The sequence below is a fragment of the Lutra lutra genome, chromosome 3 (genome assembly GCF_902655055.1).
Source record: "Lutra lutra chromosome 3, mLutLut1.2, whole genome shotgun sequence".
NCBI classification, from domain to species: Eukaryota; Metazoa; Chordata; class Mammalia; order Carnivora; family Mustelidae; genus Lutra; species Lutra lutra.
In genome coordinates this window covers 26,826,391-26,969,834 of record NC_062280.1, presented here as the reverse complement: position 1 = coordinate 26,969,834, position 143,444 = coordinate 26,826,391, and the positions used below count along the sequence as shown (strand labels likewise).

At 45.0% G+C, this 143,444-nt stretch overlaps 1 protein-coding gene across 1 annotated transcript; it reads left to right on the top strand.

Annotated features, from left to right (window-relative positions):
• The first annotated feature begins 35,072 nt into the window (after nt 1-35,072).
• Nucleotides 35,073-142,683, top strand: MARCHF4 (membrane associated ring-CH-type finger 4). Its single transcript, XM_047720078.1, has 4 exons — nt 35,073-37,530; nt 116,417-116,572; nt 121,525-121,717; nt 140,906-142,683. The coding sequence occupies exons 1-4, from the start codon at nt 37,006-37,008 to the stop codon at nt 141,271-141,273; spliced, it is 1,242 nt and encodes a 413-aa protein (XP_047576034.1). The 5' UTR covers nt 35,073-37,005; the 3' UTR covers nt 141,274-142,683.
• The last annotated feature ends 761 nt before the right edge of the window (nt 142,684-143,444 follow it).

Here is a 143,444-nt window from a genome sequence, read left to right as displayed (position 1 = left end):
CGGGGTCACAACTGTACCAAGGGGCATCCCAGACATTGATTTGGTAGCTCTTAAAAAAAAAGAAAAAATCTGGTGGAGCATCATTTCTAGGTATTGATCACTTCGCCGTTTAAGACCCACCCGTTGTCCAACTCCAACCTAACCTTCCCGGGCAAGGAATTTTGGCGTCGTCAATCATCATTGTTTTCGTCGGTTATTGTGCTGACCATTTAATGTAACTTTTCTTTCTTAATCCTCACGATGACCTTATGGAACGTGTGTTATTATTATTCCCATTTTATAGGTGGGAAAACTAAGACAACTCTTTGCTAACTTTTTTCAAGGCTGTGTTAGGCTAGCTGTGATTGTGATTCTGAAGTCCCCACTCTTCAGGGGAAATTACTAAACTGACATTGTTAGAGTCAGTTTACCCCATTTCTGAGCATCAATACCCCTTTTCTTACAATCAACTCAGTTATTACGTATTGGTGGTAAATATAATATTTCTCTGTTGTCAGTGTACATGAATGTTGCTATTCAGTTTTCAAACGTGGCTCACTTAGAAACAAAAAGGTAGATCTCTGTTTAAGGATTTGGAAAAATGGTCAAGACATAATTTTAAGAAAAACAAAGTACAGCAATGTGTATATATTGAGCTATTCAAAAGAAAGGAGGGAAGGGGGGCACCTGGGTGCCTCAGTGGGTTAAGCCACTGCCTTTGGCTCAGGTCATGATCTCAGGGTTTTGGGATCGAGTCCCACATTGGGCTCTCTGCTCAGCGGGGAGCCTGCCCCCCCCCCCCGCCTATTTGTGATCTCTGTCAAATAAATAAATAAAATCTTTATTTAAAAAAAAAGGAGGGGAGGGAGGGAGGAAAGGAGGATGTTTTAACTATAAAAGCATGTAAACTCATAGAAAAATATCTGGAAAGGAAACATCAAAACTCACTCTTCTTTTTAACCTATCTTTTCCTGAATGATTTGGATTTTCTTATAATACTCATATAGAACTTGTCTGACTTTTGAAACACAAAATCGTTTTTGGAACATGTAAAAAAATTGTTTTTGAACTTATAAAGACATTGGCCTGTCTTAGCCCACTTGAGCGCTAAGTACTAGAAAGTGGGCCAGTCTCACTCTACCTCTTCTGTGGCCACATAAGCATGGTGACTGTGCCTTCATTTTCTCCTCTGCAAAGTTAAGGTAGAAAACACCACCACCTTGCCAAATCTTGTGCTGGGGATCAAAACAAGACAAGAGAAATGCTTAGTGAACTGCAAAATCCCAAAACAGATGCCAAATGGATGTTGCTAATATTCGAGGTAAATCTTGGTCTTTCATTTCTCTATACCCGGCATGAACTTTCTATTATACAGATGAACAGAAACTAATGAACACTTTTCCCTGCCCTTCCAGTCCCCCAACAGAGTCCATTAGTTTGCTAAGAAGGTTGGGTGCTATACTTTCCACCCATGTCTGCCCCCATTTATATAACAGTGACTTCACTCTATTGTGCTCAGTCTTCTCTCCTGGAAAATGACAGATTGCCCTTTGATACCTACCAAGAGGACATGTGGACCAGGGGAACTCGGGTCCCAGATTTTATGGATCTTATCGCTCAAAGTCCCCAGTTCAGTAGGTCTGGCATTGGGAGTTCCAATTACATTTCTAGCTCCTAACTTTCTAAAATTCTAAGAATGGGAAATTAAAATAAGAATTCAATAAAAAAAAGGCGCCTGGGTGGCTCAGTGGGTTGAAGCCTCTGCCTTCGGCTCAGGTCATGATCCCAGGGTCCCGGGATCGAGCCCCGCATCGGGCTCTCTGCTCAGCGGGGAGCCTGCTTCCCCCTCTTTCTCTCTGCCTGCCTCTCTGCCTACTTGTGATCTCTGTCAAATAAATAAATAAAATCTTTAAAAAAAAAGAAAATAATTCAGTTAAAAAAAAGAAAGAAAGAAAAAGAAAAATCATATTCAGAAAGTGGTATAATCAGGTACCACTTAATATTTACATCTGCTTTGCCAACAGCATTATTTGTTGAGGCCTTACTGTAGGCAAGGGTTTTTTTCCCCCCTATACTTCTGAGGTTTTGAAGCCAACTTAGAGTGAAAATTCCCTCCTTAAAAGTTTGAAGGCCTGGAGGACAGCACATGAGTCAAGGGATGGAGGGAGAAGAGAGGATAGCTGAGACAGTTGAGCTCTAACTGAACTCACCCTCCCAGGCAGCTGAAGTAGAAAAGTCAAAAGTGATGCCTGGCCTTCGGGCAAACACCACACAGCTGAAGTTCCCAAACACGGGGCAGCTGGGCAGCGCCAAACCGCCTGGAAGCATCGCCTCGTTGCCTTAGAAATGCACGTACACACGCACACACACACACACACAAAAGGACAATGTAATGAGTATTTTGTAAAGTTAAGTTTTTAAAATTATTTATATAATTACATATAATTACATAATTATATGTAATTGTATAAAATGATTTGAGAGTTTGTGTCAGACTTTTTCATGTTTACCTGGTTTTCTTTAGTAAAGCCATGATGGTTATAAATACTTTTACTTACCAAAATAAAAAATTGTTTTCCCCTGAAAGAAAATCCTATCATGTTTCGTCTGTGAAATCCAAAAATCTGGCAGACACCATTGTAAGGGATTCCAAAGATGAGTAAGATCTATCTTACTCTATGAGTAAGATCTAAAGTAAGATCTCTATCTATGAGTAAGATCTAAACCATCTCTCCAAAAGTTTACAACATCTGGAGGATAGAAGATAAATTAAATAAATTAAATTATTAATTGAATAAATTAAAATTGTCAGATTTAGCCAAGGTCCTAAATGTTTGTCTCAAATATTGCATGGGCCTACTTATACTAAAAAAGTATTTGTTGGGGCACCTGGGTGGCTCAGTGGGTTAAAGCCTCTGCCTTCGGCTCTGGTCATGATCCCAGGGTCCTGGGATGGAGCCCTGCATCAGGCTCTCTGCTCAATGGGGAGCCTGCTTCTCCTCCTCTCTCTCTCTCTGCCTGCCTCTCCGCCTACTTGTGATCTCTCTCTGTGTGTCAAATAAATAAATAAAATCTTTAAAAAAAATTTGTTGTTTATCTGAAATTGAAATTTAACTGGGTGTCTTGTATTTTATCTGATAACCATAAGAGCAGTCCACTTATGTTATCAGTCAGGCTTAGCTGAGCTACAGACAGATACACATTGATACATAGATGATTTACAGCAATATTGATACACCAAATTTTAAAGCTAGAAGGAACTAGAGAACCTATATAGTTTCCTAGGGGAGGAAATAGAGGTCAGATCAGCCTTTGTGTGTTGTAAAAATGCACAGGAGAAGTTAGCTTGCATGTCACAGACCAGGCAGAGACCAGCATAGAAAGGGAAGCTCGGTCCCAGTGTGGGGCTCTTTCTAGACACTAATTACACAGCTGTTGCATGCTTGCCCTTGCCTGATAGTATGTGTGGGAACCTACAACAGGTTAAGGTCCCTCTGCCTGGAGCTTACATGCTAGTGACATAGGTGGTGGGCTTCCCACTTCCCTTTGTTTCTGACCCCCCTCCTCGCCCCCCAAGAGAGCCTGACAGCTCTTTGGGGAGAGACCTTTGACAGCCTCCTCAAGGGCATGTCATCGCTCAAGTTAATTACACCAGATAAGATTCTGGAGCAGATGCAAGACTTTGGGTGGATAAGGAGGCTGTTCCCTCCTCCGGTGCTGCCAGTTGGCAAAGGCATTTACATATCCAAAGCACAGAGGAGCAATGTGAAGGTTTATAAGCCAAGAAATTCACCTTCCTTAGTGGTTGTTCCGTTCTGATGGACTTAATTGCTCTGAGTCTGACAGTTCAGTTTTTCTCTCTCATGGGTCTGCCTTTCCCTAGCTCTCCTCTCCCCCAAAACTTGAAATGTATGATGAAGACAGAAACTCCAGGATTATTTCTATGCTGTGCATTCCATATTTTGGTGTGAGTATTCTCCAAGCATCTTAATTTCTCTAACTGTTTGGTCTTGGTGGCTGTGATTACTTCACAAGCTTCTCTCTCAAATCTGGCACATTTTCTGCCTAGGATGGCTTTGTATATCCTTTGCCAAAAGCATCCCCCTCAACACCCTCATCCAGTTTTTTTAGACCTGTAAAATTTCACTTTTCCTGCTTCTCCAAAATCCCAAACTCTGCTTTATTTATCCATCCATTCATATATTCATTTAACAACAATTCAAGGACCTACTAGGGGCCACATACAGTACAAAGGCACTGGGGTTGAAACAGTGAAGAAGAACCTGAATATGTCACCCTTTCTCCATAAAGCCTATGGTCTATTTGGTGAGGCAGACAAGAAAGAAAAGAAGGAAAGAAAGAAAGAAAGAGAGAAAGAAAGAAACAATTAAAAAAAAAAAAATAAGGGCCTGAAGGACCTAAACAGAGAATTCAAGCAGAGACTAAAGAGGGAACCATTTCAGAGTGGTTAGAAAAGGCCTCCTGGGGATGGGGGGAGAGGGCGGCAGGCATTAACCTTGAGACTGAAGGAGAGGAGCAGCTTTGTAGATATTGGAGCAAGGAGGATTCTGAACCAGATCAATGGCCAGTACCAGTCCACCCAGACAAGAGAGCTGGGTACGTTTGCAGAGCTGAATGAAGGCCAGTGTGGCTGCGGACAGTGTGAGAGAAGAGGGCTGGAGAGGCAAGTAGGACACAGAACTTCAGGGTCCTGCAGGCCACGCTGAGAAGTTTGGATTTTGCTGCAGTAACAGTAGAGAGACACCAAAGGATCCATGTTGCAATGGTGTGATCCGATGTGTGTCTTGAGACGATTGCTCCTGCCTCTGAGTGGAGCGTGTCCTGGAGGAAGGCAAGAGTGCCAACAGGAAGGCCTTTTCAGAAGCCATGGCAGGGGTCCAGGGAAGAGATGATGCTGGCCTGGCTGGATGCTCATTTTGGAAAGCTGCCTGGAGGGAGGCTCCAGCACCGTCTCTCCTTCTCCAGGAGCCTGAATGTCTGAGGCCAGCACACACCCACACTCAGGGCTCCATTGCTCACTTCCCACTGGCTGCAAGAGACGTGAAAGTGGCTTAGAAAATCAGGGTAGTATATGGAACTCTCTTAGGGGCTGTTGTTTTTTTCTGAAACTTCATTGCCAAAGTACGAATTGGAACCTTTCCTTTTTTTTTCATGATTATTCATGGAAAATGGGGTCAAAAAGAAGCAAAGTAGCTTCTTCAAGGGCACAAGTAACACTGAGGTGAGCACTGTCTCAGATGCCCTACTTCCTACTCTTCATTCACTATGCTCCTCCTCCTTGGATCCTACAACGAGGGGGACATCCACCAGCCCCTGCTCAGTATTCTACTCTGGATATAGTCTGACCTCTCCCATGGGAAATTGCTCACGTGATGACACCCCATTTGCTTCTACGGGAAGTGTAAATTTAACATTGGATTGTCATTGGCTTGGCGCACTATCCCTGATGGCCACAAGGGGGCGAGTAAGAGTCCATGAAAACTGGCCCGCCCAATCATGTTAACCTGTCCCTCTGGGCACACCTGTCCCTCTGTCTGGGTCTCTTTTTACATCTTGTGTCTCCTTGTGTATGTTCTTCTCTTCCTAATTCTTTCTTTTTCATTTTATGTTCCATTTATTTACTTCTTATTCTTCTCTTTTTATTTCTGCTCCTCTCACCCTGTGTCCAGTCTGCCCACAGCATGAACAAAAGCTTATTTTCCGTATTTCCGTGTATGTGTTGAATTGCTTCCCGGTTTTCAGTTCTCAGAGAGTATAAGCGAAACACTTCATAGTCCTTTCCCCTAGTCTCCACTCTCATTTGTTTGTTTTACTTCCATGGTCATATCTATTGCCTCCTCTGCTTCAATAGAAAAGGAAAGGTGGGGGCACCTGGGTGGCTCAGTGGGTTAAGCCTCTGCCTTCGGCCAGGGTTATGATCTCAGGGTCCTGGGATCGAGCCCCACATCGGGCTCTCTGCTCAGCAAGAAGCCCGCTTCCCCCTCTCTCTCTCTGTCTGCCTCTCTGCCTACTTGTGATCTCTCTCTCTCTGTCAAATAAATAAAATATTAAAAAAGAAAAGAAAAGAAAAGGAAAGGTGACCCACTCCTGACCCAAATAAAACATCATACAAAACGTCATTCGACTGTGGAGGAAGTTCAAGAGTAGGGGGAAATTTAACAGGCCTTGGCGGCTGTATCCTGTCTCCACAGTAACCAAGAGGACATCTAAATACTCAGCGTGTGGCGTGCCTATGGACTGGGGGGAAAGCCTTCCTTCCCTCATCCCAGCATTTCAGTTCTTACTGTCAGAAGACTCTCCTGGGCATCCACTCCGAATTCTCTGCAAGTTCAGATTTGTTCTGCCCACAGGAGAAAGGTAAATGGAAAGAACCGCTAGCTACCTTATGTTCTGTTGACCCGAGGGGCTTCCTACCCTTCCCTTCCGCGGAGCATGCGCGCAACTGCGGGTTCAGGTATCGGGATGCGGAGGACGCAGGGTCGGCTCTCTGCTGCAAACAGAACCATCTGTCTTTGCACTCGATGAGGGCCTGCACAGACTAAATCAGAGAGAACGAGCGGTGCCATTCATCATGAAGGTGAATTATCCTAATTGAGTGGTTAAGAGAACGAGAGTGCTTTCTACGTGGTGTACGGTAAGGACCTCCTACTCCCAGATGCAGTCATAGAAAACCACGGCCTATCAGATCCATTTGGGAAAGAGCTTTAGCATCCAGGCCACTCACTTCCTTGGTCCTCCAGCACTTGTTTTCGGAAAATCAGCTCTTAGCCATCAGTTCAATATTATTCTAGTTTTTATTTTATTTTTCCCCTGTCAGCTTCTGAAAGATCAGGACTCTCTTCTGGGCCCTACTTGTACAGCAAGTGATGTGTCGTCCAGTGTGTGTTACACACTCAAGGATTTTAGGCTTCCAGACAAGCCTCTACTTCTTAAACGAGGAGAGCAAATGCCTGTCTTCCGCTACCCCACTTGCATTCAACAGCTCCAGAACTCCTTCTCAGCACCCCTCCAGCTTGCTGCCAATACATCCTTCTCTGCTTGTAAATAAATGAAACAGTTATTTGCTTTTTGAAAAATTTAAAGGGCCCGTTTCACGCTGTCAGTTGGAGAGATGGCATTTTAAAATATTAATTAAAATAACTATATACTTTTTGGATAGGCAGTACAGTCACATGATTCAAAGTCCAACATGCAAAAGGCCATACAGGGAAAGGTTCTCTTCTGGCTGGAGGAGGATTGAACATGAAGCTATAGAAGCGTTGGCTTCAGGGACCCCTGTTTGCATAGGCCCCTTCTGAGACCTGCACCAATGTTTCTTTATTCATCACCCTGCATTATTTTTTCTTTAAAAGCTTCCCTTGCGGGGTGCCTGGGTGGCTCAGTAGGTTAAGCCTCTGCCTTCGGCTCAGGTCATGATCTCAGGGTCCTGGGATCGAGCCCCGCATTGGGCTCTCTGCTCAGCGGGGAGCCTGCTTCCTCCTCTCTCTCTACCTGCCTCTCTGCCTGCTTGTGATCTCTCTCTGTCAAATAAATAAATAAAATCTTTAAAAAAAAAAAAAAAAAAAGCTTCCCTTGCCCAAATTGTATGCACTTCGGTGCCTCCAAAACTTGACTCTGCCTTTGCCCCCATCCCTGTCTCAACCACCCCATTCCCTTCCCAACCAGCAAAAAACATTGGCCATATCTTGCATATTTTTCTGGGTATGTTTTGTGCACACTTGAGGAAAAACATAATTAGCCCTCCTTCCTTTTTTATACAAGTGGTAATAGGCTCTACACAGTTCTGTGCTTTGCTTGTTGCATTTGTTTTGAAGCAAGTTAATTTCTTTGTAGTTCAGTTTCTTCCTCTGTGAAATGGAGATCATTGTACCTATCTGAGAGACTATCTATCACCATTAAATGAGATAATGTAAAGCCTTTAGCCCATTGCAGAGAACATAGTAACTGATCAATGGAGGTAAGTTACTATTCCATTGTTACTAATTGCAATACACAATGAAGCTACAGTAATGGAAATAGTATGGTACTGATAACATAGAAGCTGGTGAACGAAATGAAACCTGCAACTCTGTTTTATTTGTGTCTGTAGGTGGAATGCAAACACTGAAAAGAAAAAGGTTGTCTCAAGGAGCTTAAAGTCTAGGGGAAGAAAGAAGAGGCATGTCAAAAACATGATATAGAAAGAGCTTCTCCCCTACACCCCTGGGGACGGCAGAGCCAGGGCAGGACCAAGAAGGCAAAGTGGATGCAGTGCTGTCTGAACTGGCCTTTGAAGAATAAGTAGGGCTTTGACCTCCAAAAATAAAGGGGGAAAAGGCTAGTTACAAGCATGATCCAATCTGACAAAATGACAAATGCTGAGGAAAATGTGGTTAACTAGGGGCACCTGGGTGGCTCAGTCATTAAGTGTCTGCTTTCAGCTCCGGTCATGATCCTAGGGTCTTGGGATCGAGCCCTGCACTGGGCTCCTTGCTCAGCAGGGAGTCTGCTTCTCCCTCTCCAGCTCCCTCTGCTTGTGTTCCCTCTCTTGCTGTCTCTCTCCATTAAATAAATAAGTAAATATTTTTTTAAAAGAAAATGTGGTTAATTAAATATGTTTTTTTTTTTTAAATATGAGCTGGGGTGGGGGGCAGAGGGAGAGGGAGAAGCAGACTCCCTGCTGGGCAGGGAGCCCGACGTGGGGCTCGATCCCAGGACCCTGAGATTATAAGCCGAGCCGAAAGCAGACGCTTAACCGACTGAGCCACCCAGGTGCCCCTAAATTAAATATGTTTTAAAAGAGTTCCAGTGTGACAGGCTAGTTTCTGGAATAGCATGATCTTTGGGGTCCTTTGAACAAATCTAAAGCAGTCAGTGATGGCCAGTCTCTTGGTCATGGGTGTTATGTGGGCTTCCATTTAATCTGACATCTCAGTTTCTTAACTACAGTTTAAGTTGGGGGGAGGGCAGTATCAATATTAACTACACCAATCCCTCATGAGCAAACTCAAAGTCTAAATCTTTAGCTAACAGTTTATCAATACCATGTTCTAATTACATACGAGGCTTTGAAAGCACGCGGCTGAACAATAATTACTGTAAAGCAGATTTTAGTCACCGGGACTTATAGGTTATAATTGTACAGACAAAATAGGGGGCTTATGTTTTTTTAAAGATTTTTATTTATTTATTTGACAGAGAGATCACAAGTAGGCAGAGAGGCAGGCAGAGAGAGAGGAGGAAGCAGGCTCCCCGCCGAGCAGAGAGCCCGATGCGGGGCTCGATCCCAGGACTCTGAGATCATGACCTGAGCCGAAGGCAGCGGCTTAACCCACTGAGCCACCCAGGTGCCCCGAAAATAGGGGGCTTATTAAACAATGTCATCTGATTGCAACTGAAGATGTAGACAGTGCTTGGAACGATGGGCACCCCAACTCCTCCCGGCACTGCCCCGTAGAGCAAGGGTGTAAGAAACACTACGTACACAAAATTGGCCATAGGTCATCTGACCAACCCCCAAGGCCAGAAAGGGCTTTGGGGAACCTGAGTGCCAAGGTATATGTTAGATAAAATATTTGGCTCTAGAAATGAAAAAACCCTATGGCTAAGTCAGCTTCCAGGCCAGTCCAGACCCCAAAGAAGAATTCGTTCTTCTTCTAATCACTGCTCTGTGATTAGATGGAATATGTTTGAGACCTGATGAGAGAGGGAGCCCCCAAAACTGGCCCACCAGCTCCTTCTCTCAGTCTAGATTTCCCTTGCCGCCTCCCCAGACCTCACCCAAGCAGCGTATGCTCTTGGGTGATCAGCAAGTCATTTAGGGAAAAGCCTTTTAATTAAGAGGAGAGCAGCAGATTATTAAATCAGAGTCATTTATTACCCTGCCATCTGGCCAGAACTCCTCCCAGCCCCTCTTTTCCTCCAAGCCTGCCGAGGCATAAAAAGGGACAAAGGCAATGAACAGAGAGAAGAACTGTTTCTGCCTGCACTTGAAAAGGACCACCCAGCCCTTCCTGAAAGGAGGTGAGGGTTCTTGGAGAATTTTTCAGGGTCTTTTCCACATTGTGGAAACCGGGTCTCAGTTTCCTCACCTGTGAAATGGGGACATTAATGCCTGCATCAATGCTCGTGAGATGCCAGGCCCAATGACAGGCAGAGTGGAAGCACCTGGAGAGATGTAAGTTGACCCTGGAGCCAGTGCAGTGGAGTTTTGTTCTGAAGGTAGGTGGTGATGATGGGGGGGCGGTTGGGGGCAGCTGTGGTGGTGGCAGGTGTCGGGGTGGCAGGGAGGGTGGGAGGGAGACAACTAAATGTTTCTTCCCAGGTAAGCCCCAGCTGGTTCTGCTTCTGTTGTGACCCACAGGGACATTCCTTGCCCCCTGAATGAATGTCAGGGAGCTTGGGAAATGCATGCTCACCTCTTGTCCTGACCCCCTCCAAACCTGGAGGGAAATGCAGCTGGAGACATCTGTGTCTGGTTTGGCCATAATGAGGGGCTGGCAGACACTTACAGAGAAGCCAGCACCGGAAGACAATGAAACAGACCCTACAAGTAAAATCACCGTATCAGGACTGCTACGGATGGAGGCTAGTGCAGGCAGACATGTTGGAGACTCAGTTACCACAAGCACATGGCTGTCAGTAATGTGACTTAGCAAAACACTGGACAACCCCTGGAAAAGCACTGAGCCCAATGAAGTCCAATCTTCCTGTAATCTGCCTAGCAGTTCCATTCTTAGTGTACACTGAATGTATACGAAAAACCATTTTAAAAAGCCCTTCTGTTTACATGTAAAACATTACATTTTATTTATTTATTTTTAATTTTAAAAATTTCTTTCCAGTGTTCCAGAATTCATTGTTTATGTACCATGACCAGTGCTCCATGCAATACGTGCCCTCCATAATACCCACCACCAGGCTCACCCAACCTCCCACCCTCTGCCCCTTCAAAACCCTCAGATTGTTTTTCAGATTCCATAGTCTCTCATGGTTCATCTCCCCCTCCGATTTCCCCCAACTCCCTTCTCCTCTCCATCTCCCCATGTCCTCCATGTTATTTCTTATGCTCCACAAGTAAGTGAAACCATATGATAATTGACTCTCTCTGCTTGACTTATTTCACTCTTCCTGTCCCTTTCATGTTGATACAAAAGTTGGTTATTCATCCTTTCTGATGGAGACATAATACTCCATAGTGTATATGGACCACATCTTCCTTATCCATTCGTCCATTGAAGGGCATCTTGGTTCTTTCCACAGTTTGGCGACCGTGGCCATTGCTGCTATGAACATTGGGGTACAGATGGCCCTTCTTTTCACTACATCTGTATCTTTGGGGTAAATACCCAGTGGTGCAATTGCAGGGTCATAGGGAAGCTCTATTTTTAATTTCTTAAGGAATCTCCACACTTTTCCAAAGTGACCGCACCAACTTGCATTCCCACCAAGAGTGTAAGAGGGTTCCCCTTTCTCCACATCCTCTCCAACACACGTTGTTTACTGTCTTGTTAATTTTGGCCATTCTAACTGGTATAAGGTGGTATCTCAATGTGGTTTTGATTTGAATCTCCCTGATGGCTAGTGATGATGAACATTTTTTCATGTATCTGATAGCCATTTGTATGTCTTCATTGGAGAAGTGTCTGTTCATGTCTTCTGCCCATTTTTTGACATGATTATCTGTTTTGTGTGTACAACATTATATTTTAAAGATCAGAGGAGGGGCTGAGCCTGGGTGGCTCAGTGGGTTAAGCATCTACCTTCGGCTCAGGTCATGATCCCAGGGGTCCTGGAATGGAGCCTTACACTGGGCCCCTTGCTCAGTGGGGAGTCTACTTCCCCCTCTCCCTCCACCTGCTGCTCCCCTTGCTGTGCTCTCTCTGTCAAATAAATAAATAAAATCTCTTAAAAAATTAAAAAAAAAATCAGATGATTTTAAGTTTCCAGCTCTATAAAAGTGTGGTGGGACATTGGAAAGTTGTGCAGAGCATGGGGTCTGGCATGTGCAGGACTGTCCCACAGATCATAAAAGATCAAGCTATACCTGTGCACCCACCCCCTACCCAGTCCTGAGCCAGCCCAAACAAGCCACACCCTTCCAAAGTGACCCCTGGAGGGGTCATCCTGTGCTAGGCTAAAAATTAGAGTGTGAGTAAAATTAATTAAATGCAAAATGTAAGTCAAGGTAAATAAAAGGTTAAAATAAAAAAAGAAATGAAAACGAAGATGTTTTAAATGTAAAAAAAAAAACCCACCTTGAGACAATCGAGAAAGTTTCGAACTGGATACTAGGATGATATGAAAGATTGGCTATTGATTTTGTTCAGTGTAACAATGAAACAATTACTCATTATTGAATAATGCAATAATGAAGTTGAATATTGAAATATTGAAAAATGAAATAACAAATGTGCATACAATAATACAAAAAAGCAAATCAATCTCACATTACAATCTCAGTAGTGACCATCAGAGTACAGTATGTCTGTGAGCTTTATAGAAAATATTTTTGGGGTGTCGTGCTTCTCTGGAAATTGCCTCCATATAACACAAAGGTAAGTCCTCACTTGTGGAGTTTGTATCAAGTACCTCCACTTCCCCCCACTCCAACCCCTGCGTGATTGGTCTAGGTTGGGGTTGGGACCCACCTGACCCAGTTCAAGCCCATCAGAGCCCTTTCACAGGAACTTGGCATTTTGAACTGAGAGATGGGAAGTCTTGGATGTGGGAGATGAATTACATTAAAAGCAACTCCTAGTGAAAAGTCATATCCTTTCCCCAAATTCCATTTCTTTGTGCTCAAGCTGGCTACCTTGATGTCTGTTAAAGATTCTTTGATTCTGGGGACAAATGACAATCAGGAGCAGATTGAAGACTGACTACCATAGATTAGGTCCCTTGGAAGTCACAACTAGAGAATTACCAGCTTCTTCAAATTAGTTATATTTCGATAAACCCTGTAAAGTATGTTGGGTTGAACTTGGCAAATCATCAGTCTTTGCATGTGTTCGAAATTATCATTTAAATAGAATAGCTGTGGTAGCCAACCTCCAAAAGGGCTGCTTGGTATTCACATTCTTGTTTTAGTCTCCTCCCTTGTTGAATAGGGCTGATCTGTGTGGCTGATACAATATGGCAAATGCTGGGTGTGGAATGCGGCTTCTCAGGCCAGGTCAGAAAAGACATTGAGACTTTACCTTGTCTGTCTTGGGTCACTCACTGGGGTTGTGGAGGTCTGTGCTCCGCAGCCTCCTGGCATGTTGCTGCCCCAAACACTGCATTTGTGGGTTTCACCCCTGGAATCACTCTCTCCCAGATACGCAGTGACCTGCTCTCTCACCTCTTTCAAGGTTTGGTTCAAGACTCCCCTTCTCAATGAGACCTTCCTTGATCACTGTATTTAAAATTAAAAGTCTTTCCCTCACCTGGCAATTTCCTCTCCCTCCCCTGCCTTGTTTTTTCCATAACCCTTATCACCAGTTATATTTTATTGACTCATCTTCCTTATCTTTAGCTCCACAAGAATACGGATTTTTGTGTGTTTGTTCATTTCATCCTTAAGGTCTAGAAGTTTTTCAATAACTACATCAAGTGAATGAATAAATGAATTAATCTAGTTAATTTAAAAATGAAACACATGATATGGGTTCCTTGTAGAAAAATAAGAAACTATAATAAGACTTAAGAATGAAATTATAACCATCATCTGGAAATACCCAGTGCTGACATTTACTATGGATACATCCTGACTGTTCATTTCAATGCCCTCTGAGTTGTAAGCAATGGAAATCCACTTCAGCTGGCCCCAACACAAGAATATTGATCAAAGGCTGCCATGGACTCCAGAGAAACCTACAGGACACACAGTCTTGGGGCCTCAAGGGCACTAAACTCCAACAGACACCAAAGCTGCCCTCCCTGGCTCCAAGGGGGCCTGAAGACCTCCCTCCCAGGGCATCTCTGCTTTATTGGTCCACCTGCTTCAATCTTCTGTCTCCGAAGACCACTTTCCTTTGCTCACTCATTAGTTCTCATGTGGTCCTCATGTCTGCTCTGGGGCCTCTATGATTTTTCAGTCTCAGTGGCTCCATCTTTCATTGTTCCAATTCCAAGTCCAGGAAGACCACCAGCTTAGGCCAGGAAGCTTCCTCTGGTAGTGAGGGTCACAAATCTATTCGTTTGTGAAGGCAGGCATAACAAAGTACCATAAACCAGGGGTGCGACCAACAGAAATCAAATCCCTTGTCTCATAGTTCTGCAAGCCTAAAGTCCAAGATCAAGATGACAGTAGGGTTGGTTCCTTCTGTGGGCTTGGGTGGAGGATTTATACCATGCATGCCTCTTCCCTAACTTCTCATGGTTTGCCGGGATCTTTGGCATTCCTTGGTTTCTGCGGTTAGCACCAACATCTCTGCTGGGTTTTCTCATGGCACTCCCCTTGTAGGTATATGGTTGTATCCAAGTTTCCCCTTTCCATAAGGGCACAGTCATGCTGGATTGTGGTCCACCTTAATGACCTCAACTTAACTTGGCAATCTACAAAGATTCTATTTCCAAATAAGGTCACATTCACAGATACTGGAGGCTAGGACCTGAATATTTTTTATGGAAACACAGTGCAACCCATGACCACCACATTGAAAGAGTAAGTTTATACCTTTAAGTGGCCATAGTAGAAGCAATGACAGTTGTCTGGTACCAAAGTTGTTTTCTATGTAAATATATATTTTTTTCTTGCAAAAATAGAATCATACTGCAAGTTTTTCCTTCAACAATGTATTTTGAAAATGTCCTTGTGTCACTAGCATATTTTACATTGTTTTCAATGGCAGCATTGTATTACACTATGCAAACATACCATAATTTATTTAAGCAATCTCATGTTAGGTTTCTTCCCATTTTTTCTTAGTTTGTACAATATTACAGTGAATATTTTTGTCTCTAAGTCTTTGTGCATACTGATAATTATTTCCTTAGGATTGCTGGAAACAGAATTAGTGGTTCAGGGGCACCTGGGTGGCTCAGTGGGTTAAAGCCGCTGCCTTCGGCTCAGGTCATGATCCCAGGGTCCTGGGATAGAGCCCCGCATCGGGCTCTCTGCTCAGCAGGGAACCTACTTCCCTTCCTCTCTCTCTGCCTGCCTCTCTGCCTACTTGTGATCTCTGTCTGTCAAATAAATAAATAAAATCTTTAAAAAAAAAAGAATTAGTGGTTCAAAGGATATGACATTTTAAAAGCTTTTGATATATTTTATCAAGTTGATTTCCAGGAAGAATATCTGTCTCCCCACCATCTTTGCCAGGATCCAGCAGAGTATTTTTGGTCATCCAAAGTCAAAAAGATTGTAAAATATATTATAATGGTTTTAATTTCTATTTTTGGACTGAGGTGGATGTGTTTCCACGTGTTTCTTGGTCATGTGCATTTCTTGTTTGGGGAAATTGTCTATTCATTTATTTTGCCTGATTTTCTATTGGCTTTATTTGTTCTTATTTATTTCTATTAATTTTCTACCTTAGAAACATTAACCTATGTTGTAGCAGTTTTTTTTTTTATGGCTTGAGTTTTATTTTCTGTCTTGTTTATAATGCTTTTGAAATACAAATGTTTGAACTCCATCAAAACTGACGTCACTGGTTTCTTTCAATTCTCTTATGCTTAGAGTTTCCCTATCCATGGTGAGGGAGGGAGAACAGACAATCATATATATTTCCTTTTATTTTTCCCCCAGTGGTTTCTATTTTTACATTAAAAGTGTTGATCTGTAGGCTCTCATTACCTCTGGTAGATTGAATATGGCTGCAAATGCTTTGTTACTCTTATCTCTGAGAAGTGGAGTCTAATTCTTCTTCTCTTGAATCTGGCTTTAGTGATTTGATTGACCCACTGAATATAGTAGAACTGATGTCCTGGGAATTCTGAAGCAAGGTTATATACCCTTGTTCCACTGGCTCATACAGTCCCCGGTCTCCAGGTAAGAAGTCTGACTACCTTGGGGCACCTGGGTGGCTCAGTGGGTTAAAGCCTCCGCCTTTGGCTCAGGTCGTGATCCCAGAGTCCTGGGATCGAGCCCCGCATCGGGCTCTCTGCTCACCAGGGAGCCTGTTTCCTCCTCTCTCTCTCTCTGCCTGCCTCTCTACTTGTGATCTCTGTCTGTCAAATAAATAAATAAAATCTTAAAAAAAAAAAAAAAGTCTGACTACCCTAAAAGCCACCCTGATGGATAGCTTAAGTGTAAGCACTTGGCCATCCCAGCTGAGCCCAGAATTCTAGCCATTTGCACCAGGGAAAACTCAGTATCACCAAATAACCTCTGTCAACACTAAATGGAGCAAAAGAACCACCCAGCCAAGCCCTGCTCAAGTTCTGGACCCATAAACCCATGAGACAGAACATAGACAGTTGCGTTTTAAGCTGTTGTTACATTAGAGTAGCTAACCGGAACATTATATCTTACCTGCAGTAGTGTTACAGAAGCTGTGAGATGCAGGAAAAAGCACTAGAGTTTCAGGGAAATGAGAGTCAAGAGCTTCAGCAAGGGTCTATTCATCCATTGGAATTGACTGATGATATCAAAAGTAGCAAGGTTTATAGCCGACACGTACTTTGAGGCAGAAAGAAAGGCCAATCAATCCCAACTCGAGCATACTTTGAGAAAAAGCTTTTCTTAAATAATTAAAACCCATGGAGCATTTTTAATGTACTGTACAGAGTGCTAAGTTCTTGACACAGATTTTTTTTTTCATTTAATCCCCAGTGGATGCCCGTGAATCGTTGCTGTTATTGTCCCCATTTCATAGACAAGGAAATGAGGCTTTGAGGGTTTCAGCAATTGTCTATGGTTACAGAGCTGGAACTAGGATTTGAATCCTTGCGTGAGAGCCTGCACACTTGGCCACAAATGTTAATGTACCCTCAATTCTAGGGTAAGGCTCTGCTATCAACTTCCAGAAAAAGCCCCTTTGGTAAGGGCAGGTCTGGACACCACGTCCTATCAGATCCTTCCCCCCAACCCCACCCACCAGATCCTACTATATAGATGTTCCTAAGTCTGCAAAATCAGAGGGTTGAATAGGATACTCTCCAGCCTTGTCCCCAGATCTTACAAACTGGTGGTTCCTAAAATTAAGCCACAGGCCTGGCAAAGTGAACAATGCAAAGGGAATCGAGTGGGGGTACTCCCTCTGAGCCTGGGATTCCGAGTGCCTTTTCCTACCATGGCCCTCAGTTTCCAGACACCTAGAGGGACATGGTAAAGTCACTTAGTCAGGAAGGGCCCTCAGGGAAGGGATCATGTCCATTTCATCCCTATACCCTTAGAGCCTAACAAATGCCGGGGCCCTCAGGATGTGTTTGATATTATAAAAGGAAGTGCTTCAAGATTACAGTGGCCTGAGCTGAGATGCTAGTTCTCTCTGACCATTCTGAGGGCTTCCCAGAATGCTGCCTTACCCATTGTTCAGGAACAAATCTATGAGGTTATTTATTTATTTGCAAAATAAAATAGTAAGATTTAATATGATAGCTATTACTAGTAATATTATCAATTGGTGAGGAAGAGTATACCAAAAAGAAGAATTTCAGTAAAGTCATGAACAATCCTCTGGCCTATTTCTCTCCTTTCCTCCTCCTCCTTTTTTTTTTTTTTCCACCTTTGCACATTAAAAAAAAAATCAACATATAATGTATTATTTGTTTCAGGTGTACAGGTCTGAGATTCATCAGTCTTACACAACACTCAGTGCTCTCCACAACACATACCCTCCCCAGTGCCCATCACCCAGCCACCCCACCCCTCCTACGTCCTCCACTCCAGCAACCCTCAGTTTGTTTCCTGAGATTGAGTCTCTTATGGTCTGTTTCCCTCTCTGGTTTCATTTTGTTTCATTTTTTTATGAGGTTATTTCATTCTGCCTTATCTGCAAGCTACTGCCTCAGCCCCTGACTTCCATGGCATTCCTACTGCATACAAGGGCCCTGTGACTGCCACTATTTCTACTTCTCCAGCCTCAAGGAAGTGGGGCCGCTGCTCACTGCTCTGTGTCTGGGTCCCGGACAGGTGCCAGCTGCTGTGTCAGCCACAACAGCGTCACTGAAACCAGGTTATATATCTTAAGAAGAACTTTCTCTAAGTCTGGGATTAATGAGAGGAAATTGTGAAAACTGAGAATGGTCAAAAACTCTTGCCCCATATCAAGCTCATCCTTTAAATCTGTTTCCTTGCTTGGCCCCTGGCTGACCTCCATGGACAAAGGGCAACTCTCCCCCTGCCGGAACATGTGCTCACACCAGAAATATCCTGGGGCTGTTCTTGGCCTTGACCCACCAGCTGAAGGTATACTCTGAAGAGAATAAATACACTTTTTTTCTTCCCAATTGAAGTCTCTCCTTATATTCCCACAGCCAACAACTGTTTAAAGTCTCGCCAGGACCATCAACAATGGGAGGATCCATCTGCTTCCAGGGCAAGCCATCCCCCACGCCCCATCTTCCCCACCCCCTGCCACCAGGGTGTGTCTGGCCCAGATAAGATCATCTTGCCAATTGGTCTGACATTAATCCATTTATTCAACTGGGTTCTCCTGTCTTATCCACCGGCACCTAGTAAATGTATGCATGCATCATCTGACCAAACCCAAGGCATCCACACGAATCCCAACCAATCAGCCCTACACCAAGCATCTTCTTAAGTATTCAGAGAGCTTCCCCTTCACACCAGAGCTTATAAATTCTTAGCACAACTCCCAACCCCATCAACACTACCCTCCCTTCCTGTGGCCCTTGTCTGTTCCCCAAGCCCAAAACCATTAATCACTCTGCGGCCTGCCAGGCCCTTTCTGTCAGCAACCGTTCCCTCTAACCCTCCCTGTCCATCTTTCTCCATTGCCCCAGCCTCTCACAGAGCAGAGTGGAGGCTCACACCTGTCTGAATGGGATGGACAAAATCAATGAACAGGGTTCCGAACCTCTCCCCCTGCCCCTCCCTACCCTTCACCATTTCATCCCTCTACTTCTCAGGAGCATGCCAGGATTTTCAATTTCTTTCTGGGATTGGTCCAAGGGAAGTGACGACAAAAGGAAATGGGAAAGGATTTAGGGGAAAACGGGAGCAACAATGATTGGCGCACCCTGCAGAGCTCTGGAAGGCTTCTGGTGGGCTGCAGCAGGCGCCTGGGAAAGTTCCCCAACTTGGACCCAGATTCCCACGGGGGAAGAAACCTAGATACGAATGCGAGGGAGATGCAGAATCTCCCCGCCTGTCAGCATCTTCACCTTAGTTTTGTTAAAGCCTGCTGCCTAATTTCTTCAAAGCCCTGGTCATATGGCATGAATGAATTGAGTGACTGGCGTCTCAGTAGGAGCCAAAACTCGAAAGTAGGCCAGTCTCGTCTTCTCTGAGCTCCGGGCAGTATTAGCTCTTTGTGCTAAAAGGAGCAGACACAAGGGCCTCCCTTCCACTCCCAGGAAACTTTCACCGTGACCTGCTGGGAAACATGCTCCATCCTTTGTCGTCTAAAACCTTCGAGACTCTAATGGCAGGAATCACAGGCCCGATAAGAAGGGAGGGTGTCATAGGCAGGTGGGTAGAGAAGATATTTTTAGGCAGCCAGAACCTCAGAGAACCCATCAAATCACAGAGGCCCGCCCACTCCACCTGTGTCAGCTTTAAACTTGGATGGAATTTTCAGTGGCACAAAAGATGCTGTGCCTCCTGCTGCTGGGAGGGCCCGTTCTCCCACTCTGCTGTCTCCAGCTAACCCCCCTCCAACATCCAGCTGGCTCTGGCTCAGCCTAAGGGAGGGCAGGCAGCTGAACTAGCTTTACCAGAAGGGCCTTTCATCCCAGCTGAGGAGGACGGTCCCGGCTGTCCCAGAGCTTCCCAGGGCTGCGGACACAGCTGCTCCAGATACCAAAGCACGTGTTTTCATGGGCGCCACCGACTGAGAATATTTGGATGCTGGGACAGTGGTTTCTAGCACTTCAGGAAAGCCTGGCCAAGTCCCCAGTCTCTGCAGGGACTGTTCCAGAAAACGAGACGTGATATCTGGTAGCTGAAGTGAGGGAGGATGAACAGGAGTGGTAAGAGTCAGGACACGTGGCTTCTGGTCTGGGCTCTGCCACTTGGGAACTGTGTGATCTTAGTCATCATTCCCCCTCCCTGATCCTCGGTTTCCTCCTGGGCAAAAATGAAAAAGTCAGATAGGATGTATCTAAGTTTACGTTTTACTCTTTCCTTTTAGGGAGCCAACAGCCTTCAATTCGATCAAATAGCTACAGGGAGCATCTAGACAAAATCTAGCATGAGTCAGTGGAATTCAAAACTGGGAGAAGTTGTCCATATTTGAGGGCCACGCTTTGCTTAATGTTATTAATATTTTGGGCAGGAATATTTTGTATCCTTGGGGAGGTAGGCTGGGGAGGTTGCGAAGTGCCTTATTCTGCTTTACTCGCTGGTATGTACACATCCGAAAGGTTCAGATTAATTTGGGTGAACTGGTATCTTAAATACTCACATCTCTTGCTTACTCTGAGGTGACTTTCTGATGTTAGAGGCTCTATTCTTCTTTCATCTGTATCAGATCATTTTTTAATTGCAAGGGACAGAAGACCCAACTCTAATGGACTAAACCCAAGCAAGGAAAATGTATTGTCTCATATGTATGAACCATCGTTACTAAAATACATTTCTTCTTTCCTCTCAGCTCTGATCATCTGTATTTTCTCAACTCTTAGGTAGGATCTTCCTTTTGATCACAGAAAAACATCTAGAAACTCTCAGGGTCACATTCATCCACATTAAAGTCTTCATTGGCTGGGATAATTTGGGCAGCAGACAACAGAAAATCTGATTCAAGTTAGCTTAATCAATGAGGGAAATCTTCCCCTTACTCAACAAAAAATCCAAAGATGTAGCACAATCCAGATTGGTTAATTAAGTGCCTCGATAACGTCATCGAGGAGCCAAGTTTTCCTACTCCTTTATTTTCAGTATCAATTTTTCTCTCAGAATGGTCCCTCCCCCACATGGTCACACATGGCTGTTGGAATTCCAACTGTCATGTCTAGACATTGCAATATGCAGCAAAAGAAGTAAAACTTCCTCTTCCTCCTGCTTTTTCTTCAGAAAAAGGAAATGTTCCCAGAATCTTCTAGAAGACTTTTCATGTCTCAAGGGACAGAATGGTTCCACTTGTCCATTTTTCAACCAACAACTGACAAGTGGAATGCAATTATCATGTTAGCTTAGACCAATGATTTTTGACCAGAGAAGATGTTGTCTCACAACATGTCACAAAAGACACTTTTGGGCATGGACTGGGCATCAAGTAGGTAGAGGTCAGGGATGATACTAAGCATCCCACAGAGCACAGGAAAGAGCCGTCAGAACAAAAACTATCTGGTTCAACATGTCAGTAGTGCTGAGACTGAAAAACGTTGGCTTAGACAATTACCTAGAATGGAGTGGTTAGTGAAGAGTCAATCACAATGTCTTCCACAGTGTTCTATCCAGAAAACAACAGTTTTCATCCCAGCATTTCTAAGAAAATCTCACTATCATGTCCACCCCTGACCCCATTGTTTTGTATGGGAGGATGAGGTACAATGATTGGCTTAAGCCTAGGTCACATGTTCTACCTCTGAGTCAGGACGAGTCAACCCTACCTGAAGGTGAGAGTGGGGGGAAGAAGGCATGATACTGCAGAGAGAGCTGGGGATGGTAATCAAGACGAGGTGAATAGATGCTGGGCAGCAAAACAACATATGCCCACCACCCACCCTCCTCTCATCAAGAGGCTACGGAGGCAAGAACTGTGTTTGCACTTGGACTCAAAATAGCAGCAGCAGCAGCGGGAGGTCAGTGGGACTGTCTAGGAAGACTCTGGACTGGTGCCAGTGAATTCTTCATTGCACACGGTAGGTAGACGTCCTGTGGCTTTAATTACCTCCATCTAGGCAGCTCCTTTCACCCAAGGAGATGCTCAGTCAGCCTGGCACAGTGAAAGCAGGAGAGGCAGAGAAGAGGGAAGGAGTGAAAGAGGTGGTGGCTAAGAAGTGTTCAGAGAGAGGGAGAGCTGAGGCACAAGTGTGTTGTGCGTCCCCAGCCTCAGATGACTACTCCGCCCTGGAACTGAGCTCTATGCACTGCATCACCCAAGCCCCTTTGTCCTCTGGCTTATGGCTGGGCTACAGTTGACATCACCAGGAGGTGAAAGGGAGGGAGGAGAGAGTCAGATATTTATTTCTCCGGATTCTTTCTTGCTGTCACTGTTCTTACAGTGGCTACGTTCCATTATGACCAGTGCTTCTGTTGAGTCATTCTTCTTTCATGATGTTTCTTTCATTTAGACTCCATCATACCACTCCCTCCCTTTGATCCTTCAGAACTAAAAGGGCCATTAACCCCTGCAAGTCACCTTCTTGAGTGGCTTAACACTCCCTATTGCTTCCCTTATTCTTAACTACGCATTTGTATATCATAGCTTCAGTAGAAAGTCTCAGAGTGTGTTGTCTGGTTCCTCTAAGAATCCTGACTCATGCAATAGGCAGGTGGCAGAAAATATGGATGAATGGAAAAGGAGATGTGGTATATGCATATATACAATGGACTATTACTTAGTCATCACAAAGAATGAAATCTTGCCATTTGCAATGACACGGATGGAACTAGAGGGTATTATGTGAAGCAAAATAAGTCAGAGAAAGACAAATACCATATGATTTCACTCATAGGTAGAATTTAAGAAACAAAACAGATGAACATAGGGGAAGGGAAGGACAAATCAAATAAGATAAAATTTGAGAGGGAGGCAAACCATAAGAGATGCTGAATCTAAAAAACAAACTGAAGGTCACTAGAGGGGAGGTGGCTGGGAGGACAGGAATAATTGGGGGTTGGGCATTAAGGAGGGCTCTTGATGTAATGAGAAACTGTGTCTTATATGCAACTGATGAATCACTACATTCTACCTCCGAAACTAATAAAAAAAATAGGCAGGTGACAGGTCCAGGATCCACTGAGCCACACTGTCATACCCGGTGTTACATGCTTTGATCACACCCAGTGTTCTATAAGTCTAAAGGATAGTCATTCATACTTGTTCTTTAGTACCTAGCCTTCTTGGGAAGCCTACTAGATAAAATTATGGATTTTAGGGTTATTATCCCTCTCCACTTCCAGTCACTGCCAACATATTACCCTATTGTCTAAGTAAGTAGAAAGTGTGCTGACGATGTTGTATTTGATAATGCTACCTACCATTTCTTGAACACTTATAAGATGCCAGATACTGTGCCAAACACCTTATATGCTTCACCTCATTTAATTTGCACAACAAACTTATGGGTTAAATACTATTCTTTTTCCTGTTTCATAGCTGAGAGAACTGAGACTCAGACAGTTAAGTAACAAAATGAAACAGCTGGTAACTATGGTTATTAATGCTAGTGGTCACCAATATTTCTGATTCTCTTCCCCTTCCTGAATAATGAAATATATAGAAATAGACACACACACACATATAGAAAACTATATTTCTCATCTTTCTTTGCAATTGGGGAAGGTCTTGTGACTAGCATTCTCAGTGGTTTATGACTTCAAGTAATAAGGTGCTTCTGGACTGACATATTTCAGAGCCAGCATGTCACCTGCAATTCTGATTCCTCTGCCTCTGCAGTCATGATAGCATGTGTTGAGATGGGATGCCATTAGATTAAAGCAGCCTGCCATGCTGAGCACTACATGAAGGGAGCTGCTCTGCAGAGTTACTCAGACCTGCACTGACTTGGTGGAAAGGCAAAATAAACTTTTATTGTGTTAAGAAACTGGAAATGTGGTGCTGTTTGTTACTGCAACATAACCTAACCTGTGCTGACTGAAAGAGTGGAGAAGCTGGGATCAAATACAAGTCTTTCTGAGCCAAAAGGCAGTGTCCTTAACCACTAAGCAATATTGCTTCTCTCTGCCTCTTTCTCCAAGAAGACTTCTTAGAAGTTGTCAATATGGAAAGATGAGAGAAAGGGAGCATGTGAAAGGAATGTGATACTTGTAAATCCTCTTACTAGAGGAATAAAAGAGTTAGGAAAGAGATCAGGAGAACATCATGCCTGTCTTTCTTTTGGTCATTATATCAACAAAAAATAGTAAAGAAAAAAAAAAAGAATTCCTTGGGAAAATTTTTATAACTGGGGCCTCTGGCATTTTTGCATATGGCCAGGGGATTAATTGCAGCTGCTCCTCATTGGAAATAATTTTGCAGCTCATCTTTAGGGAAGCATAGATGGGAATGCTCTCTACTTTGGAAGAGAAGTTCCAAGCTATAATGCTTCTGCCTGAAAGCAGGATAGAACCTCCATTCTGGGTACTATCTCCCTGTCCGGTTTTTCTTCCTCTTAGTTCAATAAAGACAACTTGTTGGTTTAAGAAAGTTTATTAACCTCAACCATTTTCTCTTTTCAGCCTTCTTTGACCTGCCATTCCCAAATTCCAGGATTGACAGGCCACGTCTTTGTTTTGGAAAGAACCCAGGTAATGAGGCCAGTGTCCCCATATCTAAAGGCACTTTGTGTAATAAATCACAGCTCCATAAGGTTACTAGAAAACCTGAGTTTAAAGGGATTACTTTGGAAACCAAGATGCTAAGATGACTTTGTTTTCTCCACTGAAGAAGATAATTCTATTGTGGGTGAAAAAGTTTTGACAAGGAAGGTGGCACCAATTGCCCATATATTCATATACCTATGGATGAGAACATGGACCATCCAGTCTTACCCATGTTCCCAAGCATGTGTATATGGGCCCCCGAACTGGAAACAGCTATGGGAGGATTTGCTAATTAGCATCACGTTTACACATTTATTGTCAACTATAATTACTTGTTTATTAGAACAGAGGCTTCCCTGTTTATTATAGTCATTATGGTTTGTCAGTAAGGGATAATGTGCTTGAATTTCACAAGTATGTATGAATTGCACAAATCTTGCCAGTCTTCGCTAGGACCAACTCTCAATGAAAATGCTCAGAGAAGATAATTCTCAAGGAGGCACACAATTTTATTTCACCTAATAAAAAGTTATCCTGTCCAACAGAACTGCAAACTGTCTCCTCAGCAAGGAATGTGCATCATGCTCCATCCGACTTAGCAGTAACCTATGTTTCTGGTCAGTGGTATTAATACTAGGCATTGTGCTTGGCACTTACTTGATATGTGTGTTCTTTTCCGTTCTCACCACACCCTCTAAGATGGGGATCCATGTTGCCATTTTCTAGATAAGGAAACTAAGGCTCAGAGAGGTCACATGACATGCCCTGAGAGACATGCCTAGGAGGAGCATCCAGGCCTTTCTTACTACAAAGCCCATGTCTTTGTTCATTCTATACACACACACTGCTCACACATGTTCCCCACCTAAGTAAACTGGAAGAGAATGTTTTGGCTGAGCTAATTTTTCTGGGGCATCAGAACTGTAGGGGTGTATATAAAAGGGAATTGCTGGGTGACAGGACCGTGAGGTAGAGTCTCAAGATTAGAAAACCAGAGCTGAGGTGTGACAGCACGTTAGTGTAGGGGAGTTGGTGCGGGGGGGGGAATGTTGTGTTGTTTGCTGAAGATGTTAGAAAAAACATGATGCTCAGCTGGAAATTTGGAAGACCAAAATTTATTCATTTGGCTGTTATGGATGGGGTTGGACAATCAGGACCTTAAAAAGTCATTCATTAGGTTTCTGATCATATTTAAACCTTTTTGTTTTTGCAGATGCTTTTGGTGGTGGTGGTGGTGGAGGTGGGGGGCAGAAGTTGCAGCATGTGAAGAGTGCCATGCATTGAGTGGTCTCTGGCTGTGTCAGCACAAGGAGTTAGGGGTCCCTGCATCATAAGGGGAATAGCCAACTGTTATTGAGAGTTCGCTATGTGCCAGAAGCCATGTTAAGTGTTTTACATTAATTTTCTCATTTAATCTTTATATCATGCTGCAAGATTGTTTCTATTTTGTGTACAGATAAGGAAATAGGCATGGAAGGATTGAGTGGGGTGGCCAAGGTCAGACAACCAGGAACTATCAGATTCAAGACTCTGTCCCACATTATCTGCACTAACCGAATTCTGATACATGCCCATATACTATACCCTTTATTAACTTGACTCCAGTTTATGAGAATGCATCCTGGACTTCTCGAGGCAAATTTGTGTTTTCTTACTTTCTTATAAAGAGTTATTTACTCATACACAGTAAAGTGCACAAATATTTAGTGGATAGCTTAATGGATTTTTGCACAATTAAATAGTCATGTAGCACTCTCTATATTCACAGCTATATCCAATCTGAAAAGTTAGAGATGATAAATATCACAGGAAATGAAGGTGCAGTTTAAAAATTTCCAGTTAATATTGTTTAGAATATAGTGATATAGCCTGCACAGGGATGGTATTACGTATATCTTCTTGGTATTGGTTATAGAGCTCAGGTCTTCCTTATTTTGGAGGGAATCCAGACACTTAGGATGTATGAGGTGCAAGTTAGCATAAATCAGGATGCTAAGGGGCTTTCTTCGGTTTTTATTAACTCTTTTCACATCTCAATCACAAATAAACTTTTGTGCTCTCCACATAAAGAGACGACATGTTCTGCGAATTCCCCAGGACAAGGAGGGTATATAAATTCAAGGTTTTATTATTGCTATGTATGTATCTAAAAATCAATATTTCTATCTGTCTGGCTATCGATCTACATGTGCACATCAGACAGCCATTTAAAATAGGCTCTTTTTAAAGCCACATTGCATTAAGTGAGTTTTCTGTTAAAATGGGTTATATATATAGCACATGGCTGAAGTTTGCCAGGTGTGGGTATCATTGTACATGTGTGAACCAGGGGGAGTTCATGGTATAAGTACAGATTATATTTCTGTTTAGGATTACATATGTATGTGTACATCTCAGGTGCCTATAATTCCATGCATAGTCACATGTCACTGTTCCCAAAGAGAGCTGGTTGGTGAAGGGTTTGGTCCCCACAAAGGACAAAAGCCCTCATGCTCTGGAACCAGGTGTGGGATAGACCATCAAAGGCACATCCAGTGGAGCCTGGGGACTCTTCAGCTGAGACCACTTCTTTCTTTGTCCAAGGATGACTCTGAGCAGGCAACTGCCCTTTCAGCACAATTGAGAACCAGATTCTGTCTTTCATGTTCACTGTGTCATTGCAGGCTTTTTGAATATTTAATAATACGATTTGCCTTCCCAGGAACAGAACTTGAAGATGCTTGAGTAGACACTGGTACAGTAGGTGTGCAGGAGGGCTGTGATGATATGGAGCAGGCTGGCAAGTCATTCCCCTCCAGGAGCATCCCCAAACTGAAAACCCCAACAGATGGCTCTGAGCTAAGAATGTGGCATGGAAAGGAGGCCATGCAGGTGGTTTCAGGCACCAGTCAGGAGGCTTACAGAGGAAAAGGAAGTGCTGGTATCAAGTGACCATAGCATGTGGTGAGAGGGAAACCAGAGACTTATTTTCCACTAACATATAAGAGCTCGGCTCAAATTCAGGCTAACGCAGTGTATTTCACTCAGTGGCACAGCTGGAATGAACCACATCACTCTTCTGATCCCAAGCTAACATTTTACAGACTGGAAAACTGAGACCCAGAGGACAACTGATCTCTGAAGTTGCACAGCTGATTAGAGGGCAAACTGTTCATATAACACAAGAATCTATTTCCATTCTTGAAATGGTTAAGTTGTGCTGCGGTAACAAACAGCACCACATTTCCAGTTTCTTAACACAATAAAAGTTTATTTTGCCTTTCCACCAAGTCAGTGCAGGTCTGAGTAACTCTGCAGGGCAGCTCCCTTCATGTAGTGCTCAGCATGGCAGGCTGCTTTAATCTAATGGCATCCCATCTCAACATATGCTACCATGACTGCACAGGCAGAGGAATCAGGATTGCAGGTCACATGCTAGCTCTGAAATGTGTCAGCCTGGGAGTACTTTTCCCCTTGAAGTCACAACCCATTGACAACACTAGTCACAAAACCCTCCCCACTTGCAAAGAGAGGTGAGAAATAACAGTTTTCCATGTATCCAGGAAAGGGAAGAGAATCAGAAATATTGGTGACCACTGAAATTAATGACCATAGTCATTTATCAGCTGTTTGATCTCAGGCAAGTTCAGTTTCCTCTTCTATAAAATGGGGAAAATGATAATATCTAACCCATTCGTTTTTTGGTGCAGACTAAATGAGAAAAAGCATATATAGTGCTTGACACAGTGTCTGGCATCTCGTAAGCATTCAAGAAATGGTTGGACCTCTCATTCTTTCCCTACTAAGCAACCAGAGTGACCTTTTAAAAACAGAAATCTATTACCTAAAATTCCTTAGTGGCTTCCCAGTTCACTTAGAATTAAGTGCAATCTCTCTCACCATTTTTACAGTATCTACATGATATAATTCTTGTTCTCCTCTTTAGTTTCATCTCCCATCACCTCTTCTCGTTCCTTAGTCTCCCATTACTTTGGCCTTTTTGCTGTTCCCTTAACAAGTTACATCATTCCTGCCTTGAGCTCTGTGCTTGCAGCTTCTGTAACTGGAATACTGCCTCAGATCTCCACATCATTAGTTCCTCTTCACATCTTAGGTCTAAATTCAAGAAGCCCTCCCTGTCCTCACCATCTATTACCCTCCAGTCTACACACTGGCTACTGGGTCATTCCCTATCACACATTACCCTGTTTAGTTTCTTTATTATTATTGTTGTTGTTGCTGCTGCTGTTTTTGTTATTGTTATCTTAAGTAGGCTCCATGCCCATGTGGAGTCCAATGTGGGGCTTGAACTCATGACCTTGAGATCAAGACCAGAGCTAAGATCCCGTTGGTTGCTTAATGGACTGACCTACCCAGGTGCCCCATAACTTGTTTAGTTTCTTTCTAGCACTTATCACAGTATGAAATTAACTTATTTATTTGCCTGCTTCTCTGTTTTCCACACTGGGATGTGAACTTTGTGAGAGCAAGGCCTTCATCTATCTTGCTCTGTATTGTATCCTCATCACTGAGAACGGTCTAGGACTCCAGGGGTGAACGCACAAATCTCTGCTCAGCACTTGTCTATATCATTATGTTGCCTCTTTTTGATATTGATTTGGAATGTGCTCTTTCCTCACTCATGTCCGGAGAAGAATATCAACTTCTAGCAGGGAAGTGGCCACCCTGCCCATGTAATGGCTGGTAACTGGAGGGTGGAGGCCTGACTTTGAGCTTTATCTTCCAAGTCAGTTTCTCCACAGTGGAACTCAAGTACCACCGGTTTCAGAATTGCCCAAGGAGCTAGTAGGAAATACATATCCCAAGTCTATAATAGATGAGGAAGTAAAAATCTCTGGAGGTGAGAGTCTACTGGGAAATCTGCACTTTTAACAAGCACCACAGGTCATCTTAGAGGCATACTTCAGCTTCAGAGGAGCCCTCTTAAGTCTTAAGTTCAGTCCACCAACTAAGCATACAAAATATTTGTGCTTTTTCCTGGTGAGTACTCACATTTATACTTGCATTGCATCTTTATCAAACTGTCTGAGGTCAGAGTAGAGTTGCTTGGGGCATAGAAAGCATGGGCACAATGACTGATGTTCTCAGTGCCTTTATGTAAGAGTTACCAATTGCTGTGTAAGAAATTACCCCCAAACTTAGTGTGTTTCTTACATTTGGGGCACTTTTTTGCTCATTAGAAACTCCTTGAGAAGGATGGAGTGTCGTGACAATAAGTCAGGGGCAGAAGTAGAAGAGAAAATTAAAACTATTTCAGATGACCCCTTACCGGTGGCTCAGTAAAAAGCTTAGATAATGAGGAGCCTGGGCTTTGGTTAAGGCGAGGCTGTAATAATTGCTCTGGATTCTTGTGATCCATAATTGAAAGAGGTCTAGGGCCTGGAGTAATGACTTTGGTGATGATGATGATGGTCACAATCCATTTAACAAGTGAGTATTGAGCACCTACTACATGCCATCACTGACCTAGGCACCTAGGGATTGAAATGAACAACAACAAAAAATCCCTGCCCCATGAGCTTAAATTCTAGAAGAGGAAATGGAAGGAAATGATGCTAGTTAGCATCTCCCTTCCTGTCTGAAGCATTTCCTTCTTATGAATTCTCAATAAAGAGGGGCTTAGTCTCTACCAAGTCCTCAGGTTCAGTGAGGGACCTCCAAAACTTTATTTCTTCCAAGGCTTGCAGTTGGATATCTACTCAAATACTCATGTATTTCCTTACATCCTAGGAAATGGACTCTGGCTGAGCGGTAGATGTCTCTGTATGTGTGTGTTGGGGAAGGGGCTGTGATAGAGTACAGAGGGTTTAAAACAACCACATTTATCTCATGCCTTCTGTAGGTCAGGAATTCAGGCAGAGCTAAGCTGTGTCCTCTGGCTTAGCTTCCTTCAAAAGGCTACAGTTGAACTGTTGGCCAGGGCTACAGTCATCTCAAGGCTCAATTGGGGAAGGATCCATTTCCGAGCTCACTCATATGGCTGTTGGCTAGATTTGCTTCTTCATGAGCTGTTGGACTAAGGGCCTTGGTTACTTGCTGCCTCTTGGCTGGAGGCTATCCTCCATTCCCTGCCTCTCCATAGTGCAGCTCACAACATATCCATCAGAGTGGACAAGTGAGAAGAGCGAGAGAGAATGAGAGCAAGATGAAAGTCAGCCTTTTGCCTTTTGTAATCTGATCTCTGAAGTGATATGCCATCACTTTTGCTGTATTCTATTTACTAGAAGCAAGTCACTAGGTCCAGCCCACACTCAAAAGGGGGGGATTACATAAGGGCTTGACTACCCAGAGATGGGGATCATGGGGAACCCTTTTAGAGGCTGCCTACCACTACCTTAGCCTGAGTTTTAAACATGGGACACAATATGGCAGCAGATAATAACGGTGTGGGGATTCTATGTGGAACAGAAATTTAATTTAAAAGGCACTGTGGCATCATAAGAAGACATAGACTTTAGGTTGAGAGACAGTGTTACAATCTCAGCTTTGGTATTCACCAGCTGTATAATCTTAGACTTAGTTATTCTGAGCCTCAGTTTTCTCACCCCCCAAATAAGGAAAATACCCACTACCTAACAAGTTTTTAAAATAAAAGAATTACGGGGCACCTGGGTGGCTCAGTGGGTTAAAGCCTCTGCCTTCAGCTCAGGTCATGATCTCAGGGTCCTGAGATCAAGTCCTGCATAGGGCTCTCTGCTCAGCAGGGAGCCTGCTTCCCCCTCTCTCTGCCTGCTTTTCTGCCTATTTGTGATCTCTCTCTCTCTCTGTCAAATAAATAAATAAAATCTTAAAATAAAATAAAATAATCACTTGGATAAGGCATTGATTAAAATGCATTTTCCCAAGTTCTCCTCAAGAAATTCTTATTCGGTAGACCTAGGTGGCACCTATAATTTCTATTTTTAATAAATGCACAGATATTTCTAAGTATATATGAGAAAGGCATGTGGCTCAGTACATGGTAGCTATTGATGATTTGCATAACTTTAATTCTGCAATTATTCTTGATGAACTATATGTTTGAAGAGACCCAACTGATATAGTAGAAAGAAAACTACACTGAAGATCAGAAGATGTAGAAGTTTGAGCTCTTTCTGACACTGACTTTGCTGTGGGATCTTGGGCACACAGCCACCTAATCTTTCTGGACCTCTTTTTTGTTTTTGTTTTGTTTTCTTTTCAGTCTCTGTAAAATGTCTTCTAGCTTTAGTACTATCTGTCTAGATAAAGAAGAAACAGTAGCAGTTAGTATGAGATCACTTTAGGACTCCCCTGTTTAAAGAAGCAAGTGCAATGACCTCCATAAGTCTTTTCTGAAATCTTCATCTCCTGGTATTTATTCCTAAAGACTATTCCTTGGAGCCTCTCATTCTTCTACTCTTCTAATTCATATGACCCCAGCATCTCTGTATGTAATGAAATATATTTGAAAAACAACCTCATTTAAAACACTAAACCTATTAAGGAGCTGAGAACTTTCTGGCATGAAATGAAAAATATTGATTGCTTCTCACCTGTTAGCAATGAAATCACATCCAGTTAATTAACCTGCTCAGTGATAAAGTTTATTACCACACTCACCTTCAGCTCGAAATCTTTAAAACCATTAAAACAAATAACTGGTCAATGAGTAAATCTTCTCCCAGATTGGCATTCAGGGCCTTCTATGATCTGGCTCCAGCCTACCTTTCAGACTTATCTTCTAGCTGCTTAATTTCAAGCACCTATGCTCCAGTCAAATGGAAGAACTAAAGTACTCAGCATCCCCTCCTCGTATACCTTAACTTACATCTTAATTCAGTTCAAATGTCACTTTTTGAAAAGGTCTTTCTTGGAGATGTGGCATCTTCACTTCTCCCCACCTTCGCTAAGACATAAACATAGTTACCTCCTTATTTTAAACACTCCCCAAACCTCTTACACCTTTGTAGCATTTATTATTTTGTACTTTATATTATGATTATGTACATATTTATACTACTACACTTTTGAGGATGAGATTCCAACCAATCCATTCTTGTGTTGCCATCTTCCAACACAATGCCTTGCCTACCATTGGTGTTGGCGTTCAGTAAGTATTTTTTGAATACTTGAATGGAGACCCATTGATTTTTACATTTCCATTACTGTGGCTTTTACTCTTGGGGCTCACAACTTTTGTTTTATCAACAGCATTAGGAGACACTCACTGAGGTGCTTTTCAGGATTTACATTATATTCAAAATAGAGCCCTCAAGCCTTCCAGTCTTTCTGAAGACAGCCCTGTTGTTGCTCCCTGTGCATAGTAGCCTCCTGTTTCTAGGAATCTTCTTCCTTTCAGTGGAAAGGTTGGGAAAGACAGTCTTATGGATATCACCCCTTTCTTTAACTCTGAATACAGGTTTTGTATGGCTCTTCTATCTTCTACCCCAATTTACTTGCACGACATACTTGAAACTAGGATTTTATGAGGATTAGCATTTTATAAGACCCTGAAGTTCAATTTTAGGTAAAGTAGATATTCAGTCATGTCTGAGAGCACTCACATGAATCTCTTTTGGTTGAAGGGGAGAAATAAGGTCGCTTCACTGAAGCAAAAAGGCCCTTCTTTCATTTAGCATTCATTTTCTTGATCACCCAGTAGGGTTTAGGCACTATGTTTATAGGCTGAAGTTGCAAACATAAATACTGGTCCCTGCCTTCAAAGAGCTCTATGTCTTAAAGAGGGAGATGAATACATGATGAGATCATTATTTGTGCAATGTCAGAATCAGGCACAGGGTAATGTGGTACACAGAGAATTTTCCTTGAGAGCAGATGGATTTTTATAACAAAGAAATTCTCTTTTGTGGCAGAGTGGGTGTGCTGATATTCGTAATATACATATTATTTTGTAGTTGTTTTTGTAGTTATTTTTGTAGTATTCTCTTCCAACCACTCACCTTGGACCAGGGGTCAGCATCCATGGTGGGTGTTGAGGAATGATGCATACAAGCAGGCACCCCAGCTTAATCAAGACCCAGACTTAGGTCCTTGCTCCTTAGAGCTTGTAGGAATAAATCATTCAAGGAGATGGCAGCAAAGGGGTAGTTTTCTTATGATTCATAGGGCTCATCTTCACGCCAGTGATATTTTGGTGTGGAGATTTTACATGCTTCTCTGTCTGTGGCTCCAATATTTCCAAAGGCATTAACCATAGCTTTGTAGATGACTCATTGGGATAGCTTGTCCATGTCTATGACCCTTGTGGTCTGTGTGTATTGAGGTGGAAAGGGGTTATGAAGAAAGGCAAGAAAGCAAACCTAAGTTTTAAATGACCCAAGTCTACAGCTGTAAGTACTGAGTTATTTGTATAGACCACTTTAAGTTTTCTTTTTCTTGCTCTTCACATTTGGGGACCCCTTACTATTTACTAGAAACTCCTTGACAAGGATGAGATAGGGTGACATGAGTCAGAAACAGAAATAAAAGAGGAAATTAAAATCCATTTCAAATGACCTCTTGTCAGCGGCTCAGTTAAATGCTTGGATGGAGGGAAGCTGGAGATAGTGGTTAGGAGGAGGGTTAATATCGCTCTGGGTTCTCATGATTCACAGTTGGGAGAGGTCTATACCTTGGAGTAATGATGACTTTGATGATGGCGATGGTGGTCATATTCCATTCAACAAATATACATTGAGCACATACTACATGTCATTACTGACCTAGGCACAGAGGATTAAAATGGATCCAAACAACAGCAACAAACAAATCATGTCCTTTGGAACTGAATTTCTAGAAGAAACTGGCAAAAATGGTGCTGGCATCCCCCTCCCTCTCTGAAGCATTTTCTTCTTTTGAGTTTTTAGTCATGAGGGACTTAGTCTCCACCGAGTCCCGGAGTTCGTTAGAGAGTCACAAAACTTATTTTTTTTTTCCCCAAAGCCTGCAGATTTCTATCTGCTTACAATGTTTATGAGCTTGGAAATGGACTCTGGTTGAGATGTAGAAGGCTCTGTGTATGCGCGTTCAGAGGGCTGGTGATAGTGTACATTGGGAGGAAACCCTACAACCTTACTATCCACACTGATACGTTCCAGCTGGGGGAAAATGTACCCTGAATTGCTCCTTTCCACCCCACTTGCCTTTCTCCCTTTCTTGTTCCCTCCTCCCTTCCTTCCTAAATCCCTCCCTGGCCTCCTTCCTTTCCTTTCCCTTGGTCCCTCCCCATCTCTTTCCCTCTAACAGTTCTCCTCTTCTCCTCTCTCTCTCTTTCTCTCCCTAGCCTCTTTTCCTCTTGGCCCCTTTCCCTCCTCCATCCCTCCGCGGCGTCAGCGTCAGGCCCCTACTTGCGTGACGCGCGGGGTCTGGGTGGGAGCTGTCCATTCGCCTGGGGTGCTGAATGCAGCAGCGGCGGCCACGGCAGCGGCAGAGGCGGAGATAGCTGAGAGCCTTCTCCGCGGCAAGAACCTTGTTTCCATTTCTCGGACGGTCAACTCACCGCCCCGCCACCTTCCTTCCAGCACCACCCCTGTGGGAACTGAGCCAGGGGGGCAGCAGTCGCGGCGGCGGGTGCTGAGCAACGGCGGAAGACGAGACAACACCTGGCAGCAGCCTGGAATCTGATTTGCTTCCTCTCGCCTTTTATAAGAGATATATTTATATACGGCTTTGAGGAGTCGCGAGGACCAAGCCCCAGCCAAGTGCTGGCTGTCTCCCACCTCGGCCACACTGCTTCGTTTCCCCCTCCCCACCTGCAACTGGCACCGCAAACAAGCCTTACCTCGTTGCATCTGCGAGGAGGTAGCAACAGTGAGCCCAACCCGCCGGAGGCAGCCTAGAGGAGGGAGGGGCGTGGGGGGGGTGGCAGAGAGCCGGCCGAGGCCGCCCTTGGTGGGGGTAGTGAGGGCAGAACTGCCGTGAAGACCCGGCAGCCGCCCTCCTCCACCCCCACCCCTCCAGAAGCACCCATTCCTGATTATTTGAGAACCGAATTATTATTCTTCCACTAGTTTTATTTCATTTTTTATTGCCCTCCCCTCCTCACTCCCCAGCCGCCCCCACCCCTACGCCTGCCTCGCCTCTGGTTGCATGGCAGCACTGCCCGGGCGCGGGGGCTCAGAGCCGGCCCCCAGGGAAGGAGGAGGAGGAGGAGGATCATGAAGCCGGGAGTCGCGGCCGCGCGGGACGGCGAGCAGCAGCCAGAGGACGAGCCGGAGCAGCCCCGGCCCCGGAGACACCGGGACGCCGACCAGCATTCACTGCCGCCACCACAGCAGCATCGGCGGCCGCGGGCAGACTCGGAGCAAGAGGAGGAGGGCGACAACGGCCCAGAAGAGGAAGAGGAAGAGAAGGCAAGGCCACTCACCCGCCCGGATCTGCCCTTCTCCTGGCCTTTGCCCCTCGCCCAAAGGGACCTTTGATGGAGCCAAAGGGAAGGGGCCACGGATTTACGGGCTGCCGCAGGGGTGGGCTGGGGGCTGAGATCATGTAACTACTCCTTCCTCCTGTCTCTTCCCACACGCCCCTTTTCTCTACCCCTTCTTTCTGCTCCAGGGCCTCCTGTCCCCCCTACACACACCATTCCTCTAGCCAGGATCTTAATGCTCAGGAAGGAAGCTGCTCTGCGAGGGTTAAAGGATCTCCACCCCGCCTTCTTTCCCCTTCCTCAGTCCATTATTTTCCCATTTCTATTCTCCTAATTGGCTTTTCCCTCTTCCCTGCAGCTTTTTTGGCTGCAGAGGCAAAGCACAAGCCCCTTGCCCAATTTCACCTGCAAACCCCCTCCCCCCCAACTGCTCTCTTAAAAGCAACTCTGGTGCTTCTGGGGATTAATTGCCCCAGTTTTCTGCCCAGGAGAATTAAAACTTCTCCCAACCTCCTCTCCTCCCCACCGAACACCACCCCCCCCCCCCGCAAACCAATCTCCTGATACCTGAGGAAAACTATCTTCTCACTCTGCACATGCAGTGCTCAATTTTTCACTGAGCTGTTTTGCCTTAAGCCCAGCTCAGTCCACTCCAAATTTGATTTATAATCTTCTCCACCCTTTTATACAAAAGAAAAGAGATTTTCCACTGTCTAGGAATCTGAGAAGAACTGAAAATATCTTCTCCTGGGAAACTTTCTGACAACTAGAGACCTTGATCTCAAGGCCCAAAGAGCCCTTCCTCAACATTTTTTTTTTACCCCCCTTCCCATGCCAGTACCCCCAAGTCAAAGGCAAAAAGGAGGAAACTACCTGAGCAAAGCTAAGGTTGGTGGGGGGGTAAGGGGGAGGCAAGAAAACCTTTTTTGTTGTTGGGCTTTCCAGGGAGAGTTCAAAATCAGTGACTCACAGTTCTTCGTCCTGGGAACAATTGATTTGCTACTTTGAGGGGATGTAAGAAAAGCCAGTGAGAAAGCAGATCTCCCCCTTCATAACACAGCTCTGCTGTAGACCCCCCCCCCCCCAAACCATTCTACTATCTTCCTCTGCAAAGACTTCGGCTGCCCCTCCTGGGCTCTCTGCTTCCACTGGGCACATGCTGATACCCTTGAGTGGGCTGCTCTGGTGGTGGTGGTGGAGCTGCTGCTGCTGCGCCTGGTACCGCTGTGGATCGTGGGCCCCGGCTCCCCAGATGTTGCGCCACCAGGGTCTCCTCAAGTGCCGCTGCCGCATGCTCTTCAATGACCTGAAGGTTTTCCTGCTAAGGCGCCCCCCTCCAGCGCCCCTGCCCATGCACGGCGACCCCCAGCCCCCCAGTTTGGCGGCCAACAACAACACCCTTCCGGCTCTGGGTGCCGGGGGGTGGGCAGGCTGGAGGGGTCCTCGAGAAGGGGTGGGCAGGGAGACCACTCCTCTGCCACCTCCACCACCTTTGCCACCTTCTTCTGTGGAAGATGACTGGGGTGGCCCAGCCACAGAGCCACCCACGTCGCTGCTCAGCAGTGCCTCCTCAGATGACTTCTGTAAGGGGAAGGCTGAGGATTGCTACTCACTGGGAAGCAGCCTGGACAGTGGCATGAGGACCCCGCTCTGCCGCATCTGCTTCCAGGGGCCAGAACAGGTGAGACCCTTTTTCCCTTTTCCTGCTGCCTGATGGTGTCTCCAGATCTTGCAGATTACTACTCACCTGCTTGCCCTGGGGAGCCATTGTGCTGTCTTTAGTTTAAGAAATATATGTTTTAAGGGCTCCTCAGTGATGTCTTGTGGTTAAGTTTACCCAAAAGCCGTCTGGTACCTGGTAGAGCCTGTTTGGTTACTCAGTTGTACCCTAGTTTTTGCATTTTCCTCCAATGTTAGTGTCTTCAATTCCATCCAAAAACTCTATAAGCATCTTCAGAAGAGAAGATTCAGAAGTCAGAAGTGATAAAATGAAGGAAATTGGTGGTACATTCATGCTTGAAGCCAAGATATCTTTTCATATGATTTGTTGTTACTGGCATTTCCCTCAGCCCATCTTCAGTCCTAGATTCAAACTTCTTCCCTCTTTGGAGGGAAATATGCAGAGATCATCTTCTCTTTCCCTATTCTCACAGACTGACACACAAGCCCGACCCTATACTTTCACTTTGAACTACCCCCTCCCAAATGACACTGACATCCTCAGCAGTATATTTTAGTCAGTGAGGAAGAAATGGGGAGAGATTCTAGTCCCAAGAAGACTCTCTAGTTTGCTGAGACACTTCTTGGCTGACTCAAGTGTTTTTTTTTTTTCCTAGGTTGAAAGCAAATAGGTAAGCAGGTTGAGGGTGAGCTTAAGGGATATGGAGAAGGAAGTAAGGAAGCTTGTCATATCTACTCCCCTTCTCAGGCCTGAAGCACCTCAACTTAGAATATCCCTTAAACCCTCCCCATCCAGGGCAGGGATGCCAAGTATAATCATGCACTAGTCTGAAGGTCTTCCCTTCTCTGTTCATTCAGATTTTCACAGATAGACTCACCCCAGCCCTTCCAGCTCCACTTCCAATCTAGTGTCTGCTAGAGGCTGGAGAGAGTATGTGGACATTATCCTAGAGTCATGAATTATAGCAACACTTTCCACAGAATCCCAGATAGAAAAGTCTCATTTAAAAAATCTGATCTAGTTCGTGATCCTGGAGAAGGAATATTAAATTGCACCTTGGTCAAGGGGGTTCCATGGTCGCATCAGCCACTTTTTCAGTAGCTTCCCAGAAGTAGAGGGAAGATGTCTGGGTGCTTCCTGAACAAGGGGCAGAGCAGAATGCCATGCCAGTGATCTTGAGGAGGCTCTGGCTCTTGCTGAAGGCTTGCTCTGTGAGAGACAGGCTTAGCTGATACTTTTCATTCGTTTTATCTTTGCTCTGAATGGGCAACATACTTCAGGGACAGAAGATGAGTAGGGCCAAGAAGCCTGGGCATCATGAGAGGAGGTCACATAGATCTCAGTGTGAATAAATGTTTCTGAGGAGCTAAGCGTTGGATTCCTCCTTCTTGAGACTAGGCTTACTGAAGTCCCAAATTAAGTCCTGTCCAGAGTTGAGGACTCTTGTTAGGTGAGGAGTTCCAGGGCACCTGCTCAGGGCCCTTCATCCAGCCCTTCTCTCCACTTCCACTGGTGGGCACAAGGTGGAGTGGCTTGGCTGAGAGCAAGAGTGAGGCTTCACTTTAGGATGCTCCTGGTCAGCCTTTTGCCCCAATCAGGAGCCTCATCTTTCCCATAAGAAAGAATTGCTTAGCTTCCAAACTTCTTAAGCTGTTTTCTCCCATATGTGTTGGCTTAGGTCTGTGTGTCACAGGGGCTGCTGGGAGTGTGACTTCTGGCAAAAACACCCTTGTCTCTAGAAAACAGCAGGACTTGGAGGCCAATCTGGATGGTATTTCATGGTTTGAACCTCTTCAAATCATTCTATGCCTCTGGGCCCCTTTTCCAACTTCTGTGATTTAGAGGCACCTTTTACTGTCCTCCTTTTTTTCCTTGTAAGTGTGTTGGGAGGATTCAGAAGATAATGAGCCTGAAAACATCTTGAAAGGGATTAAAATACAATGGCAGGTATTTTGATCATGGAAAAGCAGTATTTTGTTGAAAAAAGGAAGAAGAAAAGGATCTTTAGGAATACTGTGAAATATCTGCATGTGATAGAGGATCTGGGCAGAGGTTAGGAGTTTTCCTTTCTTGTTCATTATTTTCATGGTGTGTCATAAATAAAGGACTGAATAAAAGAGCTAACACCAGTAAAGGAATGGGCTCTATTATTATGTGGAAGGAATAGGGGCATCGTGTTGGCATAAGACTGCATCAAGTCAAGCACTTCCTGCATATGGTGATTATATTTGGGGGGTTTTATTATTTGTGCAGGAGCCAGGAGATTTTAATGAGATTGTGCTATCATAGCAATAAGAGAAGCATGTGTTAGATATGAACATATTTTCCCTCTTTTTACTCAATTTTCTTCACAGGATTCAGTGAGAAAGGGCAACAAAGGAGATGGGGAAAACCCTCTAGAGTAGGAAGAGAGAGACAGACAGAAAGACAAAAGTGAAGAGCTGAGATGTCAGGATCTGATTTTCTGTTCAGGGAGCCAGCTGTCCGGCAGTCGTGCACATGTGGCTCTGAAGGGAGAGCAGTCGGCAGTCTCAGCGGCTGAATGTCATGGTCTTTTCTTTGCCCAAACAAAGAAACCAAACAACTCCTAGTCATTTGCCTGCTGCTCCAGGGGCTAAAAGACTGTCCCAAATGAAGATCTGATCTCTTCCAGACAAGGGCTTGTATGTTGTAAGGGGCACCTGGAGGGTCCAACTAGTTCCAGGTTTGCACGTGTCCACCGTGGTCTTTACATTCACTCATGCATGCATGCATTTACTTTAAAAATGTTTGTTGTGCACTTTTGGGTGCCAGATGCTGTTCTAGGCACTGAGTATCCAGGAGGGAACAAAACAGGCGAGATCTCTGCTCTCCAGAAGCTGACATTCTAGGAGAGATGCAGAAACAGACCAGTCAACTCGTAGATAAATAAAGCGATTTCAGATGGTGCTGAGCACCATGTTGAAAGTCAAACAGGATAATGAGTAGACAAGAAGGAAAGAGAGGGTTTGAGAAAGATGCAACTACATTAGATAGAGTGATCAGGGACAGCCTTCCCAAGAATGTGCCATCTGATCTGGCCCCTACATGATAAGAAGAACCCCCTGATAAGTAGGCCTGGGGGAAAAGCATTTCGGGAGGTGGAAATAGCTGGTTCAAAGACCTAACTGTGAACAAGCTTAGCATGTGTGAGAAACAGAGGAGAGGACAGGAGGAGGCAGATGAATGGTGTGTGAATAAAGTCTTGGAGAGTCAAGTTGGCTCCATGCTGGAAAGCTGACTGAGTAGCCACTCCCCTCCTCTCAGCCATTCATCCAGGTTGGACAGGGGTCAAGGATCCATGGAAGTGTGGGAAAAGAGCCCAGCTGGCATCTCTTCACCCTCTGTTTCTGGTTGAAGCTGCATTGGTTCACTTTGATTGACCATGGTGGGTAAGCTGAGGTCTCTGAAACCAGATGGCCCCAGTCTGAGGCCTGGACAAGTAGCACAGCCCCTCTGTGCTTCAGGTTCTCCCTTTGTAAGACAAGGATAATAATGATAGACCCCCCAACTGATGGTCATGCTGAGCGTCAGATTGGTCAACACAGCTAGAGCCATGCTGTCACAGTGTTTTACTGTGACTATCTCAGAGGCAAGACAGTGCTCCCTCTGCCTCATTTAAAAGGAACAGTGTGCCCCAGCTCCCAGGCTAGTCCCTGGCAGGACTGCTGTGACTGTGGGCTGGTGGTGGTAGTAGATTGCTTCCTGTGCACTCACAATCCTCTAGGCATAGAGTGCCACTCCTCTGTTTCCATCTTCAAAAGTCTTTATTAAGCAAGCGCCTACCTATGCCTGCTGCTCTGCTGAGCAGGGTCTGGAGACACAGAGCGGATGTGGCCCTGCCCTCTGGGAGTTTCACAATCTAACCCAGACATCAGAGAGACTGATAGAAATCAAGAACACACAGACAATGGGTCACAGGTGAATTATAGTAATATTGGATACAAGAAAGAGATGTGTGCTTAACAGCGGCTAGTGTATGGGGTGCCTTTTCAGGGACACAAGTGGGGGGAATGTGCTACCTTTCCCCCAATTAGTCAGAGAAGGCTTCTCTGTTGCTGTTGAAGACCAAATGAGAAGCAATGGTTATTGGCTGAGTTTAGGCAGCTGGAAGCAGAAGAGCTGTGAGACACATGGATATCTTGGCAAAGAGGTGAAAGCATTTCCTAGGCAGGGTCAGCTGTGGAGCACCTAGAGGTGGGTACGAGGATGAAATCCACCATGGCAGTCTGGGCGTGGGGGCACCTGTTTTGGACCAGATGGAAAAGAGGAAATGAGTATAGAAGAGATTAACAGCCTTGGCTTGCCTCCCTTATTCTTCCTGGGGTTTGCTTCCATAGAGCTCCACGTTCAGAAGGAGCAAGAATAGTGTGAAATATTTTTGTCAGTGTTTTGGGTCCCAGGAGAGTAAGAGAAGAGCTTCGCAGTGCTCAGGGGAAACTGGAGACCCCAAGATGTGATGAGAACCCTGGGAATGGAGATCAAGTAGAGCATTTTAGGAGAGACCCAAACAGAGTATTATTTTTCTTAGTGCTTAGCTATGGTTCGATTTTACATTTGTGTGTGTGTGTGTGTGTGTGTGTGCCTATATGGTCATTTAATTAATATCAGTCTCCACAAAGAATAGGCCCATTCCTAATGTTTATGGACTCTAGAACAAAAGTATAGATAGAGGCTCACATACCACAAGCCAAAATACTTAAAAGTAATAAATCCAGATAACTATTAAATAAAAAGAGTTTTATCCTACCATCCTGGCAAATAATAGGTCAAAACAACCTGGAAGACAGGTTTGAATTTAGAATTATTAGATTCCTTAGAATTCTGTGCTAGCCATATGGGGGTACCCAGCCCTTGGTCTACAAGCCACTTTGATTCTCTTTCCACTGTTGGCTACCTCTGGCAGCAGGATGAGCCTTTGTCACACATGCGTGGACACTCCAGTTGGCTTGCTCAAGCTCTGTCCATACTATTTTAACAAATGGCTAATGTCCCTTGCCCCTCTTCCTTTGAACCCAAGGAAAAGAATGTTCTGAGAGCAGGCTCATGTCTGAATACACAGGAATTCTGGGGTCCCAGTTAATTGGAGCAAGTTCTAGAAGAGAGGCATAGCTCCTTGACCGCACAGATTTCCTATGGGAAGAGTGGAGCTGAAGAAGGGCCAGAGTGGGGCCTTCTACAGCAAGGGACTAAGCAAGGGACTTGCCTGGGTCTAAGGGAGGCACTGCAAAGGGACTATAAGATCCCTAGAAGCAGCAACTTGTGTGTGTTTGCTTATCATTGGGTCATTAGCTCCCACTCTGGTGTCTGGCACCTGTTTCATACTCTGTAAGTTTTTGTTGAATGAATCATCCTCTAGAGCTCATCTAGTGAGCATTTCCACACATAGGGGGACTGGGGAGAAGAGACTATACGGAAGAAAAACATTTGCTGGCATCAAGTGCTGAAAAATGTGCTGTGCAAAAGGGGCAGATCTGTTTTGTGGAATCACAATGGTCAGTGACTTGGCCAGTGATGAAATCTTCAGGGAACCCAACTTTGGTTTTGATAGCAGAAAGAACTTTCATCAAAGCTGTCCCAAGATAATATAGGCTGCTTTAGAAAGGGAGCTCAAATTGGTGATTGGAGCTAGTGATCTTCAAGATCCTTGCTGAGCTTGAAAGTTGGGTTTCATTACAAGATTGCTTGAGGGTCCAGAGACATTTTTAATCTAAGTGTAAAGAGATGAACTTGCATCCCTTGTCAATCCAAGGGTTCGTCTTGTCCCAGTATCTAATCCCAGTGTATGCAATAGATGGCATGTACAAATGTGTCTTCAGCAGAGATCACAAAGAATAGTCTCTGTCCTGTGTTCACAGAAATCCTAAATTGTTGGCAATCATGAATTTATACTAGGCACATGTCATGAATAATAGGCAACAGATACCATCATGGACCTAAGGTTGCAGAACATCCCCAGAAAGAGGAAGCCCAGTTACCCCTCACCCAGAGTCATGAGCAGCACGTCATGTTCCCCTCTTTGGATTGTCCACTGTGGTTTTTCCACTTCTACTTTGGTCAGTCCTGATCCTGTTTATTTTTATTTTTTATTTTTTTAAGATTTTATTTATTTGCCAGAGAGAGAGAGAGTACACACAGAGAGGCAGGCAGAGGCAGCGAGAGAAGCAGGCTCCCTGCCGAGCAAGGAGCCCCATGCGGGACTCGATCCCAGGACCCTGGGATCATGACCTGAGCCGAAGGCAGCCGCCCAACCAACTGAGCCACCCAGGCATCCCAGTCCTGATCCTGTTTAAATCAAAATCTCCAAGGACCCTTTCCTCCTCCAGGGTTCTCACCAGTGCTCTCATATTTTATTGGGAAGTGATGTAAGGAAGTTCAGCTTTCACCATCAAGTCCTTGGCTGCTTTCCAGATTTAACTATCTATTTTTTACACACACATATATGCACACGCATGTGCAGGAATAAAGCATCGAGTGCACCTGTCTCACTTTCACAGACAGAATGAAGGTTTGGAGGAAGAGAGGCACTTGCTGTCTTAACAGTTGTAGAGTGAATCTCACCTAGATTGTCTGTAGACCCTCTACACAGTGTTCACTTTGGAACCATCCTTCCTCACTTTGTAGCCTGCGTCTGGATGTGGTATGTTGGCTAACTTATTGGGTGTGGCTTCAAGTTGAACCCCCCATAAAGAAAAGTACTTAATAAAGCTGGTAGTGTGGAGTAAAATATGGATTTCTAAAGATCCTGGGAGGAGAAAGGCCAGATACTGGGATTCTGTCTCTCTCCTCTCCTCCACCCCTCCCCTCCACCGATGCTCTCCTCTTTTTCCAGCTGGTGTGTTAGAGAGGCCCAGCTGTGGCCTGTGAGTTGGGGGAGGGGGAGCAGGTTGAGGGGGGAGGGGGAAGAAGGGCTACTCGAAGGAGTGTGGGAATGAGCGAGCTGCTTCTTGTTTGCTGGGAAGGAAGCCAAGTTGGAAGTGAGCCCGGATGTAAAGGAGCTGGCAAGTGAATACTATGTGGCCTGAGCTGCACACCCTCCCCCTACCAAGATGTATCATATGTAAGATAGAGTTTATGTGTGCGTATTGCATGGAGTACATATTTGATACCTCCCTCTGTATATGTTAAAAGCAAAAATGGGGTGCACATGGGACTGGCGGTCTCATAACAAAAGAGGCAAAATTGATTTAGTTACAATTTGAGTTCCAGGTAGATGCAAACTGTCAGCAAAAAAGAGGCTCTTTGGAACTCCATGATTCAAGCCCCAGTCTTGGGCCTAGTTTGTTGCCCTCATGAGTCTTTCTTCAGGGAAACTGCTCAGAGATGCTGAGGTGGACAGATCAAATTCGTTTCCGTCTTTATGGAAAGGTCACTTTGGATGTGGTTGAAGTCAATCAACATCAACTTCTTCAGAAGAAGCCTCTCGAAGCCACCCTAGTGGCTAGCATATGATTCTGCATACAGTAGAGGCTCAAAATTTGTTGATCCCTTGGTATCCCTCTTGGCACATGTTCATTCCAGACTAATAGTGTTATTAGTTATGTGTTATTTTTGGTCCCTTGTGTTTGTGTGTTCATATGTGTATATGTCTGTATAGAAATTAAAAATGCCAAGCAAGAAGGATATGGAAGCTCCCTCGACATCCGTCTTCACCCCATCCAACCTCCTTTTCAGATTCTATAATAACAAATAGTGATGATTCCTATCCTAGTAATCATAGTGATTGTTGTCCTGGCTTGAGTCCACTTGGCCAGGAGTAGACCGGTTCTTGTTCTTTTGCTGAACAATGAGAGGAATACAGGCATTGAAGTCAGAAAGACATGAATTTAAATCCCAGTTTGGGCCCTTCCCAGCTGGGTGACCTTGGGCAAGTGACTTAATCTCCCTAGACCTTGATTTCATTGTCTACAAAGCAGGAATAAAATATTCAGCTTGAACACTTATCATAAGTGGTGAACATGCTGTATTAAAGTTCTAGGCACATAGCAGCTGTTCATTAAATGGGAGTGATATTTACCCTCATTCTGTCAACGTGGCTCAGAGACCTGGAGTAGGGTTCCCAGACCACGCTGCTGCCTTTCCTACAACTCTCTTGTACTACAGCCTTAAAAAAGCAGATGCTCTAAGTAAGGCTGTACTTTGACCACTGTAACTCCTGGCTGTTTTTGTGCCTGATCTCAGGGATGCATGTTCAGATCCAGTGTTTCTGTTTAGCTGACTTCCTGCCTTTGTATTGCCTGATTCAATTCAACCTCCCTGCTCTCCTGCCCAGGTCTCTCACCCCCAACATAGTAGTCTTTATCTATCTCCATCACCACTATGTTCCTGACAGATCTTTATTAAGCAGCACTCTTGGCAGGAACTATGCAGAAAGACACTTTCCTGGGCTCTGAGTCCCTAGAGGCCAGAAACAGGGTAGGCATGCAGAGGAGCACATAGAGGAAGTGGCAGAAGAAATGATTCCCCAACATGTGACAGCGAGGTGTTTCCATTCAGGGTCATCCCTAGACAAGGATTTCTGAAAGTCTGGGATGACATGGATAACCCGGGGAGATACCACGTTAAATAATGTTGATCATCAAGTGAGAACACTGTTCTCTTTTCAGTTTGTTCTCATGCCTTATGATTATGTCTAATGGAAAATCTCATTGGAGTGATAATATGTCTTTAACACCTTTTTAACTCTTGTCAGTCTCCTTTATAAACAAAGAGAAGGCATCAGCCTCAGAGTCTTTGGACATTCAGTAATATCTAGCTATAATTGGTTAGTCTTGTTTAGTTTGCAGTTGTGTGTATCTATTCTTTTATTAATAGATTATTTTTTTTAAAGCAGGTTGAGGTTCAAATCAAAACTGGGCTGAAAGTACCAGAGTTCTCATATACTCACTCCTCACCAACCCTCCACCCCAACCTCATCCCGCACCAGAGTAGTGATTTGTTACAATGGATGAACCAACACATCATTATCACTCAAAGTCCATAGTCTCCATTGGAGTTCACTTTTGGTGTTATATGTTTGAAGGATTTTAACAAATGGCTAATGGCATGTATCTACCATATATGGTATTATTACAGTTTCACGGCTTAAAAATCCCCTGTGCTCCGCCATTTATCCTTTTGCTTCTACCCCTGAACTCCTGGCAACACAGCCTGGCCTCTGCCAGAAGGTCATATAGTTGGTATCATGCAGTGTGTGGCCTTTTCCGACTGGCTTCTTTCACTTGGTAATATGCACTTACAGTTCCTCCATGTCTTTTTTTTTTTTTTTTAAGATTTTATTTATTTATTTGACAGAGAGAGAGAACACAAGTAGGCAGAGAGGCAGGCAGAGAGACAGGAGGAAGCAGGCTCCCTGCTGAGCAGAGAGCCCGATGCGGGACTCGATCCCAGGACTCCGAGATCATGACCTGAGCCGAAGGGAGCGGCTTAACCCACTGAGCCACCCAGGCGCCCTCCTCCATGTCTTTTTGTACCTCGACAGAGCATTTCCTTTTAGCACTGAATAATATTCTATCATATAAACACAGCTTGTCTATTCCTACTTTGATAAATGACATTGGTTTTTTACTTATGGTAGTGACAAAAGTCTCCTTTAGAAATAAATTTATTGAAGTAAAATGTAAGACATTTCAAGAAAAATGTTAAGTATCGAGTCAGTAATAGTATGGATGGTACACCTGGAGAGTGTACGTGACTGAAGTTTAGGTGACATTGACCTGGGCTGTATACTTTATAATAATTCTGAAACATCTGTGGATACCAAGAAGTGCCCCAAATTGGGGTGGGGGAAAGAATGCTGAGTCCCAGGCCATGGCCCCAAGGTAGTGCTGCCCTGGAATCTGCATTTTCAATCACTGGCTTTGACAGTTCTAAGGCAGATGATTCAGGAAGACTGTGGATTAGGCAGCAGTGTGCAGAGGCAGCCAAAGGGGAGGGGGAAGAGATGCCTCCCTGGACCGAGGTTCTCAGACATACAAGGAAGAGGCAGGTGGGCACTGGAAGTGGAGAGAGGACACAGGACCATATGATGAAGAAGGAAGTGACATGTGTCACTCAGGGCAGAGACAGGAAGGGATACCTCTTGCATCTCTCTCCTTCCTTGCCTCAGTGATCTGAGAGCTATCAGGTTCAAACAGGATGGCCGCAAGATGGAAAAGCTAACCCACACAGGTCTGTAACACGAGGGAGAGGCAAACTTTGATTATATTAAGATGCTGAGACTTGGAGGGTTGTCTGTTGCCCACCTAATGTTAATTTCCCTGGCTAATACAACCATTAATTTGCACTCCTGAATTACGTTCAGAGAGTATTCTTGAACAAAGGCAAATCAGGGGCCTCACGGGGGAAATCCCAGAGTCCCAAGGCAAGGCAACAGAAAGTACGCAGCTTGCCACCGCATAGCTCACTGAGTACCCATGATGACATGAATTACAAATGACACAATGCTTTCACCTGTAGCTCATTGGTTGGATCTAGAATGGCTGTACCTAATAGCAGTAGGGACGGGGAGTATCGTCCTCCTCGGCATTTGGAAAGAGAGGAAACTCAGTTATGGTGAATTCTAGATGTCCCTCCCTCAACAATATTAGTACCTCTCTCTTAGGGTTGTGAGAAATGTAAATGAGAGAATACATATCAAGCATGTAGAAACGCTTGACCTACAATGAGCACTCAATAAATACCAGTTGTTTTGTTACTATCTCTTCAGTTATAAAAGGAAGAGGTTGTCCTCAGAAATATCCAAGACCCTTCTAGTTGTGCTGTCCTCTTCATGCCGTATTATGTGGAGGAGCAGTACCTGGGGCTGGCATACCAAGTCCCCCCTTCACCAACAGCAGTCTCCTTAGAAGAATGAATTTAGAACTGGACATTAAATACCGAATCGGGGAAAGAATTTGGAAAATAGGACAAGGAAGACTGTTCCAGGCATAGGAACAATGGAAAAAAAAAAAAAAAAAAAAAAAGTAAGGAACAATGGAAGCAAAGAATCAAAGATGCTTTTGCAGGAAGTTAAGACAGTGAATAAGAACATGGGGCCTATGTAGCCAAGCAGAACTTCTTTCAAATCCCAGTGTTGCTGTGTAGTAGTGGTATAATATCGGGCAAATCACTTATAAACCCAGAATCTTCATTTTTCTTCACTATAGAATGGGAATGGTAATAATAGTATCTGTCTCAGAGGTTGCTGTGAAGTTCAAATGATATAATGCATGCAAAACTCTTGGCATAGTGTGGAATGCAAACATATGATAAATTTGCAAATATTCAATAAACATTAGCTCTTGATGTTGTTATCTGACCTTACTCACTTCTTCAAATTTTCTTTGAGAATTTCTGCCTTGGTGTGTGTGTGACTGTGGCTGCTGATCTCCGGAGGTGCCACCAAGACATCATCAGGGTGGAGGAACCTAAAAACACCCAAGCACTGCGGGTAGACTAAGTGAAAACAATCACACAGATATACATACGTGTTTTAAAAAAATGTGTATGAAAGCCATTGTGATGAACGAAATCAAAAGCATCCTTCACTTCAGTGTAGCGTCTTGTCAGTAAGTATATTTTCAATCAATAAATACTCAAAGTACAGATCAAGTCCCTTGAGCGTTTGTGAAAGTGATGCATTGAAAGGGAGCTAAGTCGAGGGACATTCCACAGAACAACTAGCCAGTACTTTCCAAACGTGTCAAGGTCATGAAGAACAATGAGGGAAACGTCCCAGGTTAGAGGAGACTAAGAAGATATGACAACTAAATACCATGAGTGATCTGAATTGCATTGTGCACCAGGTAAAGGACATTAGTGGGACAGTTGGTGACACTTGAATAAGGTGTGTAAACTAGTTAACAGTATTGTGTCAATGTTAAGCTCCTGGTTTTGGTCACTAGTCTGTAAGATGTTAACCTTTGGGGAAGTCAGTTGAAGGGTCAATGGGAACTCTTTGTGCTATTTTTATAAGTTTTTAAATGAATCTGAGATCACTGCAGAATTAAAAGTTAAAAAATAAAAATAATTTCAATGGGGGTAGTTACTTATATTTGGAAAAATGGGCAATTACTAATACAGAAAAAAAACATGGTTTTAGTGGTTATAAAAAATCTCGTTTAGAATTTGAGCTCTAGAACTTCTTAGCTGTGGGCTTTGGGCAAATCATTTAAATCCTTTGAACTTAGTGGCTTTTGTGGTACTGGGGAACAAATAAAAAATATGTCATAGCATTGTCACAAGAATTTGAGTAGACAACACCTACTGCAATGCATGAAGGGGCTCCCCATAAACATGAACTCTCTATCTGTGTGCTCCTTCTACCTCTTTCCGGGGAGGACGATAAACATGCCTCATACATTTCCCTGGGTATAAGTACTGTGTGCTAAGTGCTTTGAGATTGACAGGGTGACACCTGAGGGGTGAAAGTGTTGAGTGGGCAATGAAGTTTTCCCAATATGGAGATCTTAGGCATATAAACAGAGTTCATCAGCAGCAGCAGAAACAGCATTGGCCATTATGCAGTGGTACTTTAACAATTTTTAACCTAACACCCCAAAAGGAGGGCTTTGGCACATTGAGTGAGTGTGGGTTGTCTGTTTTGATACATCCTGCAGCAATCCCTCCAGGAGCCACAGAATTAAGCCTCCATGGAGCAATGTGCTGCTGGAGAAAGAAAAGCTTTCTAGTACTAGGGCTCTGCATTCTCCAACAGGTTTAGAAACAGCTGCCCAAACCAGGCAGCTGCCCTTGAATGAGAGCTGGTGTCCCGTCAGAGTGCAAAGGTGTCCCCTCCTGTTGGGCACATGTTGTGGGAGTGAGAGAGAACACTGAGGATGTAAGGGAGTGGGTAGTATGTGTGCACAGGGAATACGACTATTTAATTCAGAAGAAAAAGGCATTTGAGGTTGTTGGTCCTTTCGCTGCTCCTCCAGCCTTTTGCGTACCCTTGTTCCAGAGAGAGCCCAGAGGGTCTAGTCTTTGCAAAATCAGTGCTGACATTTTACATAATACTCACTGCTTTGTTTCTTGCTTTGGACACCCATTAAGTGTTTACTGGGGAAAAAAAAGTCAGTTTGGGGCTTTGGAGAAGTATATGATATGATTTCAAGGGTTCTTCTCTTCCCCAAAGACACATAGAGGTTCTTCATGATTTAAATTATTTTCTGTCTTTCCTATGAATGTAAAAGAAGTAAAAAAGTGTTTATTTGACATGATAGCTAGTGTTTATTTGACATGTGTTTAAAAGTCCTATGATTGGGTGATGGGTTTATTGTACTATTTCATCTACTTAAAAATGTTTTATTACAGTATATTTTATGTATACTTATATGTTTTACAATTATATGTTTTATATGTTTTTAAATATTTTCATATTTTTATATGTGGTTGAATTTTACGTAATAAAGAGGTATGACATTATTTGCTACAAAAAGACACATATTAAATAGGTTTTACAGAAGGGGAGGTAGAGCTAGCTGAGGGTGGGCAAGACAGCTTTGGGCACAACAATGCTGGGGACCTATGTAAAAGACAGAATGTGAGTATGTCTCACCAGGCACTTTATTAGTCTTACTCAACGAGGGGAATACATTTGATGACCTTTTAAGGGAACTTCCATCCCCAATGGCCATGATTTAAAGGTGAAAATATCCTGTTGTCCATTTTCTTTCCGGTCTACTTGGTCTGATGGCAGCAAAAGGATCAGTGTGACCATTGATTCAGCATAGCTGGGTGCCAGGCCCTGGGAATGTGGAGGCAAGCTGGGGAGCTCAGTCTATTGTGAGAAGCAACCACAAGACAACATGATGGGTTCCTTGAAACAGGATTGCATCCATGGTGCTGAAGGACCACTCAGGAGGGGTGACTAGTGATGCCTGAGACAACAGGACAAGGATTGCCAGAGAAGCTAACCTTTGAGTGGACAAGTAGGGCTGGGAAAGAGGAATTCTCCCAGGGAAAGTGTATGCCAAAGTACACCAATACAAGATCTACCTCATTCTCCTCATTAGAAACATACTCCTTTCCACTTGGCCTAATCCTCTCTCCTTCTCATTGCTTTTCAAATTGCTCTGCTATGTTTTAAGACCCAGTATATCTTTCCTCAGAGAGCTGGGTGGATTAAAGTGTGGGCAGGCTGCAGAGAGGGGAGGGGTAGGTTTACTCCTCTCCAGCAATTACTCTCAATGCTAGCTTCTCTGGGCTGGGTTCTAATGGCCTTTCTGTAATAAGAGCCTCATGGTCTGGCTGTGCTTGGGAGCCACCTGCCTGGGAATAGTAATGCCACAGAAACTCGCATGGTTAATTGAACTGAGTTTTTATCTGGAAGCTTCAGGAGAGTCTGGAAGGACCCTTGGGGTCCAGGAGCTTCCTTATCCTCCAATATATACAGAGGCACTAGCTCATATCCCTGTGGTAAAGAGGGAAGAGCAGACATTATTTTCCTAGTTTTTTAGAAGTGAGAAAACAGGATCTGGGGAGGAGAGATGTTGTGCTCCTATTTTCAGGCTGGAAAGTACCAGTAAATACTTTGCAGGAGAAAGTCATCCATCCTTCCCCTACTCCTCTTTCAGCCATAAAAATACTCATTCATTTGCTTCCTAAAACACTCCTATATTGTAATAAAGTGTTAATCTACCAGAACATTTGGAGAATAGAAGAGACTAGGGAGGGAAAATGGCAGGAATAGGGTCAACTCATGGTTAATTTCATTTTCTAGTGCATTCAGGGATAAACCTATAATTTATATTATAACTTTTATTGTTGAGAATCTTTACAAAAGTTAAGTCCACCTTGCAGTGTGTTTGGACATTGCCCAGATTTCTTTAATGCTGAAGGATTGTTGTTTAACACTAGGCTCTGTGGTTATAGAAGGCAAAGGGAATAGAGTTCTAGCTTCACAGACTCCTTAGACACCGCAGACACCATAGACACCTTGCCGAAGTTGATGAGTGGATTTTATTTAAACTGTGATATCAACTTGTTTCATCTTCCTCCCACAAGAGGGGAATGATATTTCTAATTCCTTCATTTAGCAAACATTTATTGAGCAGCTGCTTTATGCCAGAGCTCTGCTGAGAGTTCTAGTTATGCTAGTGAACTGGAATGTGGCTCCTGTCCTCCAGGAACTTTGCTGTCCGGTAACTGCCGGTGGGGTGATAACAAGGCAGGATGGTAAGGACTGATAGTTGTGCTGAGTGCAATGGTGTGCAGGCTTGAGAATCAGGGAGGCATTCTCACAAGAGGAGATATCTGTGCTGGACTGAGGTTGGCCAAGATAAGAGAGTGGGCAGAAGTAGAAGCTTTTCCAAAAAACTTTGAGGGAGGAAAGGAGCATCAGCCCCAGGAGGAATGGAAAAGCCCACTGTGCTTCAAGACACAAGCTTTCGCTTGTCCTCCTTTCTTTGTGTCCTCTGGGGAATCAAGTTTGTCGCCTCCCTAGGGTGTCAACTGTGAAAGCTGTGAGTCTTGCTCGGCTCAGGGTTCCATCTGTGCCCACCATGGCCTAGTCCACCCTGGCTTACACGAGGAAACTGCCTCGCTTAGCCCCCTTGAGGAAGGGGACACAGACGTTCCTCCTATTGTGGGTGGTCACCATGGTAACCACCATCTCAGGTTCTTGGGGGAGGGCAGCCAGTTGACAAAAGTGGTGTAGAAGCTCCCAGACTGCAAGTATGTGGAGGTCTGTGTTTCACTGCGGTTGGTAAATAGTGTTTCATTCAAGGACCAGGCATACTTTTATATCAGCTCTCTCTAACCTAAAGGTCATTTCCTGGCCAGAGAGTAAAAAAAAAAAAAAAAAAATCATCAATACAGCACTGGCCCCATTGTGTTTCCAGACCTTCATCATCTCCACAGATGGGAGCAAGCACAGAGATATAGGAGAGCTGGAGAACACAACCATGTGTTGTGTGGACACACAACCGTGGTACTAAGTTTGCCTTTCCTTGTTAAACTATCATTCCTAGGTTGCCATCAGCATTATTGCAACCTCCCCTCATGCTAGAAAGTGTTAGCAGGTTTTGTTGCTTATAGAAGAGTATGTTGGGAGAATGGGATGTCCACCGTTTTTTGAGATGAAGGGAATCAAGGTCCAAAGAGGTTACATGATGATTCCGTGCTACTGTTACACACGCAAACTGGACTAGGCATAGACAGTATATCCACAAACCAAACAGACAAGGCCTCAACTGTCATGGAGCTTACAGTCTAGAGGTGAAGTCGAGCCCTATTACAGGCCCCGAGTCATTCTAGTGGCCCTGGTGGGCCTTGGACATCCTGGTTCAACTACTCTAGCTTCTTGGCACAGTTCTGTTTGTAGCTCTTGCTTTCCCTCTCTCGGATGATGTTAATTTCTTGATCAAATTTCTAGTCCCTTTCCCACTGCATATCTCCTTCAAATATGTACAAGAGGTCTTTTTTCTGCCCTCAGTGATGTCTGGCATGAAGCAGAACTCCCAGTGGTAGCAGCGAGATCTGTGGGATGCCTGTTGTTGCTCTATAAACGCTCCAGACTCTAAGCAAATCATTAAGGGGTAGGAGAGAACTTCAGCTCCATTTATGCTCCAGGAATGTAATCGAGCCTCTTAGGACAAAACTGTGGAATACAGATTACCATCTGTTCTTCTCCTTATGGATAAGGAGGCAGACTCAGAAAGGTCAGGGAACTCTGTTGGTTTGCAGGGCTGGAGTTTAGATTCTGGGCTCCTGGCTCCTAGTTCAGTGTTCTATATTTTGTTTGTTTTAAGATTTATGTATTTATTGAGAGAGAGAGAGAGAGAGAGCAAGCATGCAAGTGGGGAAAGTGCAGAGAGAGAGGGAGAATCTCAAACAGACTCCCCACTGAGCACAGAGCCCAATATGGGGCTCGATCTCAGGACCCTGAGATCATGACTTGAGCCTAAATCAAGAGTCGGATGTTGAACTGTCTGAGCCACCCTCCACTCCTCCAGTGCTCTTTCTTCTATTTAATTAAAAATAATTAAATTCAGGGGCACCTGGGTGGCTTAGGGGGTTAAACCTCTGCCTTTGTCTCAGGTCATGATCTCAGGGTCCTGGAATTAAGCCCTGCATCAGGCTCTCTGCTCAGCAGGGAGCCTGATTCCTCCTCTCTCTCTGCCTGCTTCTCTGCCTACTTATGATCTCTCTCTCTCTCTCTGTCAAAATAAATAAATAAAATCTTTTTTAAAATTTAAATTCTGTAGTTATTTGCTAAGCACCAATGATGTGCCAATCATGGTGCCAACCTTAGGAATGCAGAGAAATAAACATGGCTCCTTTCAGTGACCTTTCAGTCTGACAAGAGGGTTAAGTATGTGAGGGAACTGTCATAAAATTAATGGTGGAGAGATGTTCTAGTTATAGCATGGGCAGAAAGGAGGGAGGGGCCAACTTTGCTCAAGTGAATCATAGGTGGACAGCCCCATAGACAAGAACCTCCAGCTGGTGCTAGGAGAATGGGCAAGAGTTCACCAGAGCCCAGTGGTGGAAGGGACTCCCTGACACTTGCAAAGTAAAGGTGGTGTGGCACATGAAAGTGAGGAGTGTCAGGAGACAGGACAGTGAGGACCAGAGGTCCTTGAGCATGTCCAGTGTGTTGCCTCCACTAAAGCTTCTCTTTTCAGTAAGGAGGCAAAGAAACATGCAGACCATACTCTGACTCCACAAAAAGAATTCTGAGCAGTTCGCTCTCTGGCTTCTTACTGACATGGAAGAAAGCTAAATGCCCTTGGTTTGGTGACAACCAAAGACTATTGGGATTTGGACTTAACTTCTACCAGCCTCCAGCCCAGCACCTCGATATCTCATCAGCCACTCCAGCCAATCCCCACTGCCTGCCATTTTCCATTCTCCAAACACACCTCTTGGCTCTCTGCCTTTTGGTTTCCATTCAAAGGCTTTGTTTCACTTGTAACCTCTTTCCCTTCTTCCTTTACCACCAGCCCTAACCATAACCACCTCCTCATCTGTCACCCTCACCTGTCACCTCCTCCGTGAGGACTCCCTCCTACATTGCATTTTATCCTGGCTGTGCTCACATAGCACAAACTCACCACAGGCTGCCTGCCTTGTTATCACCGTTGACCTTCATTTCCTTTTCCCAGTGGAAGGTGAGCTCAAGAGAGCTAGTGCCAGGTGTATAGCTCACCCTTGTATCACTCACTGTACCTAGCAGGCTCAAAAAGGTGATGTCATTAACAGAATCCAAGTCAATTAGGTATTTGAATACTTTCATGGATCCACTCAAGAAAAGCATTTTTTTTTCCCCTAACCAATATTTTCTGCTTTCTGCTAATGTGGGTGCTATAGACTGAATTGTTGCCCATCCCCCCAGTTCACATGTTGAAGCCCCAACCCTCTATGTGATGATAAGTGGAGATGGGGCTTAAGGGTGGATGGGTGGGTAAGAGGGTTAGGGGAGATCATGAGGGTGAGACTGTCATGATAAGATTAGTGCCCTTACAGGAAGACCCACCAGAGAATTGCTGGCTCTGTCTCCACCATGTGCGGACCTGGCAAGAAGGGAGCTGTCAGCCAGGGTTCTCTCACCAGAACCCAACCATGCAGGCACCCCGGTCTTGGCCCTCTAGGTTCCAGAACTGGGAGAAACAAATGTCTGTTGTTTAATCCACCAGTCTGTGATATTTTATGGCAGCCGGGGGAGATCCACGAAGCGTGTTTTTGACCATATCTCAATGCTTGGCACCTCACCCTCCCTGTTATTCCTTTAACACAGTCAGTACTGCTTCTGAGACAGAGAATCCATTAGTGAGCAGTCAGATATGCCTCTGCCCATGAGGAGCCTACCTTCTTGCTGTCAGAGGCAGAAACCCGAGGACGCCACACAGGTGGACTTGAGGGACATTCAGCAAACAACTGAGGTATAGTCTTCAGGGATTTCAAGACCCTGGAAGAGGAGATAGATTGAGGGACTGTTGCCGATGGCAGGAGACCGGAAATACGTAACATTAAATCAAGTGTGGGAGCCTGGAACCCAAACCAAACACGGCTCTAGGGAAAACTGGTGAAGTTTGAGTGGGGTCTTTCATTTGGTGACAGTATTTAGCATAATTTCTGATTCTCATGGTTGTATGATAAATGCATACGATGTCAGCATTGGGAGACACCTGAGGAGGGATTTATAGAAACTACCATTTTTACCACTTTCTGTAAGTCTAAAAGTACTTGAAAATAAAAAGTTAAAGAAAAAAAAAGAAACCTCAATTCCTCTCTTTTCTTCTACCCTTTGTCCATCATGGGCATTTTCTTTTCTTCTCTTTTTAAGTAGGCTCCATGCTGGGCATGGAAGCCAACATGGGGCTTGAACTCATGACCCTGAGCTCAAGATTGAGCTGAAATCGAGAGTCGGATGCTTAATGGACCCAGGCATCCCTTCATGGGCATTTTTCAACCAACATATTCTTCCATTGCTTTTACTTGTATTCTTTTTTTTTTCTTTTAAAAAAGATTTTATTTCTTTATTTGCCAGAAAAAGAGAGAGCATAAGCTGGGGGAGCGGCAGGCAGAGTGAGAAGTATGTTCCAGCTGAGCAGGGAGCCTGACATGGGACTCGATCCCAGAACACTGGGATCACGACCTTAGCCAACAGCAGACACTTAACCAACTGAGCCACCCAGGCATCCCCTTTTACTTCTAAACATCTTTCCAATCCATCTGATTCTCTGGGCCTGGACTACCACCACCTCAGTCTGAGCTGTCCTCTTCTCTCTCCCTGGTTCCTAACTCTTTGCTTTCCCAGCTGTTCACTCCATGTCTGTTCTCTACAGAATTTCAGTGATTCTCCACTCCGTGGTTCACACTCGGGACCACGTCCCAGTGCCTTGACCTGCTTTACAAACTAGCCAATCTCTGCCTACCTCTCCAGATTGCTTTGTTGCCTACCCTCACGTCCTGCCTTCCTTGTCTTTCCTAGAGATACTGACCTTGTCTCAGGTTCAAAGGAGCTCCCATGCTCTCTCTATCCCCTGCAACCCCCCATTCCTTCTGCTTAGGAAACTCTCTGCCCCCTTACATATGCCCTTCTCCCCCTACCTGATTAGAATCTCCCATCCTTCAGAAGTCCCTAGTTCCTGTGTGGGCACTCCTCCTATAAATTTTGTGGCTCCTTGCACTGTGATCACAGCACCCACCCCACTGCACTATCATTGCTCCTGCATTCCTCTGTAGACTGTAATCCCAATGAGGGCTGGTGTTGTGTCTACTTGGGTCCTACTGCTCCCCAGCATCTTGCACAGAGGTTGACACACTGAAAATACTCAATGGATTTTTGTTGAATGGATGAACTAACATTTCTAAGCATTAACTTTATGCATCGAAACCCTACTTCCAAGCTATGTGTGTTCATGAGGTGGTGGTGGGAACCAAAGAAACAGATTGTACCTTTGATGGTGTGTGTGTGTAGACCTTTAACTGTCTCTTGAGCTTTACTGGTATAATCTGAAACCAACCCCAAATGCAGAGGGCAGGGAGAGACTGAGGAAAGAGGCATGCCACCCCAGGTGGTAGGTGGCCATTTTAATACTAGCAAAGGGAACTTACATACAAGGCTTTTCCTGAGCAGCAGGAAGGTGAATGAATCCCTGCACCTGCCTTCCAAGCCTTAAAAGCTTTTCAAGAGGCCTTCATTGGGCTCAGCCGGGTATACTGTGCAGGTGTTTTCAATACCACCTCACTGTCTCAATGCTCTGTCTTTGCAGCAGCCTCTGGGAGCAGGGAAAGCAAGTGGAACTCACATTTCAAGGACGGGAGGGAGTGAGTGCCTGGGTCCAGCTTGCAGGTCAATGGTTGGTCAAGTCTTTTTTTTTTTTTTTTTTTTTTAGACTTTACTTATTTATTTGACGGAGAGAGAGATCACAAATAGACAGAGAGGCAAGCAGAGAGCCTGATGTGGGGCTCGATCCCAGGACCCTGAGATCATGACCTGAGCCGAAGGCAGAGGCTTAACCCACTGAGACACCAAGGCGCCCCTGATCATGTCTTTTTGATCACATTTCTCAACCCTGTGTGTGTGTCTAGAGTGTGCCAGGTAAAAAATCAGTTCTGAATGTTACTTGACATAGGGTGGCCAACCATTCCAGCTTCCCAGAGGACTGATGATTTTTCCACAGTGTGGGACCTTAGTGCTGAACCTGGAATAGTGCCAGTTGGACCTGGATTGTTGGTCAGCCTACAATAATGCTCCAACAAATGGCACTGGAGACTGCTACATCCAGGGACAACATCTCTCATACTCAGTGTCTGCTTGCCAAATGTGGAGAAGCTCTTGTTGACTGACTGATAGATGCCTGTTTTCACACTCTAGGGGAAAGCAACCATCCGCTGTTTGCCAGACTGCCTAGAGCCAAGGGGGTGTGATCTCTGAGACCCTCTTATGAGATTTACACAGAGCTTACGTTAGATCTCCAGCACAGAGCTTCTCAGACATTAAAATGCGTATGAACTGCAGGGAGTCCCTGCTGAGCTGTAGCATCTGATTCCCCATGTCTGGGCTAGAGCCTGATGTTCTGCATTTCTAGAGGTTCCCAGGTCAATGCTGATAATTCTGGTCCACAGAGCACACTTTGGGTGCAAGGGGCTCTGTGGTTCTTAGTGTTAACTGGCTTATTAATATTATCTGGGGGGAGGGGACTCTACAGATGCCCATTCACAAACCCAGACTAATTAAGTCAGTCTGTAGGGTGGGAAGAGGCATCAGTATTTTTACCTCTTCCTCAGGTGATTCCAAGACGCAGACAGGGTTGCAAATCCCAGTGGGGGGGCAGGAAAGAGAGAAGAATACTGCTGATGATAAGGGCTGATTGATTGCTCCAGATGGGCTAGGCTGTGCTGTCAAGTGATTTATTGGAAGTGGAGTCAGAAATCTAAAAGAGGGAGCTTATTTTGGAAAGCCTAGAGGCAAGATTCTTTAAAAAAAAAAAATAAAAATCAGGGCATGAAGGTTTGTGTTCTGTGGCCGTTTAGCTGGCAATCAACATTCCCTGAACTCCCAGGGTGATGGAGCCCAGAGCACAACCGTGGGGGGAAGGGGCCCTGCTCCAAGAGCAGCTGATAGGAGAGGGCAGAGGTCTTCTGAAACCCACACCAATGGGTTTCGCAGACAAGTCATCTACACTGGTCTTCCAACTATTCAGAATGTCTCTTCTTTCCTTGCTTGTTGATGTGCCCTAGCAGCTATTCCAAACACTTTCCATTCTCATCAAATTGCCCACTTCATTCTGAGCCGATGAACTTGCCTCCTACTTTCCCGAGAAATGTGGGGTCAGCCATTCACATTCCATCCTCTCTCTATTTCCACCTGCCATCATTTCCCCTTAGCTTTTGCAGATGTCTGTCTTTACCTCGTGTCTCCTCCCCCCTCCAATATGCCTCCTTCCCAAGATGATGACCCGGATGCCCTTCGTCCCAGCTCACCCCAGCGTCTTCCATCCGCACCGGGACTCCTGACCGTCCACTGCCAGGAGCATGCGCACACGTGCTCTCGGACATTCTAATCGCGTCGCCTTCACTGGCCACGCTCGTGGGCACAGAGGCGTGCTAAGGTCTTCAATATCCCTGGAAGGTGTAGTGCTCTCTCACCCCCTCACGCGCCCCTCTGTTGTGCAGTCTGGTTTCCTCTTCACCACTGACTGCAAATGTTCCTTGGAAGGTTCCTGATGACCTAATTCTAAAACCCAGTGGCCTCTTAGAAGCTCTCCTTTCATGGTTCCTCTGCCCGTTAGACACCCTCAGTTTTTCCCTCCTTGCCTCTGGGCTTTTCTCTCCTGGGTCTGTCTTTGTTAATGTTTGTGTGTGGTGCACGTGAACACTGGCCACTCACCACCCTTCCCGCCCTGCTTCCGGGTAAGACTTGTCCAAACTGCGTGCCATCCCCTGCAGGTATGGGTCATGAAGTCAATTGCATGAAGGCGTTGTAGCCAGAGTTCTCTTCCACTTCCCCCCGCCCCCCCCCCCACCCTCCCATGAAATACACCAGAATAGGATAGGATGAAATTCCAAGTACATTCCACGTAGGAAGGGCAAGTATTGTTAAATGTATATTTTTGCTGCAGATTAGTTAAAGAAAAAAAAAAAAGTTGAGAAGCTTCTGTTCTACTTTGTCTTTCTGTACTGCCAAACCGGGAAGTGAAAACGACATTCCCACACCTCTGCAACATTTCTGAAATCACAGCAAGACCATCTTCTGCGAACTGAGCCCTCCTGCCAAATTCCCTATACGGCTGACGATTTCTCCAGGGTTCCCATGCCCCATCCTGCATCCCACGACTTCTCCCTCTCTTCCTCCCTCCGTGCACACCTCCATGTGCACTGAATCAGTCACTAGGGCCCACTCGGAAGACTTCAGCATTCCCCCCCCCTGCATTTCCCCTGGCTTCCACTGCATTTAGAGATCTTTCTATTCAGACCCAGAATGTTTCAACAGACGTCTCACTGCTCTCCCCACCTCCATTTTTAGGAAGCCCCCCAGTTCAATTACCATCCTGAACTGTCATTTGTGAGCTGTGTGACCTCAGAGATGTCATTTGACATTTCTGAGTTGTGGTGTTGTTACCTGCAAAGGGGTAATATTTAATATTTTCCTCACAGGTCTGTTCTTAGGAGTCATTGAAAGATAGAGGAAGAGTATGTATAAAGCTGGATGAATGATTATAAACAGTCTGACAAATGTTAGGAACTCAGAGATTAGCTGTCAGTCTCCTAATTCGTCAGACACCCTGCTATCAAACCTACTCTCTATCAAACCTATTGCCCACTGAATAAAATACCTCAACTAAGGTCCTAGTCCCCTAAGAGTCCTTCAACTTGGCCACAACCTTACATTTAAATCTTCACTTTCTACTAGTCGCTGTTCTTCTGGACAGTGGATCATAGGACCCTTCCTTTCACAGACATGCACATTCCTGTCTTCATGCTCTTTTCCTGGACAGTTTCTTCTGCTTGCCCAGTCCCTCTCCTAAGTTCCACCTATCTCCTCTCTGGAATTCCAGTACAGTCTTGCAGCAGGAGAATACAAGAGACTTCCCACCCGCTGGTGGCCCGACTGCAGATTGTGGGAGCTGACTGGGTTCGAGCCCAGGTGCTGTGGGTATCTTGGAGGGCAGGGGCACTGCTGCACCCTGGGAACCAGCTCCCAAGACCCAGGATAGAGAAGAAGGCGGCATGTGGATCTTTCCACAGGCATATGGAAAACAAGACCTCAGCACACTCCTCAACTCCCTTTGCACGTCCCAGATTCACTCATCCTCTGAGGGGAAGAAGCACCAGAGTCTAACTTCTACATCCCAATTCCCACTTCTAAGGAGCAGCCAGTGCCCCCTCCCTGCTGCCCCCATAGCGGAACATCGTAGACCAGTCACACCCCCTCAGCCCCCTTGCTGGTCCTTCTGCAGGTCTGCCCCTCAGCCCAGCTCGTCTCTTTGACAAAACAGGTGTGGACTAGAGGGCCGGAACTCCTGTGCACCTGAATGGGTCCTTTTTCCTCCTAGGCTGAGGCAGGCCTAGGTTCAACCAGCTGCTCTCTCTTGTGCTAGACAGGTGCCCTGGTAACTCCTGCCCCATAGACAATTGATCTTTGCTCCTTCTCATCTGTCACTGGAGGGAATAGCACGAACCTTCTGGGTGTTTGTGAGGATTAACTATAGTCAGAACCTGTTAAAGCCCAGCCCAGTTCCTGGTGTCCTAAGGCCACAGGGCTTAAATGGAAGGCTGAGGGTGTGTGGGCAAAGGTACATTTTTTTTGACCAAGCCTGGGAATATAATTCATGTTCTATTTTTAAAAATATTTTATTCAGGGTGCCTGGGTAGCTCAGTGGGTTAAGCCTCTGCCTTCGGCTCAGGTCATGCTCTCAGGGTCCTGGGATCAAGGCCCGTGTTGGGTTCTCTGCTCAGCAGGGAGCCTGCTTCCCCCTCCCTCTCTACCCGCCTCTTTGCCTACTTGTGATCTCTCTGTCAAATAAATAAATAAATACAATCTTTTAAAAAATATTTTATTTATTTGTCACAGAGAGAAAGAGCATAAGCAGGGAGAGCAGCAGGCAGACGGAGAGGGAGAAGCAGGCTCTCTGCTGAGCAGGGAGGCCAATGCAGGGCTCCATCCCAAGACCCGGGGATCATGATCTGAACTGAAGGCAGATGCTTAACCGACTGAGCCCCCCAGGTGCCCCTGTATAATTTATTTTTTATAAAAATCATACACACATGCTCTAGAAGTGATTCCTCTAGATTGGAAGGCCCAGAATCATTGTTTTTTTTCTTCCCAGTTATGGGCCATTGCTAAGGGGCGGACTATAATCCCTCCATAGCCCCCCGATCTGACCTCCGTGTATATGGCTGATATTTAATATTGCTGCACTGTTGCAGTTTTGACTGCCAGCTCGTGAGAAGCTGTGGTCTGGGGCTCTACCATCCCTACTGCTCCAGTTTTTCCTCTGGGATTAATGCTCCTTGATCTCACCTGGACCCAGCAACGAAAAGGTTAATACCCAGCACAACGGAGCACCTGGGGCCCTTGCTCATTGGTTGGTGTTTGTGCAGGTCCAGTTACTATTTTGAACATCACTGCCCAGATGTACTAGAGCCTGGGCCCCGTGTTCGCCCCTGAGTCCCCAGTACTGAGCAGTTGGTATTGTTTGTTGACTGGCTAACTGTGGACTCTGCCTTATCCTCTCAGAAATGTTAGTTTCCTCTTATGAAAAAATAAAAAGTCAACTGAGTCAATCTGAAGACCTAACTGGCAGATCTAACAAAGAAATTCATGAATTGGGCCGCACCCCCTTCTAGCAGATGGAGGGGAGCTCCAAGGAGTAGTACAAAATGGAAGGGTTTTTTTTTTTAAATAATCATGATGAAAGTTTTTTTTTTTTTTTTAGATTTTATTTATTTATTTGACAGACAGATCACAAGTAGGCAGAGCGGCAGGCAGAGAGAGAGAGGAAGGGAAGCAGGCTCCCTGCTGAGCAGAGAGAGGGCTTGAGCCCAGGATCCTGGGATCATGACCTGAGCTGAAAGCAGAGGCTTTAACCCACTGAGCCACCCAGGCGCCCCAAAATGGAAGGTTTTTATAGGAAGGGGATGGGGCAAGAAAGTTAGCAAAAGAAAAGAAAAGGTCACCTTTGGGTGGGGGAGGGTAGGGGAGTGTCTAATTAGGTGGATTATCTCCTCTTCCTGCAGTGGGTGGGTGGCCTAGGTGACAGATTACCTCATTGGTGTGGATCAGAAAACTCCTGCCTGATGGGTTAAGACCTACATTCCTGGGGGAGGTTGAAACTGCAATTAGGTTAGGTATCACCTCAGCTTGGTGATTTGTCCTAAGGGACGTCACTTGGGGACCGCCATTTTCTTTTTAACACACTCTTTTTGCCTTCCTCTCCCCTTCTTTGGGGCTAACAGGAAACTGGGTCATCCTGGGTCCTGGGTCCTGCCCTTTTACTCTGCTCTGCCTCCCAACCTCTCAGTCCATGCCTGTTTCTGGGGGGTGGGCTGGGTTGTGTCTGGTGGTGTCCCTGGACCCACAGCTCTCAGCAGCAGGCAGCCCTCTTCCAGAAGCCAGTGGCAGAAGAATACAGATGGTGCCTTCTGCCTTGTGGGCAGCCAAAATGTAGTCATGCACGAGAGACCGTGGGTGTAATCAAAACCATTTCATTTCTCAGACAATGGAAACAAACAGAACAGCAATCTCAGTCAGGACACAGAAGGACCAGCAGGGAGCACACAGACTGGAGGAACTGCAAAATGGCATAAATTAATGAAAATGATTCTGCTGGCACCTCTCACTGCCTGCCTGCCTCCTTGGAATGGTGCTAGCAACCGCTTTCCTGGGGCGCAAGCACTTGGGGGCCAGGCACTCTCGGAGGGCACAAACTTGAGGATTTGCCAGCAGAAGTTTCAATAGGATGAGGGGGAGGCAGAGGGACTGACAGCCACGGAGCTGCTCACAGCCTGGACAGCAAGGTGTAGACAGCAAGGTGGCCAATCTGAGAAACCAGGAGGCTCCCGGGTGCGTCCTGTTCTGCTCCTGGCTGCTGGGTGACCTTGGGCAAGTTGCTCACCTCCAGGGGCCTTGGTTTTCATACCACTGGACAGACTGGCTAGTGGAGTTTGCAAGTCCCTGCAAGCCCCAGTATTCTGTGGGGCACCCCCCAATACTTTTTCATGCATGGCCCAGCCCTCATTCCCTTTGTTGAAATTCTTTGGCTTATGTATTTCTGTCCTTCAGCTGGGCGCTGTGTTCTTAAAGGCAAGGATCATTTCTTTTCTCTTCTTGATCATGAGGTCCTATGAGCATGGAGAGTGCTGGGTCTGTGCTGGAATGCTGGACAGAGGGACAGCCTGGAGGATGGCTAAGGCTGTTGCAGGCAGTTGACTACTTACAAAGGAAGGGTTGGGGTCAGATTAGGAAATCACTGGCTTTGGCTCCTGGTGGGGTTCATTATATTCACAATGAGGCTCCGACCTGGAAGCCCCCCTCTGCCTCTTCTTTTTCCTCCCCCGCAGATACTGTCGGGGGTGAAGGCTGTCGGGGAAAGAACTCTGGAGGGCATCCTGTGTGAGCTCCTGGCCGAAACTGCACCGCCAGCCCTTTAAAATCATTTTGGGTATTAGATTCACGTGCTACCCTATATGAATACAACAGCGACACGCAGGTGGGAAAGGCTCCCCCTCAGCCCGCCCAAAGGTCCCTCATTTTGGCCATGAAAACGAAGGATGGTCCCCAGAACCCGGGCTGTAAAACCAATCCGACATCCAGGAGGGGTGGTCTGAGCAGCCCGCCCCACCCTCTCCACTTCCTGTTTCCTTTGTCTGGGGCGCGGGGTCTGGGAGAAGGGGGCTGGGAGCGCGGCGCGGGAGGACTGGAAAGTCGGGCTCCCTCACCCCAGACTCCGAGGGGAAGGGGGCGGCGCTGGGGGCGGAGCCACGGGCGGGGAGGCTGCTGCTGGATTTGAGCAGTTGTTTTCAGTACATCCCAGCAGGAGGTCTAGGGTGAGGGTGGAAATTAAGTGCACCGCGCCCCGAATCTGGCGCCCTGGTACCCATTGGCCCAGCAGAGCCCTGGGTGATCATGGGGCTTCCCAGAGGGTCTCCATGGGATCCCTCGTGATGCCAGCTTTCTACTTGACAGACCCCGATAAAACCCAAGACCCCAAGTCTGTTCCTGCCCCAGAGTGGGCAAGTGAATGCACGAGTGAGCTGATGGATGAATGGCCGGGAGGGCAGACTAGGGTTTGAGAAGGACTGCAAGACTGCCAGACTCGCGGTGTTAGTGCCACTTTTGCTCTTTGAAGCAAAACAGTTCTTAGTCGAACAGCCAAGAGAGTAAAGTATGTCTTAAGGGGGGGGGGGGGGGGGGTGTTGAAAGAATGAATGGATCTTGTATTCCGACATATTTTCTAAGAAATATGGAAGCTGCTCAGCACCTGCTCATTAGAATCAGAGCAACCTGAATTCCAGTGATGTGCAGATGCCAAAGGAGGGGAGCCAGGAGCATGGGGTGGATTTTCCAAGGGGTATCATGGGCTTTTCCCCTTTGTGGATGGAGGACTGTAGGCAGTGGGAAGGTGGGGATGAGGAACTGAGAAGGTGCCCAGAAGGCAGGGTCACTTCATATGTTGGCATCTTTTGTGACAGGCCAAGCACTCTCTTCTCTCACAGATGCCAGCACAGTGGGTCTGCTGCTGGGGAGCATCAGAGAGGGGGTCTTGGTGACCAGGTCCATCCTTTCAGCTATGGCTCAGGAACTGATATACTGAAGGTCAAAGGACTGGTTCAAGGTCACGTTTGTGTTCTTTGTGCTTCACTCTCCCCTTTCTGGAGATCCCCTCCCACTGCTGGGCTCCCTGCTCTCCAACCCAGGGACGGCATTGTGGTTGGAGACACAGACCTTAGACTCAAACTAACTGCATGTATCTTCGAACACCTCCTTCCCAGATTTGCTGGCTGTGTCTTTCGGAAATTTACTTTGTCTTCTGGGCCCCAGCTTCTTATCTTGTAAATGAGAGATAATAGCACCCACTTCATAGGGTTCTTGTGAGCTTTAAACAGATGATCCATTTAAAGACACTGACATGCCATCAGTGGGCAATGGATGCGGGCTATCATCTTTGAAGACTTGAGAATCCGAAGACCATGAATGTCTTAGCCCAGCCAATGAGTAGCTGTGTGATGTATGGATCAGAGTTTGTTTGGGAAAAGAGAGCCCATGCTGCTTAGTTCAGGAGGGAACTGGTTCTGGTGGTGTTTGTGGAGCCCTAAGTCCAGCAGGAGATATTGAGGCAGAGCAGAGAAGCAATGTAGTAAATGGTACCATCCCTCAGCTGGAGGGACAGAGGAAGGGGGCAGGTTCCTGGACTCTTCCTTGTGGGATCTGGAGGAGGTTGCATGGGGTAGAGGGTGCTGGAACCAAGAAGTCTGCACAGCTACCATTGAAATTGCTCTTTGAAGCTAGGAGGGAATGAGGACTGACCCTAGCTTCTCCTTAACTCCCACCCTCCAACCTCCCACTTGGCTGACCCAGTTGGCCATGGAGCCTCAGAAGTGTGTTTTCCAGGGGTCAGTGCCCTGGGACATAGAGCAGAACAGGGCAAGGCGAAGAGTGACCTACACAGGGACATGGGGCATATGACTTACCCTAAAACAGTGTTTTAAATGGCTTAAGAAGAAGTGGGGAAAGGGAGAGGACACTGATGGTTGACCTGGTGCGACTGTTGTGAGCCTCCTGTGGGCTAAGTCTGACAAAGCCCCCGTGGTAGCAGCAAGTATTCAGTGAGTGCAGGTTTGGGCTGTTTCTCCTTCCTGGTACCCACTCATATGTCTTCTGGAAGGCATGGCTGACCTCTATGACCTTACACCACCTCACTCAAACTTGAACGTTGAGCATTTATTACACAGTGCAATGCTGTTTGGGGTCAGCTCTCTGTTTCTTCCACTAGAGGGTGAGCAGCTAGGAGTGACTTCCTCCTCTTGGCATCCCTTGCTCCTAAAGGGCCTGTCATTCAGTAGTTATTGGATGAAAGCTTTGTACGTGGACATTCAACATATAAATGTTCAAAACTTTCTCCAAGCAAATCTTCTCCAGCTAGGTTGGAGTTCATGGGATATGGATTTCTAGAAGTAGTGAGTCACTGACAGAATTTTAGTGGAGGGAAAGAAAAGACAAGAAGAGGCATGAGTTCAAGGAAGATGGGAAGTATGACATTTTGGAGACATTGGGGTTTATTCAAGGTCACACACAGAGTGAGGATTCCCAGGTCTCCCAGCTTCTAAGGTGATTAAAAACTTTAGCTTTTTTCTCTTCACAAAAAAAATAACATATTAACTGTGGAAAATTTAGAGAAGCCAGGTAAGCAGAACAAAGAAAATAAAAATTATGCCAGATGCCAAGCCCCAAAATAACCACATTAAATAGTTTAGAGTTTATCCACTCAGTCATACACATATGGCAATTTTTTCTTACTAAGAGTGGTATCAATCTCTTTTGCAACCTATTTTTTTAAAGATTTTATTTATTTATTTTTGAGAGGGAGCGTGTGTGTGTCCACTCGTAGAGGGAGGGGCAGAGGGAGAGGGAAAGAGAATCTTGAAGCAGACTCCGCACTGAGCTTGGAGCCTGACTCAGGTGGGGTTCCATTCCAGGACCTTGAAATCATGACCTGAGCCAAAATTCAGAGTCAGAGGCTTAACTGACTGAGTCACCAGGGCACCCCTGTTTTGCAAGCTATTTTTAAAAAAAACTTAACAGTAATGCTTGAATAAGTTTACAAGACCTTCAACACTCTTTCACAGCACAAATTATAAAGCATCATAACAGTTCGCTGTAGACATGCACTTGATTTATCTAACCCATGCCCTCTTATTGAAATTTTTTCTTGTCTTTAATATTTTACTGTACTGGAAAATCATATGAAGAAATTTGTATAGCCTCATCTTTTTGCACATTGTCATTATTTCTTTAGGATAATTTCCTAGAAGTGGAATTACTGGTCAAAGCACATGCATATTTTTACAGCTCTTATCAAGTATTGTCAAATTGCTTTCTAGAAGGTTTTTTTTTTTTTTTTAATTATTTGCATTCCCATTTACTATAGAGGAAATGGTTCTGGTAAACTTACCAACACTGAATTGATCTAATATTTTGCTAAAAATCAATTAATCAAATGACTCGTTCACAAATGGCCAGTTAGGAAGATGATAGATAGGTAGGTAAGTAGATAGATAGGTAGATAGATAGACAGACAGATAGGGCAAGCCAAAGCCAATTCATTAATTGTCCCATTAACAGAATAAGTAATTTAGCAAGTGTACTGATTAACATTGTTGTAAAGCAATTTCTATTGGATGAGAAGGTTTTCCTGTGCCTATAGAGATGGCTGTCATGTGTGAGTGCACTGGTCTCATTTTGTCCTTACAGCAGCAGTTTAAGAATTGCCCAGTTTGTTGAAATGACGGGTTTTTATGTGAGAGTATCTTTAAATTTTTACTTATTTTTAAGTAATCTCTACACCCAATGTGGGGCTCAAACTCACGACCCTGAGATCAAGTGTCACATGCTTTACTAGTTGAGCCAACCAGGTGCCCTGAGAGTATCTAATAATCAAAAAAGTATATTTTCTCATTAGAAACTAGCTTGTTGGCATTGCAACTAGGAATCTTCCAGTTTTTGCTGATTTCTTCCGAAATCCTTTTTATATCACTCTCTGTTGCTACACTTTTAACATTTTTATGAGACTTTAGCTCATTTCTCAATGGTCCGATTGATTTCTAGCAATTAGTAAACAAAATTTAATATGGGATCTGGGTACCACTGTCACTTCTTAGTTCTCCTGCTAGCTTAAAATTGCCTAGAATTTTTAGGACTTGAGCCAATTTACTTCTTACCTTTCTTCAATAATCATATATCCATCATATTGGAGGCACTTGTCATACTGTTCATTCTCTTCTGGATTCTTCTGTTTCTCTGCTGCTTGCCCTTTCGTGTCTAGCCTTCCACAAACTTCTACGAAGTCATCACATTGCTGTTGCTCCATGTTAGAAACCCACACCTCAAGCTGTCTTGTCAGATGGGACTGTATCCTCTGATTTCTTGCTGCGAACTATCTTTTCAACTTTTTCAATTGTATGCACTTTTAGCATTCATTTACTAATTCCCCAAATGACACATCAGCTTTAATACATTCCTAGCAGTTACATTTTTACATTCCAGCATTTCCCCTGTGATGAGATCGTTTTGGACGCTTGCGCATGTCATGCATGTTCTGCTTTTCCAATCTTTAGTCATTTGGGAGCCTTCTTTTCATCAGCTCCTCAGATGGCATATCAGCTTTGATTTTGAATTTCTGGAATTAATGGCAGTTGTTTCTGCCTTTTTCTTGTTTAGCCCATCTTCTGGTGTTTATAAGATTTGGGGCCAATGACCGTTTGGCTCCATTGTCAGCAATTTCAGATTTATGTACAGTAGATTTTGTGGTTCTGCTCAGGCATTGGTATCTTTTTTTATGTATTTTGACCAAATTTGCCTGTAACTGTGAACTATATTGATTTTCTGCAAATTGCTACCAAGCTAATCTTTCTGTTTATTTTTTTCTGACATATAAGTCATACATCATGGCTAGAAATAGCACCTGGCCATTCGAATGGTGAAGGTTCCTTCCCGGTGCCAGTCCTCACAGCACTCAGGAATCCACGGGCTACTTTATGGTGAATCTGGTCTATTGGTTGATTTACTGGGCTCTGGCTATTTGAAAACTCCATGTTTTAGCAAATTCTTTTCTGATAAAACAGGCTGTTTCCTTGCAAAAGTCCTCTTTCTTTGCATCCTTGCCAACTATATTAGTTTTCTATTGGGGTTGTAACAAATTGCTACAAACCTCTTGGCTATAAATAGCGCACATTTATTTTCTTCCAGTTCTGTGGTTTCCAAGTCCAGGACGGGTCTGTCTCACCAGACTAAAATGAAGATGTTGGCACATTGTGTTCCTTCTTGGAGGCCTTGGGAGATGATTTGTTTCTGTTCATTTGGGTTGTTGGCAGGAGTCAATTCCTTGTGATTATAGGACTGAGGGCCCCGTTCTCCCTCTGGCTGTCAACGAGGGCCCTCTCAGCAGTCAGAGGCCACCACCTTCCTGAGTGCATGGGCCACTTTCTTTGTATTCAAGCCAGCCACAGTAGTTAGTACACGTGTTGAGCTTCTGTGATCCACACTCGGCCTTCCTCTTCCACTCTGAAGGCGACTGTGATTATACCAGGTCCCCCTGACTGATCTAGGGTAACCTCTTTAATTTTATGTCAGCTTTGTCATGTAAGGTAACATATTCACAGGCTCCCTAGTTTAGGATATGGATATCTTTGGGGGGCCGTATTCTGCCCACCATGCCAACATTCGCGATTATTGTTAAAAAAGAAAATCACCTCAGCCAGGGTTATTTCAGGACTAGATTTAGGGGAGTGGGCTAGGGGACCAAATGTTGCTTTGGCACTGTGCTACAAAAACGTTGCCCCCCACCCATGTCCTGGGCAGAAGGAATTCCAGGTGTGGGCTGTTGCTAAGCACATCGAGGGCCCTGTTTGCAGTAGGCAGGAGAGATGGTCTAGGGACCACCTAGGTGTGTCCCAGAGGCCAGCTAAGCTAAATATACAGAATGGAGGGGGAACAGAAGAGAAGAAAACTGGAAGATTTTAGAGAAAATGGGGTCAAAAGAAATCTTTTTAGAGCAGAGAGAAAAGCATAAAGTAGGAGGAACTGAGGGGTTGAATTTATGATTCATGTCCCTTTCAATGGCTGGATCAAAAGGGTATGCATGCTCCCCTTGAGCAGAGACTACCAAACAGTGTCCATATTTGTTGTACTGATGTAAACCCTCCCCCAGCAAGGAAGACCAAACTCTGTTTCAGAGTTTGGTCTTTATGTTGTCTTAAATTCAACCAATCCAGTGGGATTACAGGGTGTGTCATTGTGGCTTTAAACTATTTTCTTCACAGTCATTGAAGTGGAGAACTTTTTCATAAGTTGATTAGCCCTCTGGCTGTCATCTTTTGTGAAAAACCTGTTTAAGCCTTTTGCCACCTGTTCTACGGAGTTATCTGTCTCTTTCTTTTTGATTTGTTGGACTTGTTTATAGGTTCTGTATTTAAGACCTCTGTCATAAATGTGTTTTGTGTTTTTCATATACATGTTTTACAAATACCTTCTTCCATTCTGGAAGTTGCCTTTTTACTTTCTAAATTAAGTTTCTGGATAAACTTACGTTTTTAATTTTACCACATCCTTCCCCCGCCATGGTTAATGCTATTTGTGTGCTGTATAAGAAAACTTTGCCCATCCCCAAGATCATGAAAGTATTCTTCTTTGTTTTTGTCTAGAACCTTTATAGATTTTACTTTCACATTTAGAATTGCAATCCATCTAGACCTAATGTTTGAATCTGAGATGAAGTGGGTTCAAGATTCCCTTTTTTTCCCATATGGATGTGCAACGTGTACAGCACCATTGATTGAGAAGTTCAGTCTGCCCCTCATCCCCCGTAGCCCTGCAGTTTCACATTTGTCATAAATCAAGTAATCATGGATTTGTCCTGTTTGTGGACATCTTTCCACTAGTCTCTTTGAATTAGTTCAATACCACACTGAATTAATGACTGTGGCCCCATCATTAGTCTTCATGCCTGGTGTTGCAAACAGCTTTGTCCTTCACGATTGTATTGGTTATTTTTAGCCCTTTGCATTTTCACGTACATTTTAGAATTCACTTGTCAATTTCCACAGAAAAGATGGATTTTTGATTGGTATTGCATTGAATCCATACATGTACTTAGGAAGATGAAAACATCTTTATATTTTATTAAGTTTTTCTCAGCAAAGTTTCGTAGTTATCAGTATAAAGTTCTTGCAAGATTTCACAAGATTTATCTTTATGTATTCAATATTCTTGATGTTATTTTAAATAATATCATTCTAAATGTTTTATTTTCTGTTTACCACTGGTATATAAATTGATTTCTATTAGCCCTAAAAATCAAGAACTTTTGCCAGATCATTTTTAATTATAATCATTTATAGATTATTTTTTCTTATGTGCACAATCATATTGACACAAATAATGGCAATGTCACTTGCTTTTTTTTTCTGATTCTTATACAAATTTATATCTTTTATTTGTTTATTGAAGTGGTTAAGACTTCCAGGAGCATTTGAATAGAAATAAAGGTAGTGAGCATTTTTGTCTCATTTCTGATTTAAGAGGAAAATCCTTTAATAGTTTTCCATTAAGTACTATTTTTGCATTAGAATTTTTGTAGATATTCTAGAAAAGATTTGGAAATTCTCTTCTAGTCCTAGTTCACAAGGAACTTTAATCATTAATGGGTGTGAAGTTCTAATAAATCTTTTCTTCTTCATCTAGTGAGATGGCCATATGATTTCTCTCCTTTATAAATAAATAAACATGTTTATTATACTTACGAAATGAACTACATGGACTGGGTTTCACTCATTAAACAGTCCCTGTGTTTCTGAATAAATCTACTAGTGTATTGATCTTTTTAGTATCACTGGATTCCATTTGCTGATATGTGTTTTGTTTGGGATTTTTGTGTCATGCTCATGAAAGAGATTGGCCAGAAATTTTCTTTCCTTTTAATATCAGATTTTAGTACCAAACTTATACTAGCTTCATAGAATGTAGTACTCTCTTTTCTTCTTTCCTTCTTTCTTTCTTTCCTGTAGTTTACGTAATATTGATATTGCTTATTTCTTAAATATTTGCACTAATTCACCAGTGAAGCCATATGGGCCAAGAGTTTTCTTTGTGTGAAGATTTTTAGTCAAACATTTATTTAATAGATCTAAAGATACTAGATTTTCTATTCTATGTTAGTTTTTAAGCTGTACTCTTCTGGAAAGTTGTCTATTTCACCTGAATTTTCTAAAACTTTTAGTATAGGGATTATTAATATTCTATTATTAACTTCGTAATGTCTTAAAGGTCTGTGGTGAACTTAATTCCTGATAGAGTTTGTGCTTTTCCTCTTTTTGTCTTGACGGGTCTTGCCAGAGGTCTCTCGGTTTTATTATTCTTCTTAAAGACCAAATTTTGGCTTTGTTGGTCTTCTCTAATGTGCATTTGTTTTCTGCTTCATTAACCTTTGATCTTATTTTTATGATTCTCTTCCTCCTACTTACTTTGGGCTTAATTTGCTGTTCTATTTTCTAAATTATTCAGTTGAATGCTTAGATTAATGATTTTTTTTTTTAGCCTTTCTGTTTTCTAATATAAATGTGTAAGGCTCTAAGTAAAACTTCGGTTGTATCACATCTTTTTGGTATGTCAGACTTCTATTAGTAAGATTGGAAATTTCCATGTGATTTCTTCTTTGACCCGTGGATTAGTTAGAAATTTATTACTTAATCTCTAAACATTTGCTGATATTCTAGTCATTTTTTGTCTTGATTTGGGGCTTAATTGGACATGCTCAGAGAAAACTGAGTGATTTCAGTTGTTGGAATTTTCTTAGAATTTGCCTTTCAGCACAATATGTGTTCAAATTTGGAAAATTTCATGTGCACTTGATAAGAACATACATGTTGTCATTAGTATGAGCAGTGTTTTACCTCTATCTGTAGTTCAAATCTGTTTTTCATTTGGTTTTTCAGCTCTTTCATATCCTTACTGATTTATTTTGGTCTGCTTATTCTATGTGTTATTAAGAGAGATGTATTGAAGTTTTCCCTGGTGACTTTATTTTTCCTTTCAGTTATGTCCATTTTTGCTTTATAGATTTTAAGTTATATGTAAGTTATCTATAAATTAAGAATTATTATATATTCCTGATAGATTGACCATATTATCATTATAAAATGTCTCTAGTAGTGCTTTATGCTGTAAAATCTACTTTGTCTGATATCAGCATAGCTACAATTTTCTCTTGGTTAGTGTTGACATTCTATCACTTTTCATCCTTTACTTTCAATCTTTCATGTCACTATATTTAAGGAGCATATAATTGGGTTTTTATTTTTTAATCCAGTGTGATAATGTTTATGTATATTTTTAAAGATTTTGTTTTTAAGTAATCTCTATACCCCACGTGGGGCTCAAACTTACAACCCCAAGATCAAGAGTTGCATACTCTATGACTGAGCCATCCAAGTGCCCCAATAATATTTATATTTTAACTGAAGTATTTAGCCTATTTATATTTAATATAATTACTTACATCATTGGGTTTATATCTACTATCTTTCCATTGCTTTCTGTTTGTCCTACCTAATTTATGTTTTTCCCCCTCTCCTTTCTTGTCTTCATTTGTATTAATACAGTATTTTCCCTCTTTCAGCCTTTTAGTTATATATATCCTTTTATTTTTCTAGTGGTCAACTTTACGTACTATAGTCAAATATAAATTGGTGCATTTTCCATTTTGAGACAATGCTAAGAATTGTCAGATCGTAGAACATTTAAACCTCTTAACCACTATCTTACTCAGTTCGGGGTGCTAGAACAAAGTATCAAGACTGAGAGCTTATATGCAACTGAAACTTAGTTCTCACATTGCTGGAGGCTGAGAATCTGTGATTGGGTGCCAGCTTGATGGTCTCCTGGTGATTACCCTCTTGCAGACTGCTGTGTTCTTGTTGTACCTTACATGGCAGATAGAGGGCAAGAGAGCGTTCTGGGGTCCCTTTCCTAAAGCACTAAATTTGGGAAAGTAAGGGATGCACACACATCACCTGATCAGCACCTTCTAACACCATTGCATCGGGAGTTAGAATTTCAACATGTGAGTTTGGGAGGGGCACAAACATTCATTGGAAGCATTTTTGGCTGTTTTTATTTTTATCCAGGATTTAAATCCTACAAATATTTTTAAACCCTATAAAATATCATCTTATTGTTTTTACAGTCAATATTCAGTTTTATTTATCCATATATTTACTCTTTGAATTGCCTCTCATCTCTTCCTGCATTTTCCATAAATGACTGATGAACTGTGGGTGGTGGCCTAACCACTGAGATGTGCACAAGGGTTCTCACTGCCCTAGGAATCAAGCTGGGATGTAGCAAGGGAACGTGAAACAGGACCATCAGACCTGGGTTCTATCAGCTGTGTAGACTGAACTAGTCACTTACTATTTCTGAGCCTCAGTTTCTTCATCTCATAAAAACCAGACTGTATACCTGCTGACCTTATCTGTCTTACAGGTATATTTGAGGTAAAATGAGATAGTAAATGTGGAAACACTGTATACATTCTAAAGAAGAGATTGTAAACTGACCCATGACCAGCAGGCTGGAGCTGGGCAGTGCTCCTTTTCTGTACCCCAACCCCAGTCCCCAATTCTCAAGACATACTCACATGTACTCATGTTGCTGAGTTTATACATCTCTGCCCATGTCTCCCTCCATGGCCCTTGCTAAGGCATTATCAATATTAGTGGTTACTACTCATTTAAAATCAGAGAGGCACAGGGACAGAGTTTTCTAGTGTTAAGTGTTGCCAAGTGCTGCAACAGGTGACTGAGGGCGGTTGTGGAAACACTCTCCTTTGAGACCTAAAAATAAAACAGATTTATGCACAGCCTCTCCTGGATGCAGGGGAAGGGGCAAAATGACTGCACTAAGTTCCTTCCAGGTTTTAAATTGGTCTGGGGGTGGGGAGGTGCTATTTTAGAAACTGTATGTTGGAGGGAGAGAGGGTGGAGACTTTTTTTTATAGATAAATCATATATTGTAATATAAGTCAACGTTTGGGAAGCAAGCATTTCACTAAATAGACATCAGAAAGAGCACATCACTTTTGTTAATCAAAAAGATGCATGGGTTTGTCAAGACTTAGAACTGTACTTAAAATCCGTGATTCCCACTGTATGTAAATTATATTCAATTTTTAAAAGCACACAGTAAAAACAGAACTTATAAAGGGAGGCATGGAGTAAATTATAATTCTTACTTGTATGAGGCACTTACACTATGCCAAGTACCTTATGTGGATTAACTGGATGATTCTATCCTCCCAGTAACTTCTAAGTTAGGCCCTGTTATGATCCCCATTCGGTGTTGACACTGAAGTTCACGGTGAGGAAATAACCTACCAACTTCTCCAGCTGGTAACTGGAAGAGTCTTGAACTCCACATTGAAGGACTCCAGTGCCTAGATTCTCGTCTGCTCTGTTCTATGTTCCAATCATTTTGGATGATTGCAAAGAAAGAGAAAATGAATTACTGTAAGCCTGAGGAGGCAGAAACGATGTGAATGTAACTTACTGAAGTACCCATTAAAACATCTGTTGATGAACACACTTTGCTTATTCAATTTTAGGTACATTCACTCAGAAAACCCAAGCTGCTCGGAGTTACCATTGGGAAAGGGCACTTTGAAGCATTGGTAGCTCTTTGCCAAGGAAAATTATGACTTCTTTGGCCTTAATTGTAAATAGCTTTGTTTTATGACAGGACATCTCATGACAAGATGTTTTTATCCTTACGGAGAATACTCTGACCTACCAATGGAGATCATTTGTATATCCCAAGACCAGGGTTCCTTCAGTTGAACATCTGATGCTAAGAACACTCCACATAGAAAAAGTGTTCATGTACATATATGTGTAAAATAGGACTACAGTTTCATGAAGCTCAGAGGTCCCCTGAAGCTCATTTATGAACCCCAAGTTAAAAACCTTTGCTCTAAACCAGAATGGAGCCAGGTTCCATCAACCAAACCAACCTTCAATTTCTCTGAGTCTAGGCACCTCATCACCAATCACCTGGTATTTGTTTTCTTCTCTCTTAATGGTTTGATGCCCACCTCTTCTTTCTCCTTGTCTACTGTAAACACATTTCTTCTTGTTACTGGTTCTGGTAAACACTTTCCAAAGACAAGCTAGTTTTGCTAGTTCTCATTCTTGTTACTCCCTTTAGACTTCTCTAGCCATCTTTGGTGATTTACCTTTATTCACCAGGACACACACAGGTGTGCAAGAGCACACACACACCTCCCCCACCCCGAGCATTCATCATTATGCACAATACTTTTATCATCCAGTCCCTCCTTGTTTCACAGCTATCTCAGTTACAGAGACATGTAGAGCAGAGATCTGTCCACAGCTCCACCATGTACAGATGTGACAGTTGTTCACTGGACAAGGGCATCTGGCTTGAGTTGGGGCAGCTGGTCCTCAAGGTAGAAATCTAATCCATGCTTTACTCCTCAAGCCAGGTGTCTTGGCCTGACTTGGGTCTTCCTGGAGGAATGGGTATGTTTTTCTAGCTCAAATAAATGCAATGCATTAGACAGTGGCAGTCCTGCCTGATTAGCAATGTCACCAAGGAGTCCAGAAGACTGATATACCAAAGGATAAAATACCAATGTCCCCATTTTGGTCTTGTATCACCAAGTCACCTTGTCTCATCTTTCTCCTCAATGAATAAAACGTTCAGTGTTCCCAGGGCTACATTCGCTTGGAAAAAGGAGACCTGAAGGATCCATTTCCTGTACTGTCCCATCTCCATTTCACGGGGTTCAGGTTTCTGCCATGGCAAGCTAAGAGGAAGAGAGGGTGAAAATGGCTGGATAATTCTATTAACATTTTCCCTCCTTTTCTGCCTACTTAATTCCTAGCCATCATTCATATCTTGGCTCAAGCATCACTGTTTCAAGGACAGACCATCCCCTCTTACATGCTTTTCTAGCACTACATGGCTCTCTTGCTTTGGACTTACCATCACTGTGATTTCATATTATTTTGGATGCTATTGCAGGTAGACATAAGCTTCATGAGAGTGGGGATCATTCTGTTTGTGTTTATTATTTGTTACCTGGCACATGGTAGGGGTTTAATTAAATACTTTTTGAATGGATGCGAGAATGGGAAGTACTTAGTCCAGGTTGTGGGAAGCCTTGGAGTTCTGACAAGGGAGTTAAGGCCCTCATACCAACACTAGGATGTCCATTTCTTAGATTAAATGACTCTCTTGTCTCACCCCAGCTTTCTAGTTTGAACTTCCATTTGTGTGTTACAGCTCTGGCCTTTTAATATCACTGTTCCTCTCCACTATTACCCAACTCCAGAGAAATTTTTCAAAATCTTTCTTAAAGGAAAGGAGGCTACACTATACACCCTTAGCTGCTCTAAGAGACTATCTAGTGTGGGGGCTAAAATCGTGGGCTTTGGAATCTGATAGAGCTAGATTTTCAACCTGGGTTGTCCACTTGCTGGCTATTTGATTTTGAGCAAATGGGTTAATGTCTCTCAGCCTCAGTTACTTCGATCTGCAATATAAGGTAATGTTCTCTTCCTTGTAGGATTAAATGAGTTAAGTTATGTAATATGCTTATCAGAGAACCTGACCCATAGGAAATGTTCAATCAGTAGACATTTTTATTACTAACTAAATTGGGTGCTGATAAGAGAGGTAGAGAATTAAGCACCCATAGGAAGTGGTCCATAAAAAGCTAAAATGTAGCATGTGCCTTTCTTAGTTATTTCCCAGAAAACATCACAGGAAGAATACCTTAAGAGTTGATATAATTTATGGATTTGTTTAATGTTGAGTCCTTTATGTTCTCTGAATCTACCTTTATGTTTTACAATTGTCCTAGGTTCTAAGCAGATTTTCCATTCTCTCTTTTACATAGCCCAGTGCACTGGGGAGATGAAGAAGAACATAAGCAAGGCATTGGCAACTTGTCCATTCATAGGGGCTTCCAGGTTGGATGATCACATTGGGGGCATCAGACATCCAACTTGTGTTTCCCAAAAGGCCAATAGAAGGTCTGTAGCCTCTTTGCTCAAAATCATAGTACTTCTCTAGCTGTAGCGCTTTCTACAGGCATGGCTAACTTGAAAGCCTGAGGACGGAGCGAGGATTATATTGACCTGATTCAGGAAGGACCTGGGGAGTTTCTTATTCTCCTGCTCCAGGCAGAACCTGTGAACTTGCACTCTGTCTGGAGCGGGGATCTCCCTGATATCCACACAGTTCATTTCCTTACTTCACTCCGTCACTGCTCAAATGTCATCTCTTTAGAAAGACCTTCCTTGATTTCCCACTAGTAGCTTCTATGACTCTTTGTCCCTTTATGCAGATGTAATTATCTTCACAGCATTTATGACCCCTGACATACATATTTTAAAACACTTATTTGTGGTCTATCTCTTCCCTTTGGATTGAATCACCTGAGAGCAAGGGTGCTGCCTGGTTTCTTCACCGCTGTGTCTTCAGCACCTAGAGCCACAGCTGGCCTGACAGACACACATCTGGCTCCTGAACAATGCATCTGCTTTGGCTCCTTTTCCCTTACATTTTGCACAGTGTAGGTGGTGATGTACCTGCCTCCCTTGGTGTAACATTCTGTAAGGGATGAGTTGCTCAAATGTAAGCACTAACTTGCAGAGCCTGGAGATTAAAAACATAGATGGGGGATCTGGGGGGCTCAGTCAGTTAAGCATCTGCCTTTGTATCAGGCCATGATCCCAGGGTCCTGGGATTAAGTCCCGCATCAGGCTTCTTGCTCAGTGGGGACCCTGCTTCTCCCTCTGCCTACTGCTCCCCCTTGATTGTGCTCTTTCTCTCCCTGACAAATAAACAAATAAAATTTTTTTTAAAGATTTTATTTATTTATTTGACAGAGATCACAAGTAGGCAGAGAGGCAGGCAGAGAGAGAGGAGGAAGCAGGCTCCCTGCCAAGCAGAGAGCCCGATGTGGGGCTTGATCCCAGGACCCTGGGATCATGACCTGAGCTGAAGGCAGAGGCTTTAACCCACACACCCCACAAACAAAATCTAAAAGAAAAAAATCTATTGAGTCTACTCTGCTTTCTGTGGGAAGTTGTAGTGAGCTTCTTGCTGCAAGGAGGGAAGATGCTCTGAAGAACAACACCCAGTCATTCTGCACCTTGCATCCCAAGTCAGATGGCAAGGACTGGTTGCATTTGTTTGGCAAAACCCTTTCTTTTTCCTGGTAACCTTATTATTATTATTATTACTATTATTGTTGTTGTTGTTACTGTAGTAAGAATACTAGACACGAGATCTACCCCCTTAAAATTTTAAGTGCACAATACAGTATTTTAACTATATGTGTTGTGTTGTACAACACAACTTAGGACTTATTCTCGCATTACTAAACAGTAACTTCCCATTTCCCCCTTCTCCCAGCCCCTGACCACCACCATTCTACTCTGTTCCTATGAGTTTGACTGTTTTAGATACCTCATATAAGTAGAATCATGCAATATTTGTCTTTCTGTAAGTGGCTTATTTCACCTAGCTTAATGTCCTCTAGGTTCATCCCATTGTCATATGTGCCAGGATTTCCTTCTTTTTTTAAGGTTGAATAATATTTCCCCACGTGTATATACCACATTTTCTTGATAGGACCATCCATTGATAGGCATTTAGATTGTTTCCTTGTCTCAGTTATTGTTAGTAATGCTGCAGTCAACAGGTAAATACAGTTATCTCTTTGAGTTCCTGATTTTAATTCTTTTGGATATATACCCCAAAGTGGGATTACTGAATCTGTGGTAGTTTTATTTTTAATTTCTTTTTTTTTTTAAAGATTTTATTTATTTATTTGACAGAGAGATCACAAGCAGGCAGAGAGGCAGGCAGAGAGAGAGGAGGAAGCAGGCTCCCTGCCGAGCAGAGAGCCCGATGCGGGGCTCGATCCCAGGACTCTGAGATCATGACCTGAGCCGAAGGCAGCGGCCTAACCCACTGAGCCACCCAGGCGCCCCTTATTTTTAATTTCTTGACGAAACTCCATACTGTTTTCCATAGGAGCTGCACCATTTTACATTCCCACCAACAGTGATGTACAAAAATTCCAATTTTTCTTATTTGTCTTTTTGATAATAGCCTCCTAACAGGTGTGAGGTGATATCTCAGCATGGTTTTGATTTGCATTTCCCTGATAATTAGGGGTGTTGGGCATCTTTTTATATACCAGTTGGCTGTTTGAGTATCTTCTCCAGAAAAATGTCTATTCAAGTCCTTTGTCAGTCCTTCAATGAGGTTATTAGGTTTTTTTTTTTTTTTTTCTATTGAGCTATGAGAGTTTCTTCCATATTTTGGATATTAACCCATTCTATGACATACAGTTTGCAAATATTTTCTCCCATTCTGTATGTTATCTTTTCACTCTGTAGATTATTTTTTTGTTGTGCAGATGCTTTTTAGTTTCATGTAATCCCACTTGTCTAATTTTGCTTCTCTGGCTTGTGTTTTTGGTATCTTACCCAAGAAATCATTGCCAAACCCAATATCATGAAGTTTTTTCCCTATGTTTTCTTCTAGAAGTTTTAGAGTTTCTGGTCTTATATTTAAATCTTTAATCCATTTTGAGTTGATTTTTGTGTGTGGTGTAAAATGAGGTTCAATTTTATTCTTTTACATGGTTGGATATTCAGTTTTCCCAATACTACTTGGTAAGACACTATCCTTTCCCTATTGTGTATTCTTGTTATCGCTTTAGAAGATGACCATATATGGTCATATATTATTTCTGGGCTCTCTATTCTGTTCTCTTGGTCTGTGTATCTGCTTTTATGCCAGTGTCATATTGTTTTAATTACTGTAGCTTTGCCATGTATTTCAAAATCTGGAAGTTGATGCCTCCATCAGAAGTTCTTCTTTTTCAAGATTGCTTTGGATTTGCAGGATCTTTTGTGGTTCCATATGAATTTTAAGATTGTCTTTTCTATTTCTGTAAAAACATACTATTGGGATTTTGAGAGAGATTGCACTGAATCTGTAGATTGTGTTGAGTAGTATGGACATCGAAACACTACAAAGTTCTCACCTCTTAACAGTAATATTTCCACTTGTTTACACCTTCTTTAACTTCTTTCATCAGTAATTTTTAGTTGTTGTTTTTTTTTCTGGCAATTTTAACATGTGCTTCCTTTACCTACTCAGTATCACACAGCTGGTGCCATGGCTGAGCTTTTTCCCGTGTCTTCCATCACTACCAACTGCCCTGCAATTGCAGAATTTGCTGGAGAGTCAACGTGTGCATTGTTCCCTCTTCTATTTGTATCCTTCATGCCGTCACCACATGACCTGGTCATATCCTTTCTCTCCTTTCTCTGCCTGTGGAGAAGTGTAAAAAGAGTTTGTTTGAAAAGGAACAGAAAGCTTATGTATATCAGAGCCCAAACTGGGGGAGGGGTGTTTAGTGACCACAGGAACTGGATTTGATTTTTTGGAGACCAATGTCCCTGCTGCACTACCTTGACAAGACATGATGAAAGCTAACTGCACACAAAACATTCCCATTACCCTAGAAACTCCTATTGAGATGAGAAAAATAACACGGCCAACCAATGGGGCAAAAATTGTAAAGATTCTAAAACCCATAGATTATCCCTAAAACTTCATCCTGGCTGATGTTCTCACGTTTTCACTCATCCCAACCCCTCCTTCATCTTTCCGCAGAGCGATGAGTAAAGGGCGGCGTGGTGCCCTATGCCCTGTCCACGCTCTGGGGGCAAGTACAATAAGGCCGTCAGAAGGCAGACACCAAGAAATGAAAGGAAAATATCCCCCATACATCATACCTATACCGCCCCACCCCCTCCAGGCCATTATATCTACATGGATAATTTAGATCCAATCACGCAGGGAGTAAAAATGTTGTCCACCCCCTAAAATAACACTTTATTACTGGTGATACCTTCCCCCTACACTTCTAGGGTAGTAGTTCTCAGCTATTATATTTAGTATAAGAACCACTAGGGGTGGGTCAGTGAAAATGAAGATTCCTGATTTTACCCCTGAGAAGCTGATACAGGAGGCCTGGGGAGGGGCCAGGTGATTTCAGTGAGGTGCTAAAAAGCTAAAGACTGCATTTAAAAAAAAAAAAAAAGACCTTCAGGTGACCTAAGAGCATTTGCTATAACCAGTCAGGAGCCAGCCAGAGACTGGAGTCCATGCTGTGCAGTGTTTCTCTGATGTTAATGTGCACACGAATCACCTACAGATCTTGTTAAAATGCAGATTCTGATTCAGTGGGTCTGAGGTGGAATGATATACCTCAAGCTCAGTGTTCTAGTTCATACCTCTTATAACATGGGTATAATACATCTCACTTTACAGAGGAGTTAGGAGGATAACTCACAAGAGGAGTTATGATGGGAAAGAACTCTGTGAGTTAGGAAGTGCTATTTACAACAATGATTATGGGGCACCTGGGTGGCTCCCTCCTTAGGCTAGGAGTTTGCCTTGGGCTCAGGTCATGGTCCCAGGGTCCTGGGATGGAGCCCCTCATTGGGCTACCCGCTCAGCGGGAAGCCTGCTTCTCCCTCTCCCACCCCTCCCTGCTTGTATTCCCTTTCTTGCTGTGTCTCTATCAAATAAATATAAAATATATTTAAAAATATAAATATATTTAAAAAATATAAAAATAAAAAATACATCAATGATTATGATAGTTGGTCAAATTTAAAATACAGTTGAAGCCATATTGAAGCCCAGAGGTCTGAGTCTACATCTGGATGCACACTGAGTTTCCACATTCATCTGCCTAATAAGTACTTAGTAAAGGAGAGAGTATGGGCTGAGAGCCCCCTCTAGTCCTCTGCCTGACCCTTCTTGGGGTACCCTGAGGAGTGGATACTGGCCTTAGTGGAGAGCTTTAAATATCCAGATGCCTCAGAACAATTTCATCCAAATCTCGGGCGGTGGGACTCAGACATTGCATTTCCCACAGCTCCTTGGGTGAATGCACTAGGCAGCCTGAATTGAGAACCACTGTCTGGGAACTTGCTAGAAATCAGAATCTCCGGCTCTGCCCCAGACGTCTGGAGCAAGAATCTGCATTTGCATGGGATCCTTGGGCAAGCTGTGCACACACTGAAACTTCTGCCACAGGGTAGGTGTCTAGCCAATGCTTTACCAGAGTGCAAGTCCTGTATAAAGACCCTAATTAGAGATGATGGTTTGCTGGGGGAACACTCACAACAGGTGTGTAGTTAATGGAATCAGAAGACACTCCTGGGCTAGCTGGGGCTCCAGGAGCTCACCCCTATCCTTCCTTCTAGTCAGTCTTCCTCTCCCACTCCAGCCCATTCTTCACTTGCTACCCCCCTGGGACACCTCCAGTGTGCTCAGCAGCTAGTCTCTCAAACATGTTCATCCTTATCCTCCACACCAGGAATCTCAAAGGGGGATACACAGAATGCCGCCGGAACCACCCTTGGCGCTTTTCTAAAATGCAGGTTTCTGGGCAGCACCTCTGACCTGCAGGGGGTGGGGCCAGGACCGCGCCACTATAAGAGAGCTTCCACGTCGGTCTTCAGTGTTTTTGTGCCACGTGCTTTTCCCCCTTGTTCTAAGGATATGGTTTTGGGGTGTGTTTATTCTTTTCTTCTCTGTTCCCCAACCCCTTTGCCCCCTAGCTCCCCACACATTCTCCAGGGCTACGTATTTCTTTTCTCCAAGATGGCGGTTTCCTTCTTCCACTATGCAACGCTTTTTCCTAGAAATTCATTTTTTATCTGCATCTTGAATCAGAGAGCTGCTCTGTTTTGCAAGGTTTTGCAATCCTTGGCTTTTTTTTTCCCCCTCCCATGTTCGAGAAGTACTTGGTGGGAGAATAGGGCCTCCTTTATTATAAGGGAATGAGCAGGAAGGGACCCCACCACAGGGAGTACAATTAAGAACGTTCCCAGCAGGAAGGCTGCTCTCCGGGAAGCACAGAGAGCTGTCAGGACAAGTGACCTTTCTAATCACGCCTGACATTTCACAGCCTCGAAGGCGGAAGGGCTGCCCTTATTCTAGAGGCGTTGTGTCGCGCTGTGTCACCCCAGACACCTGCATCTGAGGCTCTGGTGACTTAGCTTCCAACCGGGCAATGAATCAGAGCCAGCAAAGGGCTTTGTTTCCCAGGAAAAGAGAAAACATTGAGCAGGGGGCTTATGTGGATTGGGTGACTGTGTCTAAACCAGGGATAGAACGTTATTGGAGAAGGATATGCCTCCTCTGGGGATTAGCCCTGTTCCTGAGGCTCAGGTGATGCTGATCAAACAGACCTGCCCCGGAGAAGCCAAATAGACAGGATCATCTTCCTGCCCTTTCTGCCCCAAGGGGATGGAGATGACTCACTTCTTACCCACCCCAATAGAAAAGCTTTATTTTTTTCTTGTGAAAAAATAGCAATGCACATTTGTTCTAAAATGACCACACAACATATAAAAGTATCACAAACAAAGTAAAAATTATACGGACTTCCATCTGTCAGAGATAACCATTGTTAACTTTTTAAGGACATTTCTATGCATAACCATATATTAAAACAAAATACAATTCTACCGTAAGTATCGTTTTGTAATCTTTATCTTTCACTTAACATCTTGAACACAGTTCCAGGTCAGTTTGGAAATCATTATAAGATCGTTCGTAATGATTTCACTGTATTCCATCCCTACCAGTGAATCTTGGGAGGTTGCTTCTGGCTTATGGGCATGGTAGAAAATACTATAATGAACAGCCTCATTGTTAAATCTTCCTAAGGAACTGAGGATATTTCCTTATGAAAAATTCCATAGAACTAGAATTGCTGACTTGAAGGGTATGCATATCTTTAAGACCTTTGCTCCCTGTCCTCTTGAAGGGTTATAGCAATGTACATCCCCCCAGCAGGGGATAGAGTAACTGCTTCTCTTTATTCCTCTCAGTTCTGCTCACCAATCTTTCCCAATATCATGAATGGAAAATGGCGTACCATCATTGCTTTTATGTGCACTTCTCTATTTAGTAGAGGAGTTTCACAGTTTTTCCTCTGTGTATTGGCCATTTGTGTTTCTTGGCTTTGTGAACTCCCTTGATGTTTTCCCCCCTCTTTGGGAGCATGAATCTTTCTGATACTTGGTTTTAAGGACTTTCTAAACAGGAAAGATAGTAACTGTCATACAAGTTATAGTCATTTTGTTTCATTGACCATTGGTTTTTATGTGCTTTCTGCCATGAAGAAGTTAAACATTCTGATGTTGTTGAACTTCTGTATTTCTAGCTTTTTTTTTTTTGGAGCCACATGTAGAAAGGGTGTCTCTATTCCACGGTTATGAAAGTATCTATCTGTATTTTCTTCTGGTGTGTTTTAGCTCTCTCAACTCTCCTGGTCTTTTGACAGCTGTCTTCTGCCTGGAGTGATCTTCGTCCACTCTGCAACTTTATGGCACCTTCCCATTCCTTGCGTCTCAGAGCAAATATCTCAGAGAAGTTTTCCTTGTTTTGTTATGGAATCTGAAGAAGGTTCTCCCAGCTCCTGTTTCTCTTTCTCTTAGCACGGTTTTGTTTTCTTGCATGAGCTTCATCAAGAATCGTGGTTACATATTTCACTTGTCTACTTCCTCAATGTTTGCAGCTAGACTGTAGACTCTCTGGAGGGCAGAAATGTCTGTTTTGTATTCCCAGCACCTAACCTGGTGTCTAACCTAGATACACAAAAGACATTCATTAAAAGTTGTTGAATGTTAAATTCATCTAGAATTTATTTTGGCATAAGGTTTGAACTAGAGATCTAATTTAAGTGTTCCTAAATAGTATCTTGTGATTACAACGCACAACTATAATGCAGATTGGTTCTCTTATAATCCCCATTTCACTTGGAAACCAGAAGCAAAACCTATGAAGCAGGAGCGGGAGAGAATCAATGGCTCTCATTATCATGGCTTTCCAGCCCCACTGGCTCCTCTCTCTACAATGACTTCCATTTCTCCATTATTGCCTTGGCCCTAAGTGCTTCCCATCATACTTATTTCAGGGCTCAGCCCAGAGTGGACCCTTAATTAATGGTATTTACTGACTGATTCAAATCATCTAAATGACAGGGGCATCAGTTATCTTTGATGTATTTTATACAATATTCACATCAGCCTTTGGGAGCCCAGAAAAATCTCTCCCCACTCCATACCCTCAGAAACTGGATTTCTCTACATCCCTTCCATATCTAGGGATCACATAGAACAGCTGTGAATGAAGATGAGAGAGATGGATAGGTAGTCAGAAATAGCCAGTGAGAGAAAGATGACAACCCCCCCCCACCCAGTTACATGTGCTTTTTAAGTTTTCAAGTGCCATCTCATGACACATGTCATCGCTCCTTCAAAACTGACCTGTGCAGGGGAGCCTGGATTGCTCAGCCATTAAGCGTTTGCCTTCAGCTCGGGTCATGATTCCAGGGTCCTGGGATCAAGCCCCGCATCGGGCTCCCTGCTCAGCGGGAAGCCTGCTTCTCCCTCTCCCACTCCCTTTGCTTGTGCTCCCTCTCTCACTATCTTTCTCTCTGTCAAATAAATAAATAAAATTAAACAAAACAAAACCTGACCTGTGCGGTTCCTAAGGGGAAAATGGCATGCAATTAAAAAAAGAAAGAAAGAAAAAAGAAAAGAAAAAAAGGAGGAAAACTGACCTGTGGAGTAGCTATGGAGGCTTTATGATCAGACCTAAGGAGCCCATAACTTTTAGTACTTAAAATTTGGGATCAGTTACGTTTTTTCCAGCTTATGAAAGTAATACACTAGGCAAAAGTAATCGAAGTCACAAAAAATTGGTTTTACTCTATTTAAAAACTACTGTAATGAACCTAAGAATGTTCAACTTTACTAATATTCAAGGAAATACAACTTAAAGTAGCAATTAATACCATTTACCTCTGAAAAAACTGGAAGAAATCACAAAAGAGGAACACATTTTACTCCATTTAAGAACTGTTTTATTAAATCTAAAAATTTTCTACTCCGCAGATAATCAAAGGATACAACTTGGAACCACAGTTAGATATCATTTGCTCCTAATAAATTCACTGCAGTATAATAAATTATAAAATTATATGTAATGCTGACCGGATTGAGGTAAGACAAGTGCTTCATAACCTATAGGTGGAGAATGAATGGTTGCAATGTTCCTGAAGCAGAATTCACCAGAAAGAAGAAAGAGCCTTTCAAATGTTCCTATTCAGTTGCCTTCTAATCTTACTTCTACAATGGTATCTTCTACTAAAATGCTCATATCATGTGGTTATTTATTAAAGTAAAAGTGTGAGAAAACCAAAGTGTTTGACAATAAAGACATGGTTCAGCCACAGTATGGACTATTCTGGAATCGTTACCAATAACGTTAATTAATGGCATTGGATATATTCTTAAATCTAAGAAGTATCCAGAGTTTGATTCCAGATTTTATTTTTAAATTATATTTATGTTTTTATAGGAGAACAATTAGAAGAGAAATAATAAAGTAGTAACAGCACTTACCCCTAGGTGGTAAGATTAAAGGAAATCTTTTGTTCTCTTTTTGCTATTTCCCAAATTCTTTATCATCCATTATATTACCATTTTTACTTAAAAGAATCCTCTTCTCCCTTCCCCTTCCTTGGCGATGATAATGGGGCCTTCGGCTACATTCATTGAACTATGGAATCCAGAAAAGAGAAGTAAGAGCTTCCCTATATGCCTCTCTTGTCACCCTTAAGCATATACCTATAGAGGAGGGCTAATAAAATGGCAACATGATAAAGGGACTTAAAACCACAGAAGATGGCTAGGTATAGGGACAGTGTCGGAAGCCAGACTGGCTATCTATATGTACCTGAAGGTTATGATGAAGCAAAGAGAGAGAGTAAATGCCTCTGTGTCACCCCAGAAAACAAGACCAATAGCTGGAAATAACAGACAGCCAGCGATGAGTTCACTCTAAGACAGGACTTTGTAATAATTGGGACTGTCCCAAAGTCAAGGGGGGCCTTGGTGAGGAGAGATACTCACTGCAAGGGTCAAGGTTGGGTGACCACCTGATGGCAAAGCTGAGAGGAGTCTGGAGTCATTTGGGTGGTGGTACTGGTTAGGTGCCTTTCAGGGTCTCATGTAGGCCCATGATTCTGTGCTTTGCCCATCATAAAATGGGGAGGAGAGGACTGGAGACATCATTCTCCTTTCTCTCTGCTGGTTCCTCAGCTCCAAGCAGGAAGACACCAAGGCCATTTGAGATGAGGGGTGTATGATTGGGGATGGGATGGAATGGGGCTTGAAGATCAGGGAAATGGAGCTATATCAGCACTCTTGGTTGTAAGTGACAGAAAGCCAACTGTAACTGCACTGAGCAAAATAGAAAGTGTATTAACTAAAAAGCCAGGAAGCTAAAGTGAATGGAACGAGTTGCAGAGTGCCTGGAGCCAAGGGGTTTTATCTCTAACAATTTCAATTTCAATTAATTTTTTGTAATTTAATACCAGTAATTTTTTTTTCTTATTTCCATGGTATTTATAGGCTGACTCAAATCATTTAAATGGCAGGGGAATCAGATTTCAATTTCCATTCTTTGGTCCATGTAGAAGAATCTACCTACATCATGACACCAGCTTCTTCATGTAGAAGCAGGAGGGGCTCTGACATCTTTGAGTCTGTGTTGTACTCATAACTCATGAGCTCAGACTAAGACAGTGTCTTCCTCCAAAGCTTGAGCAAAATCCTTAGGAAGACCTCCTTTAATGGTTTTGGTCATGTGACCCATTCCTAAACCAATCATTGTGTCCCAGAGTAGATCTCCCCTGATTGGTTAGCCTAGGTTACAGGCAGATGCCTGGAATTGGGATGTGGTGAAGGCAAGTTAGCCTTATGCGGATCGTGCGGGTTGAGCAGGAGATGTAAAGTAAAGTGTCCTATGTCCACTATAAGGAGTTCTCTCTTATTTTAAAAATATTTTGGAAAAGGAGATGTACCAGCTGCCACAGAAATCTATTTCCCGTCCATACCATCTGGTAATTCTACCTCTCTTCTAGCTCGAATTTCTTCTGCTATAATTTCCACCCATCTTGCTCTGTTCTGTCTTCAGGGTAGATTTAGATCAAAACCTCTTTCCTCACAGACATACCATGAGGATTAATTAGGTTTTCCAGAAACCATCTGTAAAGTGCCATGGGATCTTCAGAACCAGATGCTTTGTAAAGATGTTGCCATTAGAATCAACTCTTCATTTTTTATGCTTATGGGGTATGGAGGTGAGGATGGATCAAAAGGCAAGAAAATAGAAGTTTACAAACAACACTTCGTAAGTAGGAGATTTCATTTTGGCCATGATAACTATTCTTTTTCATCTCCAAATACTATGCCCATGCCAGTCATTGGGAGTAAACACAAGGAACAACCATGACAGATCTGAATGTCCCTACCCTTCTCTGAAAAGAATAGGCGAAGGTGGGAACAGGGGGCCAGGAGTGGCTAAGCAGTTTGTATAATCCAAAGACAACCAGGATCAGCTCTCTGAGGATTAGCAGCTGGCTATGTTGCGTGGCTTTCCTTTTTTAGCTCGGGTTAATGAGCTATGAATGATATATAAGTGTCTGGGCAGTATGCAGTCGTCATAGTCTGGGCTCCACTGTCAACCAGCAACATCCCTTTCTGAGGACTGTTAGGGACAGGTGCTGGGCAGGACAGTGCTTAGTGGGAGGGTCCAGGAGCAAAGAGCAGGCGTGGCTCACTAGTCACACTTCAGAGAGGCCCGGGCACATGGTAGGGCGCTCCCATCCAGTCTGCTTATGTGGTTACATGGGTGCATCATTAGCCTACAGGGTGGAAGATACAGGAAACCTATGTCCCTGGCTGTTGAGGGCAGCAAGGTCTGGAGCCCAGGACAGGAACTCCTGTGCCTGGCTTTATTTCTTTAAAAAAAATGTCTCTGCCAACTTTTAATTTTAAAAACACTGAAACACATAGAAAATTTGTAAGAAGAGTGCAGTGGACACTCATATACCCTTTGTCCAGATTCTTCATTTTGACATATTGTACGCTCTTTCCGCATGGATGGATGGGTAGATACATGTATTTAGATAGGTAGATATTGAGATATTGAGATGATAGATAGATAATTTATAGAGATATAGATAGATGTGCATATATGCACATAAGACATACATAGTACATATAGAAGGTATGTGTATACATATTGCCTGCACTTTTATACATATACATATATGTATGTACATCTATCAAAAAATTTTCTCTAAATCACTTGAGAATAAGTTGCAGACTTCATAGTACTTAACCCTTAAATATGTCTTCATGAATCTCATAAAAGCCTACTCTCCTATAAAAGCACCGTATAATTATTTCCCTCAAGAATTTAGAATTGAGGGGCGCCTGGGTGGCTCAGTGGGTTAAAACCTCTGCCTTCGGCTCAGGTCATGATCCCAGGGTCCTGGGATCGAGCCCCGCATTGGGCTTTCTGCTCAGCGGGGAGCCTGCTTCCTCCTCTCTCTCTCTCTCTCTCTGCCTGCCTCTCTGCCTACTTGTGATCCCTTTCTGTCAAATAAATAAATAAAATCTTTAAAAAAAAGAATTTAGAATTGATACAGTGCTAAAAGCTCCTTATACAACCTCTATCCAGAGATCCCTCAATGTCCCCATAATGTCCTTTAAGGTGACTTTTTTCTATTTAGTTCCCTACCGTTGTCTATGGTCAGAACATTGACATTTTTGGCGAGTGAAGGGTCCAGACCCATGGTTGCGTAGACTGTTTCTCAATGTGGATTTGTTTGATCATTTCCACATGATTGGATTCAAGTTAAATGCATGAATTCTTAGCAGTGTGACCTTTAGCAAGTTACTCAATGACGCAGGGCCTCAATTTACTGATAATATTACATACTCTAGGGTCGTTGTGAGAACCAAGAGAGATAATATCTAAAGTTCTTAGCACAGGAACTGACAAAAATAAGCACCTAAAAATTGTTGGCTCTATGATTAGCATCCTCATTGACATCACCATCCAGAGCTTGATAGACCTTGTTCCCAAACAGGTTTTCATCTCCCTGGGAAACTTTTAGAGCCCCTAGCCCCCTTCTTCTCATTGGCAAACGAGGAAGAAGCTCAGCCCTGAATAGCCGACAGAGCCATTGCGAGAGTCGAATAAGAAATGTGATTGCGCAGTGCAAACCGGCATATGATATAAGCATGTAAGGAAGCAGCGTTATTATTTTCTTCATTTACATACTTTAAAATCACCCTCTCTTGTAGCAGAAAAACCCAAAGTGGGGGCTAAAATGAAATATGCATCTTTAATATAACTAGTTCCCGTGTTTCACTAATGCAAGTTCTCAAATGTTTTTAGCAGCAGAACTTACTTTTTAAATTTTAAATTCATGGAAACCCAATATAAAGCAGATAAAGAGAAAGCTGCCCTGAGTGAAGTTTGGGGTGGAGATGGGGTACTCGGGGCTTTGCGTCACATCACCCCTGCAGAGACTCCAGGCTCGGGACCCCAGGCACCATGATAGTAGGGCCTTCTCAGGTGGTCTCAGAGTCATTTCATCCTTTGTCACCTCCTTGTCAATCCTGGCCCATTTCTGCCCAGGAATGGTATTAGCTATCCACCCCAATGGCAATTCACTCAGTTCATTATTCGTCATTATTAATTGCTTATAGACACCTTCCCCTGGAAATAGCACTAAAGGCCTTGCACTTAGGAGACAGACAGTGACAGGTCACATAATGAGCACCGGTGATGTCTGTGGGCGGAGCGGCTCCCAGCCTCAGTGTGACCGGCCACCTCCGTGCTTCCTACTTGAGCCTGAGGCTGAATGCTCCTCTAGTCCTGCCTTGTCTGTGAACCAGCCAGCCTCACTCTTAGCAGGTGGACTCCACGGAATAACGTACTCTGGTATTGCTCATGCCAAGGTAGCACCTCACGGAGGGGACAGAAAACTGACCTGAACTTGGTTCCCTCTGTGGGCCAGCCAGGCCACCTGCTTCTCTATTAATTTTCACCAGGAACTTGTTCAAGGGTGGACGGCCATGGCAGAGTGGGATTCAAACCAAAGTCCTTTAGATTCCAAAGACTAAGCACACCCATCCTAGGCCAGCCTATTTTCTCAGGACCTGTAGTCTGTGCCACATGGTATGGACGGATCACGGCAACCGGCCTCTCCTTCCAGCCTTTCAACATCATGTGAGACAAAGCATTAGTGATATTAGCAACGTTTATTTGCAACTTATGTGTCAAGTGCTGCTTGTGCTTCCTGTATATTAACTCATGTCATCCTCCCCACGACCCTATGAGTTCAGTTCTGTTCATTTGGCAGGTAAGGACACTGAGGAAGGACACTGAGAGTCTCAGTGACTTGCATAGAGCAATGTCACACTGCCTGTGTGATCAACTGGATGTCCGTGTACCCCCCAAACCCCTATGTTGGAAGTCCTAACCCCAATGTGATGGTTTGAGGAGGTGGGGCCTTTGGGAGGTAATTAGGTCATGAGGGTGGAGTCTTCATGAATGGGATTAGAGTTCTTAAAACAGAGCCTGGGAGTTTGCTCATCCCTTCCAGCATGTGAAGACCCAGTGAGAAGATGGCCATCTGTCTGGCTCTCACCAGGCACCGAATCTGCCGGTGCCTTAATCTTGGGCTTCTCAGCTTCCTAGAACTATGAGAAATAAATGTTTGTTGTTTATAAGCCACCCAATCTAGGACATTCTGTTAGAGCAGACTGAAGGGACTAAGACAACTAGTAAGTGGCAGAGCTGAGATTTGAACCCTGAGCAGCCTACCTGTAAGAGCTAGGCTTTTAACAATTACGCTAAAGCTGAACAAGGGTTAATTGCTAGCTGACAAGGAAGCCAGGAGGTTTACGGGGCTTGGATGACCTGCCTGGGATCACATGGCTTTCACTATAGGACAATAGGCTGGGGTCTCAGGATAATATGGAAAAGAGGCCAAAACTTGGTCTATGAAATAAAAGTAGACTCTTTTCCACTGGCTGGAGTCAGGGTGAGACTAGCAAAACAGAAGCTGCAAAAATAGACCATGTATGCCCAAGGGTGGAAGTCCAGAGAAAAATTTAAAGTCAAGGCTAGGAATAGTTGACAAGAAGACAAAGCATGGTAACTAGGGCCAGATATTTATTCCAGATAAATTCCTAGTGCAGGGAGTGGGGGTGAAATCCTGGTGGGGACTCTTTTGAGGGCCTGTGACCCCATCTTTTAGTTAGTCTAAAATTTCCAAGACTTACCAGGTACAAGAATTACAATTAACCATTAACCGTTGGGGCCATATTTGGAAGTCAATCTTCTGACTGATCAAGCCGGAAGCCACATGGGAAGGACTACATGTGGGACACTGTGGGGTGGGGGTGCTCCTGGAGGAGGAGGGTCAGCTGGGCTGACAGTATGGCTGCTGGGTCTAGCACTCTCATCAGGCCAGTGAGGGTGACCTTGCTTCCTTTGGTTCTCCATCTTCATGTGGCCATCCTTCTTGCTGAGATGCATATAAGAATGTTCATAGTAATTCCAAACTAGAAACAATCCAAAATTGCATTATGATACATTCATACGGGACAACATTCTACTGCAGTGAAATGTTCAAATTACTGCCGTATGTAATAGCCTTAACCCATTAGTAAGCATGTTCTGCTAAGTGCCCATTCAGCACTGGCTTGGTGTGCACCACCAAGAGTGCACCAGGTCGAAGCTGAGCCAGGCTGGACTTGGGCAAGAATACAGTGTGCCAGGAAGAACTAATGCAATTGTTGAGCCCAGAAGGGAAGGCTGGCTGGGCAGAACCTGGTTACGGCCAGAGAGCCAGTGTGAAAGGGCCTGTGCACTGGACAAACTGGGTCAGACAAGGAAGGACTCAGCACCTGAGGGACAGAGTGGACTAGGCAGAGCAGGACGCCTTTGCCATTGGCCAGAAAGGGTGGTTCAGAAAATACAAGCTCTTTGTCCACAGTGCCGGAGGTGAGCTCGGTGGGAGGGCATGCCTGCTTTTAGGAGGGAGCTAATGTGACCTTTGACGGTGTATCTAGGTAAGTCTTCTGTTTTAGTCCTTTCAGGCTACTCTAAGAGAATACTATCAACTGGGTGGCCTGTAAACAATAAAATTTATTTCTCATAGAAATTCTAGAGCCTGGGAAGTCCATGATCAGCATGGTGTCAGCAGATCCAGTGTCTGGTGAGGACCTGCCTTCTGGTATATGGATGTGCCCTCACGTGGTGGAAGGGATGAAGGACCTCCCTGGGATCTTTTCTTAAAAGGGCTCTAATTCCATTCATGAGGAATCCCATTCTCATGACCAATGGCACCACCACCTAAATACCACCACAGTGGGGGGGAGCCTGCAGCATATGCGTTTGGGGGGTGGGACACCAACATTCTGTCTATAGGAGATTCCAAGTGGCAAAGACCCAAACTCTAAATTTTAAACCAACTACTGTTTGAGTTGCAGGCTGCCTGGTTATTATCTCTATGGGACAGAAAAGCTTTGAGAGTCAACCAGCAAAATTTTTCAATAGTCTTACATGGTTCCCAGGGCCAGTGTAGTTCCTGGAGTCAGCGTGGCCAGATAGGCTGTGCACCATATGACTCCAAGGGCTCTGCTCACCTAGCCTACGATGGGAATGGTGCCTTCTGGAGGTGCTCTGTGACCGACTGACACAAAGATGTGCTGCAGCCTTGTCTGTGAGGTCTGGCTCGCCCTCCCTACCCCGTTCCTGTGCACGGTTCTCCTTCACTCTGTGTTCTGGCTATACTAACTCTCTTTTGATCCCTATGTCTGCCATGGTGGATTAAAGATGAGAGATGGGGTCCATGTTCCCACTTCTTAAAGTGGCTTTGCAACTGCTTTACTAGTAGAATAGAGTAGAGGTGATATGGTTGTGGTTTCTGGTCAAGGGCTTAAGGAAGTAGGAACTTCCACTTTCTGCCTCTTGAATACTCTTTCTGGGAGTTCAGGGCTGCCACCTACAAAGTCCAATGACTCTGAGGCTACCATGTTGGAGTGGCCATGTTTGGGCCAATGGTCCCGAAAGAGTCCAGCTTCCAGTCATCACCAAAGCCCCAGATCTTTGAAAGAAGTTATCCTGGGTCCTCCAAACCAGCCCATTTGCCAACTGAATACCACAGAGTGGCCTCGGCCAATGCCACATGGAGCAAAAGAAATGACCAGCCAAGCACTGCCCACATTTCTGACCTACAAAAATTGTGAAATTGGTAAAAATGGTGGTTATCTTAAGCCACCAGCTTTTGGGGATGGGTTGCTAGGTAGGAATTAATAACAGGGACACTTGCCATGTTCTCTCCTATCCTTTCTCTCTGGAATGCACTTCCCTCCCCTCTTACTGTAGTTACTGCCTGTCCTTCAGCCCTCAGCCTGCATATGGCTCCCTTGGGGCAGCCTCCCATTGGGTGACACCATGTCCTCTTTTTCACAGGTCTTGTCAGAGCAGCAGTTTTACATTTGTTTGTGTGATTATTTTGTGAATGTTCATCTCCCATGCTAGAATGTAAGCAGGAGCAGGTCTGTTTCATTTGCCACAATATCCCCCACTACCTTGCATAGGGCTTGGAACATAATAGGCATCAACAAGTATTTCATGAATGGATGAGGGAGTGAACACATGAAAAGGTGGACCTCTTCCTATGCCATGTTGGTTGAAACCTATTTCCAGTAAAGCTAGTACAGGAGCCCTGTGTGCTCAAGTGGATGGGGATCTGGAATCTCTTCTTCCAGTCATGTCAATGAAGACAGCTCCCCTTTCCCTTATTTTAAATAGTGGCATTCCTCACAGCATATTTGAAGGAAAGTTTCTGGCTACTTAAAAAAAAAAAAGTATGTTTGAAAAAAAAATTATGTGTGGAAACCACTATCCTAGACCTGGCCCTTCCAGTCAGCTGTCCCTTGCTCCTTCCCCTCTCTTCTTCCCTTCTTTTTCCCTCACAGAAACTTCCATAGAACTAATGCCTGGCAAGGGTTTAAAAATAGAAGCCCCTCTCCCTCCCTTTCTCCCTCCCTCCATTTCCTTTCCTTCCCATCCCCCTGTAATTTGCTGTAAAAAAGGAAACTGCCTGGATGTGCTCCACTGAAAAGACATGCTCTTCCTCACTAAACAGAACAACATGCCAACACACTCCCCCCGCCACCGCCGGTGGTCACCTCCCTGTGTGTCACTGTGAGTGACAGGGCTGAGGGCACTGGCCTCCTGTGGAGCAACCTGCTCCCCAGCCCCAGGTGGGACCCCTTCCCTCCATACACTCACACACCCTCACACACCCCGCCACCTCCTTCAGGCTTCCAGCTGGAATCAGGGGGCACTCGTGGATGTGAACGTGTGAGGACCCACTAAGGTGCTGCAAACAGAAGCTCTTCCCAGGCGCTTCCGGGGACTGTGGGACCACTTACCAGAGAGGGAGGAGAGAATGCGTCATGTTGCTCCTAGGCGTGGGGCCTGCGGTCCAAGGGCAGTCTGGAACAAAGCACAAGGGGTGTGTGCGTGTGAGTGTGTAAGAGACAGACAGAAAGACAGACAGGGGCCAGAGCAAGGTGGAAGGTACTATGAGATATACATGCAGCCAGCGGACTCAGTATGATTATAAATGAAGAGAGAGCTCCTGTGATACAGTAGAAACAATGAACACTTTTAATACTCAAAAGCTGAGTTTTCAATTCCCAGGTTCATTGTATAGCTGCTGTATAACACTGGGCAGACGACCTCACTCCTTTCAGATTTAGTTCACTGATGTATAAACAGGGATAATAACACTCACCTCTCAGCACTGTTGTAGCTTAAGTGAGGTCATATTTATTTGATGCCTGCATGTAGTAGGCAGTGAATAAAATGCCTTTTCTCTTATGTGGGAGGGCAACTTCATTCCAGTGAAGAATCAACAAACATTCAATACCAGAAAGCTGATAGCGGCCGAAATCGCCCTCCGTCAAATTTATAATTTATTAAAATCTGGCAGAAGATCACAACTTCTGGAGAAAATTCAGATTGGCAAATTTTGATCCAGGGAAAATTAAATTTGGAAGGATTTTAAAGGCCACAAAATAAAACTTTCAATGAAATGAGCTATAATTAGCGAATTTTAGCATGGACTCACAACCAGCTAATCGAATGGTTAACACACATTTTACTTATAAAATGAATTACCCCAATGAGACATTTCAATAACATTAGATGAGAAATAGAAAAACTGCTAACAGTTTAACTGCCGTATATTTAAAAAGATTGATCAAAAATTAAGTTGGCTTAGGAATTCTCTTTGGAAAATACATTCTCAAGGAATGTGTACCAATGCATATATAATTCCCATTAAAACTTTGCCCTTATGAACATAGAATCAAAATGTCTTTGAGGTCCAAAAGGTGAAATTGAAACAATCTCAACCCCAGTGATGATGATGATGATGATGATGATGGCGACCATCATGAAAAATGTTTAGGTGAAAGAGGGTGGGGTGGGGTTAGGTAGATGTGTTGGGATGTCCTGATGAGAAAGGAGTGTTTGGATAGAAGACATGCTAGGATAAGGCTTGCATGGTCCCTTGCCTCTTTATTCTTTAGGGTTTATTCTGTGTCATTACTCTGACGGGCTAGGGCAAAAGGGACAAGCATGGGTCCAGGAAGATGGCTGGCAATGACCAGCACTTAATTCCCTTCTACATGAACAAATCACCCAGAACAGCCCCCAGTACAAGTTGCTCTATTCCTACATGGGCCTATGATGAGTGGGCCAAGAGGTGGGAAGCCAAAATTCGTGGAATCAGAGCTCTTTGCTGTCAGGGTGTTTATATGTGGATGTCTGCCAGCGTGGCTGGGGCCATAGGGGTCCTGCCCATCCATTCCACTACTTTTCTTGGTGAGTCTTTTGCCAGCAACTAAGCACCCCACATTGGCTTTTTTTTTTTCTTTTCAGGGAGGGAGGGAGAGAGAGGAGTGGGAAGGGCTAGGTACGGGAGGGAGAAGAAGAGAGATAATCTTCAAGAAGGCTCTATGCCCAGCATAGAGCCCAATGCAGGGCTCAATCTTACAGCCCTAAGATCATGACCTGAGCCTAAATCAAGAGTCAGATGCTTAACTGACTGAGCCACCCAGGCACCCCTCCTCCGACACTGGCTTTTTAGTCTCATGTTCGCCTCCTCTTCGCTGCCTCTGTTCCATTCTTCTTGCCTCTGGCATCTTTGTCTGAGGGTTAGAGTCAGGACAAGAAAAGTGATGCTCATGGTGAGTAGAGATAGGTATTTATTCCAGAAGAGGCAGGTGGGATATGGGATGGGGGAAACCGTTGCAGATATGATGGGAAAGGGCACTTGGGCCACGTACCATGACCACATGAACATTCAGAAACAGCCACAGTACACAAATGTGAACTGACATCTGCCTATCTCCTTTTCTTCTCCGCATGCTAATATAGATGCACATGCCATACAACATGATCGTTGTCCAATCTTTTGGCCTACCTCTGCACCATGCCTTGCACGGAGCCCTGTTCTCCTGCACCTTGCAATATAATATTTATCATTGCTCTAGCAAGCTTTCACTGGTTGAAACTATTAAAACATACAATGGGTAGCCTTTAAGGTAGTGAGCTCCCTGTCACTGAGAGGCTGGTGAGTCATTAGGAATAACACAAGAGATGCTTGCATGCTGAGTTGAATGGCTCCCATGGAGTCTGTAAGTGTTTTTCACTCTTTTAGGGGCTAAGACAGACTTGACTCTTGGGTATTTAAAGGACAAAAACAAAACAACAGAACAAGAATATAATCGATGGTACTGACCTTACATCCTGCACACGTCAGGAGCAATTTATGTCCTTGGTCCGATGGAGCTGCAGGGAACAGTAGGAATGGGAGGGAAGGGGCAACAACCTTGGGAGGAATTTTACCCCGAACTTCCCTGCAAGGTTGTGGTGAGAGAAGTCTGGAACTTTGATTTAATGACCTTTTACCCTGGGTGGTCCTATTTTGAAAAGACATAATTCAGGCCACGAAAACTTGTAAGAACCCAAGATGGAGACCAGAAAGCTGATTTATGCTTATAGTGGAAGACACCGCTTTTTAATACCTTCATTGCTTTTGTGCCCATGTCCAAGGAGCTCATTCTAGGATCTCCGTCATCCCTTACACCATCAGGGATGCACCCCACTGTGGGCATCTGCACCTTCTGAGGCACTAGCTTTGCCACTTGTCATATCACCCCCAGTCAGGTGGCCTAGCCATGTTTTCCAGCCCTTGCAGAGATAAAGAACTGCCTCCACTGACACTGTCAATCTCTTACAGATGCAGGAAATGTGAGAAAGACCATCCTTTGAAGGGGTGATCTGATGTGTGCCACCAATTACTTCTTTAAATGACTTTTCCTGCTAATTTCCTCAGCATTGATGGTCCAAATGGGAGAAGTTAGGCCCAGGAGCCTGTGCGCCCAGCTGTGATCTAGGGACCAGGTTTGGAGGGAGAAAGCGCTGTTTCCAATATTGGGAAGCCTCTTCTATCTTCTGAGGGCAGGAATTAATGCCATGTTCCTGGGGCTCTTTTTCCCTAAGGTCCCGGACTTCCATCTGCTGTTTTTAGGAGATGAAGTTCTCACCACTTCAAAGAAGATGCTATGTATTGTCCATGTCTTTTATTCTGGCTATTTTCATTTCTATGTTCTGAGCTTAAACCAGAAAGATGTCTTGTTCTCCAGTAAGGAGTTGGGAAGTCTGAACAGGAGGGGCACAGAGAGAATGGAAACGGAATTGAGGTTTTGGGTTTGCTTTGGTTTTAGAAGCTTGTCTTCATATCTCTATAAATCATAAAATTCCATTTTTAATGATCTCCTTCAAAGCATAGCTTTTATCCTAACTGAATTTTTGATAAACTTTTAATAAAAAATTGATAATAAAAATCAAGATACACAATGAAAACAAAACTGTTCAGTAGTTATAAATGATGTTTAATTGCTTGAAGTTTTAAAGATTAATGAGGTAGTTTCCTTAAAAATTCTGAATTTTTTTCAAGCTCTCACCTCACTAAAGGAGTTTTCTGAAAGCATTGATTTTGCATGTATGCTTTTTGGGTTCCTGCTTTACTTTTTGCCTACAGGTTCATTATGGCACTAGGTCAACAGAGCACATTGGGTCAACAAACAGCTCCGTCTCCCTCCCCTAGCCTAGAAGTAATCACAAAAATGCATTTATTGAGTCTCTGCATTAATTTTAAGTGCTTTACATCTTATTAGCCTTTCCAACAGTCCTATTAAGTAAGTACTGCTATTGCCCTCATTTTATTGATGAGAGAACTAATCTACGAAGAGGTTAAAGAACCCACCAGAGAGTCTCTGAAAACCACAACACCCATCACTGTATGTTTATGCTAACAAGTTCACATTGTCTTGTTTTCATAGACACATCCGCTGACCTCCACAGGTCAGCATCCTGTCACCCCCACGTTCTATGTGTGTTCCGGGAAACACCATGGCAGAAAACAGACATATTGCCATGAAGACATTCTCCCCAGACATTATCACATTCATTTATTTGAGTGAAAAAAATGGGAACACGGCTCTGAGTCAGCAGCACAGGAATGCTGTGCCATTGGTTCAAACAGACACACACATGTGTGCACACACACCCATACACACGTGCTCTCACACACACACACACACACACACACACACACTGGGGGACTGAGATTACAGATGGAGAGTTCTCTGAGGTAGGGGGTCCTGGTTGTCTTGGCCACGCAAGTGACAGTCACTACATAGTGCTTCTCTTATGAAAGTCAGTGGGTGGGCACAGGCATGAATGGGGTTCCAGGCCTGATGCTTCTGTGCTCACCACACCGAGGACAGTGTGCGAGAGAGTCTTCAACCCTGCCAGGAGTCCAGCCCTGGAACGGGACCAGTGGTGTTGCTGCTGGGATGAGCCCTGGACATGGCTGGTCTTTGCTGTCATGTACCTCTTCAGAGCTTTTCCCCCAAAGCTTCTCTCACCTGCTTCAGGGGAGAGGATCAACTCTTTCATGCACCAACTGCCATGATGCTTTCACAGCCAATTAAAATTCTATTCCATTCCCAGCAAGGGAGCTGGCAGCCTTGCGTCTCCCCAGCAGGATGGACTGGCTGCAATTAATGTCTCTTCTGGAGCCTGATTAGCTAAGGAGAGGCCAGGATACTTATCCTACCCCCAAGGCCACCTATAAATTAGGAAATGGAGGTTCCCCATCTTGTTGTCTCTATCCTGAGTCATCAGTTAATGCAACTGTGTTAACCCTTTCTTTTTCACTTTTGATGTTGGAGCTGGGTCAGAAAGCCAAGAGGTCATCTCATAACTGGGCTGTCCCAAGAACACAGGGAGGAGAAACCCCTAAATTCCCTTACTATCCAAATTCTAGATGATTGGAATGAATGGAGGGCCTACATACTTTGTTAGCCACAGGCTGGGGGTTGGAGATTTAACAGAAGACCCTGGCATAATGTTTAATGTTATTATGTTGCAGCTTTGAACATAGAAGGTAATGCATAGAAATAATGCATTTAAGGGAAAAAAGAGAGAGTCCAAATGATGGAAAAGGAGAAGGAAATTAACACATATGGAATGTTTATCATGTGCCAGACATTGTACATATATTATAGCAAGGAATCCTACAAAAGCTCTGCATTTTTATAGATGATGGAAGTAAGCCTCAGAGAGGTTAAGGAAATTGTCTAAGGTCATAGAGCTAATGTGATAGATTGATTCTACTAATGGCCCTAGATCTTTATGCTTCCCTATAGTCACTTCCTTTTGATAATGCTTGCTTACATTGAGTCTGGAGCAGGCCACAAGACTTGGCCAATGGGACATTACGAACTTGATGTAAGGCTTGAAAAGTGCTTGCACATCTGGGCCGAACCTTTCTTGCTGGCAGGAACTCTTCCGGCATTATGTGAACAAGCCCAAGCGGTCCTACTGGATGATAAGAGACATGTGAGCAGAGGGCTGCCGTCTTAGATGAGACAGCCTCTAGCCAGCTCACATAAGCAGGAGCGAACCCAGCCAAGCTCAGCCAAACCAGATCAGCAGAACGACTCAGACAACTTGTAGGCTTGTAAAAAATAATATATGGTTGTTATTTTAAAAATGTCACAAATTGAGGTGCCTGGGTGGCTCAGAGGGTTAAGCCTCTGCCTTCTGCTCAGGTCATGATCCCAGGGTCCTGGGATCGAGCCCCAAATCGGGCTCTATGCTCAGCAGGGAGCCTGCTTCCTCCTCTCTCTCTGCCTGTCTCTCTGCCTACTTGTGATCTCTGTCAAGTAAATAAATAAATAAATAAATAATATTTTTTTTAAAAGTCACAAATTTTGGGGTGCGTCTGCCGGAGCATAGTTAGCAGCTGAAACTAATCGACACAGCTAGAATGGCAGAGCTAGAAGTTGTTTGATCTTAAAGCCTGTGCATTGTCCATTCATGGTGAAAAGACAGAAAAAGGCTGAAATTGTAGCAGGGAAAATAAGGCATTATCTCTGTACAGGAACACCTCATATGTCAGGATTGGGGACAGGTCGTCTGACAGGGGCTGGGTGATAAAGCAAAGGGTCTTTGAAGTTCACCCCCTTCCCAGCCCCAGAAGTAGGGAATATAGAATTCTTTCAAACAAAAAGTAAAATTGCCAAGATGACAGAAGCTACAACCACTTGGAGCAGCTTAGCAGAAGCTTGGAGTCAACAGACCGGAGTCTATTCACACGCCATAGTAATTCAAATTCTCCTTAGTGTGCTTATTCCTGACAGGGAAGCTGAGCCAAGACTTCAGGAATAGTATGCTTCCTTGAGAGGTGTGAAGAGAACCAGGCTGAGCTTTCGGCAGACTCTGAAATGGGTATCGCCCAGCGGGAGGCCTCAGTCCGGCAGGGGTGGAGACTATGAACCCAGGGCGGGAGGGTGCCCCACCGCCCCACCGCCCCACCGCCCTCCCTGGGCTTCGGCTTTTCAGTCTGAATGGACAACTATCTGAAAGAAGCTTGTCACAAAGAAAAGGTGTAAGTCCCATACAGAGAAAGAACTGAAAAGCACGTCAGTGTTTACTCCTTCCAACGCAGGCAGAGGAAACCATGGGGCAAAGCCTTCTCTCACTTCCCTTCTCTCCCTAAGCTCTTCGTGACACAGATCATTCTAGCCTCTCTGCCTCGCTTTCACTTTCCCTCCTTCCTGTGCCTCCAAGGGCATCACAAAGCCCTCGGCTGGCCTTGTGAACACACATTCACAGTCTTGCCTGAAAGGGGGCAGAGAGGAGTGATGGCTGGAAACCCCCTGGCTTGATGCCTGGTGGTTTTCCCTAACACAGGAGGAAGGAGCACAGGCATGTGAGGAAGGAGACATGGGGAGGGCTCCTTAGAGACGTGGAGGCCGGCAAGTTGGATGTGAGCGGGGGTATCTGTTTTGTCCTTCCCTCCCTCAAAATAACAGGGCAGTTAGCAGTACCTGGAGGCTCCTGGCTTTCATCCCACTGTTATTACTTTCCACCCATTACCCAGGCCCCCAGGCAGCGTAAGTACTCACCAGTTTCAGACTGATGAGCTTCGTTTACAAGGTGGTAAAGTGAGGGACTTAGTAAGGTAGCAAAAGGCAGGGTCGCCTCGTCCACCGTGTGAGACAGCAGCATCTTCCGCCTGCCTCCTTCCGTTAGGATGGGGAGACTCCACAAGGCTTGGTGGGTGCATGAGCGACAGTAGTAGTGATCTACAGCGGGCACCCACTATGCGTCAGGCAGCGTTCTGAGTACTTCTCATGGTGCATTACTTCCTTGAATCTTCATGAGACCCTAGGGAGGCCAGAAGTATCTTTGGTCCCGCTTTACTTCTAAGCAGACTTGCCACAGTCACACAGGTAGTAAATGGTAGAGCAAGGATTCAAACCAGCCGGTCTGCATCTGCTGGCCCCATAGTCTTGCTATCAGTTTCCTGCATGGCAAGTGCTTAAGACCACAGGGGACACCCAGCACATGCTCAGTGAGTGTGAACTACTAAGAGAGGCAGCCATAGCAGCCGGAACATCTAGAAATGCATCTAGATGCCGATGGAGGGGCCAGGGCTCAGAGTGGGTAAGTAGCTTGCACAATGGCCTTCATCCACTGAATGGGAGAACCAAGATATGAACCTTAGCTGTCAAAGCTGGCATATGGGGCTTAGCACATAGTAAGTGTTCAGTATCTGTAAGCTCTTGGTATTTGTTTTTATCTTTGTATACATAAGAGTCTTAGAGTGATGCGGAAGACAGAAGGCTTGCTAAAAAGTATCTGGTGAGGGCTTTGCAAAATGAGTCTTAGCCAACCTTGCTTCAAGACAGGAAGAGTGGGTTCACATAGAATCAGAATCTCTGGAGCAAAGCCTGGGTAGCCTCCTAACAAGCTTCCAGGTGGTTCTTACGTACGCTGACTTCTGGGAACCAGGGAACCAAGGCCTGGATGGCGTAAAGCCAAGGTCACCAGTCAGAGGGTGGCAGAACTGGGGTTGGCACCCAGGAAGGACCCAGCTTTTTACTTTGTAGGAGCCAGCCATACAGAAAGTTCTAAGAGCCTAGGGCTGTGATTCAAGACATCCATGAGGTGCAACCCATCCACATAGTTCGTTTGCACTTGTAACATCTGCTGTATCCTCTCAGCACAGAGTGATATATTAATTACTATGATGGAAAATTAATTTTTGTAGAATTTCACCACAACCCCTTCCAATAACACAAAGGTTTTGCACAGTAGGAGCTGGGCATCCCTCTGCCAGTGTGCAGGAAGTAACGAGGTCTGACCCCAGGGGGTAATTGAGTACTTGCCCTTTAACTTGCCATTGACTCGTGCCCTTGGCTTGGCCTGACTTGTGGGAAAGAAAGAGGACACTATGACCTGGAATCCCTGCACACTGGCGGGGATTCAACCTGGGGGTCTGGCACCCTGGAAACGGGCCCAGCCGGCTGCCATATGCAAATAGCCCCATTCTGGCCAGCTGAGGTTTATCGAAATTACATTTTTCTATTGAGTCAGGCAGAGGTTTGAGGAAAGATGAGCCTTTAATTTTAGCTCTTTGAAAACGACGGTGATGGCCATGATGAGTTACACAGAAAGACAAACGGACAGTATATTGTGCATTTAGGTCATTGGAAATACAGATACAGCTATGAATATACACATAAGATATGACCTTCTTTCTTCCCGCCGGCCCCTGTAAAGTGTGGTTTGTTTATTATGCAGACCATGTTTGACTTTATGGAATTGGATGTTATTTAAATTCAATTATTGTGAGGTTAAGTTCTTCCTCCTAGTACCAGTTGAGTAAATTTAGAGGCAGTTAGAGGAAATAGGTACATTTGTCTTATACCAGTTAAATTATAAGGGGGAAAGCATTGCAGGAATAAAATAATTATCATGAAAATGAAAAACCATGGTTTGGAGGGTTGGGTTTGGGTCTGTGTGTTTTCCTTGTCTCTTTCTGAAATTCTTTTTTGGAACTGATGAACAGGAAGGCTGGAGATTTTTTTCATGAAAAGGGAGACAGATTATGCACGTGTGTGTGTGTGTGTGTGTGTGTGTGTGTGTGTGAAATTAAGCTGCTGGTGTGAGAGCAGAACTAGAAATAATTATGTGGTTAATTGGATTTAGTGTAGATAACTACAGCTCATTAAGGCCTTAAATCTTTTTTTTTCCTACTTAGTAATAGAGTTTTTTCTTTTTAAAATCAAATTCTCTTGCAACAATTATGGATTTCCTTGCGCATGTGTTGACACACTGTTAGTCTCCAGAAGCTGAGGTTTGGCTCTGGCACCGCTGTGTGTGGAAGTGAGCTGGGAACGGGGCAAGCTACATGCTCTGGTTGGGAGACAGAGCAAGAAGATGGGCCTGAAAGGGCTCCAGTCAGAAAACATAGATCTGCCTAGACACTGCCTGGCACAACATGTAGAGAATTCAGAATTGCCTATCTGTGTATAATAACGGATTCTAGGGCCGTGGGGATCTCTGAAGTCATCTTGCCTGCCTCCATAGATAAGGGGAAGCTTGCTTTATCACAGTTCAGGGCAGAGGAGTCACACTCTCTCCTATTCATCTCTCGACCACAACCTTTGCTGTTAAGAAGGTCTTTGTGATAGGTCATTTCTCTCGATCCTCATACCAGGATCCATTGACCTCTTGTAGGTCTCTGGAATCAAGAGATGGTTACCTGGCCTCCTGCAAAAAGAAGATGCCTGGAATCTTCCAGGTTTTCCTTCAAGGCACTGGCCCCACTCTGCTCCTGCTTTGTTGCCGTTCTCCCCAGCCCTCCCCCACCAATCCAGATCACGGCTACATAAACAGTTGGCCAACATCATGGACCAGTTTGGTTGCATCTGTACAGATGGAAGGATGTGTTATTGATGAGCCTTTCTGTTAGTTGATCCTCCAAATATGTGGAGTGTGGGGAATGGTACAAAACATTTCTTTCCCTACCAAGTCAACTATCCACCCTGTCCAATGTCCATCCAAGAATGGACATTGGGGAGTCCCTCCTTTCTTTGGTATTCCTCCCTTTTCTACCCACACTTGCTCCTTATTCTTCACCACTATCCCAATGAACTACTTCTACTCTTATGTCCTTTCTTCCCCCAACCAAGGACACATGGCTTCTGGGTCTACCCTGGAGGGGAAATTCTGATTTTAAGGCTTTAGGTCCTCTGTGTCTTCCCAGTGGAGCATTGTAAGGCAGTTGTAACTTTCCTTATTAATCTAGACTGCATCTCAGAGAAAACTTTAATCTATTACTCTGCTTACAAAAATCTCTCTCTCTTAATTTTGACTTAAGCAGTATCAGATGGGGAGGATCTGCCAAGGGTTGGAGTGTGAGGAGGAAGTGAGGGGGAGGTTAGCCTGAGCTCCCCACTATCACATCAATTACTATCAGTGAATACTGCCTGAAATTGACTTCTGAGGAAAGGGGAAAAGGGGACAAGGATTTCTGCCTTTGTGTTTATATGTTTATGGGGGGCGCCCACAAGGTCAGTTGTCTGTTGGGAGCTGGAAAAGTAAGGATCTGATGAACAGACTGCTGGGGGCAGGAGAAGAGGAGACGAGCTAGTCACGCTAGAGTGGCAGAGATGTGGTGGGTATAGCCTGATGGACAGAACTGGTTTCAGAGCCTTCCTCTGCCTTTCTCTTGAGCAAGTAACAGCCTCTTTGAGTGGGTTTCTGTATCTGTAAAACAGGAGAAGTAATCATTAGCCTCATTTGGTTATTGAGGTAGTAGGTAGTAGAATGTCAATGAAAGCACTTTGTTAGAATTGTAAAGTGTTTGTAACATTAGGCTTATTAATAGGAGAATGTTACTTAAAGGGAGAAGAGAAAAAGTAAGGAAATTGATCAACGTTGGAAGTAGATGTGAAGGTGGGCTTAGAGAGAGGGAGCTCTGCTATAACCCCTCTGATAACCCCTTACATGAGAGCCAGCATTTGCTGAGAGTTTACCATGTGCCAGGCGTGGTGCTAAATATATTTCCTTACTACCCTCCACCCCCAATCTCACAGATGGGGGAGGAGGGTAGTAATAGAAAGGACCCTCCATGCTGCCAGCAATCATACCTTATTACTCCAGTCTAATCACTCTTAAACTCCCCCCAGATGGACTATTTTATACCGATTCTCAGACCTCCAACACCACCTTCCCCACCTTCACTCTCAGCCCATGACTTTGCTTCATATTATTAGATAATATTCATATTATTTAATGAATAAATCAAGGAAAACTTGCCAGATCTATGGTTAATTCTCAGTTCTCATCCAACTTGACCCATCAGCAGCATTTGACAAGGCTGATGGCCCCCTTTTTTGGAAGCATGTTGTCTTCTTGTTTCACTGTTGGAACACACATGTTCCACACATTGTGGAAATCTGTGAATGGAGAAACCACTGGAGTATTCCTTTCTTATCTCACTGACCTTCCCTCTCAGTCCCTTCTCCTAGTACTTTCCCATCTCCCAAGTTCTGACATGTTGGCGTCCTCCAGGGAGCAGCCATGGTATCCCACCCTTCCCCTACCCACACTTGCTCCTTTGGTGATTTCACCCAGGCTCATGGCCTTAAACACCGTCTGTATGTCAATGACTCTCAGATTAGGTCTTGAACCTGGACCACTCCCCTAAACTCCAGACTAGGATCTATTGCAGTCTCTGATGCCTATTTAACAGGCATCTTGAAGATGACATATCCAAAACTCAGCTTCCAGTCTGACCTCTAAAACCTGCTGTACCCTCAATCTTTCCCATCTCAAGTGAGAGCAATTCGCCATCCTTCTCATGGCGCAGGTCAAAATCAGCGTCATCTTGGGGCGCCTGGGTGGCTCAGTGGGTTAAAGCCTCTGCCTTCGGCTCAGGTCATGATCTCAGGGTCCTGGGATCGAGCCCCACATCGGGCTCTCTGCTCAGCAGGGAGCCTGCTTCCCTTCCTCTCTCTGCCTGCCTCTCTGCCTGCCTGTGATCTCTGTCTGTCAAATAAATAAATAAAATCTTTAAAAAAAAAAAAAATCAGCGTCATCCTTGTTTTCCTTCCTCTCATCCACCCGTCTAATCCATCAGCAAATCTTGTTATTTGCGTCTTCAAAATGTATCTAGAAATGGACCACTTTGCAGAACCCTCGCTGCATGCATACAGGTCCGAAACACCATCATCACCCATCCAGAAGCCTGCAACAGCCTCCTGTCTTTCTCCTTGGCTCTTCTGTCTAGTCTGTTTTCAAGACAGCAGCCAAAGGGATCCTGTCAAACATGGTCAGGTCACATTATTCTCCTCAAAATGCTCGTGATTTCCCATCTCATTCACAGTAAGGGCAAAGTCCTTACAATGGCCCACAAGCCTCTCCTGATTTGTCCCTCATTCTTCATCCTTATTATGTCTCTGAACTCATCTCCTATTCCTCTCTCCCTCACTCACTTTACCCCAGACACTCAAGCCTCTTTGGTGTCCCTACAATATGCCAGGCATGCTTCTGCCTCAGGACCTTTGCACTGAAATATTCAGCCCCCAGATATCCTCATGGTTTGCGCCCTGACCTTCAAGTCTTCGTACAAATGTCCCCATTTGGTGAGGCCTTTCATAGCCACTTTATTTAGAATCTCACTTTGCCCCTTTCCTGGTATTCTATTTTCCTTTCCCCTGCTAATTTTTCTGCATAACACATGATAGCATCTTTTTAAAAAATTTCTTTTCAGCGTAACAGTATTCATTGTTTTTTCACCACACCCAGTGCTCCATACAATCCGTGCCCTCTCTAATACCCACCACCTGGTTCCCCAAACCTCCCACCCCCCGCCCCTTCAAAACCCTCAGATTGTTTTTCAGAGTCCATATCTCTCATGGTTCACCTCCCCCTTCCAATTTCCCTCAACTCCCCTCTCCTCTCCATCTCCCCTTGTCCTCCATGCTATTTGTTATGCTCCACAAATAAGTGAAACCATATGATAATTGACTCTCTCTGCTTGACTTATTTCACTCGGCATAATCTCTTCCAGTCCCGTCCATGTTGATACAAAAATTGGGTATTCATCCTTTCTGATGGAGACATAATACTCCATAGTGTATATGGACCACATCTTCCTTATCCATTCGTCCATTGAAGGGCATCTTGGTTCTTTCCACAGTTTGGTGACCGTGGCCATTGCTGCTATAAACATTGAGGTACAGATGGCCCTTCTTTTCACTACATCTGTATCTTTGGGGTAAATACCCAGTAGTGCAATTGCAGGGTCATAGGGAAGCTCTATTTTTAATTTCTTGAGGAATCTCCACACTGTTCTCCAAAGTGGCTGCACCAACTTGCATTCCCACCAACAGTGTAAGAGGGTACACATGATAGCATCTTAGGTACTTGTAGTCTTCTTATATTTTTTATTGTCTGCCTCTCTCTACTAGACAGTTTTGGTCAGTTCCACTCACTGCTGTATCCTTGTCACCTAGAACAGAACTTGGAACATACTAGATGAATATCTGATGAATAAGGAATGACTGAATGAGGCCCAGAGAGGTTAAGCAACTTTCTCAGGGTCACACAGATTGTAAGAGCCTGGAAATACCTGAGACTTCCTAAGATTAGAGTCCAAGCTCTTAACTACCATCTGAGTGTCAGTAGAGGAAGATGCCCCCAGGCTGCACCCCCGGGCTAGGGTTCTTGTTGTCTCCTTTGTTTGGATCTTCTGGAGCTACAAACCACAGCAGGGCTGGAGTCTTTGCGTCACTAGACTGTATTTGTTTCCTTCTGCTCCATGGCAGGAATGCCTGGTGCCCGTGTGGGTGGCAGGGGAAATCTTGGCTTACCTGCCACTACCATGGCAACCAGGTAACCTAAGGATTCCAGAAGTAAGCCCTTTCAGATTGAGACAGAGAAGAACTGAAGCAAGCCGGAAACAAACAGAAAGAAATCTGTGAATGGAGAAACCACTGGAGTCTTGCACCTGCAGCTTTCTGTGTCATTGGCAGCGAGGAGAATCCGTCCTGTTCTCTTCCCCACCCACCAGCTCAGCCGCCACCAAGGGCTGCGGATCAGCTGGTCCTGCCTCCTGCCTCTAGCATGACCCCACTTCACCCCTCCAAGAGGCCCGTGCTCTTCTGCTCAGCATCCCCAGGGAAGGGAAGAGCCCCGCCCTCCATTCCCAGTGCTCTCAGCGTCCCCCTCATGACACAGAGGACAGTCCTGGGCCGTGAGCTGGCAGATCTGTGTTGTGACCCCTTACCCATGTCGCAGGGGTGGACTCCCCTCTCTCGGGAGCTCCGTTGAACTTTACCGAAGGCATGGCTCCCTCCTCCCTGTAGGGAGTAAAATAGAGCTGTAGTAGGAAGAAAACTATCCAATTGAGGTCCTCATGGAAACGTGAGTTACAATTGTAAAACTCGCCCAGCAGGATTTACTTGTGCCAGGCGCTGTCTCCAGCACTTCTGTGGGCGTGAGCGCACTCAATCCTTACAGCCACCCTCGGAGGGGGCAAGAGTTGCCTGCAGCAGAAAGATAAAGAAGCCTCAGAGAGCGTGAGGGACTTGCCCAAGTTTGCGCAGCTCGTGAGCATGAAGAGGCATTCAAACCTAAGGAGTCCATCTCCGAAAACATGCTCCGCATTCCTCCCCCACACGCTGTCCCTTGGAGGCCAGGGGCTTTGAGAAGACCCGAGTTTTCTTGCCTTAGCCATTCCCTGGGCTCCAGAGCCCCGAGCAGATTATTGAGGAGTGTCTGGTGCCCTTTGCAATTAACAATCCTCTTTGATGTGTGGTGTTTGCGGAGCTCAGCAGACAGGATGGTAAAAATAAATAAATAAATAAATAAATAAATAAATAAATAAAATGTAAAATAAAAATTACCAAAAAAAAGATGGTAATGATCGCCCCAGCCCAAGGGCTGGAGCCTCAGGAGCTGGGCCAGGGGTGGGGGGGCCATGCTCTGCCACACCCTGGGGCCCCTCCCATCAGCACACACTCCAGACTGTGCACCTGTGACATGCTGGGCTCTGCGGGACACACAGGAGCAGCCCGAATCCTGGAAGACAAGTGCCAAGTTCTGGTTTCAGTGCAGGGAGAAGAGACAGATGTGCAGCTAGCAGGCATGAGAAACTTGGTGGAGGGGCTGGGGGGCGGAGGGTGCAGGCAGGGGTGTGGGAGGGACGGGGGTGGGACAGAGGGCCCAGGAGGGATGAACAGAGCAGGGTGGTAAGCCACTTGGTGTTTGGTGTCAGAAAGACCAGGCTTCCCGTTCTGGCCATGCCACTGGCCAGCTGAGTGACCTGCAGCTGGTCATTGAGCCTTCCTCTTCCTGGCCTCAGAGATGTTCACCACTTTCGTTTCCCAGCTCCAACACTCCAGCTTTTAATGGAATTGACTGCAGAGCTCACCTTCATGAAGTCGGGCCACTGGCTCAGTTCCACTTCTCCTGCTCTTGAAGACACACAGGCCTGACCCGTCAAAGACAGAAAAGCGTCCACATTAAGGCCTCCTACAAGCCTTAAACATAAAGAAAATTATGGCCCTTCTCCCAAATGTACATAAAAATATACTAGATCATAAAATACAAAACTTATGTAAATGCCAAGGTTAAAATAACATCTTTCCAGATTTACTATTTTTTTGCCCAAATCCTGGATTGCTTCCTTCATCAGAGTGAAACTTTTCCAACAGTTTTGGTGTCCTTGCTTTCTAATCTTTGTAGCACCTGAAATGAGTTCCTATTCTGTCTTCTTCATTGTCTGGTTCTGGAGGACGAGGAGCCCCCAGGGAGACAGCACCCGTTTGGCCTCTAGGCCCCGTAGCCAGGCACTGGGACAAGGCCGGGTCATGCTGTCCCTGTTCCCACATATTGTGTGGGAGTCTGGGGCCCCCAGTGAGCACTGGTGGTGTGGTCACCCTTCCTGAGTCATGTCCGAGAGCCCAGGTCTTGTCATCGGTTGTGCAGAGCCAACAGCCCTTTCTGCCCTGTCTCCCCGCTGCCGCTTGGAAGCAAGGAGTTCAGTCTTCTCTGTCACTTGGTGGCGTTGCCAGGGACCGGAAGTCATGTCTCCTACTTCATTGGCAATTTGACATGGCTGCTTAACAACCCGATTAATCAAACCCAGCTCATCCTGTTAGAATTAATGAGCCCAGGAAAGGCTGCCATGAATAATGAGGGCTTTTGCCCCTCCCCCAGCACCTCTCTCTGCTCACTCCCTCCCAGTTCTTTCTCCGAGTTACACAGCAACTACTCACTACCCAGTGCCATTAGACCTGGAAGGCTGTGGCAGGTGCCCAGCAATTTGGGCATCTCCTGCCTCTTCTACTCTCCTAGGCACCATGGCTGTCCACCAGGTGCCAGAACTGGCCATGTCCTCGGGAATCAAAACTTCCTGTTCATCAAAGAGATAGGAATGCATTTTGCCATCAACACTGCAAGGAGGATCTGCTTCAGGCACTGCACTAGGTGCTAAGGATGGAAAGTTAGATAAGCTATTGTCCCTGTAAGCGATCATGGTGCAGGAACCCAGAGAGAAACGGGAGAAGTGCTACAACAGTGGGTATGAAAAGGGTGAGAGCTACAGTGAAGGGGGCCTGTCAATACTGGAGGAGTGGAGTGGGGAACTGGGAAGGGTTTACGGAGATGAGGCACTCTGAGCATTTCTGCTACCAAGTTCATTTATGGCATGTACATACGCTGAGTGCTGGGCACTGAGCAAGATGCAGGGGTCTGGAAGTCCACAAATGGACATGGTTCCCATTCTCATGGAGCAGACATCTCATCCCCGTTCTTCAGGGCAGTGCAGGGAACCTGAGCAGACACTTGATTAATTTTTTCATTTACTCATTCAAACACAGCTGTTGTTGAGGGCCTTCAGGGAGTAGGGTGAGGCATTGAGGGGATAGGGTCCAAAGATGAACCACCCCTGATCCCTGCCTTCCAGAGCTTCTCTGAACATTAGAGAGGCGTACTCACAAGCCTTACAAGGATGTGCTCAGTGCTCTAATACGTATACCCAAGGCATGCTGCAAAAGGTGCTTAGAGATCAAAGCTCTGAGCTCAACCTGCAGAAGACTCAACCTGGGGTGACTCCCTGTAGGAGGTGGCATTGGAACTATGGTGAAGATGAGAAGCAGTTTGACAGACAGACCAATATAAGAATATTCTAGACCTCATCCAGGCCAAGTTGTGGTCTTTGAGTGACAGGGGGTGAATTGGAAGGGAAAGATGATTCTATGCATCTTTGGAGGAAACAGCTGGTTCTGCAGTCTATGGCAAAGAACATGATTAAATATGTTTTATAGGTCAGGTGCTTCTGTGCTTGCTTATCCAAAACTGGGAGCAAGATGTGGTTTCTCGAATGATGGAATCTCCAGATTAGCAGGGATACGGTTTAAGTGACCAAATTGCAAACACACCAGTTCGGGGCTCAGGACCATCTTCTGGGTCCTTTGGCAGGAGAGAGATGGAAGGGCTGAGTCCAGAATAAATGAAGTGGGGGTGGGAAGGTGGGTATAGGAAGTAAGGAGAAAGGGAACCCTGGAGTAAGTCAGAAGAAAGCCCAGGTTGGGGGAGGTGGGTGGGCCCAACTGCTTAAATCTCTAGGAAAGTAAATGAAGGAGTTGAGTCAGTTGGATTTAGCAAGCAGAAACCATGGACTCTGAGTTGGGAGGGGGAAAGACAACACATTGGGGAGAGAGGGCAAAGGGAGGGGAGAGAGAAAGGAAAGGGGTTGTGGAGGCTCATGGAGACACTTCAGGCCACCATGTCAGGTCTGGCAGGAAGCCAAAGCCCACCAGCTTCAGTCATGGTCATGGACATGTTGTCACAGGGTATATAGGAGGCTAAGCCCATCTCTGTGATCCACTCACGCCATCTAGCTGGGCCGGGTCCTCTGCCTCTCTGCTTCCAGATCTGCCCGGACTAGGCTTCGCATCCACTCCCAGCCAGGCCCCAAGTTCATGCCTGCAGAGATACACATCCCACCTCTTAGGTACCTGGGTTCAGCCCTGTCCCCACCTGCCAAGCTTTTGCCAACCAGAGACTCAGGGCAGGAGGCTTCACAGAGGGACAGGGGTCTCCATGTGCTGGCCTGCAGGGGAGTACAAAGGTTCCAAACTTGGACCAAATGGATGCTCACAATATATTTAGAAGACTTGCTTTTGTTGTTGACATTTCACTATTGGGAGGCTTTACATAAAAATTGTCACCCAGATTCCCATGTGTACAGTGGGATGGAGCTAATGGTGGCTGTCCCTTTAACTTGGGGTCTGGGCCTTAGATTGGCCCCAGTCCCTAGAGCTGCCTTGTGTCACTTGCATGGTCTTTCTGGCTCTGAGAGCATCTGAGTTTGAGACCCCTTTACAGAGAAGTCCATCAGGCTGACAGGGGGCTTTGGATGGCAGAGGGCTTCCATAAAAATCGACCCACTCATTTCACAGGCACCCTAGGACTTGGGCAGCACCCAATGGGAGCCAAGGCACCAAAATGCTAGTTGAGTGCTCTGAAGCTGCCTGACTCCCCTGTTCCCCGTGGATTCTGGTGCTTCCCACCAAAGCCAGTGACCAGTTTAAGTGGTGTGGTCTGTCCTACCTCAGTGGCCCAAACCACCACTCCAGCCGCCACCCACCTGCCAGACTTCAGATCCAGAACTCACCACCTTCTGCCTCTCTCCTGCAGGGGGAGCTGCTGAGCCCGTGCCGCTGTGATGGCTCAGTCAAGTGCACGCACCAGCCCTGCCTCATCAAGTGGATCAGCGAGCGGGGCTGCTGGAGCTGCGAGCTGTGCTACTACAAGTACCACGTCATTGCCATAAGCACAAAAAATCCTCTGCAGGTATGACCGGGGCGGGAGAATGGTTTCTCTAGCGTGGAGAAAAGGAACAAGATGGGCTAGTTGGGCACGATTGCCGTGGCATGCGGGCAGATGGGATGAGAGAGCTCTTGTGTTTTCTCCTCAGCCTTAGCAAGAAGAGAAAGGGATGGGGCAGAGACAGAAGGAAGATTTAGAAGGAAAAAGGTGTGGAGAAGTAGATGGTAGACAGGATCAGTGAGCTAAGGGATGGATGGATGAGTGGTGGATGGATGGGTATAAGGGTGAGTGGATGGATAGATGGTGGATGGATGGATAGATGGAAAGAAGGATGGATGGATAGATGGGTATAAGGGTGGGTGGATGGATAGATGGGTGCATGGAAGGAAGGGTGGGGAGGCAGGGAGGAGAATAAAAGGAAGAGGGCAGATGAGAGTAGGATGGAAAAAAGATGAAGGGTGAGAGGTGTGGGAGAAAGACTGAGGAAAGCTAAGAGAGGAAAAGCAGAAATAAGGAGCAGACTCAGTGGCCCATCCCAGACTTTAAGGTGCATCCAGTTCACCTGGAATCTTGCTAAAATGCAGACTGTGACTCAGGAGTCCAGGGCTGGGCCTTAGATTCTGCATTTCTAACAACCTCTGGGTGATGCTAATGCTGCTGGCCCACAGACCATGTGACGAGGGCCAGAGAAAAATGGAGAAGAGACAGGAGAGGGAGGCAGCGAGAAACAGAATGGAAAGAAGGAAAAGGAGGGACTGAGAAGGGGCTACCATCAGGGGCAAGGGAAGAGCGGCCAGGCGGGGGTGGGGTCTGTCACATGGATTCCAGGGATTGGGACAGGGCTGCACCCCCATCCTCCCCCACCCTCTGGCCCTACCCTGACACATCCTTCATCCCCAGCGCGCCTGGTGGGCCCTACTCCACCTCGTAAATCCTCCAAACCCAAGGGCTTTCCCTGCGCGGTGCACCCGCATATAGAGAGCACTTGGCTTCTGAAAATACCTGCACCTATGCGGGGTCAGCCGATCGGGTTGCCCCATAAGCAATGAGCCACTTCGCTCCTCCTTTTCTTGGGGGGAGGGGAAGAGTGGATTCTGCCAGCCCAGGAGAGCGAGAGTGTGGTGTGACTGTGGGGCTGGAGGCTTCCTGTGCAGGGGCAGCCGGAAGCCTGGAGCCAGGAATGAGTGCGCGCGCGCGCGTGTGTATGTGTGTGTGTCCGCGCTAGGACATGCCTGTTGGCCAGCAGGGGGCGTCACTTCTGGAAGGAGGCCTTAAAACTCCCAGGCACCTCAGAGGAAGGGTCAGAATGAGAGGGGCCTCTCCAGGTGCTGGTCCCATCTTTGGTCATTCATTTCAAATCTCCAAGTGTCTTCAAGTAGCAGGTTGTGAGACTGCTGATTCCATGATCTCTGGGCTGCATTTGCTCTCTTCGCAGCTCTTTCTAGACTTGGAAAAGGGTCAGAGTCTGGATCCACAGGCCCACCCCAAAATAACCCCTTGGCTTAGAAACAGGCGCCAGACCTTGACTCATAAAATGAAAAACCATTTAGGGATCATACCCTCCATCCCCGGGAGTAAAAAAAAAAAAAAAAAGAAAGAAAAAAGAAAAGGTTATTCTGATCTCTTAAGTATGGTGAGCAAATGGCCGTGTTGACAACACTGATTCATGAATTTAAGTGACTAACATGCCTTTCGCTATGAGTTTCTAAGCCCTGGGGACTCCCTCTGATTCTGTTGCTCCTGGAAATGCATGATGTGTGCTCAGTAACTGCCACTGCACTTTTCCAGATAGCACCAGAAGAAGAAAGTAGTTTGGCCTAGTGGCAGTGTTGTGTGGTTGTGGTCCAGATTGTCCCAGCTGTGTGTCCTGGGCTTCTCAGGCCCAGGCAAGAGTAGGATGGCTACTGTGGAGCAGATCGAGCTCCTACAGTCAGCGGAAGCACCTACCGTCAGGGACGCAACAGGGGGCCCCTCCTGCAAGCAAGAGGCTCCATGGCCGGAGTAGGGGGGTGCAGGGAGAGGGCACCAGGGTGACAAGCTTCTGCTGTCAGAGTGGGGGCACTTCACCCACGTCTCAGGTCCTCCAACACGGGGGCCAAGCCCCATCCAAAGTTGTGAGAAATAGCGCTCGCCATGCCACATTATTTCAGTGACAATCCTCAAGTTTCAGTTTCTAGCAGAAAAGCCATGGAGAAAGGAATCTCGGGTTGGCCTCGGGGCTTTCTGGCTGCTCCTCACCCTCTCTCTGCTACAAATGAACTATAGTTATATAAACAAACATTTAGTTAGTGCTCCCTGGGGGCGAGTCACTCTAAGTCTTCACATATATTATCTCATTTAATACCGAAAACAACCTAGGGCTGTGGGCACTGTTCTTCCCAACTCACAGATGACACAGTGGAGGGACAATTTGCTCACAGTTACCTTGGCGGGTTGGGCTTGCACAGAGAGTCTCACTCCTCTGACCTTCGGTGCATAGGCATGGCTTGGCTGAGTGCATTTGGGAATGCCCCACCTGAAAAAAAAAAAAAAGGAATACCCCATCTGGACATGCGTCACTGTATTTTCGCTCAAACATACTGAAGAGTGGAAATGACAGTTGCTCGTCCCCTTCAAGGAATTCTTTCATTCAACCTCACAGTACTCTAGGGAGTGAGAAGGGCCAGTTATTTCTGTTTTTATGAAAGGGCAAACTAACAGTCCTTATGACTTACTGACTTCTCCTAGGTGACACTTTGTAAGCTGCAATAGAGCTCAGCCAGAACGGGGTCCTGACCCCTCCCTTGCTCAGTGCCCCTTCCTGGGGTCAAAGGAAACAGCCGGTCCTGGTGCTGCAGTCCAGGGGGGATACTGGGATCGGAACCTCCTTAGGAATACTGGGATCATGATACTGGGATCAGAACCTTGTTAGGAATGAAGCCCCAGTGTTGGGGGTAGCAGAGTCTCTGGAGCTCTTCTCCCCTTCCCAGCCTCCCTTGGAGGTCTCAGAGCTGTCTTGTTCTCTCTCCCTCTTTGCAGCTCTGTTCCCCACTCGTTTCCTAGAGGTTCCCATGGGACACACAGGAGGCGAGCCTGTCTACAGCACCCCACCCTGTTCCCTTCTCATCATGCTTCAGACCATAGTCAGCGACTGAGGTTCTACAGTTCATTGGGGGACCAGGCATTAGGGTGGCTTTAGGGACTAAGGCACTTTCTGTGCCTCTATATTTGGGGGGTTTGAAGTCTGGAGCAGGAGAAAGTGAAGGTTATTGATGACTCAGTGGTCAAACCAAAAAGCTCCATCAGGAACCCTCTTCCTAGACAGAGAGGCAGGCTCTAGAGGAAGCATTTGTGGTCTAGTATTTGAGAGGAGTCTGTAGGTTCAGACCACCTTCTGGAAAATTCCCTTGCTCTGTGTAGACCCAGGCTGGAGGAAGCAGTGGAAAATTGAAAGGCCTGATTACCTGGAGTAGGATGCTATCCGTACAATTAAAGGTAAAGGCTGATGTCCTACATCTAGAACAGCAAGTGAAATGTATTCCAATGGTTACCATTCCTTAGGAGCTGCTGGTCAGTTATCCTGGAGACAGAATGAGTGCTTGCATCCATGCCATTTAGTGTGGAAGAAGGACTTGCTGTTGGGAGATGGAATGTTGTCTGGTTTTTCTGGGGAGTTCAGGCTGAAATGCCTGCTGGGGGTATTCTCTGGGCTTTACACAAATCCCGACAATCACAAGATGGTACTGCACTCCAGCTTCCCAAATGGAATCCTGTTACTTCCCTGCTTAAAACCGTTCTGTAGCATCCTATTTACTCATAGGACACAGCCAAAATTCTGTGCATATTCTTCAAGATTCTACATGGTCTCCTCTTCTTATTTTTCCAGCTGTCTTACCCCACACTCCCTTTTGCTCTCTCTGCTCCACCCTTTCTGGTCTTCTTCCAGGTTTCCATACTCACTATATATATTTTTTTCCACCGCTGGACCTTTGCACATGCTTTCTCCTCTGCCTAGAGCACTCTTCCCTCCTCTCTTTGCCTGAACTCCTCCTCAACTCAAGCATTGCTTCTTCTGACAAGTCGAATCTGCCTATCAAAGGCTCTCATAGTTCTATGTACCTCCATCACTTATGCCTGATGAACTATAGCTGTAAATACATTATTTGGTCATCTGTGTTCCCTAGACTATAAATTCTATGAGGACAGAAATCTTATATGTTTTTGCTTACTGCTTTATCTCCAGCACCTAGCAGAGTACATATTTGTTGAGTGAGAGCATGAATAAATCCCAAACTAAAATCCAACTCCAGCCACATTTAGGCCTGTGCTACTGAGGCCAGCCATAGAATCATAGAATTTCAGAGTTAAAACCCACCCACACCCCAGCCTTCAATCTGTCCATCAATACTGCTGTTAGCATAATGCTTTTTCTGTTAAAAAATGAAATCTCAGCGTTCACAGATAGTAAAGTATATTGTTTTTCTTCTCTCTCCCCCACATCCTGTGTCCTCTCCTTGTCTGTTGAATTGGTAATCGCTAGCATTTATATTAAATGACATGCCAGGTGTTGTTGTAGAAAATAAGTTAAAAAAAAAAAAAAAAAGGCCTGGGCCCTATTAGTGTGAAAATAAACAGTTTTGCTCTGAAAAGAATATTCTGGGCCCCAGAATACCACCCTCACTGGCCTATACTTTCACTTTGTCTGCATCATAATCAATCATAAAGGCCTTCCTTCCCAGCCACGACTGCCCAGAACCTCCTCCCTACAATAACTTCTGCCCGTTTGGTGTGATACCAGTTTCCTCTATAATGAAAGGGGAACATAAAACTCAGAATGTTGGAACAATAACCATTGTGTTCCTAGTTAAAAAGCCTTGTATTAAATCCAAAACCTGAGGTAAGAGGTTGTGACAGCAGAAGGAAGAGGGATGGGAATGGGGTGGAAATGGGATAGGGGCATCCAAGCAACAGCTAACCTGTCTTTGTCTTCTTTGCAGTGGCAGGCCATCTCTCTGACGGTCATTGAGAAGGTTCAGATTGCAGCTGCCATCTTGGGTTCCCTCTTCCTCATCGCCAGTATCTCTTGGCTTATCTGGTCAACCTTCAGTCCCTCAGCAAAATGGCAACGCCAAGACCTCCTCTTCCAGATCTGCTATGGGATGTATGGATTCATGGATGTGGTGTGCATAGGTGGGTCTGGGGGGTTTGTCTCTATGGGAAGTGGGGAGCCATATGCTGGTGAGCTAGACAAATCTCTCAGGACCCCTCCCTCTGAAATGTCGAAGCACAAGGCTTGAGAGCTGTAAGCTCGGTAGGAGCCAACACTTTAGATTTGAGGTGTCAGTGGGGTGGGGGAGGAGGCAAGCCAAAGAAGAAGATCTAAATCTTTCTGAAGCAAATCTGTTCTTGCCCAGTTGAAGATAAGGATAAGGAGGATTGCCTCTAAGGAGACAAGAAAGGTCAGTTGGTCAGTCTGTCTGCCTCAAATAGAATGTGGAAGCTCTCCTCTCTGTTGTGTTCTCCATGGCTGCCAAGCCATGACAAGGGATGACTATACATTTAATCCATTCACGTCCCAGCAAAATGCCCAGAAACAGCCATCATGATACCTGCCCCTCCCCCCTTTTCTTCAGCTTTCCATGAGCCGATTATAATGCCCCAGATGTCTCTAGTCTGGTGGTTTTCAAACTGTATATAGTCCCGATGTTCCACACACAGCTTCAGGAGCCAGTTTGGGAGTGGGCAATGGAATGCAGTGCAGACAGGCTCCGAATCTTCACCCTTGCTTTACCTTGAGTTTTGGCACTTTTATCCACTTACATACGTTTCTGTTCTAAATAACTCTTCGGTGTTTGAGAAAAAAAGTTGGAAACCCTCCACTTTAATTCCTGCCTGTTCCCTTACACCAGTCCCAAATCTGTGTTCCTTCCTCTTCTACTAAGTTAGGTTGATTGGTGGAGGCCTGGGTCTTTTTGTTCTTCCACACAGATGCTTTTGCTTTTCAACTCTAGAGCTGTCATTCAAGTGACTGAGGTCCTGGTTTTCTCTCAGGGACATGAAGCACTGGTCATTCAGCCTAACCTGGAAGTCTCAGGTTGTCCCCTAGGCCATGGTGCTGATAGCATTGAAGTTCCACAGTTGTGTTTTCTGGGCTTTGGTTTGTATATTGTATCAAATATGCTACATTGCTCTGTTTGGCAGGAAAACATCTATTAGCTAGAATTTGGCTGGGAGGATGCTATGTGAGTTTCTTTGGGGTTCTTTAATATCAGAGTCAGAGAGGCCTGGAGACTCACATGCTGATTATAGCAGCCAGAGACCAGTGATGCTGGCACTTGGATACTTGTCTTAGCATCTCGCTCCCTCTCTCTGCTAGCTAAACCAATATATCCACACTGAGTTCAACAGCCTTTTTAAAAGCATCCTTTTATGGCACCTGGATAGACGGCCCAGGTTTGGAGGACTGTGGAAGAGAGGACTGTGAATGGGGAGGAATTTGACTTTGAGCATTTCTAATTTAGTTCCCCCTCCACCAAAATCCCTTCCTACCCCACTGAGGCATGGGTGGTGGCTGCCAGAAACCAGGTGTGTCTCCATATGGAAGTGTACGGCTCTGACATGAAGGAGGGCAGCAGTGGAGGGCCTGGAGGAGCCTCTCCAGCTGCCCTTCATTCTCCTTCAGGCAGGCTTTTGACTGGTCCTGATGTGTGCTTCGACGAGACTTGCTTTCCTGTCGTGTGTGTATCAGTCAGCTTTGGCTGCAGTAATAGGCAACTCCAGCACTGCAGTGCCTCATGACAATGGGCATTTATTTCCCGTGGCTAGGCCTGCATGATGGCTGTGGCTCAGCTGGCCTTGGTCGGCTTGGCTTCTGACTAAGTATTGGGTTCCAACCCGCTCTGAGTGGCTCCTTGTGCTGGGGCCCAGGCTAAAGGGGCAGGGACTGCTGGGGTATACCCTTCTAGCTAGATACAAGAGCACAAGAGGACTGGTGGAAACTTGCAGGGCCTCTCGAAGCTTCTGCTCAATACTGGTTTACTGTCCCCTCCACAGCCCATGGGCCAAAGCAAGTCATCAAAGAGCCCAACATCAGTGTGGGGGTGGGTGAGGGAAGCATATTCCTCTTCCCCTGAAGGGAACATGGGAGGGAAAGAGGAGCATAAATGCCATGCTAATGCCTGCCATGCAGGGCTTCATAGATTTGAAGACTGAGATGAGTGAATGTAGAAGAGATCATGGGATCAACCTGTACAACTCCTGTTTTGAAGTTGAGAGAACTGGGGCTCAGAGAAAGGAAGTGATCTGCTCAGGATTGCTCAGCTGGGAATAGAAGCAAGGTCTCCTGATTGTCAGTCCAGTGCTCTTTCCGTTATCTTCTTGCATCAGACAGCAGGAGTCTTCAGTGTACCTTATGCATAAACATATACATAAACATCTGCATAAACATATGCAGATGCTACCTGCAACTTTGAGTGCACTTGAGCCCACTTACAGGAAGAGCCTTCACAAACCGGCCTGCTCCATGTGGGTCTGTGGGCCACCTAGCACCCCTGCTTGGGCCTTCCTGGCACCCTGGTCTCTCCTGCTCATAGTATCTCCCTCTGAGTAGGGCTCCACAGAACCATCTCGTCCTCTTGGCTTCTCTCCATCTGCCTTCCTCCAACCCATTTCTTTTCCATTTTTTAAAATAATTGTTTTATTTTTTTTAATAATCATATAATGTATTATTAGTCCCAGGGGTATAAGTCTGTGAATCGCCAGGTTTACACACTTCACAGCACTCACCATAGCACATACCCTCTCCAATGTCCATAACCCCACCCCCCCTCCCCACCCCCCCTCCCCCCACCAACCCTCAGTTTGTTTTGTGAGATTAAGAGTCTCTTATGGTTTGTCTCCCTCCCTCCAACCCATTTCTATCTCTCAAATTCTTTCTCTTCTTTCTCTTCATATATATATGGCACTCAATCACCCAATTTCTGGAAGAAGGACAGTGAGCTAAATATTGGGAGTTTCATTTCTTCCAAGCTTTTAGGAAAACATAATTTCCCAGGATGCAAAGCCACACCATGATCTGTCCTTTCTGCTCTGACAAGCCAGTGACTGCCTGGAGATAGCCATTGGACAAGAGGGGGCTGCATAGGGATCATAAGTGCTTTGAGTGCCATCCCAAAGTGGTCAGATATATTTACATTTAGACTAGCTCACCTTTAAAGAGTTTAGACTGTGCTATCATTTTGTTGATTATAAGTGGAGCTAATTCAGTTGTTAGACCATTTCCCCAGGGGGAATAATTTTCTTCCCATTATTCTAGATGGGGAAACTGATACTGAAGGATTTGTCTTAGGCTGACTCAGGCAGCAGAGCAGGACTCTCATTTCAGTGTTTTTCTAGGAGAGGGAGAAAATTCTAGGAGACAAAATAAAAAAGAGAGTAATATATGATCTAAAGAAGAGAGCGAAAATGGTGGACAGTGGTTGAAATGCACAAACAGATTCTTGTGATGGTTGCATTGATGATGATTTTGATATTGGTGATGATAATCAGTAGTGATGTTGGTGGTTTCAAGGGTAAAGTTTAGGTATCAGTTACTTACCTCTCTTCTGTAGTGTTCTGGCCAGTTGGGGGAAAACACTCAGTGCTACATAAGTGGTTATAAAGTATCAGCCTCTTAGGGTCTCCCTGGTAGGGATAGTCAGGTGGAGCCTGGAATGTCCACCAGCCGTGTATTTATTTTTAGGCTCAACTAGACACTTAGACTCACAGACCTACAGGAGAGTACACTTGGCACTAGATCCACTTAGGGGAATTTAGGACAGGAGCCACAGTCTCTACAAGGCAGTTTCAGCATACTTCTGCAGGTGAGTCCTTGCTGCACTCCATATCCTAGTCCAGAGCTCATCTCTCAGCGCTCAGATGATAGCTCAGGAAGAAGGAGATGAGAGCCACAATACCACCTTGACATAATTTCCCCACAAAAGTCATATGCAGTTACCAGTGTCCCTGTACTCAGGGACACCCAAACTACAGCCTCCTACCAGGCATTCATAGTAAAGCAGCCACCAATCAGGGTTACCTCCACCCTAGGGAATTTTGTAACACAGCTGACACTCCACCTTCCTCAGAATTCCAGGGAAACAAGCCAGAATGGCAACTCAGGGTCTAGTTTGTTTTGAGAGAAGGAGCAAGTATGCCGTCATCTCTATCCTACCACCTCCTGCCTCTAACCATGAATCTTGACTTCTTGACACACAAACCTGTTTCACTGAACCAATGCAAGACAGAGGAGCTGGAATGTGGAAGGAGACTGGGTAGGTAAGCCAGAAGGAAGCACAATGTGGTCTTCTTAGTGCACAAAAATGAACAACATGGACAAGAGAGACACAGAGCAGCACCTCTATTACTATAAAGGGGGTCATCAGTTCTAAAACTCAGTCAATTAGCTTATTCCTATGGGAAAAGGGACATTTCCCATCCAGAGCTCCTAAGAAAGTAGAAGAAGATGATGTGACAAAGTGGACAGAGGAAGAGATGATTCCTTACCAGAAAGTAGATGGAATTGATAATGGGAGAGGTGAGTATTCTCAAGAAATGTTGGTTGAAAAAAAAGTTGAATGAAAAAGTCCACACCCATAGACCCACGGTGCTTGGATGGATGGAGCAATGCAGTACTTGGATAGAAATTTACCATCCAAAGAAGGAAAATGAGTTTAGTCCTAGGAAAATGAGTGCTAGCTCCAAAGGCTGAGTAAGAAAGGAATACGACCATCTGTTAAAATGAGTCTTTGGACTTTCTCTGTTTTTCAGACACCAAGAACAGTTTGTCTATTCCCTAAGACTGCTAAATGGCCTCAGACAGTAAAGAATCTGAGTAAACATGAAACCTATAGCTTTAAGTAATCCTTAAAAATAGACTAAGCTTTGATCAGAGCAGTCTTCTAAGGGAAGACTCATAAGAGTGGAAAGGACATAAAGAGACACTCCATTGGTGCCAACACCCGCTGAGCAGATATTCTCTGCCATGACACCAAGAGAATGCAGAGCATGGGACATGGTCACCTTGCTGCCCACGAAACCACATTGGTTCCATCCATGGCTATGTCCACCTGGCTGACCTCCAGGGAAGGGCCTTTGGTTCTCACCAAAGAATTTTGCCTAGGATGGATGTCAGGAAGGTCTGGGTTCTCTGCTGGATGCAGCTTGGGTCCAGGGTTGTGACAAGGCCTCTAGACTTGGTTATATCAGAAGGTTGTCCATCTGGGAGACAAGCTGGCCCTACAAATTAAATGTCTCTTGAGTAAAGTCCTAACTTCTAGATCAATCCATGTCACTGTGAAGACTAAAACTAAGTTACTGTGGACAGAACAAACCACCAAACCCCTGCAAGGGCAGAGAAGAACTGAGAAAGTGCACAATCTCCCTCAAAGATGAGCAGGGTAAGTATTATGATCCATATTTAACAGGTGAGGAAAGGCTTAAAGTAATTGTGCTCCAGGTCACATAGCTAAACAAATGACAGAGCTGAGAATTAGACCAAAAATCTTGGACTCCAATTCCAGGGCCCTTTCTACTGCATATTTTATCTCTGACTGCTCTGTGAAATTGTAAATGCAGAGCTTGGATGAGGAGGCAGGTTGAAGGGAAATTGTTCCAGTAATACCTTGACTCATAGGGTAATGGCTGAGCAATAAGAAGTTTAGTGAGCCCTAGCTGCTCCTGTCCTTTATTCAGGGTCTTGGAGTTTAGTCATTGTTGCACTTCCCTTTTGATCAGTGCTATTCTGACACCAACTGAGTGAGAGGATTAAGAAATTGAGGTGAGGAGCACCTGGGTGTGTCAATCAGTTAAGCAACTGCCTTCGGCTCAGGTCATGATCAGGGTCCTGGGATGGAGCCCACGTCAGGCTCCCTGCTCAGCGGGGAGTCTGCTTCTCCCTCTCTCTTTCTCTCTCCAACAAATAAATAAATTCTTAAAAAAAAAAAAACAGAAATTGAGGTGAAATATGGGTGGTTTGTCTCCTGGTGAGACACTCTGGTGGAAGGAACTTAGGGCAGGGGAAGCTACATCTCTTGGTTAACATGAACTTAGGGAACCCATTCATGACTAAAAAATATTTATTGAAAGGGCACTCCCAATAAGATAGTCACTTGCTCTCAAGGATCTTACATTTCACTGGGAAGGCAGACAAGTTAATCATTTATCATTTATCATTTATGAGTCAGAAGGTCCTCAGGATGGTCATGTTCATTAACTCAGTAGCATTTCCTGGCCAAATGTTTTTTTCCGGAAACTAGGGAACTTTAATAAAGTAATGAATGAGACACAGTCTTTACCCTCAAGGAGCTCCCAGTCTACAAATAAAGTACAAATAAAGTACAGCCACTATAACATACAGAGAAATATGGAACAGAACAGAGAAAAATTAACTCCCTTTTGGAGTGGTCCAGCAAGGCTTTTTGAAGGAAGGAACTCTATCCTTCAGCTATTTTTCAAAAGATAGGGCAAAGTTTGTCCAGAAGAGAGGAAAAGAACATTCTAAGCAGAGAGACTAGCATGTATAGAGTCACAGAGACTTGAGAGAACCAGGGACCCTTGGGAGACTCCGAGCAGGTGTGTGTGGCTCAGCGTCAAGAGCCAGAGTGGGAAAGTATGTAATGGGCCATAGGCATGTGGAGGTTAGCAGAAGCCAAATCCCACAGTGTCATGAATCATGGGCTAAGCAGCTCAGACTTCACCCTGTTGGTGATAGGGAGGCAATGATAAGATTTTACACTGGGAAGAAGTGTGGTCAGATATATGTGTGCTTTAAAGAGAGAACGCAGGCAATGGTGGGGAGGATGGAGCAGAGCTGGAAAGACTAGAGGTAGGGAGGGGCCAGTGGGAAAATGCTTGTAATAGTCTGAGCAAAAGGGAAAGAAATGCAAAAGAGCGCAGTGGGAAGAAGTGTATGGCATGACCTTGAGAAGCACTTAGGTTGTGGATGAGGTAAGACTGTGTGAACTTCTGTGAAGCAAGTAGGAACCCCAGGGTCTGGCTTGAATGGGGATACCACAGCTGAGCACGAGAATGGGGTTGGCGATGGGAGAAGCAAAGGGGAACCAAAGGTAAGTCTTTGGCAAAAGCATCAAATGAAAAGTCCATCACAAGCCTAAAATCCAGGCAGTGAGGTAAGAGGCAGTTCCTAACCAAAGAGTTTGCAGTAGAAGAGAAGCAAGAGACAGGGAGTACATTATGGGCTGCAAAGAGGGGAAGGCATTGCCAGGAAGGAGTCTCTGTGGGGGTAGAAAGAAGGAAAGGGCATTTTACGGCTTCCTGTTGATAGAGGAAGATTTGAGGGCACTGGACCAGTTCTGAAGAGGATCGGTGACTAATGGCAAGAGGAGGGAGGAAAGTAAGGAAAGGTTTCTGTAGGCAGTTGGATAATAAAACTGTAGGAAGTTAGATAATGAAACACAGGTTTAGGGGTCAACAATGAGGGTGGGCAAAGCTGTGGGTTTTGACAAGACAACTTAGAAGGAACATTCAGAGAGTAGGTGGATAAGGATGGAGACCTGGAGAACATTATACACTTAAGAGATGGATGCTGAGAATGAGAAAAAAGGGAGGGAATGAGTCACAAAACCAGGGTGGTGGGTCTCTGGAGCAGCAGGAGTGTGCTACATAAGGGTCTGGACCCCATGTTGCTCAGTTTCTTACTAACCTTGGGACCTTGAGTGATTTGTGTAACCACTCTCTGGTTCCCTTCTCTCATCTGTGAAATAGGCTAATAATACCATCTTCAGAGCATTGCTGAGAGGACTGAATACAATGGCGTATGGGAAGGAGCAGGCATCATAAATATCAGTGACCAGGCTGGGGGGCACTTGATCTGGATAGATTCCCCTTGGTGTAGGCACTCATTAAAGGTTTGTGGAAACTGTTAAAACCAGAAACTAGTCACAGCCTAGAGAGCCTGACCCCCTGCCCTCACATAATTGAGAGTCTGCTGTTATATGGAGCAGTTCCTCTTCTTGAAGGCTTTTAGTTCCCTCACCCATGTCCCTTCAGTGAGAAGATCTGATTACATAGAATGTCCTCCTGCCACCTGGCTCCTCTTCCGTTACCTCTAACGACGCTGTCTGCCCCAGCAGAAAAGCTGACAGAGCCTCCCAGCAAACAAATGGGACAGTCTCTGCTCCAGTGGGTCAAGTTATTAGGATTTAACAAGAGCAAATTAATTAAGGTCTTTGGCACCAAAAACATTTTTTTTTTTCACTCCACAGACTCAAGAGATTGGCCACCAAAAAGTCAAATCTGCAAAAATGAGGACCTCATCCTTATCATGTTTATTTTTTCACTTGTGAGTGGGATGTGGTCAGGGAGAAGAAGGAGAGCATTTCTGAGATTGTTCCAAATCTTTAAAACAGCGGAATATGGTAATTTGCAAAATTATAGAAAATCTTTTGTTAAAGCTTCTTCTGTCTGCTGTTCATTGAAGTTCTTTCCTATAATTTAGAGATACTTGGTGTCTGCCCTCTGAGATAAAGGAATTCAAATTCTAATTTATAGTAAATGGGCAAAGGGTAAGGGTGGCAGGACCACAAAAACATGATTTTTCAAACTTAATTTTTTTTAAAGATTTTATTTATTTATTTGACAGGGAGAGAGATCACAAATAGGTAGAGAGGCAGGCAGAGAGAGAAGGGGAAGCAGGCTCCCTGCTGAGCAGAGAGCCTGATGAGGGGCTCCATCCCAGGAGCCTGAGATCGTGACCTGACCAAAGGCAGAGGCTTAACCCACTGAGCCACCCAGGCACCCCCAAACTTAATTTTAATTCACATTAACTAAAAAACACCTGGTAGAAATATTCCTTCTTTTCTTCCTTCCCTTGGGTTAGAAATGACCCCATCTGTCAAAACTTTTAATTCCCTGATTAATAAACTGAAAATATAGAGAAGACAGCCTAGTACCCCCGAAGAGACTTGAAAGTAGAAAATCTAGGTCTGAAGACTAGATTCTCCATGACTTCTGTGACCTTGGGCAAGTTGCTTCTTCCTATTATAGTTCAGTTAAGTCATCTATAAAATGAGACGGTTGAACCTGATAACTTGCAGGGTACTTCTAGGTCTGACATTTGAGGATTTTGAAATCACTTCCATGATAAAAAAGATGTCATAATTCACAGAGGTCGACCACCATGGTGGTGGGGGGATTCCCAATCATGTTTGGCCAGACCAAACAACTGATAAGCCTCAGCCACGTAAATGGGCAAGATGATGTTCAGTCTGGGTTCCATTAAATGCATATGGCTTTTCCAACTCTCCAGATTAACTGTTAACTCATATTCCACCCACCCCCTGCCTTCCCCGACCAGGGCTTCCTATGCAAGGCCCCCTCTCTTCCCTGCTGAGCTGCTAACCGCTCGGTAAATGCAAATGACTGATTTAGAAGCAGACACACCAAATGAGCCCTGTCCCCCTCAAAGGAGACCCTTTGGGAGGCAATTCATTTACTCCAGTGTGCCAATGGGGCTCAAAATAGTGTAGGGACACCTCTTGGGAATTGTCTTCAGTGCCTATAGTACAGTCGTGGGAACAGCTTCAGGAGTGGCATGTCTGTCTGTTGACAGTGGGTCTATGGCTAGGAAAAAAACCTAATCTGGTAATACAGTTCAGGGATGACATGAAACATGCCATTGAACCCAAAGCTGCTTTTCTCTGTGACCTCTACCCTAGCACATGTATTTTAGAGTAACTTCAACAGATATATATATAATTTCAGTGGTTAATACAGTAGAAGTTCCTGATCAGTGGGAAGTTCTCCTCCACACAGAGACTCAGGGACCCAGGCTCCTTCCATTTTGTGACTACTATCCCTTAGGCTTTTGAATCTTTAATTTCCAGTGAATAGAAATTAAAATCAAGGATGGATAAAGCGCGCGCGCGCACACACACACACACACACACACACACACACACTTTTCCCCTCAATACCCATTCTTCAACCTTGGCCTGACTCGTGCTCACATGTAGTCTTGGTCACCCTGCTCCCTATAGGTACAAAGTGCTGAAAAGTCATTCGTTCTCTGTGGTAACTCTGGACTAAGGAAGAGAAGAGTTGGGTTTTGGTGGAGAGACAGTCATGTCTGTCACAGGCTATGTCTTTGAGAAATTTCCAGAGAAGCTCTGCACTAGGACAGCCTAAGAAAGAATACCCAGTTCCAAGGGTAGTCTTTTTTTTTTTTTTTTACATTTTATTTATTTATTTGACAGAGAGAGAGAGAGAGAGAGAGAGAGAAAGAAAATACATGGAGAGGGAGAGGGAGAGGGAGAGGGAGAGGGAGAAGCAGGCTCCCCACTGAGCAGGGAAACCGATGTGGGGCTTGATCCCAGGACCATGAGACCATGACCTGAGCTGAAGGTAGATGCTTAACCAACTGAGCCACCCAGGCACATCTCAGGGGTAGTCTTTTAAAATCCTGGGATTTTGAACTATTTTTAATTATAGAATTCTGGCACATTTGCTTAAATAAACTACTTTTGTAACTTTAACATAACTTCTTTAAGATGAAGTCATATTATTTCATAATATGAAAATAAAATAATAATTAAAATTTACTATTCATTATGTACCAAATGTTAAAAGTGTTTTATGTGCATTATCTTATTTACTCCCTACGAACTTATATGTAGGTATTATTAAAATGCCCATTTTCCTGATAAAAATAATTAAGGCTAAGAGGTAAATCAACCAAGGTCATACAACTAGAACCTAGTTTCATCTGATTTCAAAGCCAATATCCTTAACCACTCTAACATGGTAACACATTTTGTAAATGCATAACACAAAAGACATCTTATTGTGAACTGAAATAGAAATTGTATACTCATACATAGAGACTATAAAAAATTATCTCCACAGCTTCTCTCTCAGGGAGCCCACGACCTAGAACATAGAGGAGGAAGGAGTCCAGACACATGGCACAATTCTGTTTCAAGATGAACCTAAGTTTATGTCCCATTACATGTACAAGCTGTGTGTCTTTGAACAACACCTAAGCCTCTCTGAGCTCAGTTTCCTCTTCTGTCGAGTGGAGATAATACCACCTACCTACAGGGATTTCTGTGAGATGTAGACTATATTTGCAAAGCCCTTTTAGCGTGACAAAACATGGTAAGCATTCCATAAGTACTGACTATCATCGCCATCACCATCATCACCATGACCTTCATCACCATCATCCAGAGTGGCTGAGAAATGCAATTCTGTCTGTATCTTTCCAGATAGTGATAGCTCTGAGCTTTTAGATAACCCCCACAGAAAAAAACCCACAGTTTCTTGGGACATAGCTTCACACAACACACTTCCAGGAATGGATCCCTCGCTTATACCAATGCAGGGATATTTGGGGCCCCAGGAATATTTTTCTTCCCTACCCAGTCCTACTGAGTTGGGCTCATTCATTTCAAGGAGTCTCAGCGCTCTTATGATTTTCCTGCTAAGGTCTTCTCAAGGGTCTCCACAATGCCTTGAGTGGGCAGAGGGATCGGGATGGTCCTGGCTCTGATGTGCTTAGGGACATCCTGTCCAGCTTTACCAAGGTCAACCAGTCCAGCAAGGACCCTGCTGGGAAGGGCATTCTAATAGAAGGGACCTCCAAGGGGACAGCCCCTCCCTGGACATAGACAAGGCATCAACAGGATAGAAACACAAAGGGAAGGTGGTTTTGCTTCGCCCACATTGAAATCTTTCTTTGGGTCTTTATTGCGGAAAGAGTAACTCAAACTAAGACCCAAAGCATGTGGGTCAAGGTGAGCCTGCCCAAAGGAGGCCTGAGAATCCTATCTCGCCACCTCCTCAGAGGGGCTCCCAGGAGCCTAGCCTAGCTACACTTGTGAGGAGCACAAAGTCATGACCACGGAGAACAGCAGATGCCATCTCATGACAGCACCTCCTAGCCCCTAGCCAGTTAGACTGATTTCTTTTCCACGCTTGCTTAATAAGTTCTTCAGTGAAGGTTCTGACAGGGCCGGGCCCTCAAGGGGTTGCATCGGGAAGTTGAGCTTGGCAGTGGTGGGGCTTCAGGGTGAAGTCTTTTCCCGCAGCTGTGTGACAGCGGGGGACTCTGCAGGCGGGGAGCACCCCTCCCCTGGCACTGTGGAAGGCTCTTCGTGGTGGGAGAGGAGCCAGGAGTGCAGGCTAGTCACCGCATCTGCAGAATCAGCTGGCCCCTAGCGCTGCTCTCAGCTCCAGCATCTTATTCATGTATAAACAATGACTCAGACTGAGGATTGGGAAGGGCAGTCAGGAGTCGGAAGAACAGGTGTTTGCGCTTGGGAACCGGGTTGGCAATAAAGGAGGAGGAAAAGATACCAGTGGGCTTTTTCTGGCCTGTAATTTCCACCCCCATCCCCACAACAATCAGTATCACATGGCTTGGGCATAGCCCCAAGCAAGAGCACACAGGACTCATTACCTCTTTTTAATCTCCTAACAGCCCCATAAGCAAGGAGGTATCAGTCCCATTACTGAAGAGCCTGGGGCTTGGGAAGAGGAAGTGATTTGCCCAAATCCCTAGGGCTAGTAGGTGGCAGAAACCCTGAATGTACACTGTGTGAGGTGCCTCTGAACTGTGCGACCCAAAGTCTTCTGGGTCTAGAAGGGAAATATCTATTTCTTTAGCTGTCTCATGTTTCCATGTCTGTCTCATCTGGAACTAGAGCATTTTTAAAAAATTACCTAGAGCTCTTGGGGAGCCGGACTGGCTTAGTGGGTTGAGCACCTTGACTCTTGGTTTCAGCTTGGGTCATGATCCCAGGATGGTGAGATTGGGCCCTGCACTGGGCTCCATGCTCAGTGGGGAGTCTGCTTGGGATTCTCTCTCCCTTACCCCCTTTGGCCCTCCCCTCCCCTTGTGCTCTCTCTCCCCAAAAAATAAATAAAACTTTTTAAAAAACTACATACAGCTCGGGCGCCTGGGTGGCTCAGTCGTTAAGTGTCTGCCTTCAGCTCAGGTCATGATCCCAGGGTCCAGGGATCAAGGCCCACATCAGGCTACCTGCTCAGCGGGAAGCCTGGTTCTCCCTCTCCCACTCCCCCTGCTTGTGTTCCCTCTCTTGCTGTGTCAAATAAATACATAAAAAATCTTTTTAAAAAAATTACATATAGGGGTGCCTGGGTGGCTCAGTGGGTTAAAGCCTCTGCTTTCAGCTCAGGTCATGATCCCAGGGTCCTGGGATCGAGCCCCACATCAGGCTCTGCCCAGTGGGGAGCCTGCTTCCTCCTTTCTCTCTGCCTGCCTCTCTGCCTATTTGTGATCTCTCTGTCAGATAAATAAATAAAATCTTTAAAAAAAAATTACATATAGCTCTTTCTTTGACCAAAGTTCAGAGCCTTCCATGAGGCAGTAGCCCAGGTAAGGACCATGTTATAGGCAGGGCTGCTCAAGTGTGGTCAGCACACAGGCAGCAGTGGCTTAGAAATGCAAGTCCTCAAGCCTCATCTAAGACCAACTGATTCAGACTCTCTGGAGGTAGAGCCCAGGACCCCGTGTTGTAACAAGCTCCTTGGCGGATTCTGATGCATGCTAAAGTTGAGAAGCACTGTTGTACAGTTGTCTGTAACTTTTTTTCCACCAAAATCAGGATACCAGCAGGACAGAAGGGGCAGGAAGGAGGATTTGGGCATTGCTGAGGGGACAAGAGGCTTCTCTGCAGACTTCTCAGTTAGCCTTCACTTGTTAACTCCATACATGATAAGAACCAGTTCTTTTGTTCCATCACAGGTGCTTAGAGAAGCACATAGTAGGTACTCAGGAAATATCTAAATAGAATTAAATGGTATCTCACCGCTTCGGGCACAGCAAGAGCCATTGGCCAATATTCAGCAGGGCAGGACTGGGATGGTAATGCCAAGCAAGGATTGAGGACTTCCTGAGAGTGCTAGGTCAGCGGTGAGTTAGGGTCAGGGGGAGCCAAGCAGACAGGACCACCCACTCACAGTGGCCATCTTGCCTCCCTTCTCACGGGCTAACCAAAGGGCCACTTCCACTGGAGGCCAGTGGGAAGAGAGATGATGACAAGCAAAGTATTCTGAGAGTTGTGGAGCCTCCAGCGATGGGAGGAAGAGCTGCCCCCAAAGGTGGGGAGATGTCAGGGAGATGAAGGTAGCAATTCTTCTGGAACCGGATTTCCCACAAATACAGTCCAGGGTTGAGCACCTTGGAGGTGGTTATGAAGTCACTGTTAAATGAAACAAAAAATGCCGGAGAAGGACCAATCAAAACACACTGAGTTTCCCATATGGTTTCTCTTTTTCTATTGCCTCTCTGCCTCCCTTCACCAGTAGCTTTCTTTCCTCCTATTCTAATTTCAGCCTCTCTCTCCATCCGCTGCCACTTCCAACCCATCTTCCTTCTCTCTCATCTCAACTTGCCTATTTTCATCCGTCCCAATCAGATAAGCCCCGCCCACCTTACTCCGTTTTTGTTTTGTTTTTATTCTGCCATCCAAGGAATCAATAAGTAATTTGTAGATCAAGAAGCAGAGAGAGCTAAGAGGAGTGGATGCGAATGAGGTAGTTCGTGCTTTTCCCATTTTTGCCAAACAAGCATTATCTACAAAAACAGGTGCACCTTCCCCCCTTCAGCCATCTATCCATTAAAGTGGTTTAATTACTTCCTGAACACTAGACAGTTAGATAATTAGAAGGTGGCATTCAGACCAAAAATTTAAGCCACCCTCTTCAATCAGGGTAAAATTGTCTGATCAAGAAGCTAATTAAGAATCAAGTGTAGTGGCTGTTATTGGAAAGTTAGTTTGGGTCTTCAAAAGATCCTGCTTCTCTTTTCCCGAGGCCCCCATCTCCTCCATTGTCACCGAGGCTTTGTTAAGTTCCTGCTACTGTGTTGGCTGCCCAACCCTCAACCATTCCTGGCCTCTGTCCTCGAGGGGTTTACAGTCTGGGAAAAGAACATTGAGGTGCTCAAATAGGCCTGTGGAAATAATGAACACAGGACACGTATTCACAAGGTTGAAGGAAGTAAGTAGGGTAGGATGATGAAACGGGGCAGAGAAGATGTCTCCTTGTCCCGTATCAGACAGGCCATATCAAGGAGACCATTGGTGGTCTTCAGATTTATGAACTCCTAGATTCTTCTGTGTGGTTTTTGTTCCAGGGAGATGGTCCTTAGCCTTCATCAGATCCTCAAAGGGGCACATGACCCAAGAGATTAGGAACAATTGGGCCACAGGGAGACTGTCTCTCTAACAAACTCTGGAAAACTTGATGCCAGAGTGCAATTTCAGGAACTATTGTCACATTAGAGGAAAGAGTAGCAGTGGGTGGCTATCTTGTCTCCTAGAATCGCAGTGTGTTCAAGGTTGGAGAAGCTTTGAGATGTTTCCATCCCATCTCTGCTTGACATTGAGGAGGCTGGAGTGACTCATTGTTATTTGCTGTGAGTCAGCTCTTCCCCCCAGAGGCCAGGCCAGCAGCCTCCCCTCCACTGACAGTTGCTACGGGGTGAATGCCCAGTCTTCTCACTCCCCAACACATGGCCCAGCCTCCCAGACTACCCTCATGATATGGACCATCACCCCTTTCCTTTTATGTGCTTCCCTTAACTGGCTCCATCTTCCCAGCCCTTCCTCTGGACCTCATGGTCCATCACTAGCAACTTCTGTGAGTGTTTCTTTCATTGAAACAGCTGTCTTCTGAGGACACTGTTTCTTGCTGTCTCAAGTGGTAGCTGCTTTTTCTCCCATATACTCTATTCTATGGGTCCTGGAGGTGAAATCCACATCCTCCTTCCTCCCCATTATCACTTCCAAACTGCTACTCTGCCTTTATCCTTCAGAAGCTTCAGTCCCTTTGAAGTGCATGTAACCATATTTGATGACACTTTTCCCTTCTTGATGCTATGGACTGCTGGCTGCCTACTCATTCCTTACATTCCTGGGGGCACCTAGTTCATACATTCCTTCCCACCATTCCTGTCTGTAGCATCCCTGTGATCAGTAGCTCTCAGGAGAGGTGGTACCATCCCCTAGGGGACATTTTGGAAATCTTTGAGATTTTTTTTGTTTGTTTTCTAATGTAGTTGTGCCCCAGAATTTATGTTGAAATCCATACTGTCCAGTTATAAATGACTTCTCCTGTGTTTTTGGTTTTTTTACATTATCTGTTTAGGGCATCACATTAATTTAATTTTTAAAAAATCATGGTAGCTTATTTATCTTATGAATTTCACTTCAGGATAAGAAAGGGGATATTAAATTATATTTGTTTTAAAAGGGGGGCATTTGGTCTGATAGCATTGAGGATGGTTGATGCAGATAATCTGTCCAGCTTTTTGGTTACCTCATTACTCCACAGGTCTTTTCCTCTAGCCCACCTCATCCCCTGCCCAAGTGGACATTCCCTAGACCTCATCATCACCAAGAACCACACCATTTCCAAAGTCTGGATTTAAACATCCTGCTCTCTGAGCCTCAACCCCCCAATCCCATTCCCGTAGTTCATTAACTCTAGCAATTCTGTAACTTCAAAGAGATCTCTTGGCATTGACCCTATCACTTTCCATTTTTCCTTATCCCTTTTGTGTATCACTTTCCTCCTCTCCAGCCCAGACTTCATGGGCCAGTGTGACAACCACAACCTTGCAAACATCCATAATTCTGTGTCCTCTCTTGCCTGTCTCACTTGCCTGGGAAAAGTCTATCCTGATTAAACTCAGCTTTCTCACTCCATAGGTGCACCTAGCAAGCAGTTGAAGGTATGGAGAAAAACCACACAACTCTTTTCAAATTTGTGGCCACAAACCTCAAAGGGACACTCAACACTATTAGACAATTATTTCATATCTCCTTTGTAAATTCAGTCTTCCACTTTCCAAGATAATGATTTCCCACTTTTCTTCTCTCCATGAATCTTCAACACTTCCTCCCATTTCCCTTCCATCTTAGCTGATGAAATTATAGAAGAGACAGAGGCACTTGGATGAGAACTATCTGATTTGTACATCTATCATCCTCCCTCCACCTGTGCCTACTAAGCCAGTGGCCACTCCTGATTCTACCTGAGCTGCCGCTCAACAGAATCTGAGAGTTAGCACACATTCTTTCTTGAAATGTATCCTTCTCTAGATTTCTGGGTCTACACACTTGCTGGTCTTGTGTTTATATCACTTACTGCTCCTTCAGAGCCTCTTTTGCTGGCTCTACCTCCACCAAACCTCTACACACGAGAAGGCCCAGGAATCTGCCATTGGCCCTCTTCTCTTACCTGTCTACCTTCTCTCCCCAGAAGATCTGGGCCATTTCTAAGGCTTCAGAGTCTACCTCTACACTGATGACTTCTACCTCCAGGCCAGCCTTCTCCCTAAACTCAGACTCATATGTCCAACTGCCCACCTGGACCTTCCAGTGAGATTTCTATCAGCCATTTTAAATCACCATAACCAAAATATAACTACTAATCACTGTGGCAGGCGGAATAATGGCCCCCAAAGACATGCAGGTCCTAATCCCTGCAGACTGTTAATGTTACCTTATATGGCAAAAGGGACTTGCAGATGTGACTAATTTAAGAACTGTGAACTAGGGGGAGAATCCTGGATTATTTAGGTAGATTGAATGCACTCCCAAGTGTTCTTATAAGAGCAAGACAGAGAGAGACATTGACAGAAGAGTAGGAGATGTGACATTGGAACAAAGATGTGGAGCCATATATGTAAGAGACAGGGAATGCAGGCAACTTCTAGAAACTTAAAAGCAAGGAGATGGATCCTCTTCTCAAAGCCACCAGAAAGAACCAGTCCTCTAACACCTTCACTTTAGACTTCTGTCTCCAGTACTATAAGAGAATACATGTGTGTTGTTCTAAGTCAAAGTATATGGTCACTTGTTACAGCAGCAATAGGAAACTAATACAGTCATGACCACTGCCACATAAATCCATCCCTCCTACCCTCTTGCCGTCCACATATTAGCAAATGGCACCACCACCAAAAGCTCCTGAGTTGTCCAGATTTTTCTCTTGACTCATACCTTACCTGTCAGCAAGCCTGTGAGCTCTACCTCTACATATGTCCTGACCACACGATTTCTCACAGAACCCTCTGCTATAACCCTAGCCTGGGCCACCATCCCTTCCTGCTTGAATCACTGTCACTTCCTGCTCCTGTTCGTTTCCCTCATCCAGTTCCACAGGAGCCAGGATGAACTTTCTGAAGGATAAACCAGAGCACATCACCCTGCCCCCCATTAAAACCCTTCAGTGGCTTCCCATTATACTTAGGATAAAATAAAAAACCCCTTGCCATGGCCTATAAGGCCTTATCATATTGGCCTCTGCACCCCCTTCTCTCTCTTTGTACTTCCCACTCATCACTGCACCTTGGCCACACTGACCTTTCTTCTGACCCATGTGCATTCCATTCCCATTTCCTGGCCTTCACACTTGCAGTTCCTATCACTAACATGCCCCCTCTCCAGATTTTTGCATGGTTTCTTCCTTCTCATCATTTACATATCAACGTAAATACCACCTCCCCTCAAAAGGCCTTTCCTGCCACCCTCTCCTCTTGATGATAAAGCAGGACCCTCAGTGTCTATAGCCAGTGCCTCTTTAACCCTATTTTATCTTCCTCGTAGCATCCGTCAGCGCCTGAAATAGTCTCACGTGTTTGTTTATGAGTCTGCTGCACATCTCTCCACTAGACTATAAGCTCTCGGAGGGCAGACTGCACCAGCCCCAGTGCTTGGCACATACTGGACACATAATCAATCTTCATCTGCCTTGTTGTCTGCCGTGGCTTCTTTCTGGCTCTACACTGCTTCTGGCCAGGATAACTGTGTCCAAGTTGTCTTTCCCAGGGATGTAGTTCAGTACCATTGGGCTATTTGTTAAGCAGCAAAGAGTTAACTGGTGGAATTCCAGACATCAATTGGCAGGTAGGGAATGCCCGTGGGTACCATTCATGGTGCCTTTGAGAGTACATGGTTCCTTCAACATCTGCCAAGTGCCGGGGCCGTGGCTACATGGTAGAGGTAGGAAAATTGTCAATGGATGATGATTTGGGGTTTTGTCAAGCCAAGAAGTGGGAGGGGTGGAGGAGAGGGAGGTAAAGGCATTGCACATAGGTACACCACCATTTCATGAACTAGGTATGGCAGCCTTCCACCTTCTCCTTCTGAGGACTCACTGAGCTTAGAAATACAGAGATGGTAGCCCTATGGCTCAGAGCTGAAAGAGAGGCTTGAAAAGAACAAATCAAACTGGTACAAATCTAGTTTGCTCCAACATCTCTCGGTTGATACGCACAGGGAGACACTTTTTCCAGCAGTGACTTCCAGTCTCTTACTCAGCCTTTGCTTTCCTCTCTCCCTGGTGCCGCAGGTCTCATCGTGCACGAGGGACCCTCTGTGTACCGCATTTTTAAACGCTGGCAGGCTGTCAACCAGCAGTGGAAAGTGCTGAACTATGACAAGACGAAAGACCTGGAGGACCAAAAGTCGGGAGGCAGGACAAATCCCCGGACCTCCTCAGCCACCCAGGCCAATGCCCCCTCCTCGGAAGAGGAGGCCGGGGGCACTCCGGGCCCTGAGGAAGGCCCTGCCCGGGTGGCCAGCCACCCCTCAGGCCCTCTGTCCGATCACCACTGTGCTTATACCATCCTGCACATCTTGAGTCACTTACGACCTCATGAACAGCGGAGCCCCCAGGGTGGGAGCCGGGAGCTCGTCATGAGGGTCACGACAGTGTGAGACGAGAGACCTGGAAGGGAGGCCGTGACCATGCACAGAGATGGGAAGGCTGGGCCGGGAAGGGGCCAGGGCCTGCCGGGGCCACAGTCTGGGGAACAGGTGTGGGGAGGCCAGGGGGCACCCCAGGGGCTGGAACAGAGGGCAGGCAGAGGGCAGTGGGCCTTGAGGGGGGCCTGCATGGCAGGGTCAGAGCTGGAGTGAGTGAGGCTGGTGGCCAGTCAGTCGAGCCTAATCTCCCAGAAGAGCAAGGAACTCCAGGACAGACTCAACAAGGAAGTACGATCCAGCTGGAAACGAAAGGAAACACAAGGACAACAATCCCAGACGTGCCCATGCACACAGCACCTGGGCGAAGAGGGGGCTGGGGAGGGCGAAGCTGGGGAGTTGTTGGTGGTCATGCCCTGTGGGCATGAGGGCTGGGGAGGAACAATGCAAAGGGTGCACGAAGGAAAGGCACTGTGGCCTGCCTGCCTTGTTTCCCCCTTGAGTTTGCTTTTGTTTCTCCTAGGGCTGTGTTTGGGGCCGTGGTGGGGAGGGAGAGGGATGGGTGTGGGCTGGCAAGGATGACAGGCAGTATTGGTGGCCTCTGGGCTCATCTGGGTAGGCAGGATTCCTGACTCAGATGGCTTTAGGGACTCTGGGGCCATGTGCAGGGAGGGAGATGCTGGAGCGAGCCCCCAGAGGGAGGGTGAATTTTGGCTTCTCCCAATTTCAGAGGGGCTCAAAGGGGGCTTAGGTTTGGAGATGGGTGTCTTTTTGTGCCCTTGTTGCTTTATTTTATGGTGGTTTGGCTCAAAGATGTTTACAAGAAACACACACACACACAACTAGAGAAAAGTACAGGTTTCCCGTGGGTATCTCAAGCACAGTCCTGCTGTGGCTTCTGCCTTCAAAGTTGTCAATCCAGGAGTGACTTTCCCAACTACCCAACCCTGCCCATGGCCAGGACACGCTCAATATCATGCCTTCTCCTGCTTTGGCGCATGCAGAGACCCAGGGCCCCCAAGGGCAGAGCACCTCCCACCCAGGATAGCTGCTACAACAGATGGGAGGAAGTTGGCTGGACATGCCCCAAGGAGTGGAGTGGAGACCAATCTAAGTATTCCTTGTAACTTGGGACCCTCCCCGGAGGGCGGTCATCCCTCAGTGCTACAAACTCCCTGGTCCCTCCCATGTAGCTAGGTAGGGTGCAGGGACCCTAGCAAGGAGCACTGCCCTTGAGCCCACCTGCCAGTTCCTGGGACCTTGCCAGGAAGGCCATGGGGGGTGGTCACCTGCAGAATTTCTCATTGTCAATGCACAATGGCCGCGCCATCCATGGGTATTAAAGGGACACTGTCAAGTACTTTTTTAAACTAGTTTTTAGGGTTTTTTAAAACTCTCTGTTGTTTGTATTATTCTCTTAAAAGCTTGAAAATAAAATTTCTTTCCCTATCATTAGTGTCCTTTTCCATATGGAAGTTTTTCCTTCCTTCTTGATTCCCCTCTTTTCTTTGTCGGCTCCACTTTCTTCCTTGCAAGAAATCATTTCTCTCTGAGGGTCCAGAGGGGGCAGGTGTGTGTTTGTGTGTGCGTGTGTGTGTGTGTGTGTGTGAATCAGTGACTCTGACCTCTCACTGGCTTCCCAGCACATGGATTCCTTCAAGTCAAAAAAGAGGACCAACTCCCAAACTCTCTTTAAGTTTCTGCCTAGGAGTCCTAGAAGCAGAAACCATTAGTGCTTGAGGAAATCTGGAGAGACTTTTTACCCCATCGAGTCATTTCAGAGAAGCTGAGAGAATCACGGGAGAGAGGTGTGTTAGGACCTCATTTCCCCTGACAGTCTTCCACTGAATATCAGAAAGCTCCCAGTGCACAGCTGACACAGGCCTTACTTGCACATCTCACCAGACAGCAGACCCTTCCCCCCTTCAACTTGCCTGAGCCCTCTGCCTCAGGCCAGTAGTCGGTCAGGCCTAGTCCTCAGTGGGATGTGAGCTAGGAAGGTTCTTCCTCTAATGAAGCTCACAATCCAGCAGGTCAGAAAAGAAATAATAATTGGCGAGAGACCAAAGAACACATGCAAGGAAAATATACAAGCAAGAGAAAACTATCAAAATGGTACAAGTAACTGTTGTAGTGTATGTCTACTTCTCCCTGTATTCTAGGAATGGGCCATCCAGTTTAATTCA

Excerpts from the sequence above, each read along its gene's own strand:
- MARCHF4 (XM_047720078.1), top strand. The coding sequence starts at position 37,006 with ATGCTGATACCCTTGAGTGGGCTGCTCTGGTGGTGGTGGTGGAGCTGC. Across the intron at positions 37,531-116,416 it reads GCTTCCAGGGGCCAGAACAG|GGGGAGCTGCTGAGCCCGTG; the intron begins GTGAGACCCTTT and ends TCTCTCCTGCAG. Across the intron at positions 116,573-121,524 it reads GCACAAAAAATCCTCTGCAG|TGGCAGGCCATCTCTCTGAC; the intron begins GTATGACCGGGG and ends TCTTCTTTGCAG.